At 43.1% G+C, this 139,953-nt stretch overlaps 1 protein-coding gene across 1 annotated transcript; it reads left to right on the forward strand.

Moving 5' to 3' along the window:
- The first annotated feature begins 13,861 nt into the window (after nucleotides 1-13,861).
- Nucleotides 13,862-113,112, forward strand: KBTBD11 (kelch repeat and BTB domain containing 11). The gene is made up of 2 exons (XM_086926414.1): nucleotides 13,862-13,996; nucleotides 105,992-113,112. The coding sequence occupies exon 2, from the start codon at nucleotides 106,991-106,993 to the stop codon at nucleotides 109,046-109,048; it is 2,058 nt and encodes a 685-aa protein (XP_086782540.1). The 5' UTR covers nucleotides 13,862-13,996; nucleotides 105,992-106,990; the 3' UTR covers nucleotides 109,049-113,112.
- The last annotated feature ends 26,841 nt before the right edge of the window (nucleotides 113,113-139,953 follow it).

Here is a 139,953-nt window from a genome sequence, read left to right on the forward strand (position 1 = left end):
AACGGGGACTTAGACTACTCTCCACACGAACTCCTAGAATAGCTTCTACCTGGGGCAAGATACGCGGTGAAGTGCGCAGCTCTCCGGTTGACAGCGCCTCACCTCAGCTGCGATGACGATGAGGCTGGAAGACTAGAATGCTAACTCCACGCGACTCTGGCGGCCATCTTGGTGTGCCGGAGTCGCATGCATGCTGACCAAGAACCTCTTCCTTGTCGTGCATTTTCTTTCGAAGAATGTTCCATAGTAATCGTGTTCAAATGAGGGGTAAGGGTTCTGACAGTACCCCCCAACAAGGCAGATCCCTTCCCTCTTGGCTTGGTATGGAAACGTTGATGAAACAAGTTAATCAACCTGGGAGCATGCACATCTTCTTCTTTTTCCCATGATCTCTCTTCTGGCCCATATCCTTTCCAGTCTACCAAATAATACAGTTGGTTCCTAGATTCTTTTGAGTCTAGAATTTCCTTCACCTCAAACTCTTCACCGTCTTCCAACTGTATTGGTTTGGGGGTTAAAGTCCTCCTCAGACTAACTGGAGCCTTTTTAAGTAAAGAAATGTGAAAGACTGGATGAATTTTTAGGGTGGGCAGTAGAGAGAGCCGATAGGTTACTTGGCCAATCTTTTCTTCCACAGGATATGGGCCAATGAATCTTGGTTGGGATTTTCGGTTTCCTCGTAGTCTCAGATTTTTTGCATTTAACCATACACGATCTCCAATTTCAATGGAAGGCCCTGCTCGTCTTTTCTTGTCTTCGTATGCCTTATATTTAGTCTTAGCTAAAGTCAGGTTCTCTTTTGCACTCTGATGTACTTGCTCTAGATGGGAGACAATTTCTGCTACTGCTGGAACTGATATATCTGTCTGCCTGATGGTTGAATTCAGGTGTCTTCCGTAGTTCATACAGAACGGGGAGTACCCGGTAGACACATTCTTGGCATTATTATGGGCAAACTCTGCTGCCCATAAATATTCTGGCCAGTTTCCTTCCTGCTTTAAGAGATATAACCTTAAATATTGCTCTACCTCCTGATTCACCCTTTCCGTTTGACCATCTGTCTCGGGATGGTAACTAGTGGAGTACCTCACCTCCGTTCCCAAACTTTCCATGAAAGACTTCCAAAAATGGGAAAGAAACTGGGACCCCCTGTCTGAGATAATAACCTTTGGTATCCCATGTATCTTAACAATTTGAGTACTAAAGTGGGTGGCTAACTGCTTGGCACTAGGAACCCCCTTTAAGGCAGTGAAATGGGTCATTTTGGTAAATGAGTCCACTACAACTAGTATTGTACTATAACCTTGGCTTAATGGCAAATTCGTGATAAGATCTAAGGTGACGGTATGCCAGGGATAGGGTGGAGTGGGTAAAGGTTGAAGGAGACCTTTTGGGGCTTGCCGTTCAGATTTTCCCAGAGCACAAGTCTTGCATGTCTTAACATACTCTTCGATATCTTTTGACATCTCAGGCCACCAATAATGTCTCTTGATTAGTTCTTTTGTTTTCGCTTCTCCCTTGTGTCCGGCTAACTTAGTATCGTGACATTCACGTAGAACTTGTTGCTGCATTTCCTTTGTGGGAATGTATAAGGCGTCTTGATAATACGGCAATTGACGGATGATTCTCCAGTCATTCCCCTCCTTCACCCAATTCTGCATGGTCGCCTCGTCCATTACTTTTAGAATATCCTGTTCTAGACTGACAGGCAACGACATGACTCCAATGATCCTCTCCGTTGGAATGATTGCTTGACTTTCCAGAGGGGTTTTGTGATCTTCGGTATCTATTCTCGACAAGGCGTCGGCCTTGCCATTTTGAGCGCCGGGTCTATAGGTGATCACAAAGTCGTAATCCGCAAAATACAACAACCACCTCAGTTGCCTAGGAGTAAGGGTCCTGGCGGTCTTCAGGAATTTCAGATTACGGTTGTCAGTGAAGACTGTCACTTGATGCCGAGCCCCCATGAGGTAATGGCGCCATTCTTTAAAGGCATCTTTGATGGCTAAAAGTTCCTTCTCTGTGATGGTATAATTTATCTCCGCTGGGGACAGTTTCCTCGAGCGATATGCCACTGGGTGTAATTGTCCTCTCACTTTATTCCTCTGAGACAACACTCCCCCAACCGCTTGGTCGGAAGCATCAGTTTCCACATAGAAGGGCTCCATGGGATCTGGATGTTGTAGGATGGGTGCTGAGTTAAAATCCTGCTTCAAGGCCTTAAAGGCTTCTTCGGCTTCGTTCGACCATTCAAATTTAGCTCCTTTTTTCAATAACTGGGTGAGTGGCAGAATTTTTCTCGAGAACTCACTGATGAACCGTCGATAGAAGTTTGCGAAGCCTATGAAGCTCTGAACTTCCTTGACGCTCGCGGGCGACTTCCATTCGACCACAGCCTCAATTTTCTTTTTATCCATAAGGATTCCACTATGGGAGATAACACATCCTAAGAATTCCACTTGGGTCACGCTGAATGCACACTTCTCCAGCTTCACAAAGAGACTATTGTCTTTAAGTTTCTGTAGTACTCCTTTGACGTGTCTTTGATGTTCTTCTGTGTTCATAGAGTAAATAAGGATATTGTCAATGTAGACAATAGCGCATTGATCGAGGAAGTCTTTCAGGACATCGTTTATGAAATATTGAAAGGCTGCCGGGACGTTGCAAAGGCCATAGGGCATAACCTGGTACTCAAAGAGTCCAAACTTGGTCCGGAACACCGTCTTCCACTTGTCACCCTCCTTCATTCTAACTAGATGGTAAGCTCCTTGTAGGTCGAGTTTGGTGAAGATACTGGCTCCCTTAATCTGCTCTAACAAAACCGAGATGAGGGGCAGAGGATATCTGTTCTTTTTGGTGATTTTGTTGATGGCACGGTAGTCTATACACATTCTCAGATCCCCTTCTTTCTTCGGCACGAAGAACAACGGCAAGGATACTGGAGAGTGTGAAGGTCGAATGAACCCGTTAGCAAGGTACTTGTCCAGATATTCCCTCAGGTGCTGGTGCTCTTTTTCAGTCAGAGCGTACACTCTGCTGCATGGCAGATTAGCCCTGGGTTCCAGTTTGATTTCACAGTTGTACACTCGATGAGGAGGGAGCTGTTCAGCCTCTATTTCATTGAAAACTTCTTCGAAGTCCTTATACTCTTCTGGCACCTCTTGGGCATTGATAATACAGACGGATTGTTCAGTTTGACAAAAAGAATAGGCAGGATTCGCTTCTTGCATTCTTTCATGTTTCCCAAAACAATTTTCCAAACAGTAATCTGAAATCATTTGGATGGATCTGGTGCTCCAATTAATCGTTGGGTTGTGCTCGGTGAGCCACGGAAGTCCTAAAATCAATTCGAACTGAGGGGCGTCTATAAGGTTGAATTGAATATTCTCTTCATGCCCATCGCTCGAAATAAGTTGAACGACTTCGGTGTGGCTTACTATGGGGCCCGAGGATAGGTTTGTGCCATCCACTGCTCGAACAGGTTCCATCCTGGATTTCTTGATGGCTAATAGGCCCACTTTATCGGCAAACTTTGGGTCACAGAAGTTTCCAGTCGCTCCCGGATCTATCATCACTGAGACTTCCGTCAGGATGACGTCTCGAAATTTCACCCTCATAGACAGTATCAAATGAGGCGTCGCTGACTGTAACGTGTTGGCCACCCTATGCTCCTCTGGAGTTTTCTTGGTTAACGCATCCACCTGTTCAACTCCTCCAACAGGTGGTGCCTCTAGTTTTCCTTCGGCTTGAGTGTCGTTTTAGGTTTCTTGGGGCAGAATTTCACAAAATGGCCACCAGTACCACAGTACATACATAGATTGTTTGTCCTTCTTTTCTCTTTCTCTTCTCTGGTTAACGGACCACGAATAGTGCCTATTTGCATTGGTTCCGTCCCAGTATCTCCATCCTGACTCCGATGATTCTCTGATCGAACTCTGTCGAATCTAGGGACGGCCGGTCTGAAGTCTCTCCTTTTCTCGCCTTTCCTCTCTCCTTGCCGAAAATCCAATTCTAGCGCGAGATCCACTAGCGCCAAAATCTCAGTTGGCCTATAAGGTATCGCCGCCAGCCCATCCTTTAGCTCATCCTTCAGGCCTCTGTAGAATACTGCCGCTCTCTTACTCTCCGGCCAGTCTGTCTCCACTACAAGTTTGTTGAACTGCGCCAGATAAGACACCAAATCCCTATTACCTTGTTTTAGGTCCAACAGTTCATTATCAGTCGCTTGGGATATTCTTCTCCTGTCGAAGATTCGTAAAAATTCCTGTTTAAATTCTTCATAGTTTCGCAGAATGGGGTCATTCTTGGTGATTAATGGCAAGGACCAAGCAGCAGCGTCCCCGCTCAGATACGAGAGTATAAAGGCGACCCTGGACTGTGCGTCTGGAAAAATCGAAGGGCGGCACAGGAAATGCAAAGAGCACTGCGTAATGAATATCTGTGCCTTTTGTGGGTCCCCGCCAAATCTCTCTGGGGCAGCTAGCAGGATGACCGGGGATAGGGAATTAATTACTTGGGTAGTCATTCTATTGGAACTCTCTGACATAGAGCCCGTTAATTCCTGCTCAGGACTAAAAGGCTGTCTAAATTTTTGTGCCAACTCTGCTGTTTCTTTCTTAGAACTTATTAACTCCAACCTAAGATTTCGATTTTCCTCTCTCAAGTCACTCAGCTCCTTTTGTATGGTGTCTAGAATTGCACCTAAGTTTTGCACATTTATCCCCTCTGCCATCTCTGTTCGGGTGCTATTTGCAACTTGGGCACTTCACTCTGTCAGGGTCGCAGAAAACTCTGTAGGATTGGGCTGCACAGGAACAGAGATGCCGATTCCCAAATCCACTCTGAACAATAACCCAGAGCCCACAGAAGACATGAGTCTCTAGGCCATCATCCCGAGGGAAGGGGGATTGGATAAAATAACAAATAGAGAGAGAAGAGAAGAGACTGTTCTGGCAGGTTCTTGTCTTCAGATCCGGTCTGCAGATCTTGTCATGACTAATGCAAACATGGAAGAGAGAAACATGACATTAATTCCTAACTCTATCTCTCTAACCTAATCTACTATCTCCCTATGGGTTCTGACCTACCAAGAAACTCTCCAGAGCTAGCCTCTCTTCTGTATCATCAACGTGTCTTTATGATCTTGTAAGCTGATTTGCACCTTTTCTCTGTGTATCGATAGGTTTTGCGTTTTAACGTCCTGTTTCCTTGTACTTTTTTCAGTATGACAAACTCTGTAGCTTATCTCTCAGTTTTCTCCTCATGAACTCTCTTGACTCGACTGAACAGTTCAATAGTTCACATAGGCAATTGTAACTCTTTTCACTTTTGACTTTTCTCCTCACAAAACTATTCTTGTTTCACAATACAGTTTCCAGGGTAATATCTGACAACAAGGTTCTTCAGAATTACGTAATTCACTGTTTTCTTTCTCACACGTCTCAGTATAACACTTATCTACATAGTGTTCCGTTCACTCTCTTCACAGAGAAACGGGGCGCAGAAACACGCCGACTCCTCCTCAGCTGTCAGCGGCAGAAAAACGCACTCGACAGTGCGTCACAGATAACAGCAGATTTTTGTATTGCGAGGTTCTCAGAGTGATCTTCTCTTGACTGGGGAGTGGGGCTTGACAACTCTGAAGGGGAAACTCTGCGAACTGGGTCTTAGACTACTCTCCACACGAACTCCTAGAATAGCTTCTACCTGGGGCAAGATACGCGGTGAAGTGCGCAGCTCTCCGGTTGACAGCCCCTCACCTCAGCTGCGATGACGATTAGGCTGGAAGACTAGAATGCTAACTCCACGCGACTCTGGCGGCCATCTTGGTGTGCCGGAGTCGCATGCATGCTGACCAAGAACCTCTTCCTTGTCGTGCATTTTCTTTCGAAGAATGTTCCATAGTAATCGTGTTCAAACGAGGGGTAAGGGTTCTGACAGTTGTGCTGCGGGGACCAAACAATAATCTAGACGGTAAAGGCCATGATGCGCTCCGGAGTGGAAGATGTGTTGTATCTGGTCCGGGTGGTATGTTCTCCAGCCATCTACCAGTCCCATAGCATCAAGAAAATCAGGCAGCCAGTGGGAAGAGGGTCTCACCTCCCGTGGGGAATATCGGTCCAGTGTGCCTGAGACCACTGCATTAAAGTCGACCCCAAGGACCAGGAGACCATCCGGAATGGTAAGTAGGACCGAGCCCAGGTCTGCAAAGGTGGAGCCCTGCAAGCCTGGAGGTACATATATGGACATAAATGTGATAGGAGGGCCCTCCTATGTGCCCAAAACCCCAACATATCTGCCCCTCTCATCTTTCCAAACGGAGCTCACGGCCAGGGGGAGTGTGTTCTTCACCATGATACCCACACCCCGGGAGCCGGAGGTGAATCCTGCGTGGGTGACCATTTTGTACCCACTTGTGTGTATCGCTTTACAAAGATTTCCTACCAGGTGCATCTCTTGAAGCATAACAGTATCTGGGCCCTGCCGTTTAAAATATTTGAGAACTACCCTATGTTTGATCTTGTCTCCGAGCCCATTTACATTCCAACTCAATATTTAAACATTTTTGTCCCCACTCATTGTTTAATTTGCAAGTTACAGTATCCTCTGTAGTAAAGATGAAATAAAATACTGATGCAAAAACCATAATGACAAATGAACACAAACCCCAACCCAACTACCCCCCACCCTGCTGCCCTGAACTCTGGGCGTGGAACTGCCCATGTAAAACTTGCAGAGTGCCTGTCGCCCTATAGTAGAACTAAAAGCAGAAAATGTAAGAACGTGGCATCCCATTGTCCTGTTCCCTCCCCCGAAAATAATAACCATAAAGTTCCCCAGGTGAGTCACGCACCGCAGTTCTGGGTGTCGGCCGTCAGAGGGCAAGGCCCCCCGAGGCCCAGCTGTCACATGGCCCATTACTTGTCTCGGCCTGTCCATGAATTGTACCGTGCAGGGAAGTCATTATGTCCATTTCAGCCCCGTCAGCCAGGGGCCTGAGAGGCAGCTTCACCCTCCGCATTGTGATCTTGTGGGGCACTTCCCCTACGGTGTTCGGGCCAGTCAGCCGCTTCCTACGGTTGTTTGAAGAACCTGGTTTTTCCTTCTGCCTCCACTCGAAGGCGCGCCGGGAATAGCATGGAGTATTTCAGTCCCTTCTCTCTGAGTTTCTGTTTCACCATGGTGAATGACCTCTGTCTCTGCACCCGTTGTGTGAAGTCTGGGAAGAAGGAGAGGTCTGCGTTCTCATAGAGGAGGGCAGTTCCCATTCTAGCATTCTGGAGGATTATGTCTCTGTCCTGGAAATTCAGTACTCTCGCCAGTATTGGGCACGGGGGCTCCCGGCTTGGGACGACCTCCGTGGACCCTGTGCGCCCTTTCAATGACAAAGAACTTACTGAGGTCTTTGGGCTGTAAATCTTGTAGGATAAGGTCTTCCACAAATAGGTCCAGAGCCTGCCCCTCGACATTTTCTGTTACTCCTAAGATGCGCAGGTTATTTTGATGCTGGCCCCCTTCATAGTCATACTGTTTGAGCTTGGTAGTTTTGCGGAATGATTGTGGGTCGCGGACTTCACCTTGAAGCTGGCCAACGTTTCCCACTAGACTAGACGTGGTAAGTTCCATCTGTTTGACCTTCTCATTAAGTTTGGTGAGGTCGGCTCAGATCAGGTTAACCTCAATAGCGATGGTATCCATCTTATGTTCCAATGAGGTTTTAACACTTGTTATTGCATTCATAACATGTCTCATTGATTAATCTTGGCCTTCCCCTCCCTGCTCATTGGTGGTACTGCCCCCGGATTGTCGGCCTTGGAGCACGTCTTTGGGGAGGGTGTATCATTCTCATCTGTTGGACAGCACCATTTTGGGCCCCCTCGCACCTTCGGATTTGCCTTTCTCCATTGTTGTCTGAAGGCCTCGTGAGGGGATCACAACTTTGTACGTTTCTGCCGCAGTGCCTGCGGTAAGCCTACACGGCGCGGTGGCAAGAGCTCGTCTCCTTATATCTCTCACCAGGTGGACTGCCGGCAAGGCAGAACAGAAAAACAACAATACCCCACACGTCCCTGGAGTAGCTAGTCCTCTTTGGCGGCAGACAGTAATGGTGGGTGAAGCTGGTCGCACCCGCTGCAGTGTATAGACAACCCACCACCACACGAGTGCCAGAGTGGCGTACATATGCAGGAGAGGCGAAGCACTGCTGACAGGAGGCTCCAAGCCCCACCTGAAGAGATTGTAGATGCCCAGCATTGTTCGCGGCTCCCACCACCTACTGCCTCGTCACTGTGCCCCAGGGAAGATGGGAGGAGGGCCTGTCCCCCGCCCCCGGCCAAGCACCCGTGGAGTCTGTGGGCCCTTTCTGTATATTGCGGGTAACGGGGAGTGGGGGGAGCGTCTGGTCACCACTCTGAGAGCCTACCTCTACCTCACCTCACCTACGATATTCTTAGCCCATTGAAGCTGAGCTGCCGCCGGTCTGGCCTCTCGCACACCGGCACTTGTTCCTGCAGAATGCGTTGCGCCCTCAATGCCCTGGGTGTTGTCTATAGTGTCTGGGTTGGGTCGGTGCCACTTCGGGGGACCCTGCTGGCGTCTGCGTTGTGCCCGATATGCCGTGAGTGCGCGCAGAGTTCAGATCGCACGGGTGACACAGGCGGAACTTACCGGTCTACCCAGTGGCCGCCCAAAAAATTGAGCCCCCGGCTTCAGCGTTCAAATAGGCCCGTCACCTGTGAGGTCTGGAACTTCAGGAATAGGCAGTTTTCGGCAGTGGGAGTCGGTAGAGGACGTCCCATTTGCTTTCCAGTGTGCTCCCCTACTGCAAGGAACCGGATTTGGTTGTCGGATTGACGTGGGGAAGACAGGTTTCACAGAGCTAGAGGATTAGGTGGCCATTTTGCTCCGGGTCTTAGCCGCCCCCGGGCCTTTGTTATTCTTAATGATGCCCAGTGGAGTAGCAAGGGTTCCGTGGGCTGTAATATTAACATGCAACCCTATTTGGAGTAGTGATACACACTAGGCGCGCAACGCCTATCGGGCTTCAGTCACTCCCCACTACCCCCCAATTGTGTGTGTCAGCCCGGGCTGAGACAGCTTCCCGGGCTACACACAGACAGTTTTTGAGCTGTTGTGGTCTGGCGTCTGTCTTATTGCAGGTGCACCCAAGTACAGACCATTTATGTGTTAACGAGGCTTTGTAGTTCTTTAACCACTTCTTAGAGCCCCAGCATCTTCACTCTGCGAATTGTTGGAAGAATTAGACCCCCCCAATGTTTATTAGCCCCCCCCCCACGACATTTGACTCTAGTTGCGCCTCTGATGCACACCCTGGGTCCCTGTGCAACTGGGGATACAATCAAGAATTGACTTTTTCCTGATTGATCAGGGTCTTGTAGAAAGAATACAGAAAGTAGAACATATCCCAGCTCACCTATCGGATCACTCGGCTGTTCAGATCATTCTACAACTCAAAGACCTTACTTCAGGATCAAGGTGGATGATGGATCGCACCATCCTCTCAGATCCTCAGATCATTGAACAGCTTAAGCAGGAGACGGACTTCTACTTTGAAAATAACAAAATGGGCGTCTCAGTACAAACTGCATGGGACGCGTACAAGGCAGTAATCAGGGGAAAAACCCTTAGCCTGGCAGCGTATAAATCTAAAATGACTAAACAGAAGATTTACAAACTAGAAAGTAAAATGAAAGCTCTCGACCAACAGATATCAGCAGGAACTACTTCCTCAAGTAAAGCGTGTCTGGAGGTAGACAGATTAAAACAAAAAGAAGCACTAACAGAGATTCTGGACGATAGAGTTAGAGAAAAATGGGAAGCTAGCAAGCTAGCCCACTATGAGTACGGGGAATGATGTGGAAAGATACTAGCATGGAAACCTAGGACTGATCAATCAAGGAACAAAATAGCTAGCATAGATCCTCGTAACGCCTCAAGCTCCAGCTCAAATGAGGCAGTAATAAATCAAGATTTTTTTGATTTTTTTACAGATCTTTACGGGGAAGACGGTAATCCCACAAAATAAGAGATAATGATGTTTCTAGATGCTCAAAACCTCCCAACCCTAAACATTTAGGGGAGAGAAGATCTCAATGCAGAAATAACAAACATAGAAGTAGAGGAAGCCATAACAAATCTCAAAAGAGGCAAAGCAGCAGGTCCTGACTCTCTCCCTAACGAATTCTATATAAAGCTAAGAGACTTGTTAGTTCCACCTCTAACAACTCTTTTTAACACAATCTTCTTAGGAAATGGGGATCTCCCAGATTCATGGAATGATGCCACAATATCTATTCTACTAAAACCAGGCAAAAACCCCAGAAAATGTGAATCATATCGCCCTATCTCTATCTTAAATTGCGATTATAAAATATAAACGCAAATTATGGCTAAAAGATTAGGGAAAATAGCAGGTTTACTGATTAATAGCAACCAAACAGGCTTTGTGGCAGGAAGGCAATTATGAGATCTAACTCACGAATTGATTGGGGCAATTGACCTAGCTATTAGCGAAACTCTACCACTTTCCATAATCACTATTGACGCAGCCAAAGCGTTTGATAGGGTCAACTGGGCCTACCTAAATGAAGTGCTAGAAAAATTCGATCTGGGAGAAAATTTTCAGGGCATGGTTAAAAAGATCTATAGCTCCCCCAGGGCTAAAATTTTAATCAATGGCAACCTCACGGAGAATATGCAGATAAAAAGAGGAACAAGGCAGGGATGCCCACTTTCTCCCCTACTTTTTAATGTATGCATTGAGCCGGTGGCAGAAAAACTTAGAAACCACCCTTCAATATCCTCCTTTTACTACCAAGGTTGGCAAAAAAAAGTGGTCCTGTACGCCGACGATCTTATGATCTTCACTAGGGACCTGAATGGGTCCTTTAGCGCAATTGAAGAGACTCTGCAAAACTTTGGGGTAATCTCCGGTTACCAAATCAACCAATCCAAGACTGAAATTATGACCTGGAATGAAGATTCAACCAGTCAATATAATAAGGACAAAATCAGATATCTAGGCATTGATCTTGTCAAAGACCTAGACAAAGTGGCTCAAATCAACATCCACAGGATTGAAGGAGAGGTAAGAAAACTGCTAAAAGTTTGGGGAGTTTACCTCTGTCACTGCTGGGTAAATCTAATATAGTAAAAATGTCTATCATACCAAAATTCACCTTCGCCTTTAGCACCATCCCATTGGAATTTAAAAGAGATATAATAAAGAAAATGCAGGGAGAACTGATAAGTTGTATATGGTCTTCAAAAGGATCCAGAATTGCTTGGAGAAAAATAAGTAGGAGAAAGGAGCAGGGGGAATCGCCAGCCCTGATCCTCTGGAATATTGTAGAGCATTCCAATGTAAAGCTAGTAGGATATTGCTAAATACGTCTATTAAATTCCCACCATACCTTCAAGCATTGACTAAGGGAATCAACCATTTTTGGTACAAATTCGGGCATTCAAAGTTTTTCAAGAAGGGAAAGCTAAAGATTCTGAAATCTGCCGCAAAGTTATGGTACCACATAAGGTGTACCTTGGATATACCATTCTTCAGCAACTTGGCCCCAATATGGGAATCCTCAGGCACACCATATTGCCTTAAAGACAGCCTACCACTTCCCCTAAAATCAGCTGGAATAGAAGAATGGGGCCAACTAATGTCCCAAAACAAAATAACTGATTGGGAACTATTATCGCTCGCAACAAACGCCTCCTTAACAAAATTCACATTTTACCAACTTTCAAGCTGGGCAAAGGCACTAAAAGAAACCAGAAAGGGAAACCTAAAGTTAGAAACCGAGATGAGGAAAAAGGAACCCTTCCATAAATAAATTTCCTATTGGTATTGTGCCCTCATCTCAGCAGGGGAGAAGTTCCAGATTCCATAGAGAATTTGGGGAAGCGAGCTGCCGACGCTGGATGTAGATCATTCTTGACAAGTATCTATGAGCAAATGCTGGTCTATCGTAACACCTGCAGCCTTAAAAAGGAATCATCTATTCACTACCCATAGAGCCTACTGGACTGAAGAGGCTTTCCAAATTCAATGGTGCAACGGTGAAGAACTGCCCAAAATGTGGATTAGAAAAACCCAATGATCTACACATGTTCGGCAGTGCCCCTAACTCGATGGTTTTTGGAACGAAGTGGGTAAGACACTTGATGAGGTGCTAGGAAGACATCTGCCTGTTACTATTGACCTAATTATTTTTGGAGTATTGGGTTCCAATTGTGTAGAAAGATTGCCAAATTGCAAGAAAGTCTATTATTTCTACTGATTTTGTTGGCTAGAAGAGAGATCTGTGTGAAATGGGTGAGTCTAGTCCCTCCGCTACACAGAGAATGGTTGGCTTTAGTATTGAGAATATATAAAATGGATAAAAAGAGATCTACGAGTGAAAAATATAAATTTTGGGAGATCTGGGAAAACTATCAAGCTGGTTAATACATGGATAACTGTTTTAAATACCAATAGCCAAGGGTGGCTCACTATTCCAACGCCCAATGATTATGCAATAGCAATATTCAATCCAGGCTAAGACCTGTTAGTGTAGCCATGGTGGCTAGCTCAACCCCCCCCCCCCCCCTCGTGAACCCCCAGCTATAGTAATGGAAATAAGGGGATCTTACCCTCTCTCAAATAGTAAAAGGGAGACTGTCACGACCCAGAACTAATGCAGTGAAGGAAAAGGACCAAGAGAGGAGGGCCCGACAAATTCTTTACTAATAATATTGCACACAAAAAAAACAGCACCTGTTTCCCTATTCATACTTACGCCCCTACCTGTTATACATTTCGTTTATCGAGTTGTGCCAAGAAATCGACTGAGTCTGCAAGTCAGGACTGTTTTTTATTTTTTAGGACAATTTTCGAAGTAAATTACCTGTGGAGTTACTGTACATTTCTCATGCCCACTGAGATTACATTCTATGATGTACATAGAGTCAGTGACCAATACTATGTCTAAAATATGCAGATCTGGTCTCTGCCACTCCTTGACTATTCAATCCATTAAGTGAGCGAGACCCCTTTGGTCAGTTGTTGTTACTGCGCCTACTGCAGCTGCAACAGGTATTGTTGCAGGAAACGGGAAATGACAAAGGCAAAAGACGGTATGGAAGAGACATTGGAGGCATGCGTTGGCATAGCTTACTACATACTGATCAGTCTCAGAGCATATACCGTCCGAAATGCAACAAAGAAGTGCAAATTGTTGCTGCGCATAGTGTGAAATGTGAGGAAGGAAAGGTTAGAGTGAGGTAAGTGGGATAGAATCAGTGCCGTTGTTGAGTCATTTCCAGCCAAAATGTTCCATTACCTTTACCCTATGCCACAGGCAGGGAAACAGCTCGGTTACGTGCAGAGCGTCCAATGGCGATCAAGGGTGTAGGGCGGTTGCCGGTCCCTTTTTTTGCAACGATGAAAAAAGGTGCAGCTCTGCATTCAATCCCAAACAAAAGAACAGACACTGGTGTAAACAAGTGCACAATACTGGACATAAACACATAACTGGAATCGACTGTACCAGGTTCAGCTGAAGCAAAGATGCGCCTTTTGTATGCATGAACGTAATCTTGTGTAAATTATGAAAGGGGCATTTCTTTTTCATAAATTAAGCTGGCGTTTAGCGAGGTAGTTGCTGGGGTGGCTACTGTATACAGCTCGCTGCCTTTGACAGTTCAGTCATGTACGGGAGGGCGGCTGAATCTACTGCGAGTCCACCGCTGCACAGATCAGTATGTGTTGGCTCGGGGCACCCTGCCTTCTCCTGTCTGGGCAGCCCAAGCAGGAGGAGGGGAGGGAGGAGCCCAGCGCTGCCCGCCCCTTCTCAGCCACAGCTAGTAGGAGCCCGGGAGCCGAGCAGCAGCAGCCCCGGTGGCCTGTCAAGTTCAAGGCGCGCACAGCCAGTGGAATCTCCATCCCCTGGAGGAAACCTGGCCCGGCTGTGGACGTGGAGCTTGGCTACGCAAGGTACTGTACGTGTCCACAGCTTAGAGGCCGCCTGGCCACAGCAGGGTGGCGTATGGGAAGGGTGATGCGTGCCACGGGTGGGAACGCGCTGCGCACACACGTGTGCTTCTGAAATGAAAGCCTTATTATTTACCAGACAATGCAACACTGTTGACCACCCTAGCTGGTCAACAGTTTGCGCCTTCTGATTAGAATATCGAGGAGCACGTAGCGGATGGGCAGAGAAACACAATTCTTGAAACCAGATTACGTTTCTCTGCTTGCTTCCAAGAGATGCATCACGTTCACACGGTGATTCCCGTGGGTTGCGCCTATTTCGCATTCCTGTAATATAACTAACTCTGAGTGTTCGTTCTGTTCATAGGATGTGTTTGCGTGTATTAGCAGCATACTTAAACTCGTTACTTGCCTGGTACGTGTTAAGGGTGGCTGGCACTGTACCACCCTTATCCCTCCATTACTGCACGTTAGCCGATCTGGCAGGCTGCCCTGCATACTATCACTCAAAGTGCGTCTCTGCCATGTTGTGGCTGTCAGCTCACATCCATGGGCAGATCTCCTCCCCTCCCCCTACCTCCCTGACAGCTTAAATCCCCAGGCCTGCTGCACGCGCATGTCACATCCTGCTCACCGCATCTCGTTTTATTTTACAGTTTGAGGCACTGCTGGAACGCAAACACGCCCTAGCATTAATTGTAATGTTCTTTAATTGGTAAAGATATTGAAAACCCCAGACCAAACGTTTCGCACTCTTCTGAGCGCTTATCCAGACCAGCAGCCATGCCTTCGATAAAGCTAGTAACCAAGGAAACAATGGAGCCGCTCACGAGCCCTCATACATGAAGTTACGTAATGTGCTTTACTGTGCGCGGCGCTGGGTTTAACATTAACGTCACAGGAAAAGCACATTATTTCCCACCATTGTTTTAAGAAATAGCTCAAGTAGGAGTTTAGAAAAGGAATATCGCCCTTCTGGAAAAAGCTTTAGACTAAGTTTAACGGAACGATACACAGAATGTTTATTTGCTGGGCAGCATTAAATCTCTCGAGCTACCCAGTGACCACTTGACAGGTATGCCTTCTTTCTCCAGTCTTGTTTTCCATTAAGTCAAAGGAGAGATGCAGTCTAATTTATAGCGCTTCGTAGCAGTTTTAGCAATATGTTTCAATATGTGGTGTAATTCACATTGAAAAGATTATAGCATACACTTTTTCTATGTCACGATCCATAGGCGAAGCAATGGGGTGATAGACTGCACCATGTAGCAATTCTGCACGAAACATAACACTCATGGAAATGGTAGTGAACTACAACAAAATGTGAGTATTTTGCTAAGAGGCATGCTTAAGTCCCGACCGAGCAACTTGCTTCTTATTCCTTTACTTACAAAAGTGCTCAACAATGAATGAAGTATTCCTCCGCAAGAAATACTGGCCCAAAAGGATTTCATTGAGATTCTCCAGCTAATTTCCCGTATTATACCATACCGGGTGTAAATAATCATGATAATAAAACAGAAAGTGAGTGTCCGAATTTACTCATCAGAGGGTCTAAGACTAATTTTCCTTGCCTGACATTGACCCCTACTTTACCATCTGTACTATTGTGTATAAGCATGGGCGGAATTTGCAAATTACGTGAATTCGTAATTGCCATTTGCAAAAATTCGCCAAATTCCGCGAGCTTGCAAATTTTTTTTTTTGCGAATTCGCAAGATTTTTTTACCAGTTCGGAACCGAGAACTTGCGCATGCGGTCGCAACGGTCGCAAACATGTTGTTTCCACTTAACCAGCCTGCTCATGATGCCTTTTTCCTGTTTCGGGTCGCAATGACGTGTTCGCGTTCGCAATTTCCTGTTTTGGGTCGCAACGACGTGTTCCCGATCGTGGCATCGTTCGGCCAGCTACCAAAATCTCGCAGCGCACGCGAACAGGGAGGAAAACTCATCAGCGAACGCAGAATCATGGAAAGTCAATGCCGCGCGCGCAAGATTGTATTTTTGAAGCACGAACAAGAAAAAAAAATCCGCCAACTCGCGAATTGTGGATTTTTGGGCAATTTTGCGTGATTCACGGATCGCGAAATTGCCAAAAATGTGCAAATTCCGCGATCAGAACGAATATTCCGCCCATACTTAGTTTATACTGTTTTGTAAAATAGTTATGTATAAATGCATATTCCTTTCCTTTCTTTTTTTCACATTTAAGTGCAGAACAGGCCCTTTTTACTTGTATATAAGTATGAACATTTCATGTAAATGGTAAATGTACAGGAATTTATATAGCGCAAATCACCGAGCGGTTTCTAAGCGCTTGTTTAGGGAACCCGTCCTGGTATTCCCCTGTGAGATAACCGCGGCAGGGTATCCGCAAGTGAAAGCCAGGCATCCCGCCGCGAGGGGCCGTTGTGGAGATTAAACAAGCTATTGCCTAGAGTCGCAGAGTGTGAACCCGTGAACTGAGTAGGCACCGGAGCGAGAATTGTCGAGTCCATGGACATTTTAGGACTCAAGACCCCGCCAAGCCGGGAATTGAACCCTGGTCCCGGGCTGACCTCTGCTTCCAGGTCTGCCTCCTCTAACCAGTGAGCCTCACTTCTCCACATTTCATGGAATTCAGTTCTTTTCAAATGCTGATATTTCCTGACAGCTTAGCTAACGTCATGTCATTTGAGCTCTGCTTATGAATGTACTTACCTTCTACTGGTATAAGAAATACTTAGTATACATTCCCATTTAGAATGTGACAATATGGGGATTTAAGAATGCCAACTATCTGTCCTTTGGATGCTCACTTACAGTTTTCACTTATGCTTGTAGAGTGATCTGCACACGTAAATCACAAAGTTCACAACCAGGTATATCCCACACATTTATGTGGGGTTCATATCCATTTTGCCCATTCCTATGTTATGCAATTCTATTAGAGTCATCAGTTCATTTGTGTCTACAGAAAGTTGTGATTCAAAATCCTGGTAGGGAAATGCAGCCGCATTTTAACTAAGAGTTCTGGTTCTGAGAGAATCTCTCTCCATTGTGGCCTCTGATAGGTATTGCAGTGGTTGTAAGTCATTACTTGTCAGTATTTTACCTTGGGCATCATTACATCGAAGATATTACATCGCATGGGCCTTTACGGTTCGTAACTATAATTCGTGCTCTAAGGTAATCATAACTTGCATCCCCATCCATACACAGCATTCCCATTCATAATTTCATTTCAAATCTTGCAGTGATATTATCAATGACGTCATAGAAAATGTCACAAGCTATTTAATATGTTGGGTAATTGGCAGTACATGACGAGGGCGCAAGTTATAGTTACTTTAGGGCATGAGCAATTGTATTTTGAGATAACTGGAATTTCAGTGTTTTTTTAGTTTTAAAGATTGCATTGTCCCTGAAATTTTCACCTAACAATAACATTATTTGCCCTTTGTTTTTTCAGGGTATTTCTAGGTTTCTTTTAAACGTAAATTAATATTTTATTACCATATGTGAAGCATACCAGTCTCTTTGTCCACCCCCACTCCTCACAGGGAGCCAACCCCATGCTGAAGGCAGTCTTCATCTGTGTGTGTGTTTATGTCTGTGTGTGGGTAGGGTTCCGTGGATGTATCTCTGTGTTTCTAGGAAGTTACTATGTATGGGTACTAGTGCTGGGGGCTGTCAGAGTGTGTATATACGTTTTGGTGTTTGTATGTGTGTTGGGTAGTATGTGTGTTAGTGTGTTCTATGGGTGGATGTGTGTGTGAGGTTGATTTTGTTGGGTTGTGTGTATGTGTGTGAATGTGTCTGTGCATGGGGCTATGTGAATCTGTATTTGTGTGTTTTTCTCACTGTGTGTGTATGGGGTAGTGTGAGTATGCTCATCGTTGTGGGGTTGTGTGTGTGTGTGTTTGTGTGAGTGAGGTGTTTGAGTGTGTGACAGAGTATGTGTGTATAAGAATGTGCATGTCTGTATGTGTAAAAGTGGTTGGGTTTTGTACATATGTTTGTTTGCGATGTGTACATGTGTGGGTGGGGTTGTATGGGTGTGTGTGTGAGTATGTGGGGTACTGTACATGTGTCCGGGTTATGTATAGTTAGACCTGGATTGATTTTCATATAAATACTTATTCAAACATGTTAGATATCATAATCCCATACACATATATTATGACTTGAAATAATTATAAGAATACTCACAGATGAAGTAAAATACAGAATTGTAAAGAATTGTAAAGTACTTACAAATCTACCTGCGATATAAGAACCAGATATACTTATTTGCGATATAAAGTCCCATAAAGTCAAATCTGAAATGTAATGTTGGTATGTATACCTTCGCAGTGGTATTTGATTGGTCAGATATTATGGGCTCAAACGTCTGTCAGGATTGTGTTAAAGGGCCTTATAGCAAGATATGTTTACAGTGTGCTTTTAGACGTTTGAAAAAAGTAGGCTTACTGAAAGACTCATACTTGTTACAAAGGAAAGGCTGCATGCCAAAATATTTCACCTTGGGTTCATGAAGTATGCAAGTCATGCTGTGCGGTTAGACTGCCATCTTGAATTGGTTTGCATGTTTACAGACGGTGCCAACGATTTTCATGTCTGATTATGATAAAACATTGTTCTCCCTAAATTCTGCAGTGGGTGTTATGTGTATTATGAGTTCAATAAAAGCAGTGGTGGGACACAGAGCATTGCTGGAGGACCTTTCATGGTCTACTATGCAAAATTAAAATTGAGGCTCAGTGTTTTTAGGTAATAGGCGATGTAATGTAAAATAGGCTAATTACCCTTCACTCTTTTCCCCTCATCAAGTGGCAGGAGAAGGAGTAAATAGGTGGCCAACAGCTGTTAATCTCCCATCATTACTTGGTACTATAGAACAAATATTAGGCCTTTTGCTGAACAACAACAGGCATAGTGCCGTTTGTACTACACCTTATACCACCGGCATCTTTCTCCTACCAATTGCTACAGGTGGAGGGCCGAGGAACCTAGCAGCTGCCACATATACTATTAAGTCGAGGCATAGTAGAGAAATCATTACACCTATTGCTGTTTGCAATTTCCTCAATCGTGTTGTCTATTATAAATAGCTCTAAGTAAAGTATTTTTTCTTCACTATTAGTAATAATTCTCTATCTCATATTACTCTAGGAGAATTACGATTGGGGGTGCTGATTGCTGTCATGGCGGACTGCTAATGCAGGAGCAAAATAAGCATAGTGGGGGCTTGCTTTATCTCCAGGGCAATGTTTAACCTACTCACGTAATGAAGTAACGGAAAATTAAATCTTCAGAGCCTTTGTCTTCCTTAGATGAGGAAAATATTTTAAAACTTAAACTCAGTGGTTGACTAGGCCTTCCACCCAGAGCTGTTAAAACAATAAATGCAAAACTGAAAAAGCAGAACGCCGAATATTTTTTTTGTTATAAAAACCTTGCCAGTACTTTGACAGTTGTGGCTTTTAAGCAATTAAATGTGACCCTCAAGCTGATAATTTTAGGTGTCTGTGATCGTCTCAAGATGGTGGTAACTCATGAGTTACATTCCATAGCACCTAATCAGAGAGAGAGATATGACCTGGTCACTGGGCATGGCCGAACACCGCCTTTTACACCTAGTGCATAATCCACAAGTTAGAAGGCCCTGCTCAATGGATTTTGGGGGCCTAAGGCTCCCTGTGACTAGTGTCCACCGTACACATCAGAAGATTACGTGTGGTTTGTTTGTGGATATAATGGCAGTGACCAGTGCATTGCAAAACGGTATGTTTTGTTTACTGTGTTTAATTCTAATGACCATAGTCTGCTCAATGGGTTTGGATCATGAGGACTGACCACAGCGTATAGCATAATGAAAGTCCCTACACCCCCCCTACTGTGTTTAACAGAAGTCTGTGAGCAGTGTGTTTTGAAACATGATGACTTGGCATCAATACTAGGACACCGAACAGAGGCACCAACTATATACACATAGTGAGCTATGTTTTGGCCAAGGAGAAGAGGTGCACATTTATGCTCTCTGTCCAGCCTTTTTAAGATGATGTGATCATTTTAAAATTACATGAACACATAAGAGCCAGAGACTCAAGTTTCTGATACATAGAATCTGCTACCTCAGATGAAGAGGGCCCCTGCCTCTTGACATTGCAGGAACTTTCAGCTGCCTTCAACACAGTCAACCATCCCACCCTCTGAACGCCTCCTGGAGTCTCAAATGGGATTCACCAGTAATGTCTTTAACTGCTTCTCCTACTACCTTTCTAACTGGCTCTATTTTTCATCTGGGCGCTTCCAGGTCACAAAAGATCCCTGCTAATGTGAAGTCCCCCAGGTTTCCATACTGTCACCTGTAATCTTCAGCCTATACATTGTATCACTTGGTGCTCTACTCACATTTACATGATTAAGATTCACCAGTATAGTGATAATACACAACTCTACGTGTAAGTCTTTGTTGCTGCCGATATCCAGTGCTTCAAACACTGCTTGCACATGATCAATCCCTGGGTGTTCAGTTCCTACCTGCAGTTCAATTCAACAAAGACTGAATCCCAGCAATATTAAGATACAGTAAAAACCTAGTACAAATATATGAACCTTGATGGCTTCGAACCACAAGTTTCCCCAAATGCCAAATGACTTTTGTTGTCCTTGGACATCACCCTCACCTTCATGGAATGCGTTTGCCAAAGTATTAAAGAAGGCCTGGTACTAGCTCTCGCTTCTAAAGGAAGTCAAACTGTTTAATCCAGAAAGCAACTTCAGTACTGGTGTTCAATCCCTTACACTCTTGCATCTGGTTGCCACACTAGCACCCCTTAGGGGCATCCTACATGCTGCAGCACATCTCATCCAGGGACTGAACAAATATGATCACATAACCCTCATCCTGATGGAACTCCATAGGCTCCTGTTGCCGGCGGTTAGAAATGGGATCTCTGGTTGGCTAAGGCTCGCGCCAAAGCCAGGCAGAGACCACCACTCTAGTCAGGGCAAGGGAGTTACACGCCAAGAATAACCCCTGCTCACCCCTTTGGCAACGTGACACGAGCAGTAAGGCTTATCCCGGAGGCAATGTGTAAAGCATTTGCGCACGCACCCACCAGCAACAACATCCCAGGCCCCCCACAAAAGGAACTCCACACAAGGTTATACCAAAAATAGCCTTTGTATTCTTAAAAAACATTAGAATAATAATCACATTATGTACACTGTGCCAACTGGTAAAAATAGGAGAGGTACCCCTTAACTGAAGTCAAGGGAAATGGGGTTCACCAACCAATATAAAAGAGCAATTCCCTTGAACAAGGTCATTTACATAAACATCATGAATAAGAAAAAAGCAATAACTATAACAACTAAATTAGGAGTAAAAAACTGGCAGAATTTATTGTATACAGTAACATTAAAAAAGCAGAGAACATAGTTGGCTGCTTGGCACAGATTAAAAGAGGTTGTAAAAAACAGTAAAATAACAATCCACATTCAATATTGACCAGCAATATTGCTGAAAACAGACAGAAACAACAGTAAGACATACAATTTGTGCAATACAGGGTGTGTGTTCTGTTATTCTTTTAAAATACCGGTGTTATGCACATTGGGATATTATTATGTCAACAACGGTATTTGAGCCGCGAATCACACTGTACTAGGGCGTCGACGCGTTTCGGTGGTTTGTTGAACTTCTATCCACCTTTATCAAGACAAAGAGTAAATTTCTGTCGTAGTGTACATGGGTTCCTAAAAGATGGATACACAGTGGAATCAGTAACATGGCAATGAACTTGTTATTAACATAAGCCTGTTTACATTTTTACAAAGACTCTATTGTTCACATTCGTTGACTAATATTCACAATCCATCTCTAGGTGCAGGTTTTCATAACATCATAAGAGACTACACAGTTATAACACATTATGCATTTCAGATCTGACACAAGTTTTAATAAAGGATCTGTCTTTTGTATTGGTTCATGAGCATCCTATATTGGTTTCTAGGGATAACCTACTAGCATAATGTAAGGCCAGGTATTTACATATGTATCTCAGGCCAGCTGTTGTGAAATCCCAGGGGGCAGGACCCTAACCACCTAAGTAAAACTTACACTAGGGGCGTAAAACACACAGGGTAGTATAATCTCCCTAACACAAACCTAAATAGGTAAAACAATCTCTTATGCATAAACCATATCTAGAGGTATCAAATAGGGTGTGTAAAACATACTATACACAATACATTTCCTAGCACCCAAAAGCATTAGCACATAAATCACTTTAGCACTTACATCACAGTAGGGCCTGGCGCCCTATACATTGAAACATCCCCCCTGGCCCAATGGCCACCTCAGATAGGGGGCTCAAAAGCCCTATGTCCACAGAGTTAGGGCTGCCTAGGCAGCGAAGGTCAAGGGTGCACCACTGCACAAAACCTAAACGTTCAAGCTGCCCACTACTTGCTGGGCAGCTGAGAACAATAACATGGGGCCTAAGTGCTGCAGCTGGCACTAAGTGCTGCGCAGCTGTGGAAGGCCATGGTAGGGCGGAGGAGTGCGTCTCACTCCTAGGTTCAAAAGCACATGTCCCCTGAAATAAAAAAGAAGCTAAACGGTGTAGCTGCCCACTACTTGCTGGGCAGCTGGAAATGATAAACTGCGGTACGGGCTCTCACTGGCCCTTAGGACAAAACGGCCACACGTTGTAGCGCTCTAGGCTCTGAAATCAGCTATCCCCATTGAGCACACTGGCTCCTTAAATGATGGGACCTCTCGAGGGGAAGAACTGGCCCCTGAATCATAATAAAGTCTGGGCCCCACGGGGCCTGGGAACACAGGGGTGGCCACTTGTGGGAGCCATCTGGGCTCTAGAATGAATGAGGCCGACGTGGGAGCGCGCTGGCTCTGGGGATCACTCGGAGCCATCGGGCTCTTGAAATAAAAGCAAAATGCCAGCACTGTGGGAGCCACTCGGGGCTCTTGAAGAAAACATGCCCCACTGTTGGAGAGGCCCACTGAGCAGACGGGGCCGCTATGACTCGGTGCCCTACTGGCACCACATCCGTCGCCTCCCCCGGATCCCTACTCATCGACTCTGTCGGGGGAGGCTATTTATCCTCGTAGCAGTGGCTGGGGTAGGCTCCGGCAGTGTGCCTCGCGCCCCCTCCGCAGGCAAAAGGCGGCGGGGCTCTCTCTCCTCACGAGATCCCTGCCTTCACAAGTCGCCTGCCTTCACCCTGTCCCCACATCTTGGGACTGGGACTTGGGCGGTGGAGCCCTCAAGGCTCCGGCTCCTCTTCTTCCAGGGCTCCCTCCAGCGCATGGAAGCCCCGGGACACTTGCGCTGCTTCCTCTTCCGCCAGCCCAGCCGCAGGCCCCGCCCATGTCGCAGACAGTCTGCCTGACTTCCGGGTGGCCGCAGCTGGGCGGCAGCAGTGGCAATCTCGGGCGGCAATGAGGGGTAGGCTCCCGCGGCACTCGAGCGCTAAAATAAAGGCAGTATGCGGGGTGGGCACTTGCTTGGGCTCTCCCAAGCTGGGTGGGCACCTGTACATTTTAAATCCACTACAAAGACGTAGGGTGGGCACCTGCGGAACATAACCACCCAATAAGCGGGGTGGGCACCCGCTAGGCATGAAAGGAGGGGGAATCCCTACGAGGGGTATTCCTTCAGGAAGGGCTGCAGCGCCGCGCTGCCAGCCCCATGCTCTCTCTTTCCCAGAGTTAGATAAAAGCGCCCAGTCCCAAAATAAGGCGCAGGAAGGCTGTAGCAAGCCTTGGCTTAAAGCAAAAATAAAGCAATAGGTCCAAGGGAAAGTCCATTAGCCATCCAGGGGCTGGGCAGGGCCCAGAGAGGCAAGCCTTCCCCTGGGCCCCAGCAGCAGCACGCCCCTGGTAGATTCAAGTAGGAACAAGAACATTTTTATGGGGTCACAGCCGCCCTTTTATACACAGAAATCCTTTGTCTCCAAAGGTGCAGGCAAGGGGTGAACCTGATGCAACTGGTTCTGGAGCACTTTGTTTTGCTCAGCCCCTCTCCCTATTCACAGGACAGGCCAGGGACATCAGACACACAACAGGGGGTGGAGCCGCATTGTGGAGGGAAGGCCCACCCCTATTCAGGTACCAGGTGCAACTCCTCCCTCCCTGCCATTAACATGCAGATCCCCCCATTCACCACTGGGCAGACCCATCCTGACTCCTGGAGCCAAGCACACCAGCCCGCTCCAGCCAATCACAAGCCAGACAGTTAATTTCCATTCACTGCACAGACATGCCAACTTCTAGAAGTGGCACTTCTCCACTAGACACAATAAATCTGCGCACATCATTGCGCTGCATTTAATCTCACAAGTTCGTACATACCAAACTCGCCCCTGCACTCCCCACACACCAGGAACTACCATGGACACACATATTCCCCATGCATTCCTATGAGAGGGCAGGCCAATCTCACCACATGCACTCAGAGAGCGCACTCACTTTACACTGGGCCACAGTGCTAAAGTGCGCAGAGATCAGAAATCATCCAACATTATGTCAGAGTTCAAGGCAAAAAGTTCAGGGGTGAACCTGCCAATAGGGCCAAAACCAACACCGGCCCACACAATCTTTAAAACTAGCTGCTTTAGTTACAAATCCTTCACAGCCAGCATCCCTGCTGACAAGCTTATCTCTGGTGAATCTCAGCACAACCTCTTCTAAAAAGTCATCAAGCTGTCGACTGTGAAGTGTCAAAAAGAAAAAAAGAAGACAGCAGATCTGTTCTGTCTTTGCACACAGGAGCTAGAACAACATCCCCATATCCACCAGGACCGCACAATGCTGCTCAATTTTAGGAAAGAGTTGAAGACCCATCTCCATCTCCTCTTACTCACTGACTTAACGCTTGTCTTTGTTCATGAAGAGTACTCGCTGCCTTTAGAAGATGTGTGCGCTATCGCATTACAAATGACATTTTGTGGTCTGGGGTTTGTCTTGAAATTTGCAACAAAAAAAATAACAAAATAAGTACAGAGGAAAAGGAGACTGGCACAGGGCATAGCCAAGATCACATCTTACACGTGGTGCCTGAGGGGTGATAAATGCATATTGCCTACCAGGATATTACTCACAGACCTGAGTGAGTTTAAGATTTCGGGGAGGGTCATATTAGGGAAAGATGAATTGAGCAGGTAGAAGAGGCAAGTGCTAGCCTGTAATATGATTAACAGTGTTGTGAATAATGTAGGAGGCAAGCAGCATGGGGTAGAGATGTTGGTTTGTAAATGAATTAAATGAGGTGGTGAAGGATGGAACTGGGAAGAGGTAGCTGGTAGCGAGAATAAAGATGAGTTGGAAGTCAGAGGTTTGACAAATTATTCATAAGTATGTACCTTGGAGGTGGGCGTTGCGGTAATCATTCTAAAATAAACACATTCAGATTAGAGTTTCTGGAACAGGTTAAGATAGAAATGCTTCCGCCTGGCCAATGCATAAAGTAAGACGTTGCATGAGAGGCGAAGGTAGGTGTTGAAAGTAAAAGAAATGGAAGAATCTAAAGTGTCACCCCAGTTCACTATGAACTGAGGAGGCAACTAAGAGGTTTATTTAAATGCCCATTATTACATAGTTTTGGAAGTGGTGTAAAAGGGAATAGTTGACTATTTAAAATGATGAACTGAGGTAAAATATGATGAAAACGTAATATCTTCACAGTTAAATGCACAGCACTGCAGTTTGTAATACATTTCTGGCAAATAGGGCTGTATAGATTGCCAGGGGGACTGTCATAGCTCAGCCTAATTTGGCATAATTTTACAAAGCTATCACTTTCAGCTTTTAAGCCTTAAATTCTGACCTTGACTAGTGATTGCTTGGAAAGCTTTATAAAATAAGTATATTGGTGAGAGCCCAAGGACTGCTGGAGGACTCAATCACCCCAAGAGCAAACATCTTTGAGACTTCCTCCTTGATGCAGGCTCATATTCTATCAGTCACCTGGTAAGCCTTATGCTTCACCGGTAAGCTGTCTCCCGTGTCCACATCATGGACGCACCAATCTGTGACACCAGGAACCAGGGAGAACAAGTCAGAGAATTGCCCCAGCAGCTGGCGGCAATCACTCTGCTGCTCAGGGGCCAGGGAGGGTGAGAGGTTAACTCCATCCACTGACCCATCTCGCTCGGAGGCCACCAAGAGGTCCGGAAGAGGTTCGGTCTCCTCCTCCATTCCGTCATCGGTTGCCAACAGCATGCCCACTTCAGACCTCTCCAAGTGGGGCTTAAGGCAGTTAACATGTAGGACCCTCAAAGGGTTCCTGGGAGTTTGCAAGTTCACCAGGTAGGTGACAGGACTCTTGCGCTCCACAACCTCAAATGGACCCGTCCACTTATCCTGAAGTGCACAGGGCTCCACTGGGGCCAAGACCCACACCTTTTGTCCAGGCTGAAGCTCTACCAGAGTGGCATTCTGGTCGTACCACCGCTTCATCTCCTCCAGGCTGGCTTCCAGGTTTGCCTCAGCAAGTTGCCTGAATCGCCTGGTCTGGTTTCGGAAGGCCAGCATGTAGCTATATACATTCTGGGGAGGTTTCCTGGGAGATTGCTCCCAGCCTTCCCTAACCAGACTCAGAGGTCCTCGGACCGGGTGACCGTACAGAAGCTCGAAGGGACTGAACCGGAGCGACTTCTGTGGCACCTCTCAGTATGCAAACAGTAGCCATGGTAAGAGGACGTCCCACTTACACCTCATTGGTCCTTCTAGGCCATAATCATGCCTTTCAGGGTTCGGTTGAATCTCTCAACCAACCCTGTTTTCTTGGGGGTGGTAAGGGGTGGTGAACCTGTACGTTACATCACACTCTTGCCAAAGGGATTTCATATATTTCGATATGAAATTGGTGCACCTGTCAGACACCACCTCTAGAGGGAATCCTACTTGTGAGAAAGTTCCCATCAGTGCTCGTCCCACCACGGGGGCCGTCACTGTCCTCAGAGGGATGGCTTCAGGGTACCGGGTGGCATGGTCCACCAAGACCAGGATGAACCTGTTGCCCATGGCTGTCTTGGGGTCCAGAGGCCCCACAGTATCAATTCCCATTCGCCGAAATGGGGTACTGACGACGGGGAATGGTTGGAGGGGAGCCTTGTTCTTCCCTCCACACTTACCACTTGCCTGGCAAGTCTGGCAAGTCCTGCAGTGAGCATCTGAGCTCCGTTGCATCTGGGACCAGTAAAAGTGGGTGACAAGCCTGTCATAGGTCTTGTCCATCCCCAGATGTCCTGCTAAAGGCACATCGTGAGCCAAACCCAGTAAGAAGGCTCTGAACTTCTGGGGTACCACCAGCACACGGGCTGACCCAGGTTCAGCAGCCTTAGGCTCTGAATACAGGAGATCGTTCTCCCAGTAGACCAAGTGTTTTCCGGGCCGAACGCCATTGGCCTGGTCTGCAGCATGCTGCCGCATACCTGCGAGACAAGGGCACGTTTTCTGCTCCTCACAAAATTCCTCCCTGGAGGGACCCCCTTCTTGCTGCCAATGGGTCGCTCAGGCAAGTCTCCCAGTTCGGCGATCTTTTTCCCGGTAGGCTCCAGGGCATCCCACTCGAGGTCTGCCTCCTCCTGGGCAGTGGGAACTTCGGGGACCCGCTGTCCACGACCCCTTTGCCTCCTCTCTAAGGCCGGTTCCTGGGCCTCTCCCTCAGGCTCCAGGACCTCTTCAACACCCCTACTGGCTGCCATGGGCCACGTGGTCACGCACGCCCAGTCGGGTAGACCCACCATCCGCAGATGAGCCGTTTTCTCCACATTTTCCCAAGGGGAGTTCTCCAAATCGTTCCCTAGCAGACAATCTACAGGCATGGAGGTCCTCACAACAACTTGAAGAGTACCTGAGACCCCCCCGACTCAAAGGGAACCTGAGCCATCGGACACTGGCTCTCAGAATTGTCAGCATTGACAACCTTACAGTAGGCGTGCGGTACTACCTGCTCTTGAGATACCAGGTGCTGCCTCACTGCAGTCACACTGGCTCCTGTATCTTGAAGAGCCTCCGCCTTCTTACCGTTGATGGTTACTACCTGCCCATATTTCTTAGTGTTACTGGGTAGGTAGTTCTCGGGGACCATCTCACTGTCTCCTAGCAAGACTAGGTCATCTGAACGGGATCCCCACCCATTGGGACGGCTACTTCCTCCCCAAAGTTAACAGTAGCTAGTTGCCGGGGGGAGCACCAGTGGGTGCGGGTTTTGCAAACAAGTGACACTTAGGGTCAGAGGCAACGTGACCCGGGTCGCCACACCTAAAACAGGTGATGGGCCCTCTTTGAACAGGTTTACCTGTCGGGACCCCGGTTGATTTCGGGGGTGGAGGAGGCTGAGAACCTTTTCCTTGGTTCCCTTGGGGATTACTTTGGGGACCTTTGTAGAATCCTTTCTGTTTTCCCTTGTCCCCCCCCACTCTTCTGCTGGGGACCCTGCCCACCTTTGGCTGAGTCTCCCACTGGACCCTTGTGGACCCTGGTGCTGATCCATTGGTCCGCTTCCTCAGCAAGCTTCCTCGGGTTGGACAGCTTGCTATCGATCAGGTGCTGGCGTAACTCAGGAAAACAATTATCCGACAAGTACTCCCATGCGATCAAATCAAGCAGCCCTTGAAAATCATTTACCTTACTGCCCTTCACCCAACCATCCAGCGCTCTGCAGAAAAAGGTCACATACTCCACATACCTACCCCCTTGAATCTTCACACACTTTCTAAACCGCCGTCGGTACATTTCAGGCGTTAACCCAAATCGATTCATCAGGGCATCTTTCATGTGGGGATAGGAGATGGATTCTTCAGAAGGGAGATCTAGCAGAGTATCCAGCCCCTCGGTCAGGAACCGTCCCCACAACCCCGCTCCCCAGTCTTTCTCAGGGACCCGGTGGGAAGACATGGCTACCTCGTAGGCTCGGAACCACTGCCCTATGCCATCTCCCTTAAAATACTCCTTCACCACATCTTTCGGTACGTAGACCCTTGACTCTACCTGGGCTGGCGTTGTGCTGCCACCAGGAGCTGCGTCTAAGCTCTTTGCTTTCAGCTCCAATTCTTTAAGGCGTATCTCGTGCTCCAGCTGGAGCCTTTTCTCCTCCATGGCCATCTGACCTTTCAATCTGGCCATCTCCACTTCATGTGCTCTGGTTGCGGCCCTGTCTGCCAGCTCTTCTGCCAACGGGCCTCCCTGCACTTCGATGAGGCTATCGGGTGGATCCACTACCACCTGATTTTCGGGCTCTCTGGACTCTTTCCAGGCTCTCAGTGCCGTGATGCGCTGGGTTTGGGTTTTGCAGTTTGCTTGAGAAACTCAGAACTTTTCACATAGGGCTCTCAAGTGCTCGGCTTTGCACTTTTCCAGCCCTTCCCAGTCAACATCGTCGATTCCAGAGATAACAGAGAGTGCTCTTGAGGGAAGTGAACCAGGCATGGTTTTGGAGATTGGAGATCTCTCGGCAAGAATGTAATCTGGTCGCGTTATTGGTCTGCTCTCACTACGTGGTGATCAGTAATTCACTGTATATGAATCATAAATGCAAATCCGAAAATCCTCACCGCTGGTACCAATGTTGGAACTGGAGGTCTCTGGTTGGCACAGGTATGCACTTGTGACAAGCAAGGACCCTCAGCTCCATGTCAGGGCAAGGGAACTACTCCTTCGAATAACCCCTGCTCACCCTCTAGGTAGTGTGGCACGAGCAGACAAGGCTAATCCTCAGGGCGATAGTAAGTTAAGCATTCATGATCACACACGGTAAACCCACTGACCCACCCACCACAAATGGACACCAGTCGTATGGTTGTATCAAAAATACGTATACTTTATAGAAAAGATAGATTCAAGCAGGAATATCACAAGACCAAACTAACGTTTAGTAAGTTGAGGTCACCAGATTACAATAGGCAAACTTAGTCTTTCAATGTTTGTTGTTTAGCAAGGTACGATGACAGGGAAATAAGAACGTTGTGGACCCTGGATCCGATATGAACTCGGGACGGAGTTCAAGTGTACCTTGCTGGTGGAAGTCCGAGGCGTTTCAGGCGCGGCTACTTGTGAGGGCGGACCCCGAACGAGGCGGACGGTTCTCCAGAGGATCTCTCCGGCTCAGTCCCCCTCGAGGAGCGAGGTGAAGGAGCTAGACTGTGGAGGGTGGCGGCGATCCGGAATCGATGCAGCTCGCGAGGCGCCATTCAGGCCTGCGGGACGTACTACTTCTTAGCACCCCGGGTCGTACTCATGGATCTGTGAGGGCGTCGAGTTCTCGGGCAGACGGGTGCAGCACCAGGCTACCGGTACCACGGTACGCGGAGGCCTTTCTTGAGGTGCGGCACAAGCCTTGGTATGCAGGAGCGTAAAGCGATACAGTCGGGTACGTTACGACGTACGGACCGTTCGAGGCGATGAGATGCTCTCCGTGCAGATTCCGGCTGGAGAAGATGAGAGGCACACAGCGCGCTCCGTAAGCGGCAAGGTGACAGGAGAGCAGGCGGCCCAGCACTGAAGCGGAGAGCGACTCAGGGATGAGCGGGGCTCTCTATGGCGGGGCGATCAAGCTCCGAGCTGTCACGACCTGGGAGGGGGCGAAGGCACCCGAGTCACAACTCTGGCGAGGGAATGAGATCTGAGGCCCAACAGCAGACGGGCACAAGCAGATAGAACCCAATGGTCCTGGGGTTCCGTTCAGGGGCAAGCTCTCGATCAAGCCCTTGGAGATCGTTTCAGGCACAAGTCTACAAAGTCCTTTCTGGTCCTTTCCTCTACGTTCTCAGCAAGGTACCACTGCAGGCCAGTCCAACAGGATACAGACTGGTTTCCGTCCTTCAGCTTCTCTTGGTCCTTCTAGTCAGACAGAGGTTCGTCGTGGTCAAAACTGGATCTGATCTGTAAGGAGCGGAGCTCCTATATTTATACTGCATTTCTTTTGTCTTTGCAGGCCAGGGGGCCTGAGCCTGGTTCAACCCGGTTCTGAAGTATTTTGTTGACAGGACGCTGCCGTCTTCTTTCAGGGTGCAGGGCAGAGACATCAGACGCTCCGCAGGAGGTGGAGCCAGCATTGTGGTGGTGGAGCACAAGCCTATTCAGAGTCAAGGACTACTCCGCCCACCCATCCTGGTGTAAGCACCCCATTTACCACCTGGAGCACCCGACTATCCCCGGAATCTCCCAGCCCTGTCACTCACACAAACCCAGACAGCAGATACACATCCTGGCAGAGGCGGGCTGAACAGTTAGGCGAGCAAAGGCTAACTTTCTAAAAGTAGCATTTGCAAACCCAGGATATTAAAATAAACCTTACTAAAGGAAGTATTTTATTATTCTGAGTTCAGGCATACTAAACTCGACCTGCTACCGTGTTCCCTGAGCCTGCCGGGACTATACCGTGTAATAGCTCCGACAGCTCATCTGGCCTAAGAGAACAGGTAGCCCTTCAATAGTAAAGAACGAGAAAGGGCGGTAATTCACTACTAGGACATGCCACACTCTAGGCTTGTCCTACCTTATGCTTACAATGCACGCTGCCCGTAGGCCTACCATAGTGGTGACTGATATGAAGGTGAGGGAAGGTTCGGGGACTGGTAAGTGTGGGCACTTGCACAGTCAGCGTGACAGTACGAGACTGTACACGGGGTCAGCAATGGCAGACCCGAGACATATCTTACGAAGCCGCTTCTGTGGGTGGCTCAACCAGCGTTGCAGGCCCACTAGCAGCATTTGTATCTACAAGCCCCGGCACAACTCGTGCCCTTTACTGGGGACTAACAGTAAACCAAATAATCCAATCGTGGGAATCAATTACACATACACTTTACATTGGGAGCACTTGCACTGCGGCACGGATTGACCGTGGCGCAGTGCCCTGAGCATCGAACACCAGCAAAACATCTGAGGCACATCAGCAAAAAGTGGAAGGGAAACTCACGCCAAGGTGCCAGGTCTAACACCCGGACAATGTCGGGGTGGGCTGCTAGTTAAATATAAAAAGGAAAACTTACCTTATAGCCGGTCCGTGCCACCTCTGCTCCCCTTGCTTGGCGCCTTCACGTCAGCACTGGAGTGGACTGGTAACCCCTCTCAGCCAATCCTGGCACTGCCAGCAGCGCCAGGATTGGCTTAGGGCACAGCTACTCTTTGCCTGCCGCACGCCCATTAGAAGACCGAGGGGCTCCTAATGGGCATGCGCAAACACAAGTGCACATGACTAGGCACGGGCTAGAAATTCGCCCTCCGTCCCCACTCATGCGCACTTGTGGTGCTGCCTGCTGCCCCTGGTGAAAATCATGACGCCACCCCTCCCATCCCTTTCAGACTCTGAAGGGGTGGGCGGTCTGACGTCATGCTGACTGACATGATTGTCAGTTCTCCCTCAGCGTCTTTGAATTTAAGTAAACTGATTCAGTTTACTTAAGTTCAAAGACACAGAGGGAGCTGCGGGCGGGGGGGCTACGCCCCCACACCCCAATGGACGCACCGCGCCTGATTATTTCTGCTCGGGCACTATTTTGCCCCTCACTTACTTGATGATGGCACAGCAAAAGCCTTGTCGCCTACAGGTAGAGAAATGATCACCGTTGAAATCAGCATGTTCATACACAACATCTATAGTGGTTCAGAAAACCAATGTTTCCAAGAAAGGTTTTCAAATACGTTTTTGGAAAGCCTCTAGAACCCTACACATCGTTATTGCTTATGCAACAGGGTAAGTCCCTCAAATATATATGTGTCAAAACCAGTGTAGCGTATTGGACATTGTGTACGATTGAGATCATTTTTTCTTCTCGGACAGCTTTGAAAACCTTTTTGCTTGGCTAATTTTCTTTCTTTTTGGTATCTGTGCAGGAGAGACAGGAGTACTTTTCAGTGCCAAGAAGCTATTGAGTGCACAATTGCGCTTTGAAAATGTTTAATAATTAAAAAACCGAAGGAAATTTGGATTGCTTGTCTCTGATTTGAGAGAGCGAGTTTTAGTATGTGTGGTAGAAAAAATGAGGCGAGAGAAAGGAATGTGATTGATGGGTAGAAAATTGTCTTTGTCACCTACAATGTAAAGGAAAAATTCCAGCACCCATGATGGTGGAGTGCCGGCTATTCATTCTCTCAAGAAATTCATGTAAAATCTTGAAAATGTAAGGTAAATGTAAAAGGGAAATCTCTGGATATTTTAATTCGACGTGTGATAAAGGAATTTCTTTTTCTAGCCCAAGTGATCAAATATTTTCAAAGGGACTCAGAACTGTCCAAATGTTCAAAGAGAGTGCACAGAAGTCCATTAATGTAGGCGTTTTGTTAACGCATCAAAAGTGGAGATATTCCCTCGATACCTGCCCCAAAATTAATCTCCACAGTGAACACCACCAACTAACCCTAATGAGATGCAGAGTAGACGTTCCCATGCAAAAACACACTATAAAACCACAACACCACTTTCACAACGACAACCAGATCCGTGATACGAGTCAAAACCACGGGATAAGCCACGGTAGCAGCCACGGTAGCAGCAGGTATTTAACACCTGCCTCCTGCAGGTGTAAAGCCGGACGAATACCTGCAGTAGGCAACGGAGACCCGCATATAGCCACACCGAAGAACAAACGATGCTTGGTTTTTGCCATTCACATCAGTCCAGGGCCTCTTGTACTCTTCCATTGTCCTCCTCTGCCATGCAACGGCATTCACATGGTCCGAGGTGGTGTGCCATCTTTGCCTCTTTATTGCCACTGACATGTTGGAGGTGACGTACAGTTGGTGGTGGTGTTCTGGCGCATCCGTGGTGATAATCGGGGTTTCCTGGTGACTGTACCCTGTCTTCCTCTTCTCATTGGCCTTCCACTGGCCCTGTACGCCTGGGTGTTCCTCTGTGGGGATTGTGGGGTCCATCCGTGGTACTCTGCAGTTGATGTTGTTTTTTAGTGGCATTTTCCGTATGCTGTTCTTGTGCTTTTTCCCGCACTAAGCGTGTGCATTGCTGGCCTCTCGGCGGTTGTCACTGTTTTCTTATCACGATTGGCGTCGAGGTTTATTTTTTTACCTCCGTCGCGGTGGTTGTATCGCGGACATTGGCCGTGTTTCCGGCGGACTATCGCATGGTACCGCCGTGTTGTGAATTCCACATGGATACTTTGATGTGACAAAACACTTGCTTCAGTTATTTCTACATGAGGAGCACTTTGATCATTTGGATTACAATTTGTGAACATATATTCTACTAATTGAATGTGAAAAAGTGAATAAAACTTTGGATCATTATACCTTTTGATTACCTTTTTGCTCATTCAGCACACAGGAGTGCTCAGGTTAACCACCTTGTGCACACAAGGTTTTGCATGTGAATTCCACGTTGACACTGGGTTATTTTCCCGTGATAAGCTGCGATGTGTAAAGTTGCGTTAATGTTTTTTGAGATGTTTAGCACACGTTCTTGTGAATATACCCCATAGTCTGTTGTTTTATTTTTGAAATACTATGATTCGATATACAAAGAAAGTCGGAAATTACAGGTGGACATTCTGCTGTTATAATTTTGTGACTTTCTGATTCACAAACATTTCCAAGAGTAAGTTGGGAAAGCTGTATGAAATTCAGGTTTCCATGCTTACTCTTTTGAAGTTCATGTGACTTTCAAAGGAGCATTACAGTCTCCCCCTATGGAGGTCTCCATATTTGAGAACTGCACAAAGGGGAATATAAGCCATTGGGCAAATGCAAATTTTTTCCATCTGCGAGATAAATATTTTCTCTGTTGAGAAACCCCTTCCCATATATTCCCAACAGAACCAGAGATGATGCATTTCTCTTCATACACTGCGAAGTAATTATCCCTGACTGAATTAAAAGTCCCTACATTTACAGATTGGAAACAGGAGTGAGAAGAGTCTCTGAATGCTAACCAACATACCTACATTTCTAAGGTCAGTCATGCCTTTGGAAAGTCTATATGTTACCCCCTTGTGTGGAATTTATGGGTGCAGAATAGTGTGCACTTATGGCAGACATCTCTTCATAGTTAATGGGTTTAAACCACCAGGATTATATTTGGGAATTCCTAGAAGGTGTCAAATAGGTTAATCCAGCCATAAACTTCCATTTACAACTGAATTTAAATTTGTGGAAAGGCCCTTTATTTTCTTAAGAGATATTTGTTAGTATACATTTTTATGCTTGCCATCTAGTTGATTCCTGATATTTGTGTAGTAGATATTTGTTCATTTGCATTTTATGTTTAGACAGTCGATATTTTGGCTTACAATATTTTCACCACATGATTTCTTGTAGTAGTCAAATATTTTTTGATCGGGCATACAACTCTTAAAAGTGTATAGTCTGAGAAGTGGAGTCAAGTAAAGATCTGCTTTCTTACCAATTCTTTAATAATCGCTTGTCTAACATGGTATGAACTACCATGCCATGATGCGGATGTTATCTGTCAGGAGGTTTGTTTTTGTTGTCTTTTTCATTTTAATTCAGACATTAACATCTGAAATTAGTCTGAACTGGTAAGCAGTGCAAGGGAGTTTTTCTCACAGAGGAGTTAATTCAGCCATACATTAATTAATTAGTTAATTCATTATCAGGCCAGAAAATGTACGAAGGACAACTTTGAGTTCATATATGGCTGTTTCTGGAACAGTGATGGGCAGCGTTATGCCATTAATATGGAATACAATGACATCCTTGAACAGTGGAGTAAAATCATCCTTTTGGCAGGGTGTTCATTTGAAATCATGCTGTCTATTGTTTTTCTGGGAGCTTTCAGCCAGCCCTCTTGATCCACTGCTCTGTTGTGTCATTCACTTTTTCCTTCCACCCACTGCAACATAGGGCCATTGGTTAGGCCATGCCACCCATTGAAAAACTGACTGTTAGCATAGGCATTGTCCTCTTTGACATGGAACTCATCCCATCACATAGTAGTTCCCTTCAGTGCCTGGGACTACAATAAAAATATTGCAGAGGCCCCTATTTCTTCCACTGCTGCCAGGCCACTCACATCTCATCAGATATGTGCATCACAGGCATGTTTCAGAACTGTATAGAATGCAATAATAAAGCGGCCATCCATGCACATGCTTATTTTGACATGCATCTGTACACATGTGCCAATCTTTTAAACTTTTTTAATATAATAAATACATAATAACTGCCTAAGCGTGCACATGCGGGTGCATGTTTGGGCCACAATTTTTCAATATTATTTTACTTGAATGAAAATCATTCATGAATAAAATAAAATTCGATGGACTGTGGCTGTGTGAGGTCTTCATAAGTAGATAGGCATTTTAGGAAGGTGGTAGAAATATAAATAGAATATATTTCATAATGGACCTGCTGCAGTTCATGGCTAGTCAGCCTTTTGTTTTAAGGCAGGTTTGGTGTATAAATGTGTCATCTGCAATGAGATTATCAACAATAGGGAATGAAGTTTGGATGAGCCACTTCTGTCAATAGAGTTTAAAAAAAAACATTATGCACTATGTCGTATTTGATAGCTGCACATCCTTGGGCAAATATGCATGATGAATATGAAGATGAAGGGTGGTGAAAACATTCACATTGTTCGTGGGGATGTGGATAAGATTATTTAGTGTAGGTAATTAATTTATGTGGCATTGTGTGTATGTAATTTGACAAAAGGGTGGGGATGTCGGGATTAAATTGTGCCAGGAGACGCACGGAGGCTTTTGTAGGAGAGAGCTTCTGTCCTATAACACTTTCCTGAACCTATGTGGCTATTTGCTGCAATGCTGGTCAAAAATGCCCTCAGGAACTAACCAAGTATGGCAGTGCTGGAGAAACTTGGCATGTGTCAGGCAATGGCAGCTTGCCTGGTCCCGGACAGTGGCCACTTCAGTTCGGTTATGACCTGAGTAGGGGGGGGGGGGGGGGGTCTTTTCTGTTGCCCTTCCATAGATACTTTTTCTAGAGTTAGACCGATATCTGAGGGGAGCCCGATTTTTAGACTCAAGGCCTTCTAAACGTCTGAATAAAAAGCATCATGTCGTACTATGTAATATATCTTGCCAAATGCATTTGCAAAAGATTGAAAATCTTAGAGAGAGGAGGTAGGGTAGAAACCGGCTGCAACTGCAAACATGTATTAGCAAGGCCAGTAGGTGTAGCGTTGGCTGCCATAATTTTTGCATTGCCAGTGTATAATTGGTTTTCTATATTTTTTGCAAAACATTAATATCTGAAAAAAGCTGCTGGACCCTCGCGAAGAATATTTGTTGGTCTCAGAAATCCTACATTGCCACAGTAGTCCCTGGCACTAAAGGGAACTACTTTGTGCGTGGATGTGTTGCTGGGAAAGTGATGAATGTCGTCCCTGAATATGAAGTTAGCCGATGGCTGAGGTGATCAGACCCACTGACCCATGCATTATGCTCTAATGGGTGGAAGAACAATGTGGGTTTAGCCAAGCCTAAAGTATGACAACATCCTACATTTTAACATTCCTGACTTGCCCTTTTATGTATATAAGTGAATCGCCCATGAGTAAATAGACATTAACAGAATGTCTACTTGGGAACACCGACAGTTAGTTATCACATGTAAATCCAACGTCACGCAATACTTGATTATGGTTCCTAAAGGGCATAGTTGTAAAACATATGCAACTGTTCTCTGTCAGCAAAATCAACCTTTGTTATGTTGCTCACAGTCTTTCAGCGTTTCACCGCAGAGAGTAAATACAATGTTGGATTTATGTTCTGTATATAATCGCTTTTCATGTTCACAAACCTGTAATTGTCAAAGCTTAATTCCCGCTGATGTGAGTGTAGGCGCTGTCAGAGTATTCAATTTATATAAAACCTGTGGCGGATAAATGTGAAGGAAATATTGTAACAATGCTGTCATAGTAGTGCACATGATTGATAAAAATAAATGCGTTATATGTTACATACACTTTTCAGGATAGGATAACCAGTTTGGAAAGGTGAAGATTCCGTGACTGTATGCTTGAACCCCGTCACTAATAATTTATTTACGCATAATACCCACCCATCACTAACATAAACGTGGGGATGAGTAATGCAGTAAAAGTACCCACTGCCTAATTTAAAAATATGTAAGTGTCAGGGCCCTCGTCAGGAGACCACTGCCTCTTGCGTCAACCATTGCCCCTGCCAATGCTGCCAGTGTCAGTACCAGCACAACCTTTAACCATCACACTCCTACAAGTGTAACAATTCAGACTATTCCAGGACCCCAGAGCTGTAAGAATGGGTTATGCAGGAGCTATTAGTCGTTTTTAATATATATTGAGTTAATAAACAACTGTTGTGCTCATCTCTAAATTAGTAAAACATCGCCACCTACTGGCTGACTGTTATGAGTGGCAGTGTAGATAATTAAGTGCCGGTGGTGAGCACCGAAAACGACCGGCTCAAATTATGCACTAGAGGTATGCCCCCTTTATATTCCACAATGGTTGAAAAATGCAGTTAAGACAGTGATGAAATTACAAAAACAATCTATCCTGGCTACTTACAAATTGTGTGTCTGTGTGTTTTGGCAGACCATTGTGGGGTCAGGATAGGTGTAGTCATGAGGAGCTATTCATGGTCAGTATTTCTATGGATTACTTTTTTATAAAACTTAATCCCAAAGACATTGACAGCAAGGGAAAAAGTGGTAGTTCAGCAATAGTGTTTTACTAGATCGGTCATAAATAGACTGTATTTTAAAATAGCTCTTGGGTAATGGACGTGGAGCAGAAATCTGAGTTGCATGGCATAATACAGTTAAAATTAAACTCAGGTGTTTGATACACATGCTGGAGGGATCTGTATGCAATCTCTGGTTATAGACTTAAATCATTAAATTGCAAATAGGGTTTTTGCGTCTGTTGCAACCATTGTAATATATATGTTGCTGATTTCTATTTTATGTCAGGTAGCTCCCTAGGTTATTAAGTAGATAATGTAAATTATTGAGGCGCATTCAGAGGTATCTGACATTTCTAAAATGCACACATTTTTACCAATGCAGAGAGGTGGAATCTAAAATCACTTTAACATTTGGGAATCTGTGAAGTGATATTGATGGGTCTAAAGCCAAGGTTCCAGAAGTACTGCTCCATTTGACCTCCAAATACTCCCAGCAGGACACACAACTAAGACAAAGGATGTTATGACTCTCATACGAAGTAAGGCATTTACTGTTGTGCTGGTGGTTGCAGACTACGGCTTTGCAGGGCTAAGTGAGTAACCCTTTTGAATGTGTCCAGTGCCCGCACACAGCAGCAGGATACATTTGGGAGTATGCAGTGGGACTGGCCCAGATCCTGGTTCAGGAATAGCTTTGGGAACCACAATTCAGCTGGACCCCACTCTGTTTTAGCAATGAGCCAAGCTGGTTATTTACAGTGATAGAATCTGAAAGCACAGTTTACAGGAGAAGGAACTTCTCTACCGCCAGTTAAAACCTATCTTGCAATGCCCTCTCCCTACAATAATATTGCTGCTTTGACTTTTTTGTTGCACTGCAGAGTATTTTATGTGATATTTTGTTTCCCACTGTAGAATGGAATGTCATATGAAGAGCAACTTTGTTGTACTGTTTTTGATGATACTGCTTCTGTTGCGTTTTCTCCTGTACTCTGCAGTGGGTTCCATGGAATGCTGCTGTAACGTCCTTTCTGTAGAAATACGTTGGTAAACATCGCAATTTTTAATGGTCAGAGACTTAGGGGCTCATTTATGAGCCCCTGCGTCACTTTTGCGCCATGGGTGCGTCACTTTTTGTGACGCACCAGTGGCGTTAAAAATGCACAATGTTGCGCCATATTTACGAAGTGACGCATCTAGGTAGATGTTTCACTTTGTAAACCCCTGCGCTACATTATACCTGCAATCAGAGAAAACACAGAAGAGCCCTGCCAAAAGATTATTTTACATAAGGCCCTGTATTGGGTCCTAGATATTTAACAAGACAACAGAACCACCCATAGGCAGGTCAAGGAGCAACACCAGTAATGTATAAATGATTATTTTTATTCTTTCTCTTTCATTTTTCTTTTTTTCTCATATTTCAAGATTTAATGCATAAATATTACAAAATCGAAAATCATTTCATTGTACAAAAATAGGATAAAACACATAGTTCAGAATATCAATATATCACGTCCCACAAACACCGTTCAATCACACATTCAAAAAGCCATACTCTTCAATCTTACCCATACAGCATATCTTTCATTCCTCGCTCTACATACAGTTACAATATTACATTAACGCCTTTAGGTGGATTGATGACCAAAAGACAAACAAATCATTAGGTAAAACAAAGTGGGGGCACGGAACCAAGTAGGACTGAAGATAGAGAAAACAATCCTGCTACCCACAAGAAAAACGCCAACGTGCGTTTCGTTGTTCCGCCCGATAAAGGGCCACACCTTCGTCAGGGCGATGATGTAACACGGAGTAGGGGACAAAATATCTGTATGAAATACCACATCCAGGTGAGGCAATTCCCTCTGTACACTTTCAACTTCAGATGGCAGGCAGAAAGACAGATATGTTGTTCACGAAAATATCGGCTGTGAAAATCTGTCAATCAATGAATGCATCAACTTGTGCTCCGCTCTTCAGTTTTTAGGACCGTTAGGGAGACATTTAACGGTAGAATGTCTTCAGTGACAAAATTCTCTATTTAAAAAAGCGATCCAACGCGGAACCAGGTTTCTTTAAGGAACCGTCATCGCACGAACAGGTGTAGCTTGGCACCCTTCGATAAATGCAGCAGGGGGGCTGAGGTCGCTGGGTATCGCGACCTGACTAAGTCCTACCGGACCGCTACCATTCTTCGTGCGGGCAGGGGGTAGTTCAATGACCGTGCCAAGATCGAGACTGGAGCATTTATCGAAGGGTGCCAAATTACGGATCACTGACAAAATATCGACCTCCAAAATATCGACCTACAGTAATATCGAGTCTAAAATATCGAGGGCAAGAATATCGACATCCTATCTACAACATGGTAAGTACAAAAATTTCGAAAAAATAATATAGATGTTAAAAATATCGTTATTTTTCCTTTAAAATATAAATGTAAAATAAAGTAAATAACACTAATACATATAATATACATAGTTAAAAGTATCTAATAATGTTTAAAATTAATAAATAATACATATATAATAATACATTTATTAAATATATACTGTAAATATATAATATATATGTTCTGAACAATATGTTGTAATAATTATTTTACTAACTTATAAATTATTAAAATATATTCTAATTTACAAATACATTTACAAACATAAAACAATAACATCAATAAAATGTAAAAAACATAAAAAATTAAATATACTTTTAATATTTTTACAATTAATTATATAAAATATTGGATAGCGTAGGGGTAAAATTTACTATTCCCACTCCAGAGATTGCAACAGTAGGGAAAGCTATGGATAGCGTAGGGGTAAAAATTACTATTCCCACTCCAGAGAGTGCATCAGTAGGGAAAGCGTTGGATGCCGTAGGAGTAAAAACTTACTATTCCCACTCCAGAGAGTGCTACTATAGGGAAAACGTTGGATAGCGTAGGGGAAAAAATGACTATTCCCACTCCAGAGATTGCAACAGTAGGGAAAGCGTTGGATAGCGTAGGAGTAAAAATTACTATTTCCACTCCAGAGAGTGCATCAGTAGGGGAAGCGTTGGATAGCGTAGGAGTAAAAATTACTATTCCCACTCCAGAGAGTGCATCAGTAGGGAAAGCTTTGGATAGCGTAGGGATAAAAATTACTATTCCCACTCCAGAGAGTGCAACAATAGGGAAAGCGTTGGATAGCGTAGGAGTAAAAACTTACTATTCCCACTCCAGAGAGTGCTACTATAGGGAAAATGTTGGATAGCGTAGGAGTAAAAATGACTATTCCCACTCCAGAGATTGCAACAGTAGGGAAAGCGTTGGATAGCGTAGGAGTAAAAATTACTATTCCCACTCCAGAGAGTGCATCAGTAGGGGAAGCGTTGGATAGCGTAGGAGAAATTATTACTATTCCCACTCCAGAGAGTACAACAGTAGGGACAGCATTGTATAGTATAGGGGTAAAAATTACTATTCCCACTCCAGAGAGTGCAACAGTAGGGAAAGCATTGGATAGCGTAGGAGTATAAATTACTATTCCCACTCCACAGAGTGCAACAGTAGGGAAAGCGTTGGATAGCGTAGGAGTAAAAATTACTATTCCCACTCCAGAGAGTGCAACAGTAGGGAAAGCGTTGGATAGCGTAGAGGTAACAATTACTATTCCCACTCCAGAGAGTGCAACAGTAGGGAAAATGTTGGATAGCGTAGGGGTTAAAATAACATACTTATAAATAAAAGCTTTTTATTAAAAAAATTATATAAGCTATTAAAAAAATTTAAACCATATGCAATACCTAAACATAATTATAAAAAAAACAGGATTAGCTAAATGTATTTAACCAAAAATAAATATTAAAAAATACCATTTTATAATATTTAATTACCAATTAGAAATTAATTAACAATTATATTATTTACAAAACAATCATTTTAAAAACATTATTACTTAATTACATTTAAAATACTTCCCACCATATTCCCCTATAAACCCACTACCCACAACAGAACACTTTTATCTATTTATGAATTAATTAAAATTATTTACCAATCAAATAAAATTAATTACCAATTAATTAAAATTATTTACCAATTAATTTAAATTTATTTATAATTCCTACTAATTAATAATTAATTATACATAATAAAATAACTTCCCACCCTATTCCCCTGTAAACCCACAACCCGCTACAGAACATATATATCAATTAATCAATACATTTTAATGAAATAACAATTAATTATATTTATTTACCAATTATTTAAAATTATTTAATAACAGCTACTCATTTTTTTTAATTTAATATTTTTAAATTACTACCCACCCTTTTCCCCTATAAACCCACAACCCGCTATAGAACATATTTATCAATTAATCAATTAATAAAAATTATTTACCAATTAATTACATTTAATTACCAATTATTTATAATTAATTACTATTAACTACTAATTAATAATTAATTTAACCTATTTATATTACTTCCCACCCATTTTCCCTATAAACCCATAACCCAATACAGAACATATTTATCAATTAATCAATTAATTACAATTATTTTCCAATTAATTAAAAATAATTACCAAATAATTCCAATTTATTAATAAATCCTACTAATTAATAATCAATTCAAAATAATTAAATTACTTCCCACCCTATTCCCCTATAAACCCACAACCCGCTCCGGTACTAAAACATATAATTTGCTTATAAATAAATGTATTAATATATAAATTTAATACACATATAATATTATTTATTTTAATAACTTAAGTAAAATATATAACACATACATAATAAAAAACAAAATAAATAATACAACTATCGATATTAGTGTAATCGAAATTATTAACATCGATATATATGCTATCGATATTACTAACTTCGATATTACTTACATCGATATTAAGTATTTTGATATTACTTACCTTAGGGTCGATATTCTGTCCAACGATATTCTTGTCATCGATATTCTGCACCTTCGAAATTTCTGACACGATATTTTGGTAAATCGATAGTTCATACTCGATATTTTGACTGTACCCCAAATTACACCTGTTCATGCGATGACGTTCCTTATTAAGACAAGCCATTCAACCTCATTAACTGTATGAAGATATGCGATTTTTTTTTAATACAACTTTTTTTTGTATCTGTTGCGACATATTTTCTGCCCAAAACAATGCACCATATGCCCTCATTAAGGAGGTCATAGTAATTTCACTCCACATGGAAATAGTTATTTCTGCTTTTATCAGCATTACAAATAGCGTACTTAAAGAGCAGTATTATTTTTCCCGCATGCACATTTCGGCAGGCGAAAGCTGCTAAAATGAGTATACGGGGATGAGTTAGAGATTTGGAGTCGAAACATCAATTCATGCTGTTCTTTCTCATCGGCAGGCTCAAAGCTTGGACTCCGTCAGGAATTTTGCCCTGTGGAAATTAAAAAATGTAAATCTCTATGGAAATGGCACCTCTGCAGATATAAAAAGTTGTGGTTTTCGTGGCAGACTAACAGTGAGGGCCAATACCCCGGGGCACCACTATCTGATTTACAACTAAGCAAAACTAGACAAGAGAAAGTGGATGCCCGGTAGTTGACTGGAAGTAGAAGCCTTGCCCATAAAAACCTGGTGTCCCCATATTGTTGTTTAATATTGCTGCTGTAAATCTGACCATGGAATGCAGTCGTATGAAAGATGTAATATTATGTGGGTTAAGTCAGTGATGCGACCTGTTACAGCTTATGGCTGCGGCTCCTTCGATTTCTACCAGATGCTTTCAGACTTGGCCCTTTCTAGAAGGTCCTTCTTCTTTCTATTATTTACTGAAATCATTTCTGTTGGCCTTTGGACTCAGTGCACTTTACCACTGCTAACCAGTGCTAAAGGGCATGTGCTCTGTCCTTAAAACACTGAAGAATTGTTTATACCCAATTGGCATGTTTGATTTTGATTTACTTATAAGTCCCTAGTAAAGTGGTACTACATGCACCCAGGGTCTTCAAGTATAACTTGAAGTGTTTTTTTTTTAAATATTTTTTTATTAACATTTTTATCAGTAAGCAGAAAGAACACAGTGGATAAACAGGGAATCTTGGTACACCATCCAGTTTTTTTGCTATCAACATACACCAATCTTATGAATTCAAAAAGAAGAAAAAGAAGCAAGAGAGAGGAAGGTAGCTTCACAACAATATGGCAAAGAAAATAAAAAAAGAAAAGAAAAAAGGGGATTCATATCCAATTGGCTACAGGTGCCCACAATTTCAAACCCAAGATTTTTTTCTCTTGCCCTTAGATCTATAAACCGCAGTCTCAAGATGATATATGGATAGCAATCTAGATTGCCAATTGATAAACGTTGGTGGTTCAGCATCAAGCCATTGGGTTGTTACACAAAGTCAGAAAATGGACATACAAATAAAGATAAATCCTGCTTCGGCCTCCTTCCCAGGTCTGGCCAAGATTTCTTGAGAGCCTAAAATCACGTCCACAGATAATTGCAATTAAATATCTAAACTATGATTCAAAAAATATTCGACGTCCCTGATGAAATGACATAGTTTAGGACAAAGAAAAAACATATGAGATGCATCCGCTGCATATAACCCACAGCGATTGCACTTATCCCCCCCGTGCAGAATTCTACTTTGCCAATTTTCCAGGGGTGTAGTATAAATTTAAAATAGACATAAAATGTTGACTTTTTAAGGGACCATTAAATAAAACATTAGTAGATAACTCAATTATTCTCTCCAAATTGATTAAAACTATACCAAATTTATTTTGCCACTTTATCTCCCAGACCGAGAGATCATTCTCAGTTTTCTCTATAAACAGCTGATATAAAGGCCCCATTTTTGATCTTAGTTCAATTGCTTCCATAATTTCAATCCTATCGACTGTAATCAAATTTTGAGTTATTTTTTGTTCAAAAAAACTACGAACCTGGAGATATTTAAAGAAATCTGTACGGTCTAAATTATATTTCTTCTGCAAAAAATCAAAAGAGACTAACTGATTCCCCGGAAAAAGATCTCCCACCTTACAAATTCCAGCTTGATGCCACCTGGCCATGACCATCTGATATCTGAATACTTCTGGGAATAGCAGGCAATTCTTGAATGGAGTATAACAATTTAAATTTGAACTTTTACCAATTCTCCTCTTAATCTTCCTCCAAATTTCAAAGGCAGTGGAGGCAATCTTAAACTTTGTTCTCTTTTAACAACTAGGTTCAATTAAACGGACTAGACATTGTCGCGACTCTGCGCCCAAGAGCATTTCGTATATAGACGGGGTAGAAAAATCTTCGGTGGGATCGTCCTGTAAAAGTAAAACACCCATGTTTTACAAAAGAGCTATCCAATAATCTTAATCTAGGTAACATACATCATTTGAGAGCTCTCCTTGATCGTCAATAGCTCCACAAAAACCTAAAGCACATTCTGGCGATTCGAGAAAAGAAAGAGGTTGAAATAAATAAGGGAATAGTCCGAAATACATATAGAAATTTTGGAAAAATAAGCATTTTTAAGACATTACTCCACCCACAAAGTGACAGTTGTAAATTATTAATGCTTTCTAATGTCTTATTTGCCGAGGTAATAATTGGATCCAAATTTAAACCCACTACATCCTCAACTTTGGCTGAAATTTTAATGCCTAAATAGGTTGCTTCGGGTTCAAAACTCATGTCACTTGGACGACCAGCTTCCGAATGTATCAATTGTGTCTTAGTGGCATTTAATTTGTACCCTGAATAACTCCCAAATGTCTCAGCTCCTTCGATAATCTTAGGTAAGGCAGTACTAATATCAGGCGTAACAATAGCGATATCGTCTGCATATGCGAATACCTTATATGCACCATTTTGTATCTCAACCGGTTTTATTTCAGGGCAGTTTTCCAAGAAATTTATAAAAGGTTCAATATAAAGAGCAAATAGCAAGGGGTAACAAGGACAGCCTTGTCTCTCGTCCCCCTTGCTATTGCGATATTCCCTGAAAGCCTACCCGAAATATGTATAGCAGCACTTGGGTGAGCGTATAATGTCTGAATAGCCGTAATGAAGTCTTGTGGAACTCCCTTCCATGCTAAGACTGCCCACAGGAATCTCCACGAGACCCTGTCGAACTCTTTTTCTGCAACTAACAGGGCGATTGCGAAGGGGAGTTGGTAGCCTGTGACCAGTCCAGCATGGAAAGAATCCTTTTAACGTGATCCGTCGTATCTCTATGTTTAATGAACCCATGCTGTCTTTTTGACAACAAGCTCGACATAAAGCCATTAAGCATATTGGCAAGCAGCTACGAATAGATCTTACTGTCTGTATTCAGTAACGTGATTAATCTATAAGATCCCATTTCTGTGTCTTTTTTCCCTTTCTTTTTAAAAACCACAATGGTTGCTTCTGACCAAGAATCAGGGGAATTACCTAAAAAGGCTTGCTGACACACTTCTAAGAGTTCACTTTTAAGTATATTCTTAAAAGTTCGGTAAAATTCAAGTGGGATATTATCAGGACCCATAGCTTTACCGAGGGCCAAATCTAGAAAAGCTGACTCAACTTCTTCCCAAACTATAGGAGCAGATAATAGCACTTTTTGTATATCAAGCAGTACATTAGAGTCTAGGGCCTAGATGTATCAAGCCTTTAACGATTCGTTAAACAAATTTCGGCCTTAACGAATCGCAAACGGGCATTTTGCATCTTTTGTCATGTATATAAAATTAGCAAAATAAGGAATCGCAAAAAATTGCGATTCCTTATTTTGCTTAAGCTTTTAAGGAGGAATCGCAATTTTGCGATTCCTTAAATGCCATGTATGAAGCTATATAAAAAATTGTGAATTCAGGTTAAGAAATCGCAAATTAACACCAACTTGAGGTTGGTGTTAATTTGCGAAATCCTTTCAAAATTCACAATTTGGCAATTTTAAAGGTGGCATGTGACACATATACATGCCCATAGGGCATGTATGTGCGCCATATGCACACACATGTAAGTTTCAGGGGTGCAGCAGGGTGTCCATGAGACACCCCTGCACCCTTGAAATAATTCTCAAATTGTGATTTTGCAAATTGCGAATCGCAATTTAAGAACTGTTTTGCAATCATTCCTATGGGCCTACTGGCCCATAAGGATTGAATGGGAAATTATTCCTTATTTGCAAATTCGCAAATTGCGAGTTCGCAAATAAGGAATAGTAAGAAATCGCTAAAAAACAGCGATTTCCTACATACATAACATTTTGCGATTTCTTAATAGCGATTCGTTAAAAATCTCTATTAAGAAATCGTAAAAGGTAATGTTGATACATCTAGGCTTAGATCTTTCAAAAATTCTCCCTTATCATGTACCGGTGGCTCTGCCATAGTCGCACTATACAGAGATTGGTAGATTCTACGAAAGGCTTCTCAAACACCCTCCTTAGTTTCTTGCAGCACTCCATTTAAATCAGAAATTTTAGCAATATCATTGAAAGCTGCTTTCCATCTTAATCTTGTAGCCAAGATTCTGCCTGTTTTTTTGCTAAATTCATGAGTCTTCCTTATGCTGCACATATTTCAACGCTATTTGATCAGCAATATTAGCATGAGCTACCGCCCTCTTGATAGTAAGATCTCTCTGGGCATTAATTGTATCCAGACCCTGCCAAATCACCTCCGCTAATTTCCGCTCAGCTATTGTGACCAATTCAAAATCCTTTTTGTGTTTTGCCCATATCTTTTTCCGTTTGGTATTCGAGAAACTAAGGGTTTCCCCCTTAACTACAGATTTGAAAGTATCCCAAACAACTTCATTCAAAGCTGTTCCTTTATTACATTTAAAAAAACTCCTGAATTATCTTAGTCATAAATTGAAGTGCTTATGACATCACATATTACATCACTGATTACATCTGAAATCTATGGCAGTGCAAGTTATACTTGGGTCAGTCCACCTTCGCACCGCACCCTCACTGACCCACCTCAGAAATGGACTCAAGACCTTGCTTTTTGACTGATAACTGCAGCACAGCAACTGGAAACCCTCTAGGGTGATAAGCTGTGCTCTAAAAGTACGCCTTGATTGATTGATCAGTTATATATAACCCTTTGTGGTCCTGCAGGAGTGCTGTACAAGGGGGTATGGGCATGTGGGGCTTTGTCTGAACACCTACCTGGGTAACCTAAGTACAACCTGCACCGCCATGATGCAATGCTTAAGACATCACAAATTACATCTGAAATCTATGGCAGTGCATGTTATTCTTATGTCAGTTTCATATAGCTCCTGTACATAAGTGTAACAGGTGAGACAGAATAAAACACATTTTAGTATCAAACACATGTTAAAACATCTGCTAGACTTTTCTGCATTTTAGACAAGACATTTGAATATTGAAATAGGAAAAAAAGCTTCTGCCTGTTGTCTCACAGTATTCCACAAGGTCTCATGTCTATATTTTGAAAGATTTCTTCATATCAAAAAGCAATATCTAGCCAACATGTAGCTTGTATGTGAATGATAGACAGTAAATTTGATTGTACTCCCCTTAAAACCCACTATTTTCTTTTCAAGACCCACCTGCTTCCCTACCATGTCCCTTCTGTTACTTCCCTTCCCACTTTAATCCAGATTTATTTTGCAAACCCTTTACTCCCTTTTCCACTTTACTCTTTTTTAATGCAAAATCTTTGCTCCTGTTTCCGTTTTAGTTCTTTTTTCAAACCCCTTACTCCCCCTCCAGCTTTATTCTCATGTTCACAAACATCTTACTCCCACTTCTTCCTTATACTTTTTTTAAACCCCTTACCCTGCATTACTCCCTTTTTTTCCAAACCCATTATTGCCCCTCTGTGTTTACTCCCACGTCATTTCCTTTTTCAAATCTCTTACTCCCTCCCCACTTTTCTCAATTTTTTTTAACAAACCCACTACCCCATCTTCATCCTCACCCTAGTACACAACTCTCCACATCCTCTGTTCCCACCCCATTTCCATTCTTACTTGTTTATTGTGCTGTCCTTTAAAGTCATAATTTACTTTTTCTGTAGAATACTTTTTTGTGGAAAATTGTCATTTAAACCTTTCTTTAAAGTGAAGTTTCATCATCCTGTTTTGGTCAGGCTGACTTTCTCAAGTTTAGAAATTCGCTAAATTATTTATTACCACTGCTAAAAGGCTACATTAAATTGTAACCCCTTTCTTGGACTGCAGTGACTTCAGATATATAAATAATGAATTTGCTTTACAATATCTGGTATTCATATAATAGTAAATCCGAGCTGCATTTGATTAGCTGATTAAAACGTTTGTCTCGACTTGAGCATCTGGGGCAAATGTCAGGGTTTTGGGCTACTCCCATCTGGACATTGGGAATTCTGTCTTGTAGGCCTTCTGAAAATCCTTTGAAAGCTGTGTGGCATTCCATGGCTTTCTAGTCCTGCCACTTCATTGTTAAACTGGAAGGTATAGACTGTAAGGCGATGTATCTCGGCATACTTGCCTATCTTTCCCAAAATCTATAATTTCTGCAGGACAGCATTCTCGCAGCTAGGGTATGTTCAGATTAGACATATCTATTATTGTAAACAGAGATCAATGTATTTATTAGTATCTATCTGTGTATATATATATGGAACCACTTTGGCTGAAAGCAACTGACTGCCAAACAGTATGTGAGAGTACAATAATATGATATACATGAATTACAAGAGGCAGATAACATTAATCTTGCACTGTACTGAGGTAATGTTCCATGACGAGATGGATTAGTTTCTTCTTAAATTATAGGACGACCAGACCAGCTCCGATGTCCATGAAAGTGTTGTGATATGTTCTTTATATCCTAGGCCTATAGTCAGGGTGAAACTATTTGATTTTGCAGCATTTGTGAACGAGAGGGTGAAACTTCCTAAGATCATGTCAGAGTTGTTGGTTAAGAACACTGCGAGGCAGTGTCGAATGCCATCAGATTATTGATTGATCTTGATGTTGGCACTGAGGAGTTCCATGCTGGTGCTGATGATGATGAGGGAAAGGATGGAACACGGTGTTACTCAAAGAGACAGGGAGTCCCACAACCTTGCTTTACCTATCCCTAAAAGTTGGTAGTGGCTGGTGAGGTAGGAGGTAAACCATAGGTGTATAGTGACAAAGAAGCTCATGCATGTTTACAGGGTGAAGTGTTCTTAATATTCAGTTGTATCAAAGGATATCGATAGAACAAGCAGAATGAGAAGGCAGGGCAATTTTTTCAGTTGATGAGGACATTATCAAATGCTTAAAAAGTAGCTGTAGTATGGTCTGAAGTTGGCTTGATAGTCCTTTAGCTGATTGTTCCTGTTGATCGGCTTCTGCAGTTCATTCTTAACCCTTCACAGTATGAGTAACCACTTAGTTGGAGTATCTTTTGATATATTACTGGTTGCTCCTTAATTATAATATATTTTCAAAAATATTCATTTTCAGGTACTTAAAAGTTTAAACATGCTAGATATTTGAATGAGTTTTGTGATATTTCAGTTTAATTTCATGTATTTTCAGGGGTTTGTATTGTTGCACTCTTTCTAAAATTCTCAGATGCTGAGACTGAGGTTGACAATTTGTAAACCTGCCATTTGCAACAAAATGCATTGCTCGCTATGCAGTAATAAACCAGTTAGGACAAATGGAGACGTTGAGGAGTGATGGAGAATATTTCAAATGGACAAAGTATATAGGACATATAAAAATGTAAAACAAGGCACCAGCAGACTCATTATATTTTCAGGTCACACATACAAAATATAAGTGACCTGCAAAACCTACAACTGCAACAGATATTTCATATCATTGAGAACAGATAACGATGATAACTGACTAGAGAACTTTAACAAGTCTTTGTAACAAGGCGAAGATTTGGAAGGAATATTCAGCAAATGTAATGGACTGCACTTAAGAAGTAAAGTAGAAATAAGAGTTGACTTGTCAACTACATTCTATACGAATAAAACATATTTGAAAGTGTGTGCCCTATCAAGTATTCCACTGACCCTGTACACACTTGTACATTTTGATGCCTTAATAACCAGTGACTATAGAAGATGCTGAATTGGACCTGGTGCCAATAAACGTATGATGTTGGAATTCCCTTTGGCTGAACAAGTGTATTACAGTATGTCATAGTACAGAATAAATACATCTTATTTACATAACAGACAGGTGGAGGATTGTTTGTACATGGCTTAAGCTTCTTTCATTGAAAGCACATTTGAAACAGTATGTAAATCTAATTATATGGAAGGTACCTATATTACAGTATATTCCAATATATATAAAAAAAACTACCCAATTTTGTTAATCAGGTACATTCTTTATTTTGAAATAAATATTCATTCTTTATGTGCAAAAATAGGCAAAAAAAATGAACAATCGTTTTCAAGGACTTCTTGTAAAAATGATTATCATTTCTATGTGACTGATGCAGAAATCTTCAATAAATCTTAGTTTCCTTTCCCTTTTTCATTTCTACGATCTCTAAATTTCATGTGCTTTTCACTAATAAAAAATCCAATAGGACAAAACATGGGGCAAACATCAAAATTCTTCACAGCGTGGAGCATTGTTTTAGTGCTCCTCGATATGTCGGCCGCGTTCAACACGGTGAGCCATTCAATCTTAGTGGAGAGATTGGAGAAGTTAGGAGTGAAGGGACGGGGGCTGCAATGGCTGCAGTCCTATCTAGCGGGGAGTGGTAACCTTGGCACAGTTTTCCTCCAGCAAATCCCCGGTAGTCCATGGGGTGCCGCAGGGCTGTGCGATTAGCCCTATTCTTTTCAATGTCTATCTGCAGCCCCTGTTCCCCATTATTAAATCTTTTGGAGTTGACCTAGTCAATTTTGCTGACGATATACAACTGGCGTTCTCCTTTGAAGGAGAACATGCAGTATCTCTGGACATGTTCCAGCAGTGTATGCGTCGGACGGCTGGCTGGCTCCAAAGACATTCCCTACAGTTTAATGGTGGGAAGACTGAGGTGGTGTACTGCTCCTCTGTCAGGATGTCTAAACATTTACCATTGGAGTTTAGGCTTACTCCCGAGGAGGAACCGCTGGCTCCGGTCAGCAAGGTACGCAATTTGGGGGTTCTGATTAATGATAATCTTCAGATGGAGTTACAGGCAAATAAGACCACCAGTGTGTGCCTCTCCCTAATGCGCATGCTACGTCAGATACTCTCACTGTTATCAAAAGAGTTGCGCTCCCTTGTAGTGAGAAGCACAGTGATAAACAGGCTGGACTATTGCAACTCCCTGTACTTGGGAGCACCACAGTACATCTTTCAGGGGTTGCAGAGAGTCCAATCTGCAGCAGCAAAACAGCGTCGTTCATCTACTACCGTGGCCTTGAGAGATTTACACTGGCTGCCTATCAAGGAAAGGGTCTATTTTAAATTACTCTGGTGTTCAGAGCGGTACACGATCTGGGTCCAGTCCCACTGCAGGAAAAATTCACCTGGTACCTGCTCAAGAGGCTTCGCTCCTCTAGCGCCAGTTTACTGGCAATTTCTAGATTCAAATGTTCTAGGATGGGAGGGAGGGCACTTAATGTGGCTGGTGCCCGTCTATGGACCCGTAGGGTGGCAGTCTGCGCTATATAAGAATCTCATTCATTCATTCAAAAGAGAACCAATGGAGGAGTTGCAACTTGGTTGGTTAACAACAGCACTCCACGGAACAAGGGAGTATTGACGACTTATAAATGATGTTCCCAAGAAGGAAGTAACAAATGTAAGTGACACAATATGACTATGCTCCTGGAACATAAAAGGAATTCAATCTAAATTACTAAATGCACAACTGACCCAAAGGTCAGACGTTTCTCAAATTATCTGCCTACAAGAGACCTTGGCAAATGATCCTTTTATATTAGAAGGCTTTAAGGGATACTATACGTCACTAAAATAAGCAAATTCGGCAGATCTTGCGGGGGCCTGGCATCTTTTATGTCAACAGAAATAAAATGGAAAGTGAAAAGGAAATACATATTATCACCGACTGTTTGATTGTAAAACTATGATATAAAGATAAACAGGAAAATAAAACACTCCTACTAATAAATGTTTATATACATCCTGATGGCAGTTCAAGAAAAGCAATGGTTAGCATTTTGTCAACTATAATACTTCAGCAACTGAAAAAGGACACGCAACCTGAGGTCATCATCACGGGTGACTTTAATATGAACATGTTATAGTCTTACTTGAGAGATGAATAAATACAAGAACAAAACTATTTATGGGCAATTCCAAGTCCCTGCCTTACATCGGATACTAGGGAAGAGAGGAAAGGGAAATTTGGGAAGAATGTTCTAAAAGATCTAGAATCCTTTGGTTTAAGAGTGTTAAACTGACGTTTTCCGCAAGATATACCACCTGCCTGAACTTATCAAGCCGTGGGTAACAAATCGTGAATAGATTACACAATAGCATCATTAAACTTATTTCAAAAGATTTCTACCTACCAGATCGGGGAAGTGAACAAAAGTGACCATAATCAACAGATAATAGAGTTACAATTACACTGTGTAAGGCACGGAGAACATGTAACGCTTCTGGGAGATATAAACACGGTAAATTATAAGAAACTTTATTGGACTGAAAGCACAAAAGAATCGATCTCAGCAACATCGAAAGTAATGGTTGAAACATGTTTTGATGATGAAGGTCTGAACGCTTTTGAAAAATTGTCCCTCTTCACAAATAAATTAGTCTTAAGTCAGAAACAAAAGTTGATAATAAAGATCAGAAGGGCATAAAATCAATGGCGCTGGTCAAATTGTCTTCGGAAAGTCACCTATTAAAAAAAGATCGTAATAAAATCTTGAGACTGGTTAAGAAACACCCAGGGAATTAAATCTATGGAGATAAATTAAAGAAAATAAATGCAAAAGTGAGAAAACGAATCTGGACTGAGAAAATGCAAAAAAAACAAGAACTTTGGGCTAAGGCATTATATACCAGTTAAAAGAATAATAATAATGCAAGGGAGTTTTGGTCTTTATTCAACAATTTAAATAGACCTAGTAGAGCAACTACATCCTCTGTTATGCCTGAGTCAGATTGGATCAACTTCCTTCATTCACACCTAAACTCCAATATAAACACATGCATGGACTGGAGTCCCGGCACAAATAATTTGAGAATGTCAGAGGATAAAAAGAATACCGACATTTCTATTACGGAAAGTCAAGTATCCCAACTTATAAAGAAACAGAGATCTGACGGCGCTCCTGGTCCGAATGGGATTCCAGCGGCCTTTTAAAAAGAGAATGCTTTACTATGGACCAAATACTTGACATTAGTATTTAGTCAAGTGGTGCAAACATCAACTATCCCTTCCTCTTGAAGGGGTTCCATAATCTCACCTATTTATAAGAGCGGTGAGTGGTCGAATCCTGCTAAATATAGATTAATAACACTGCAAGATATCGAAGCTAAGGTCTTTGTATCTATTCCTCTAAAAGAACTAACAGAATGGGCAGTGGAAAAGCATTTAATTCCTCCGAACCAATCAGGTTTCATACAAGGACAAGGCACAACAACAAATGTGTTATTACTTGGAATTTTAACAGAAAAATATAAAATGAAAAGACAGCCGCTATATCTATGTTTCGTTGGTTTTAAATCAGCCTTTGACAATGTAGATAGACAAATTTTATGGAGGAAGTTGGAAAATGATGTTATTAACGCTGGCTTTTTAAAAGCAATTAATTTATTATATACAAAGACTTGGACAAGGGTTCGATTAGGTGATGGCTCACTGTTATCAAGAAGAATGGATACAACTCAAGGTCTAAAGCAAGGATGTGGATTAGCGCCGTACTTATTTAATCTATTTTAGCGGACCTTACGGAAGAACTGGACAACGAGTTGGCTCACTCACCAAAATTGGCTAATAAACAAATTTCAAATTAATCGTATGCTGACGATGTTATTTTACTCAGCCAAACAAAGATAAGGCTGCAGCAACTTATAAATAAAATATCAATGTACTCTACTAAGAATAAGATGGTAATAAATAAAACAAAAACATAAATAATGGTAGTCGGCAATAGGGCATCGAGCCACAGCAAACAAAAATGGTATTTACAAAGTCGGCACCTTGAACAAGTAAAATACTACAAATATTTGGGTTTATGGTTTGATGAAAAGGGTTCCTTTTCTCAACACAAACAGAGCTGAAAAAAAGAAGTAACTGCTTGATTATGGCCTTTCACTCACTACATAGCTCTTTGGGCAGTCCAACTTATCTGCCACTATTAAAGGTTATAAAAGCAAAATTAATGCCTAGTCTCACTTATGGAAGTGAAGTTCTTTGCGTTATGGATTTTGTACTTTTGAATAATGCTATAACAAAACCATTTAAAATGCTGTTTCGACTGCCGGTTAATGCATCAGCGACCCAGATCTGACTGGAATTTGGCTTTTGTAATCAGCAAGTTTCGAGGATGGGCCAGTATGTAAAGGTATGGAAACAAATCAAAACTTATATTCCTAATCCAATGAGCTGGTTACTCTGGCAAGAAATGCAATAGAACAAAATTCTCGTTTTTTTACATACCTTCAAACAGCACTAAAAGAACTGTCTACACACGAGATTTTGGAGATGTCAATAACCCCATTATTTTAAAAAAACGAATTGATTGATTAACAAAACATCTATCACTTCTAAAGGATGAAGAGTTATTTATTAAAAGATCACATGCCTGGATGATGGTGAATCAATATACTACCCTCAAAGTGCAACCGTATCTAGAAATACTAAAAGGAGAAATTCCCACACCTTCATCTAGATCCAACCGCGTTGACAAACTGAAACCACACTTCAGTATCTTCTATTATGCAGCCAGAATAGATTGTCTCTTGCCCTATAGGAACAGTTACCCAATAGTCATTACACTTTACATGAGCTCCAGTTGCATTATAGACGGACACATGCAATTTGTTAGTCATGGGGAGATTATGTGATTTGCCCAGAATCACAGGATGTTGAGCGTCCCTTGCTGAGACTCAAACTCAGTTTCCCAGCTTCAAGGTCGACTGCTCTAGCCGATGGGCTACATCCTCTCTTTGTTCTCTATATTTCTTGGCAAGTTTATCAAAAATAGTGGATTTGCCATACAGTCTTAGTCCCAAAATGAATGGTTCACACATAAGTTGTCTTCTCTATGCAGACGATCTGGTGATCATGGACTTAACCGAAAATATTCTACAGAGAAAGCTAGATACCTTCACTGATTATTGTGATAAGAAAAAAACTAATAGTCAACCTGGAAAAAAAAGTTCTTCCATAATGGAACAAGAAACTAAAGTTTAATTGGTTTCTAAATAATGTCAAAATTGAGACTTTTAACAGTTATAAGTACTTGGAGATGTGGTTCGTACGGAACCTGTCATGAAAAGAACATACTGATTCCCTGCAGGCAAAAGCACTTTTTCTCAGTAGGGGGACTGAAGAAATTTGATAAAATGTATGGAGGTCCCATTCTAAGAAAAACCAAAGGTGACGATGGACGGAGCGTTGACAATACAAACATTCACCCCCAGTCAACTGATCTGGGTTTAATCCATCACCGTTCTTTAGCTCACTCCGCCACCCCAGTTCAGACATGGCCATATGCAAATCAGTCAGACCCTGTGCCTCATGGGAACAGTCCAGCCTGAACTGCCAAGCCATGTCTTCCCTGGACCGGAATCAAGCTTCCCAGGACCGGTTTCTGGCATTACAGCCGTCTTCAGCCGGGCTTGCTTGACTCCAGTGGCAAAGTGAGCAAGGGACTCACGTCTGAGCATACCCTGCCAACTTAGGGCGAACAAAGAAAAACCAAAGGTGACAATGGATGGAGCGTTGACAATACAAACACTCACCCCCAGTCAACTGATCTGGGTTTAATCCATCACTGTTCTTTAGCTCACTCCGCCACCCCAGTTCAGACATGGCCATGTGCAAATCAGTCTGACCCTGTGCCTCATGGGAACAGTCCAGCCCGAACTGCCAAGCCATGTCTTCCCTTTACAGAATGTGAAATCTGTATCCCCTGATGACCTCGTGGCTGGATCTGGATACATTCCCATATTTGGATAGCTTACCAAATGCACATCTAAAACTGAGCCTTCTGAAGTTTAGATGTGGCATTAATCAGGTTTTAATTTCTCAAGGGCAGGGCCGTGTATTGGACCAGAAGACAATGTGGTCTTAATATGAAAGGTGTTTTAAAGAACATCTTACTAGTTTGCCTGTGCTTTCTACAACAATGAAAAATACTGCTGAAACCAAATGTATTAAAATATAGGATTAGAGATAGGTGGCAAGCGGTCAATTTACTATGAAACATGCCATTTTGTAACGTAGCATGTGTTTTGGGACCATTTTATTGTCTGTGAATGAATTCTCAGCAAAGGTTTGAGCATTTTATTGATGTACATATCGGATGCAATTTTTATACCAACCTTTGTGGTTTTAACCTGGTTTCAGCTAGAACTGTTTATACTTTTTATGTGCAGCTCATTTTATGCCAAGGTTTGTACTGTTTTAAAGACTGATATCTAAATAAACATATGTTTTGATTGACTTGAACCATGATATATGGGATTGGCTGCTTCTGACTTATACTAAAGGTATAAAAACCTGAAATTGTTTAGTTCCTGCTACATCTGTCACAACACTCTTTCTTCTCCTTTCTTTTCCTTCACTTCCTGCTTCTCCTCACATAGGAGCTCTTTTAAATTTGCTGTAGGATTTTTATCTTTTATATATTACTCTGCCACTCCTGCGAGACTCCAAGGCCCACATGCATCAAAGTAGGGAATTGCAAATCCTTATAGCGATTATTAAGGAATCGATATTAGGGAGTCGCAATAACCTATGCATGTAGGTTTTGCAAAATAAATTGCTATTACTACATATTCCTTAATAGCCAATTTCAAATTGCAATTCACTATTAAGGAATGCCTTCCCATTCATTCCTATGGGCCTTGGAATGAATGGGAAGGCATTCACAATTTGCGAGTACCAAATAGGTACTCACAAATTGCGAATGCACTTTTAAGAGTGATAGGGGGCCAAAAGGCCACCCTGATGCACCCACAAAACAGGTAAGAGTGCACATGTTTAACACATACATGCCTGAGGGCATGTGCGTGTGCCACATAACACTTACAAAAATGTATGTTTTAGCATTTTTCAATGGAATCGCAAATTACCATTGCCTTGAAAATCTCTGTAATTTGCGATTCCTTAATGCAAAGTCGCAATCTCACATTGCTTCTTGCATTGCATTTGATGGGTCACAAATTGTGATTCCTTAAATGCATTTGCAAAATTGGTAATCGCAAATTTTGCGATTACCTATTTTTGCAATTGGGGTTTGGGCTTGAGGCATCCCAAATGGATAATTACTGGTCGCAAAGGACTGATTTGCAGAATCGGCCCATTTGCGACCGGTAATTAGCTTAATGTGCCCACAAATGTTTACTTTTATATGAAGTATCTAAGCCCAACCCGCCTCCTTCTTTCACAGGACCTTGATCAATGCTCTAGTGATATGAAAAGTTGACTAGTGCATTAGCTTTTTTATCAGTATCTTGCTTCTTTGTTCCATGGACAAAGTTATTAAATTTCCCACAATAATATTACTGATCTACAATCCTAATCACACCCTACCCCCAACTGACTCCAGTTATAATAGCTCTCCGCAAAGTTTTGCGCCCACTGTAGTTACTCATCTTTGTGTTCAAATTTACGCATGGCATAGCTTCCGATTATGCTTCTCCTCTAAGAGGGTGGTAGTATTATCACCTGCTACTTTGCTGTTTCAACCTTAATTGTATATCTGTACCTAAAACTTGTTTATCTGCCTGTCACTTTCAGATCCTTCCCTCTACTGTAACCACTGCTTTGGAATACCCTACCAATCCAGATAAGAGCTTTCCGCTGTCTCGCTAAATTCAGATGGCCACTGAAAGCCCACACCTTAGGTCATGAATATTAAATCTCTTAACACTGTTGGTGACTTCTGACTTAATTTCATAACCTAACCCTTGGTTGCTGACCTTCATTTTTGATAATGTACATATGTAATCACATGGTGTGATGAAAGTTAAATATCTTTGTAAAATAATCTTTCTCTTTAATTATATTTGTCCCACTTTTCAACCCATGTCTTGATCAACCTTCCTCAAACATTTTACCTGTCCGTGTGGTACTATTTCACTATATTAACAAAAGTAATTCATCCATCGTATTTACCTGATTACTAAATAGCAAGGTAATTAAAGTGTAAGTGGATTTGGAGTTAAGAATAGTAAACAAATAATGACATTGGCGATGCTTAGCTGGCAATGTGTAGTTAGAATATTTTTATAGGTCAATATTAAGGACTTTGATGTTAAGTTATTGCTTCCATGTACATCACTTTTGTTGGAAGAGCTTCCGAATCCAGATGAATACAAATACAAGTTCAATTCCCACTTAGCTTGGATAGAAGAATTGCATGGCATCTATCATTTAATGCATCGAAAATTGATGTGACATAGTTGTCATTCTACTACTTGCAAACCATTTACTTAATTAGAATGAAAGAAGAGTGAAAGATTGAAATAAAATGGCTTCTGATTTGTTTACTCCCAAGAGATTTGAAGAAATCAATCAAGGGGAATTTAGACTTATTTACATCACTCAAACCTGATGTGCATGACGAGGCAGGTAGAGAGCTCCCCGAATTCTGTGGTACGATTTTGTTTATAATGTAAGACATAAAAAAATAACCCATTTTGAACAGTGAACAAAGAAATCATATATATTAGTCCTTCTTAATTTGCACTAAGTGGTAACCAGAACATCTCTTGGCCGTGGAGTGAATTATCCTTTGTAAAACATTACATCACTCATATTATTTATTGCGAGTACTCTCCAATGTTCACTGATGCATTTGCATCAATTCTTGTGGCTCTGGGCAAGTCAGTCAATGAGATCAGAACACAAAAGAAATGCATAGATTCTATTGCACAGGCCAAGCGCTTATCATGGAATGATGTGGATATCAGGTCGACTTTTGCCCGTGCCTTAGTGGTGCTTTATACACAACAATCACATTTCTGCATACACTAGTTTTCGTGATGTGTACATTTTTTAGTGCATTGCATCTTAAGATCACAAATGTGTACAGGTTGTATTGAAGAATGTGTAAAATGTATTGGTACTTCTACAAATGTTTTAGTCCATGTGCGCAACTTATTTGCCAATGTCAAACATGTAGTAGTGCTAGCAATATTTTGGAGTTGGGTCAACATATTTTCAAGTGCATGGTGCGTATGTCAAGGATCGAAAGTGGCAAATATATCTTTTTATGGTACGGAAGGGAGCAAAATGTGCTGCTATGTCGTGGATAAAAAAGCTCTGCATATATGCACCTTAAGTGCATCTCTTAACTATATATTCTAGACACCTCGAGGTGGAGTCTTGAATCATTGGTAAAGTCCAGTTTGATTTCTGGCAGTACCTATGCCAGAGCAGAATAAATCATTTGCGTGAATTCGAATAGAAAGGCCTAACTCAGGTTGAGATAAATGAAGAGAGATACACATTTATAATTCACAATTCACAACGCACAATACATCAACATCAAATAAACTTCTTTTGACGTGCTTTAGTTGCCTAAATAACTAATATAAATGTAAAGTGGGAAGTTTTGCTTTTGCTATCTTTGATACAAAATATTCACAATAAATAGTTTCACTCTATCATTGTTTGGTTAAAGTGCAATGAAGAATGAGAATGCTATCTTACTCTGGAACTAAGTTCAAATACGAGTGATTAAACATATGCTGAACACATGCTCATTTTTTCTGCACACTCAACACTTTGACTGCTCTGTATTACAACGATGAATACATGAGCATAATGAGAGGGCTCGTAGAAGCCAACAACAAAATATGCACACTGTATGCTTGCATCGGATTTTCAAGATGGAATGCAGATATTAAGGTGCAATGGAGTACAGGCTTATATTTGCTGAGGGTATCAGGAATCAGGTTAGGCAACAGGCATGCACGGGCTGGAAGCGCGGGAGAACGGGCATGTAGAAGGTTACACAGGCAGAATACTAAATCCTTATTTCCTGGGATGCTTGCCACTCACTTCCTGGGTTAAAGCCAGACCGCGACCTCAGCCCAGTGCCTGGCAACAAGCGGCATCATTGCATTATCTTTTCTGATACACACTATAATGCACATCCGTTTTTTGCGACTCTTAATTTCTTTTCTTTTTTTCCTTTCAGTTTCCTCAGCTCCTTTGTTAGTGTGTTCCTTAGTCTGTCCTGTTGTCTATCTGCCTTCTAAGCACTGTTTCTTGTAAAGTCTCACCCATGTGTGTTCAACATCTTCCTGGGTCCTTTGCAGGGCTGGAGAGGCTTTTTATTCCACCACGCATTTCCCCCGATGGGCTGCACCCCTGGAGCCCAGTTTCAAAATCCTATCGCTGCAATTGATGTCTCTGCCGTTTTCCCTAGTTTCCCTACCATAAGCCCTAATACACTAACCCTGGCTGCATGATCTCCTCTGGCTCCCAGCCCTTTCCCTACTCTAACTGCAAAACAGAACCACTGCACGACCTCCCCTGCCCCCCCCCCCCAGCCCCTATAATAGTTGCCCCCCTCCCCGGACCTAAACCCTTTCTGTTCTCCTCATGGTTCGTGCAGGCAGCTCGCCTGAGGGGGGCGGTACACCTCGTTGTGAGGAAGTGGAAGAGTCCCTCCGTTTACTCTAATGACGTGGATCGCCTACCATTCACGCTGTTTACACTCATATGCATATATTTTTTACCTACACATATGCCTCTACTATGCATACCTTTACAACTAAATGTGTTGTAAATGCATGCATGGTAAAAGAATATGCATAGTAAAAATTGCATAGTAAAGTCTACATGCTGTAATGACGCATGCATTGTAATGCTTATGTTGTAATGGCATGCATGGAAACAGCTGCGTTGTAATGGGTGTTTCCCATTATGTAGGTAAGAATATAAAAACAAATATAGGCGTGCTATTCTTATTCACCTTGAAGATAAATATATATACATTGTTAAGACAATATGTGGAGTTAGGGATGGTAAAACTATACTTACCTATATTAACTTCCCTTTAGAATATTTTGGTAATCAGTATTCTGATCCTGATATTTTGGTAGCATGCTATTTTAAAACTCGGTAGTCACGTAGCATACTGCTCGATTCAACAACCCCCTCAAGCTAAATAAAGAAAGAACTGAGTGAGTCATCAACCAGTCCTGATGGCCAATGTGCATTGTATATCACTTCATTATTATCTGCAATCTGTCTATAAAGCTCCTTTTCCGTGGACACCCACACCATAACTGAAGGCTCTCTTAAAATGTTGGGGCCTCTATGGTAGGTGAAACCAAGTGAAGGCAGGGAAAAAAAGGGGCCAATTATTGTCTTTTGGGATCAGATGTTTCATCCTCGGGCACTGTAATATTATCTAAATAATGGTTGAAATAGGAAGCTAAAGCTGGATCATGATTATTTTGAACATTTCTTGGAGGCCATGGTCTTCAATCCCCAAATGTATATCAGACAGCTTCCCACGTGGATGCTACAAGATGTGCCTGACATAGGCTAGCCTATCACCGAACCCAGTCCATCAACATGCCCTTGTCCTCAATGTTTTAAAGGAGTAGAGAGGAGCAGATTGCTTAGAGATGTCACTAAAAGACAGAAAATGACCAAATGAATGTAAAACGCCAGTTACAGCCAGTGCAAAGTGCTAACCATGACAAGTACATTTCATTTTCTAAACATTATTGTAAAGAAAAACTTGTGTTCTTGGACAGAAGATTCAGTCTTTCTGTTCACTGGACTCGGATGAAGAGTCAACAACTTTGAGGATACAAGGTTCCATTCTAGTGCATTCATGGTGACTGACTCGATACCTTTTAGACAAGACAAGGTTAACGGTGGGGACCAAGCACTGGTGGTGGACATCCCTCAGTTTCCTTTCTGTTTATAGTTATCTTCATTCACAATTAAAGTCAGTCAAACTGAACCCATAATGGACTAGTTATAGGCAGTCTTAGCAGGCTAGGAGAGGGTCAGGAGTTCATGGAAAGCAACACAACAGCACTAGATAAGGAAAACAGTCAACAACATTTGTTTTTAAAATTAGACTATAAAGCTGGTAGATGGGCCTAAGTCATATGTGACACAGCACCTACAGCCAGTCCTTGGAGTTTCAAGAATTGCAGGTTAGGATTTCAAAAACCAGTTCTTATAATGTGAAAAAAGTGCAGTGGGTTGTTGGCTGGTGATTTTAAGACAGTCCATATAGCCCTTTTATGTAAATGTGCAACTAGTAGTCACTGCTAAATGTCGATTAGTAACATACTAACCCTTATTCTATGTAGTCATACTTAACAAGCCCATAGTGCTGTGCTGTTGTTCCCTCTTCCACTCACCCCCCTATGAGCAGTGTACAAGAGTGTGTGCAAGATGCAATTTGGGGAATTAGATGTACAAATGTCTAAGCCACTGTGAAGAAATTTTGTTTATTATATGGTTGGGGTGACCTCACCGTTGAATACACTCATGTTAATGAATTGGGCCAAGTTAAACATAAGCTCAACCCTTGGTAGCTATAGCTTTGAGCTGTCAGGGTTAAACAAAGAAACAATTGTAAAGCATTTAGAAGGACCGAATCAACAGAATGAGAGAGTCACGCAGCACAAATGAAATTGAATACCAATTTATAAAAATTGATTGTATTTTTATGACTTTTTAGACACCAAAATGAACAAACGATATAGATTTTTTAGTTAAATTTAAAATCAGATTTACACTGAAAAGTTTGAATGAGCATTGGTAACAGTAAAGGTTGAAAACTTTCTAAAACTTTTAAAGAGTTGGGTTTAGCTACTGGGACCTGCTTTGGGTAACCATATCTAACAGGGGAAGTCCATGGGGGCCAATAAGGACCAGTAAAACAGTTACCTTGACACCAAAGCAGTCTCATGTTCAGTTCCAGGCGCTAGTCCTGAACTGCCATATACTTCAATGGAGTGGTGCTGATGCAAACGATACAGGATGCTGGAGATGCTGTATGACGCTGAGGATGCTGTGCTGTCAACAGGGTCTTACTGAGGCTACTCCTCAGTCTGTGGTCCAGATGGGGTGACTTTGGCCACAAGGGTCGATGTCCCTTGAAGTCCGATTTCGTCCAGCAAAATTCCAGTGGCCTCTGGACTACTAGCCTCTGGTCACGGCGAAACCAGCAGATCTATTGAATGAAGGCTAGTGCCCATCTTGGGTGACCAAATTGCACTCCGATGACTCTCCCAGGCCCAGCAGACTTGGTGCAACTTTTGAGCATTCTGTCTTGGTCAACCGGGGCGGCACATCAACGTTCAGTGGCAGTCAGGCAATTGTGGCTATTAACTGACCCAAATCGACTTATGCAGCATTTGTGACCTTGGTGATGTGACAGGAAGTCAGCCTACTGCCTACTGGAATTCACCTCTTCAGTTTGGAGTTCGAGACTGACTTTTCCATGAGTCAGGCACCACAACAGGTCCTGTGTTTGATAACTCAAGGATCAGCAGGTGCAGTCCAGTCTTCGTTGCAGCATCCCTTTATCTGGTCTGGGGCACAGCCGGGCATTCCTCTTCGGTCGTCTCTCTGGTTCAAATGTGATCAGAGGTCTGGGTGCTACGGGTGCCGTATTTATTCCAATAAAGTGCCCTCTGGGAAAGTAGCAGTTACTGACAATGTGAGCATTTAATTGTGTATGTGGATGCTGTACCTTACATTCAAGGCCATACCTTCAGCTTAAGCAACCACACTGAGAATGTCAGGGCTATGCCTACCTACAGGTTACTACACAACATTTTCTGGTTGTATCAGACATTTCCGTATTATACATTTGAATGTCTAATGATGCCTGCTCACAGGGAGGTTGGCTGAGCAACTGAACCTAAACCTGAACATCCTGAAACTATGCTGACTAGTAAAACTGCATATAAGCATACTAAGGGTCCCATTAGTATGTCGGGCGGATCGCCACCCCTCACAGGGCGGTGGCGATCCGCCCAACATATTCCCTCGCCTGCATGTAAATTTTCCCAAGCCACATTACCATGGCGGGGGGAACCCAGCAGACGGAAAGACCGTCCGCCGTTTTTCTGCCAGGTCGAAGAGTCGACTGGGCGGAAAAGCTGTTAATATGGTGGCGGTGTCTGGTAGACACCGTCATCCATATTAGCATCCATGCGGGGACATGCCTTTCCGTGGTGGCAACGCCGCCACGGAAAGGCATGCAGTTCTCAGCATTGGGGGCCCGATCCGTGCCCCAGGGATTCTGGGGGTTGGGGGTGCCCATGGGGGGGTACCTATGGTACCCCCCTGCATTTGACAGTACAACATGGCAAGCACCACGTGGTGTATGTCACGTTGTACTGTCAAACGCACAACTTGAATTTCTGGCATTGCGGCAGCAGTGCTTTCAGCACCGCCCGCCTCAATGTCAGAAATGAGGAATGCACCCGCCCGACAAAGTCAACCCGCCATACTAATGAGCCCCTAAGTGTTTATTTCTACATTTCCATAGGCTGCTAAGATTGATTATTAGCCCTTAGAAGTGTGTCCAGACACATGAAAGTTTGACTGGGCACTCATAGCTCAAACTTGTCAGTAGAAGTTGTAATATAACTTACAAGAGGATTGTGCTCCAGAATGTGGTACTATTGCTAGACTTTTGAGGCTGTTCCTCAGTATTTGAGGTGGTGGTAAGTGGTCAAAGCAATTTGTAAATGGGCATTAATGAAATGTGCCTGGTGTAGTTGGGCTGTGTCTGACTAAGTGGTGACTGCACTACAGACATGTTGTGGTTACACCCCAGATAAAAAGGGCATCATCCTAGTAAAAATATAGATAGCAGCCAAACAAAATAGCTGTCTGCTGATGCAACTTCTTTTTTAAATGTTTTCCTCTTGCATTTATGGTATCATTAACTTCAGTGATGTCTGTCCTCAGATGGTTTCAGGGCTTACAGACAGAAATGTAAGGAATATGTGATTTTTTTAGCTAAACTTGAGGTTTGCAGGGGATTCCGGGTAGGAAAACGTTAGGGGATCCACTCAAATCACACTTCCCTGGACTCTCCCAGGTGTCTAGTTTTCAGAAATGTCTGGGATTGGTAGGTTTCCCTAGATGCCGGCCGAGCCCAAGATCAAAAACGCAGGTGACACCCTTGCAAAACAAGGTCTTTTTTACACTAGGCCTACCCACACAAATGAGGTACCATTTTTATGGGAAGACTTGGTGGAGTAATGGATTGGTGTAAATGTGTTGCTTCCTTTAGATTCCAGAACTTTCCATCACAGAATTGTGAGGAACATTTGTTTTTTTCTCACAAATGTATGGTTTGCAAGGGAATCTGGGTAACTGAACCTGATGAGAGCTAAACAAGTTCCTCCATCTTCAATTTTCCTGGATGTCTAGTTATCAAAAATGTATAGGTTTGATTGGTTTCCTTAGGTGCTGGCAGAGCTAGGGTGCAAAATCCACAGCTAGGCACATTGCAAAAAAAGGGTCAGTTTTCACTGGAAAAATGTGATGGGTCCGAGTTGCGTTTAGGACTAGGCCTACCCACACATGTGAGGTACCATTTTTATTGGGAGACTTTGGGGAAGGCTGGGTGGTTGGAAGTTTGTGGATCCACGCATATTACAGCACCTTCCATCACAGAAATATGAGGAAAATGTGTTTTGTATGCAACTTTTGAAGTTTGCAAGGGATTCTGGGTAGCAGAACCTGGTGAGAGCCACACAAGTCACCACATCCTGGATTCCCCTGGGTATCTAGTTTTAAAAATTGTATATGTTTGCTAGGTTTCCCTAGATGCCGGCAGAGGTAGGGTCCAAAATCCATGGCTAGGCACATTGCCAAAAAAAGGGTTTGTTTTCACTGGAAAAATGTGATGCAACCATGTTGCGTTTTTGGCCATTTCCTATCGCGGGTACTAGGCCTACCTATACAAGTGAGGTACCATTTTTGTCGGGGGACTTTGGGGAATGCTGGGCGGGAGGAAATTAGTGGATCCACGCAGTTTCCAGAACTTTCCATCACAGATATATGAGAAAAATGTGTTTTTTATGACAAAGTTTGAGGTTAACAAAGGATTAGGGGTAACAGAACCTGGTGATAGGCACACATGTCATCCCATCCTGGATTCCCCTGGGGGACTACTTTTAAAAAATGTATAGGTTTACTAGGTTTCCTTAGGTGCCGGCAGAACTAGGGCCCAAAATTGACAGCTAGGCACATTGCAGAAAAAAGGGTAAGTTACCACTGGAAAAATGTGATGTGTCCACGTTGTGTTTTTGGGTGTTGACTGACATGGGCACTAGACGTACCCACACAAGTGAGGTGCTGTTTTTTTATCAGGAGACTTTGGTGAATGCTGGGTTGGTGGGTCATTGCCTAGTGGCCTTTTTGCCTCCCTGGGGGGCTGTCGGAGGCTATTGTCCCAATAAGCCCCAAAACGGGCAGAAAGCCTGTGGCTATTTGTGTGTGTGTGTGTGTGGGGGGGGGGGGGTTAGGGGTATTGATATGCCCATTCTGGACAGCCCTCACCCTTTGTTTAAAAAAGCCAACATAATCCCTGGTGTCTAGTGGGCTCTCTGCCCCCAGGGGGCAAATCAGGGTCTATTGTACCATCTGCGTCATGGTGGCGACAGAAAGACAATGGCATTTTGGGGGTAGGTGGGGGCATAGGCACGCTCATTCAGGGCAGCCCCACCCCTGAACTATAAAAAATATTATTCATGGTGCCTAGTGGGCTTTCTGCCCCCCATGGGCTGATAAGGGGCTATTACCCCCATGAGCCTCCCGGGGGGGCAAAAAGACTGTGGCAATTGTTTTTGGTTTGGGGGGATTGGCATACCCATTCTGGGCAGCCGCCACCCCTACGTATAGAAAAAAAACCCTAATCCCTGGTGCCCAGTGGGCTTTCTGCCTCCTGTCAGCATTTTTTTGGATGGGGTTGCGTCATTGGCATGCCAATTCTGAGCAGTCCCACCCCTGTTCTTAAAAAAAGAATCCTTGGTGTCTAGGGTGATTTATATCCCCAGCGGGGTCAGAAAGACTCATTGTGCCCATTTGGAATAGGGGGAGCAAAGGACCTTGCCCAAGGGGCCGCTCCTCTCTCCCTGCTGGCCAGTGGGTTGATCTCTGCCTGGGGATCGCCCTCCTTGGGTGATCCCTAAGCAGGAATTCACATGGAAGGGGCACCATTGGAAAGGGGAGATTCCCCCCTTTCCAATGATACCTCTCCCATGTATTTCGGTGCACCCGAGGGCTGAGAAAGTCCCACGAGCACCGAAACAGTGAAACTGAAACTAAGCTTCAGTTTCAATTTCAATGTAATGACATCAGCATGATATGCGCACGGTCATCATTACATTGAAGAAAAAAAATGCTTCAGGAGGTTGGGGAAGTTTCCCCTCCTCCCAAAGCCAAAACAGCAGCAGAAGGTTTCAGTAAGCTTGTGCCCATGACAGGATGGTTCCGTCATGAGCTCAGGAGCACTGGTGCTCATGACCAAACCATTCCATCATGAGCACAGAAAGTGATAAAAGTACCTTTTAAAAAATATTTGTCAACAGTCCACTTTTACCTATTAATTGGATTTGTAGTAAATAGTTTGAAAGTCCAGGAAATAACTTTTTGTCTAGTTCTTAGCGGAGATAACATTTTTAAAGTTTTATATTAACTTCTAATACTTCCTATGTAACAGCTAACCCTGCTACAATAAAAATATCGTTTGGGGCCTAGTCTTGTTTTACATGTCTTTCTAAATACTTTGCACCTTGCCGTTTTGCTCATTAAGGAATAGTTTGGGCTGGCTTATCAATATTTAAAAGGGTTTAGGCCTGTCAATATGGGTTCTTTTTATAGGTCATGATTGCATTCTAAACCTGCACAATCAGGTTACTGGTGGCATTCTTGCAGTCGTGTTCTGTATTGTCAGTGCAGTGGTGGTGCAATATGTGCTGCAGTCCACTAGTGCAATTTGACTTACTGGCCCTGGGTATACTTTGCACCATATAAAATGGACTTATAGGGAAGTTAAATATGCCAGTTATGAGTATCGCCAATTTTAACATGTTTTATGAGTCAGAGCATATGCACTAAGTCCAGGTTAGCATAGCCCTGGTGTTCAGAGTCAAAATACCAGCAGAAACAGTCCAGAAAATGGGGTGATCATGCAAAAAACATATTTTCTTACAACAACCTACTTCAACATTGCATCAACCCTCCCCACCGTAAGGCCTTTACCCTGGACCTGATTTGTATAAGAAAATGTATCCAAAAACCAAAGGTATCCTAGCCCTATCGATAGTAAATAGGAAAGGCAGGGGCACAATTCTCTATCAGAAGGTGAACTCAGTTAACTGCTACTCCCACTATTGGGAACAGTTCCTCTTTTTATAGTACCCCTCACACACTCTAATAGTGTCATGCTTCATCATCGGGTTCACTCTGACTTCTAAAGGCCAGGGTGGGCTCAACCGTGTTTCAGGGAGCACTTAAGAGAAAAGGCCTGGGGGGTTAAAGATTAAAAAACCACCAGGATTTCCCGGTATCCCTTTAATATGGAGTAGTGGTAGTTATTAAAAACAGAAAAAGGGTTTCCCAAGGTTATAATGGTCCTATGACCCTAGAACACTTGCCAACATGTTTTCAGCCAACAGACGGCCCTAAGGGTCCATGGCTTTCTTCAGGGCAAAACAGCAGTGTAAATTACCTCCTTGCAAACAATAAACACCGAAAAATAATCAGAAATACAAAAATTATTTATATTAAGAACAAACAAATATGGATATACTTATCCTGAGAGTTGCATTATATCGGTCAGATGTCCAATGTATAAGTGAATACCACACTCATCCGTACCCCTATTAGATTGATAAAACTACAGAATTGTGACCATAACATACTCTCCCCATGCTAATTGAGAGGCCTCAAGCACATTGACATCAAATACTGGCAAGGGCAAAAAGTGTGGCTTTAACCCCTTCGCTGCTGGCCCGTTTCCGCCGCTGTGCGGTAAACAAACGAACAGGGCGGGGCCGTGACGAACCCCAGCCGTCATCAGCACACGAGCACCGCGAAGCGTGACGGCTGGGGTTCGTCACCAGCATGCAAGGGGTTAATGTGCTAATGCATGTAAACAAACAGACATGCACAAATGGGCATAGATAATTTTTTTGTCTCTACAGGCATCCTGATCCTTTCTGCACCTAATAATGTCTGTGCACTATTTTGTTTTCAACTACCTTGTTGTCCTACATTGTACCATTGCAAGCTTAGTGAATAAAAAACAGGGTACAGAAACAAGAAGCACAAAAAGAAGAACGGTGGCTAGGGAAACGGCACAAAAAGTATTTGCTCTTTTGTGCATGTCAGTGTTTACATGCGCCTTCGCCGCTGCTTGCTTATTAGCATGCATATTTCAAAGGGTAGAGAACATTATATGATTCAAGGTCATCTTAATGAAGTTTCCGGTTTATACATGCCAGAGAGTGAGAGGTCTTGCCAGTAAGACATAAAAACTACAAGTGACTGAGGCTGAAATGAAGGTTTCAAAAAAGTGTTAATCACAGGTCTACACCACCTGCCTAATAATGAGCGAATGGATACGTTTGCTTAACTGTTCTTTTATTCGGCAGCACGAACTGTGGATTTGGGTCACCAAATGCTCTCATAAAATAGTAATTCATTTGCAGAATAGACCTAAGCAATTAGTCACATGCTATTTTATAATAGAGTTGTATTTTAGCATTGAACCTGATTAATAGCTATTACTCATAACATTTTAATTCTGATGCTCAAACTATTTCCTAGAATAACATAAATATTAAAAGAAATTCTGGCAGAAACATTGCAAAGGACTATTACCACCACAATTTGCACACCAAAAAATACTTCCCCATTAGAAATTATGTTTTTTAAATGTGTGTGGAGTTGAGAAACCAAGAAATCATGATGTAACATGGCCTTAGTACATGCCTTACTTTGCTAACGAGTATTAATAAAGAGATAATGTTAATTTAATATGGCGCATTGTATATTTTTTTAAGCCAAACTAATTGACTGCAGGTCTGTCCGTAGCTTTTGTCTTAAAAAAAAATAAATTAATCTGTATAATTTTCTGTGTTTTAGTTTTTTATTAATCTCAATATTAAAAAAGCATCATAGTACAGTTCGGGCTGGACTGTTTGCATATGGCTGGGTCCAAATTGGCGTGGCATAGTCAGCAAAGGAACAGTGGGTTGGAGTGCTACCCAAGCTATTGCCAGTGGTTAGAATTATTGCAAGGAGCATCCCATCACCTTTTGTGTGTGTTTTTTAAGGGGAGGCCATTGACGAGGAAGGAACAAATTATGTCAGGAAAACCATGTACAGTGGGGAGACTCCTCCATGAGGATGAACACCAGGAGTATGACGAGGGAGAGTGCCCCGAATACAATGCAAGAGATATAGGGCCAGATGTACCCCAAGTTTTTTTTCGTTCACAAACTAACCAATTCACACATTCTGGCAGTTTTCCAATGTACAAAGGCCTGATATGCAAATTGGAAACCTTTAACCAAATCGCAAATTGGGTTTGCGATTCATTATGAAGAAGGGGCATATTTAGGGCGTCCTTTCCTAATACCGAATCACAGTGGTATGTATGAATGTTTTGTGGCCAACATGCAGTTACAAAATATTCACATTTTACCACCTACTTCAAGTAGGTGCTAACCCACTCGCAAATGGGAAGGGTTACCCAAGAGACTCCTTCCCCTTTGTGATTGATTGTAAAAACATTTTTTAGGGACAGGTAGTTGCCCCACAGACCACTGCCTACTCTTAAAAAATTTTAAGAAAACTTTTCATTTTTCTTTTTGAAACACATTCCATTTTCCTTTAAAATACAAATAAGTGGCTGCATTTATCGAAAAAAAAATGCTTTTTTGAAAAACTTAACAGACATGGTGGCATGCTGTCCCCAGGAGGCCACTATCCCTGTTATTTTGCAATTCCAATTGGGTTGCAAACCGAGTCCTAACTCATTAATATTAGTGAGTTAGGTCTATTTGTGACCCACTGTAAATCCAAAAATGTGTTAAGCACACATTGGTGAAATGGTGTTTGTGATTACCAAATTACAAATCGCAAAAATTTCCTATTTGGTCATCGCAAACCATACACTAGGTACACCTGGCTCTCTGTTGTTAACCTCTCATACAACTTGATTTCTCCAGCTGAAGGTTACTGTAAAACAAGGGTTTGGGTTTTGTCCCCACCCCCTCTTTGATAAATTCAACCTATGACCTGAACTGGCAGACTTCTTTCAAACAATAAAACTGAAGGCGTTCTTCAAATACAAAGAACTGAGAAATACGGATGACAGCAGACTTAGGGAAACGTCTACCTTCACACTGATCTCCAACATAATACCTAACGAAATTGCAACATTTGAACAAGCTGTGATCAAAGAGGTAGAAAAGTTTGACATCTCCACGAAATAACAGGTCAAGAACTTCACCATAGATGAAAAAGCAGCATTGAAGACCTTAAGTAAAGACAACAACATTGCTATAAAACCAACAGACGAGAGGGGAGTGGTGGTGATTCTGAACCTCAAATTGATTTGATCATGAAAATCCGTAATAATTCAATTTTTTCAAGTGACGATAAAATCTCTACCAAATTTATATAACTAATTTTTTCTTTGGCATTCATTCTCAAGGTACATAAAAATGAATCTTGTTCAGGGCTTTGAGACAGCATTAGCTGTTGCACCAGATAATATTTTTTACTGCAGTCTTCATACATTGGTCTGCTAAACTGTCATTCACATTTTGCTTCCGTCCACCAAAGCACATAGCATGGGGAGGTAGGTGAGCCCTCTGTCTCCATTGGCTCCCTTCATTTTGCCTGTGCACACCCACCTAGAAAAGTTCATTTTTTTCAGTGTGAAAGCTGGTTTAAAGTGCTATTTTTAATATTATTTATATTATCTTTAAATTCTACCTGTTCTTTTTGCCCGTAATTTGAATACCAAGTTAGATTTATTTTTGATCTCCTTTTCAGGCCTGGCATTCTTTTGATTTTACGAAAACTATATGAATAATATATTTTCTCTTAGTGGTTTTCAGCCAGTCCTCTTCATCCATTGGCAAATTGTTCTGTCATTCACTTATTTCTTCCACCCACTACTGATGACAGCATTTGGCAGTGGGTCAGCACACTTCAATCATTGGCTATCTTCCCTGTTAGTGACTGCATTCTACTCTCCCACAATGAGCATATCTACATGCAAAGCAGCTCTCTTCTGTGCCAGGGTCTACTCGGGCAATGTGTGCTTTCTGAGAATGAAAATATGTTTTTGATTTTAACTATTTTTTTTTATATATTGCCAAGGGCTAAGCTGCTCTCCCAACAATAAGGTTTTACAAAACCATGACATAATAAAACAATCATTTCAAAGCCAAATGTCTGTCAACTAATGCCAAACCTATAGTCTTTGCCAATTCTTGTTAAAGTTGCTGTAATAACATGTATAAACGACTGTAAAAATGTAGCTGCCATCGATTTGAGTACCTGGATACATGGTATGTCTTCTTGTCTCCTTCACAAATAATAATGCATGGCACAACTGAAAGATGTGTTACTTAAAAAGCATCAGTAGTAAAATAACAACTTTAGTGAAGATTTTATAAGATTTATAATTTTATTGTAAGCCACGTTTAGGTGGTGGCATGTTTTCTTTGTTTGTTTTTCTTCATTTTTGAAGTGTATGCTTGTGGTAAGAAGAACATTATAAGAACGAACTGGGGAGAGGATGTAACCTTATGGCTAGAGCGGTCGTCGACGAAGCTGGGAAACCGGTTTCAAGTCTCGGCGACGACGCTCAACATCCTGTGATTCTGGGCAAAACACTTAATCTCCCCATGCCTAAAAAAAAAAAAAAAACGAAATTAATGTGTCCTCATGTAACGAAATTGCTGTTCGTGTAAAGTGCTCTGATACCTGATGTCTCGGGTCTAGTTTGCGCTATATAAATTTCTAATAAATAAAAAAATTGCACTAGATTGCCAAAGCTGGACCAATTGGCTTTCCCAATGTTTCTTTAGCTTTCTATAAAGCAGGTTTTGTTTGCAATGTATGAAAATAGTTTTGAGCAATACATTAGAGAGAGCAGCAAGCACATTTTTGTGTTATATATATCAAACAATAAACAGTATATGCACAAAGTCTGAAAGCAGTTTGATAGAGATATTGCATCAAAACATTGAAAACTAATGCGAGAGCTAAGAAGACAGATGGTGGCAAAGATTGCAAATGATGATGGCTATTAAGCATAACAATAGTAGGTATCAACATATCAATTTAAAGTTTATAATTTAGAAGGTGGGCCTCTCAATAGCAATTCAATAATATATGTACACTTCTTTGATTTATCCCTATAATGTCTGGGTATTAATAATAGGAATATAGTTCCTAGGAGGCACATTCTCTAGCTATTGTGACTCGAAGGACTAATTTGTCCTTTTCAGGAATTAGTGTTTGACCTCATGGTGGCATTCTCGTATCTCAGCATTTTTTCTAGGTCTTATGAGGTTGATAAATTGAGTGCCATTTTTTTAGGTCACACTAAATATCTGATATTTTCTGCCAAAGCACACTAATATGTGTAACAACCTTCAATGCATCATGTAATGATATAAAAAAAATCATAAATAGAAAATGGCCAGTCTTAACATCTAATAAACTGAATTTAAAAAAAACAATGTTTTCTTTCAAAAGAAATAGGAGCCTGAGAGACGCCCTTATACACAAAGACCTACAAAAATTGAAAAGACCTAAGAAGAGCACACTGTGGAACCAACTACAAGTCACGGGCCATTACCTGTGTGGGTCCTGTGTGGTGTGCGTATTTACAGAACATACGAAAGAGTTAGACTTAGCCATGCATCATGCGTGGGAGCAAAGATCACACACTAACTCTAACTCAGACAGAGTTATTTATGTGATAAAATGCCTGTGCTAACTTATGTACATAGGAATGACAGGGAGAAAAGTAAAGGTGCGTATAAACGAACATAGGAGCACAATCAGGAGAGCCGTGACAGTCACAAAATTAACTGCACACTGTGTAGAGAAGAATTATGCAGACAGTGACTTGTGGTGGTCAGTCATCAAGAAGATCCGAGGAGAGGGTGACATAACTAAGACCCTTCTAGAACGTGAGCAACAATGGGTGTACAGATTGAAAATCCATATCTCCGGCCTGAATGATTCCATACCTTGGAACCAACTTATCAAGAACAGATGAGACAATCTTGTCCCCACTGTGTAAGTGACAAAACTCCATCAGTGAGGCCTGTTTGTAGAATTTAAGTGTGATTTCTGCACAACTAGATCTAAGGGATAGTGGGATATTTTCATGAATCTTATTATATTTATACCGATGTAAACTTAGATACCACCTGGGCACTAAGATCTCAGCAAAATCGTTATCAGCAAAACCCATTAACTACACAAGGGTACAAGAGCTAATGGCACCAGTAACCTTGAACCACGTAGGGGCAGAGGAATTGGTTCCGTTCAGAAAATGACCGCATATTTTAACTTAATATTGCGCAAATGCATAGTTCCATTGAGGAACACTAACTCCTAATTTATCCTGTACACACACAGTTTACCTTAAGTATAACTTTTAAATTACACGTTGTTAGGTAGAAAATTATGGGAACAACAATTCTCAGAATTCAATAGTGAGCACACACAGAACGGGACCCCGTCAGTGGGCGGGGTTACGCATCCCCGGAAGTAGGCGGGGCAGCATCTCCGAACATTTATCCATGTTGTATTTTAAAATCTTGACGCAAATCAGCCTCTACTCCAAGCGGTGGGAGCCTCTTCCGAACAGGTTGACACACCGGGCAGGACCCTTGATGGCATAAGTAGTGTACACCATTTTGATGTACAGTAAGGTAGGTGTATGTGTGATATTAGGGGCGCTGAGCAGAAACCATTACTTAACCTCCCATATATTCGTTTTCTTTCCCCGCTACCCTTCCCCCTTTTTTTCCTGCTACACTGAATTGGTATTTCCAAACGGGAACCTATTCCCCACTCCAAGATGGGTATTGATGGACATCCTAAATCTCCCTGTTTTTACAGGATTTGACTACAGGGCTACCCCAGCATTTAATGAGGTCCCACATGGAGTTCATCCTCTCCCAGACTGGGGTAAGAAATATGTATATCCATGAGATACAGAGAGAATGTCTATGTGAATAAGATCACCACATGAATGAGAGGTTTGGCGCTTTTTACGTTTTCGTTCTTGTTTTGAGTGTGTCTGACTGGTATGACTGACCTTTGGCAACCATGCACTAATGAGTGTATGTAGAATGCGGAACATGACTACCACCCAACAAATTGTACGCCACAGAAACCATTGTGTGTGCTAGGGAGAAGAGGCTAGAAGTACACACATTTTCTCAGGGGCTGTCACCTATACTGTATTTGGAACACGGTGGTATGAGCACAAATGCAGAATACATATATGCAGTTGTGTACCTAAATACAGCGATGGTTATATACTGTTTGTTTTTCTTTTTTCTTCCCACAAAAGATGGAGTGATTCATTATGACAATTGTCTCGTTTTAATAAGGAGTTAGCTACCTGCCCTTATCGGGAAATAGTATAGGGTAATTCTCTTGCTATCTAAATTTTCCAGGGAGTCCACGCCCTGAAGAACGTCTGAGCACCCTTTATGGGGCACCAATGGACAGAAACATGTTGGCTACAGGGTCCATAATACCCCCACTGACCCTATAAACTTTGTTTTTACTATCTCTGCCAGATCCAAGAATAAAGGGAAAGTAAGATCTGGCATTGATTTTTAAATCTTTATCCCCCTGGCCAAAAAACCTATCTCAGTAAGTGCTCCCTGGAAGATGGTCGAGCCCACCCAGACTTCCAGGTGTCAGGGTGTCCCTATGATGAGCATGACACCACTAGGGTGTGTGCAGAAAAATGTAACAAAAGGACGTGCTTCCTTTCCCACGCAAGAGTGGTGTTAAAAACATCCTATAGGGCATAACACCTCTTTACAATTTACAGACTGTTCCAGATAGCCTAATCTCCTAACGGCAGACTAGGTAACCAAGGGAGTACTTGTTGTGAAATAGTGTTTTATAGATACACATGTTTTGTGCCGGAAAATAAGATATTTGGCCGAAGGGCAGTGAGTATCATTATCAATACCACTGTTCCACTCTTTTTCAGCATTAACGCCTGTAGAGTGTGCCCTGATATAAACATTTTGCTAGGTTGTTGCTTGTGTGACTTTTATGTGTGTGTACCATGAAGAACATTTTCGATCAACATCGTGAGCCAAGTCATTGGTGATGCCATCCATGGAAAGTTGTTTGTTGTTTGTTGTTTTATCCTGACTGAAAGCAGTTGCCGAAAAAAAAATTAATAGGGAGAAAGCTGAGAGCAGGGACTGAGCCTGAGGAGTGGAAGGAGAGGCTACCAGTTTCAGTGGCGGCTGGTGATATTTGAAAGTGGTGAGGTGTAAAGGTTTGGTATTACTTTAATGTAGTGAGCGACACAAGCGGGCGTAATGGACAAATGGGCCAGGCTGGGTCCTTCTCCGGAGGAAACATTTTAAAATTAGATTGGCAAACAGTGCATTTTAAAGCTAATTACTGTAGTGATAAAGCAATGCTTATAAAGTAGTGAGGATGTATCGTCTTGAATATTAAAGACATAAACAACTGCCCTATATATTACTGCATTAATATGTTCAACAGTTACTGTAATGTGCAAATTGTAAAACACAATAAGCATAGCCTTTCAAAGTGTGTGCTTGCCCAGTGTCTTGCTCAGCATGTGGCATCAACAAAATGCTCTAAATAGGCTTCGGGAAGGGCCTACAGCTTCTCATTGCAATCAGTCATATACAAATATGTAAAGAGCGTCTTTAAGTGGGATGAACAATGTGGGGACTCTCTAAAAGGGAACATGTCTGTGATTCCCATAGTATGCTACCCGACCAATTAATAAATTATTAACCTTCAAAATATTTAAATTCTGAAATGTCAATAGTATTGAGGCCTGTGGAAGGAGATTTGCCCTTCCATTATGTTCGCTTTATGTTAGATATGTATCTCATTTTCTCTGCACATCTCATCCATTGGGACATCTTCAACCGGCTCTCCTTCCTCTTCAACACCCTCTTTTCACTCTTCCCTGAATGTACTTCCTCACATCTCCCTAAACTTCACTACTTCCAAACATTCACTGCAGTCACTCACATTTAAGCAATGTATTTGCTTTTATTTTTGCCCTGTAATTATTTTGCCATCTGTGCACCACCTCCGCACACATTTTCACAAAATTGTAATTACAACTGGAGTATATGACCATTGTTCTGTGTGCACTGCAGAGAGGCCAACCCACAGACAGGCTCTTTGCTTTTGCTTCAGCGTAAGCACCAGAGTCAGAGCTCTGAATCAAAGCCCCTCATAAACACCTTCACAGCTGAAAGTATGCATGGAAAAAAATACAGAAACACAATATGATTAAATAGCTAACTCTTGAGGAAGACAAGATTAAGTAAAACTTGAAATAAGAGAAGAACTAAATCGCTGACATGCATTACCTTAACGTTTTTAACACTCCTTGTTCATAAATCAATCCATGTTTTTGGCATAAATGTTGTTAAGGGCATGAAGATAGGGACAGTTTTAAAGTCATACAGCAGACAGCTGTCTACTGTAAACACATATCTCGCGCTTCACGCTTGACTCTGATATTTGGATCACCTTCACAAAGGAACAAGAATCCAGGCCTGAATGTCTTTTGGATCAATTTCGCTGGGGGGAAGATCCAGCAGCTCCACTTTTAAGGGAACCAGTGAGGTGCAGCCAGTGCATGGGGTGTCACAGTGGGGAAGGTTAGCATGGTGTGGGGTCTCAGCACAATATACATAACAGAAGATTAGCATTTTCTGTATGGCTTCTGTCTCCTACTAGAGAGTGAGGCTGGGCAGGCAGCCTGGGACAGACAGTCCAGACTTCAATACATCGATTTATTTAGAGATATTATTGTATCTCTAAATAAATAAATCTGCTTAATAAGTGTATAGGAATGAGAAAGAATTTCAGGGGGGCTCAGCCTCAGAGCCCTAATGGAGAATCCGCCCTTGACCAGTTTCCAATAAATAAGAGCCCACTTAGAAGTGGCCTGAGTTAATGTTTTATTTAAGTAAACCCACATGGCACATTTTGCATGGTAACTGTGGGAAAGGTCCCCTATGTCTGGAATACTGGCATAGTGCTAGATCTCCACACATTATCACAAGATGGCACTGTATTTTAAGAGGTGGACCCTTTATCAGGGGATAATGCTGAAACAACAGGAAGCTGGTTGATGTGCATATTACCTCTATATTTCCAGATGTTGCTTGAACTCCTACATTTGGAACAATAGTCTGTTGTCAGTATGAAGTTTTTTTTTTTTTAATCCATGAAAGGCTTTGGTTTTTTCTCTCTGGGTGAAATTACAGCAGACAAGGTAGTTAGCAGAAAGCCTACAGCTGCCTACGCACACTCCAAAATTAATTTCACTAATAGATGGTGACCATTGGGTTTGTTGCTAAAGTCAGGCCTCTGTCCCATGGATTGCTATAAAGTTGTGCTCATGTTATGAAATTAGGCTGGATTATTCATATTCAGGCAGTATCTAGCTGCTATCTGATGCTTCTGATTTCTGATTTTCTATTCTTTGACTGGGGTTAAATTCTGTAATGTGGAAGATAGGCTTTTACTGCTTGTGGTCTCCGGCTATATTGATAGGGTGCCGACAGTTGTGTTCATGAAAACATCATTATCACCACAGGATATGTTTATTCTATTTGAGCATATATTTGTTCTAATTGGGGTAGAAATGACATGCAAATGCAATGGTGATATTGAATCCAGTCTTATCTACTTGATTTAGCATAACATCAATTCCACATTAGCTGGTATCCGTCTGGAGTTACAGTGTAGTATTACAGTTTGACATTGACCATTACTGTTTCAGTGGATAATGTATATTTTAAGATTTTCAAAGCTTTGACTCATGTAGGAATACTACAATGGTAAGTTGTTTAGGAGTTCTCACAAGGGCTTCGATTAATGTATCCTGTTTGAGAATAACTTGTGCAAAATATATCGCCATGTCTAAGAAACAGCAAAGTTCTGGTGCTGGTGCAGTTGGAAAGACCTCTACATGGTCAAGATAGCTGTAGTATCATCTCCTGTATATATGCATTCCAAAAATCCAGGGTGAGCTTCATCAATTCCTATTTACACCACATTCTCAGATGTGCTTCAGTGATTCTTTTAACTGGGGTTTGTGCAGCTGTTTGGACATTTCTTAGATCAGAAACTCACCACTGACTTTGAGCACTCCCCTTTGTCCTACTAAATATTCATGAATTGTGTTCTAGATGACGTCTGCTGAGAATGTTTTGGAGCACAACAAATGTTGCACATGTCGTAGACTAATGAAAGTCTTTGTGGAGTTCAAGTTAGTGTTATTGCACATTCAGATCTGTTTTGAAAACTAGTTAGCTACTTTAAGGCTGGCAAAGATGTCATTTGTTGTAAGTGGGACATTCCACCCTCTCTTATTGGAATTGTTGCAGTGTGCATTTCCATGTCTCCAACCATCTGAAGCTCAAATTCAACGTATCTCAGAATGTTGAAGAGAAGTTTCAAGTTGCATAGAGCAACAAATTATAAATTGAGTTAATATTCAGTTTTAGAGAATTTTCTTTCAATCGACCTTGACGGGTAAAAGCATTCAGCACTCTTACAGAATGGATTATATTTGCCAGACATTCACACTTCGCAGACAAATACTCAATTTGAGTTATTTCGTTCTATTTAGCAGTGTTCACCTACTTGTTTAGGTGTTGAATATGTTGGCAGTGGAATTCTTGTCCCTGTATGCTTTTGAAAGTGCCTTATTTTTTTTTTAAATCTTTTTATTGGTTATTTACCCCCTTTTTTTGGTACAAGGCATGGCATATCCATTACATATTCACAAAAATTCAAATAAACAACGTATTACATAGTTATCTCTTCTCTTTAACAATTCTACTGTAGTTTTACTTAACCAGTCATCATATTTCAAACAAAAAACAGAAAAACAAGCAGAAAAAAAAGACAAACGGATAAGAAAGACTGCAATGACCTAGGACAAAACAAACAAAAAAAAGCATATAAATCATACTCGATATTTATACATAAACCACTAAGTCACTGTAATAATATTTATTGTATAGTTAGTAAAAACCATTACAAAGTATAAATACGACAATATACTAAAACATAGAAAATTTACACTGCTGATTGATTATTAAAAAGTTATAAAATTAGAACGTCTTTCAAGTTAGAGAAGTAAAAGTGTTCCGGGTTCAAGACTTTGCCAGTGTTCTTTGCTTTTTCTCAAAATTGTCAATGAATTTGACTGCCCTGCAAATGAGTTGCGGATCTACTGAGCATAGGATTAGTATGATCGCGGACTGGCAGGTGCGTATTCCATATTCCTTGAACTTGGTTTTTAACCAACTCCGACGTTCCTGGATCATAGCCGGGCAAATACAGATCAGATGGATAAAGTCTTGTCTTCCTGCGCCACATAGACAACATCCATCACATTCTTGGGGCTTCCATTTTGGTGACTCAGCATTTGTTGGTAAGCTACCCAGCCTTAAATTGATGTGTTTCCGTTTGATGAATGGCGAGAAAGCACGGTCTAGGTAGGCTGCCGGTACTAGTTTTTTATAAGATTGAATTGTCATCCAGGCATGAGACCGATGACTGAAAGTTATTTTATCATCAAGCAACGAGTGCTTGTTGGCAGCCTTCTTTACCAACTGTTTGAAGGAAAGTACTGGAAGCTTGGATTTCCAAAGTGCAGCCAAGTTAGTTGATACTAGTGATGATTTAAGATACTTGGCATAGTGCGAGTTGGGACTTTTACTGATTGTTTCCCACATGGCACGGTACAGTGCAATTTCTTGGTTCATCCAGACGTTGTACCAAAATGTTATGGTCTCGTACTTTTTTAGCAGCAATTGGGATTGCAAACCGAATTCAAGTCTGACTTGTGCGGGTGATGCATTGCTAGGTAACGCAAATACACGCTTGTAGATTTTCATTTGAACTTTGTCCAAGAGTCGCGCACTCTTGCCATGATGTAATACGCTCCCGTAAGCTATTGTTGGAAGTAGCTTAGCTTTCATTATTGTTAGCAGGGGGGAGACCAGAGGGCCTCTGAGTTCGGTCGCCAAGCTACTGAAAGCGTGCAATAGGACCATGCCCTTCTTTTCCATGCTATTGAGATGCGTTGTGAAGTTAAGACGCTTATCCAGTAGTATCCCAAGATACTTGTAACTTTCAACTGCTTCCAGTTTGACATTGATTATAGTGAAAGTTGATTGCGCTTTGTGGCGTCGAGTTATGACTATAGTCTTTGTTTTTGTACTGTTTATTACTAGCAAATTCTGGTTGGTACAGCAGGTCCATTCCTGTTGTAGACATTGCAGGCCTATTCTTGTCTGGCTTAGTAGGACCACATCATCGGCATAGGATAGGTGTGTTATACAGAGATTACCTAGCCGCGGTTAATGAGCATTAATATGATCAAGGCTTACTGTTAGATCCGCCATGAATAGATTAAAAAGGTGAGGGGCCAGCACGCAGCCGTGCTTCAATCCGTCAAAGGTATTGATCTTCCGGGTTAACCTCCGTCCGTTGTCGATCTTTACCTGCATCCAGGTGTTACTATACAGGTCAATGATCGGCGTTAGGATTGAGTCTGGCAGGCCCTGCTGCTTCAATTTGGCCCAAAGTAATTTCCAGTTGACACGGTCGAAGGCAGCCTTAAAGTCAACGAAACAGGTGTAAAGTTCCTGGTGGTTTTGTAGACTTTTTTCACCAATCAAGCATAACGCCATTACATTTGCCATAGTGCCTGTTCCGTGACGAAACCCTGTCTGGTTTAACAGGATTTTGCTGTTCATATCCGACCATTGTGCTAGATCGGCTAGCAACAGGGATGCATAGTATTTTGCTTCCGCATCGATCAGGGCTATTAAGCGGTAATTAGTTGGATTTTTGCGGTCTCCGCCTTTATAGATGGGATTGATGATGGCACCCCTCCAGCTTTCCGGGACCCGACCTGAGCTGCTAATTGACTGAAACAAGATATTGAATTTGCATGCCCAGAACTTAGTGTCCTCTTTGTAGATTGCCTCCGGAATGCCATTCGGCCCCGGCGCACTCTCTTGCTTGCCTTTCTTGATTATTTTTAGTATTCGGCAATCGTCCTCTGTCCGTATTGATTGATCCATGTCTTCCTGGCCGGTAGTCCAGCCATTAGTGCTGGTAACAGTTGCTTTTTCCTGGTTCATAGCTCTTGGCATTTCAGATTCGATTGTTGACGTTTGATCTGGTTTGCCTTTAGCTTTATTGAGAATGTATCGACTATGTATTGGGCCCAATCGCTTTCAGCGATGCATGTCATACTTGCAGGTGGTGCTGCTCTGTTGATGGAGTTGACTTGCATCCAGAATGCCCTGGAGTCTGATTTTTTTATGTTGTGCAACAATTTGGCCCAAAAGTCGTTCGCTTTGTTCCTTTTTTGCATCCAAACCAGCTTCTTATATTGTCTCCTTGTCGATCGGACTTCTTGACAGATGCTTGGATTTGTCCTTAGACCATGTGCCCGTCTTATGAGCTTCTGAAGATGTTTCTTCATAGTGAGTGCTGTTTTTGTGAGTTTTGTATCGGTTTTAGGATAGGTCTTCCTTTTAGCGTTACTATTGGACCTTGGTAGCCTTTCCAGGAAGTCAGACCAGGTTTCTGAACATAGGTCCTTTTCTGCAGTGAAAGTTCAAGGCGGGTGTTGGTTACTACATTGGCAACACGGTCGAAGAGGTCCTTTTTGGCCGATTTTTTCGGGTGGGCGTATAGATTAATCAAGATGATTGTTCTGGTCTTGCTTTTTATTGCGCTCTCCAGTTTAATAATTTGCATATCTGGTGCTGATATGGCCATTTGCGAGGCGCTGATCTTCAGTGCTGTGGATATATATGTTGAAAGACTCCCCCTTGCGCGCCCATAGCACTGGGGACGCGTCGCACTTACATGGAAGCATAGTCTTCCAGGTACATCAATTGGCTCCGTTGTCCACGTTTTCTGCAGTGCTATGATGTCATATTGGTCCCAGGTTGCTGTCTTTCTACTATGGTTTAAGATGTTTTTCGCTCCTGCCATGTTCCAGGAGAGCAACTTTATTAGTGTTCCTTTGATCTCTCCTGCTTCGCAGTGGGTTCAATTCCCGTTAATGCCCAGTGTCTGTCTCCAATGATTATTAGTGGGAGTTTCAGCCCCCCTGGCACCTCGCAGTACTGAGTGAGTTATTCGGCTCTTGCAGTCATCTCTTTTCCCACATCTTCTTAGTAGGGGTGACGGATAGCCCTTTTTTGTTTCTTCTTTCAGCATGATTCCCCACTCTTCAAATTTACGTATTTCAGTGAGTATGTTTTTTACTATTTCTATGTTCCTCCAGGTGGCAAGTGTACCTTCCTTGGCCACATGGTCCCCTAATGTAATGAATTCGATTGAAAATAAATCCGCGGATGTTAGGTGGCTTAGGCTTGGGATGGAAGATGTCAGGTGGAGAATATTCCCTCGGTTTAGTAGGTCTTGTGTGCCTTGGGGCTCGTAGTTAGGGATAAAAAGTATCTTTCCTGCTATAGCTATTTGCTTCTCCGAAGGTCGGTCACTGCTAGTCTGGTCTTTTTCCTTTAATGAGGGTTTTGTTGACATGCGATCATCATGATCCTTTGCGTTGAGGTGGAGGTATTGCGCTAGTTGATTGTACCCATCATTCTGGGTTTGCGTGAGTGGCATATTCACTACGGCCTTTACTTCCCGGCCTGTTCGTTAGGGGCTGACCCGTTCTGGATGGTGCCAACTAACTGTGTCGGCAGCCCCGGGGTATGGTCCTGTCCATTCCACATTTGTGGTTTCTGTAGTTTGCTGTATGCCATTGTTGCCTGTGAATATCGTGAGTTGTATTTGTTTGTGCATATTTCTGTCCGCCTTTGTTCTTACTTGTCTATTAATCTTCCGGTCACTTTTCCCTGGTGTTGGTTTTTCGCTCAGTATTGTGATACTTTTTCCTACAGTTGAATTATTGCTTGGTATGGTGATGTGAATGGAGGGAGCTTTTTGGTTTTTGTCCATGCTTTTAGTTACAACCCAATGTGGTCCTTGACTGCTTGGTTCATTTTTGTTATGTTGATTGGTCTCATTTATGGGATGCTTTTTATCTTCATGGGTAGTGCGCCCTTTTTGACGAGTGATGGACTCAGCTTTTGTGTTGCTCAACCGGCCGACTATCTGAGGTTTTATTTAATTGTGTATTGTTGCTGAGCCCTTGATCCCGGCTCGAATCAGTGTCACTTGCGGCGGGCTTTGAGCTCGAAAGATCGGTGTAACTGGAATTCCCAGCTCCTTGAGTTTTTGAAGAAATTATCCCCTCTATATACGTAACTTTGTTTGTTGTTGTCGGTTGGGTCATGTCCTTCTGGCTTGCACTTAATGGTATTTGTCCTTCTTCTTGGTTTTTCCAGTTTATTTGCTCTTTATATATCCCGACTGATGAGTGGTGTGTCCCCTCTTTAATGTTAGGTTCCTGTTTTGGTCTGATTTTTACCTGATTAAAGATAGGAAAAGTAATCAGCGTCTGCATATTTGCAGGCGGGAAGTTTGACATCTGATTTCTGTTTTTTCTTGCCCGTTTTTTTTCCGCTTGGTTAGGCCTTTAAGGTAATTTTGGTAATTTTCCCCATCCCGGTTTGAATTGTCTATTCCTAATAGTTTGCAGCCATTGTTTTGTGTGATAAGGTGTATTCCACCTGTTGTTTTAGGTTCCTCTATTGTATCTCTATTGTATCGTCAGATATCATTGTCAGTTTATTTGGTTTGTTCTTTTCTACTGCTGTTTGCCGTGCTGATTCGTCCGCTTGATCTGCGTTAGATTTAATCGGATGCTCCTTTTGTGGGCTCTTGCAATTTTCAAAGGAAATAAGGTCGCATCCGATCGGTCTGCTGTTGTTGCTCTGGTTAGCGTGCTTGCATTCTAATAATATGTCTTTAAGTATTGAAGGCAGATCCTTTAATTTTTCCAGTATTGGGTGGCAGGTACATGACTGAGATGCTGCCCACGGTTGGATCTGATCCTTAATGATGTTGGAAATACTGGCCATGGTGTTCAACTTTTTGTTTATATTGGATATGTATTCCGCCATTGTACTCATAAGATGTATCTGGATGTCGAGTTTGTCTGACTGCATGTTGAGGGTTTTAATAGAGGTTTCCAGTATGCACCCCAGTGCACTGTGCAATGTGATGATTGATTCCAAGTTTTCATTGATGTCATGCCCTATTTCATGCCGGTGCAGGTCCCCTGTGTTGCAGTTGGAGGAAAATCCCCGTGGGGCTTGCTTTTTGGACGTTGTGTCATTCTGCCGCTCTTTAGTCTTTTGCCGTGTTCCCGAGCGCGATTCGGGGCTTTTTGTTATTGTTACATCGGCAATAGCTAAACTACTTGAAATTTCTATTGTTGAGGGTTCCATTTGAGCACCTACGTCAATCACGTTTGGGGAATCTATTGGAGCATTGGTGTCCTTCTCCTGGTTCACTCCACTGGATATCTCAACTATGTTGTTACTTAACAGAGTTTTTTGTGCACCTACCGATTGGTGTTACTCCCTGGTCCTCCTTTGTAGTGACATTTGCTTTGTTGGGGGTTTTTAATCCCTCAAGGTTGGTTTCGTTTGCTTCCTGGACCTCCGTTTCGGTGATGGTTGATTTTGTAAGGATTTTTGATCTCTCCATGTTGTTTTCGGTTGCATGGATGTCGAAGCAGGCTTTTTGTGTTATTGTTCTTCCTTTTAGAGTAGGCACTTGAGGTGCCTAACAAGGTTTGAATTCCTTTGTCTTCTCTATGGATTTGTTCATTACTGGGATCATGCGTGAGTCCAGTCTTGGGGTTGAATGGCTGTATGGGGGCACCTTGTATGCTAGCTCGTACCCACTAGTGTTTTGACAGTCCTCGTTTTTGGATTGAACCACATAGCTTCCCGTTATTGTTTGATCTTGATTTATAGCATTGGTTGATACTGATTGAGTTGCGGCAGTTCTTTCACTTTTACTCTCTTTTTTATTAGGGGAGGATCTTATTGTGTGTCCTTCAGCGTGTCCTTTAGCATGGTAGTCCATGGGCTTGATAGATCCTATATGGGTTATTGAAAGTTTCTCATGACCTAGCCTTTGAAATAAGTTGTGCCTTTTGTTTTCCTTGTGCACATGGGCTTGAAATTGAAACACGTTTTTCTTCAGGGTGGCATCCATACACTTAGGTGTTTCCTCTCTTCCATTGGCCCTGTCTTCATTAGTGTTTAAGGCGCTTTGCGGAGCTCTTGTGTTCGCTGGTCACAAGTCTACTTTTTTTGGTGGCATTAGTTTTTGTAATCCATTTGGTGTTGTCGGCATTGCAAAAATAGCTGTCATTGGATCTTTCAGGAAAGTAAATTTGCCGGTAGGATTCATGTTGCTGAAAATTGGGTATACAGGGGATATTAATGATGCGGCTGCACCTCCCTCAGTTAGTGTAGTGGGGGATTTGGTCTTGGCCTTACCTTTTTTCCTTGTATTTTGGGGGGGGGGGGTTTGTTTGTGTTCGCCCAGACCTCATTCCCTTTTTTTTCTCACATTTCCCACCTCCGCTTTACTTCCACTCCACCTCCCAAGCCTGTCTGCCCCCTCTAAGTTGGAACAGCTGTCAACAGGGAGATAGCGTTGCGGAACGACTGCTCTCTCTGACGTTGAAAAAGTTTTGGAAGACAATTTTTGCCTGGTATGTTATGCCGGTCAGTTCTCTACTGTGCACTGTGCACTTTACACTGTTAACACGCCGTTAGTCTGCCCCAGCTCTTGTTTGGCTTTGATAGAAGAGTGCTGGTAGGCAATTTTTGGTGTATAAAGAACAAAAGCGCTTGAAGGGTAAAGGGTAAAGGGTAAAGGATAATGGGTGCGCTTAGTACATTTGAGCCATTATTGCCGGTATTGCCAGTAACGCAGCTGATGCCTCTCTAAGCATGGGCGAATTTTGCGAATCTCGCGTTCGCGAATTTTGCGGATTTGCGAACTCGCAATTCGCAAAATCCGCGAATTCTCGCGAATTTGCGGATTTTTTTTTGTGTGTGTTCGCGCGGGTTTCTGCCAGTTCGCGAGGGTTTTGTACAATTTCGCAAACGCGAACTTACCTGTCGGGTCGCAAGTTTCGCGAACTTGTTGTTTCTACGTGTCCAGCCTGTTTGGGACACTCTTCTTCATCACTGCCACTCTCTGTCATCACTGCCACTCTCTGACTACTCATGCCACCCTCTGGCCCACCCATGCCACCCTCTGTTTCATCACAGCACCCTCTGGTTGTCCAGTCAGTGTACATTATTGTGGCAAAGCAAGCACACCTTCCCTGTCTCAAGTGACCTGAATTAATTTGGGGCTGATTAATGTGTCACAGAATATTTTTTTAGCTGGCACCTGCTTCCTTAGTGCTTCCTGATTAGTGATCTTTTGCACTTGCTAAGTGCTTTCATTGTTGCAAAATTAGTTACAACACCTGCCCTGCCCCAACTGACAATAATGAATTAGGGGCTGATTAATGGATTTGAACTTCCAGCCTGGCTCCTGCTTGTCTCCCTTAGCTGTAATTCAGGACTTTTGTGGCATATGTGTAACTATTCTGAGGTTCAGAGCAGGGTCACATAATAGTTGCAACTGGCAACTGAACTCTGGAGGGGCCCCTCAGGAAGCACTACAGGAAATGGCTACTAATGATGAGCCTGAACTTTTGAACCTGGTAAGTAGTTTCAGTTTTGCTAAGATCGTATTTCTGCAATTTTGCGCTTATTCGCGGGGCGCGAAGTTGTACTGGGAAGCCGCGAACTCACGCGAACAGTGCGAGCAAGCCATAAAATCCGCTGCTCGCGGATTTGCGGATTTTGCGGGAGATTCGCGAATCTCGCGGATTGCGAATTTACCGAAAATCCGCAAAATCCGCGAGCGAAACGGATTTTCCGCCCATGCTTACGCCTCTCACCATGTTGCTGCTGCTGCTGGTGTCCTGTAGGTTCGGTCTGATCCGGTCAGCTGTGACTGAGCCCCCCCGAGAGCTGAGGATCCAGGTGATGCCCTTCGTACACCGGGAGGAAACCGCTGGGGTGGGTTAGGTCAGTTCCGTTCAATTGGCCCCCGGGATCCGGCGCTACAGGATAATCCAACGATCCAGCAGATGGTGCTGGGAACACTGTGGGCACTGAGAGCGCTGTGAACACTGTGGGCAGTATGAACACTGAGGACGCTGAAAACCTCCGCGATCAACAATCCTGCCGATGTAGCTGGGAGGACTGTGGGCACTGTGAGCACCATAAGCACTATGAGCTGAAAGCTGCGAGCACTGAGGACGCTGAACTCCGCTGAACTCCTCCACGGCGTCCATGTCCACGGCTGCGGACCTCGGCACTCCCTGGCTAGCCTTGGTTCGCCTCAGGCCTCAACTCAGCCTCTCCCCCTACCCCATGAGCGTCTGGGGTGGGGGGTCCTGAAGCCTCCGTATACGGCTTCGGTTTCGTGGAAGGACGCGGTGTATGTCGGCTGGCGGCTGGCGTCTCGATCGCTCCGCAACTCGCTGCACTACTGCGGCACTCTGCTTCACTCTGCTGGGCTCCAATCCCACTAAGTCATCAGTTGCGTTCATGGATTGAGCCCAGCTTCTCCTTCCCTCCATTTCGTTACTGGGCCCCATATTTTCAACCCTAACATTTTCCCCCTTCCCCCTCTCCTAGCGTATATACCTTTTTCTAGGTATATGCTGATAAGAGTCTTCCTAACTACTCGTGGTAGGTTGGAGGTGTTTTGTCTAGCCATGCAGATGCAATTGCTAACCGCAATATTGCCATGGCCACGATAAGTAGCCATATTCCAGTTGTAGCTCTGCATCCACTACTCCGAAGATGATTATTTGCAGTGTTAATTCTACTTCTATTCCTAGAGATCTTTTTAAGAATACCTCAATTTCTTCCTGTATTGTTTGTAAATGGGTACAGGATGCAAACATATGGACAATATCAGCTTGTTCTGAACTACACCTGGGACAAGGGATGCCTGTACTGCACACACCCCCACTGCGCTATCCTTGCCGGAGTATAATACAATGAGTATAGAGTTTTAAAATGTTGTGCTTGGAGTGAAGCTGAGCAAAGAATTTCCTGCCCCCACATTAGAGACAGACGAAAGGTCTCTTTAGCTATACCCAACTTATGTGTCCATTTCTGTTCCTGCTTCTCCAAATCATCTACTTTATTCTTCACTAGCTCTGCATAAAGTCTTTTAATTGTACCCCCTAATCCTCCCTGAATCACCTCCAGGATTGAATTTGTATTAAACCCCCTCGGGCCTCGTTTCTTTGCCACCATGAAACTCCTAACTTACAGAAACTTAAAAAAATGTCTTTGATCTAAATCATATTTTACTCAAATTTCAGAAAATTGTAACATTCCCTGTGTCCCGATTATATCTCCCAGCTTGTTTATTCCATGTCTACTCCATTCTTCAAACACCGTATCAGAAAAAATATTGCGAGGGAGTGTGTTGTTATCCATCAGCCTAGTGTACCTATTGTATTTCCCTAACCCAAACTTTTTAGTAAAAGCCTTCCAGATATTATAGACTGCCATCACGGTCTTAAATGTAGTCCTTTTATAATAATAAGAATCAGTTATTTTCAAGAAAACATTCTCTGCCTCAGTGCTCAAAACCAGTGCATAAATGGCAACAGTACCCAGTGGGTCTTGCCCTTCAGTTTCTGCACCTCCAATTAGACCAGCCATATATTGCAACGCAGCCGCCCAATAATATAATTTCAGGTCTGGTAAAGCCCATCCTCCTCTCTCCCTAGGTAATACCATAAATCTCATTGCCTTTCGTGTCTTGACTTGTGCCCATATAAATCTATTTATCGTATATTCCAAAATCTTAAACCATTTTGCTTCAAATAACAACGGGATTGCCCTAAAAATATACAAAGATTTCGGCTAAATAATAATTTTAATTATGTTTACCTGCCCCACTATCGACAAATGTAAATTATGCAATATGTCTAAATCCCTTTTAGTTTTACTAATTATAGGGGCTATTTTCTGTTCCACCAATTTATCTAAATCTGCCGTAATTGTAACCCCTAGATATGTACCTGCTAACACTACCCTTTGTGTTTTAGAAGTGTTTAGAGCATACCCTGATACCTGGCCAAACTGTGAAGCCTCCACCTCCTCTTCCCTTATAGCTTCTATTGGATCTGATGTAACTATCGCCACGTGCCTTACAATGAGATGAGTGTTGCTTCTCCATATACTACAAGAAATGACAATGATAATACTAATAATAACTTATTATTCTGCAGTTCAGTATCCAAGCACTGTTAACAGCCACTAATCCAATAACCCAATTTAAGTGTACACAATTTACAATAATGAGTTGCTGAGTGGGAATTGCCAGAGTTCAAACTTACTGTGCATGCCTCTCCTACAAGCATTTAGCTTGCATACCAATCTGTATATGCTTTGGTGCATGCTAACCTGGCCCAAGATTGCTGGGCCTGACTGGAAGGTATGACATTGGTGGTTGCAAAAGTGTCTATGAGTGCAGATAGATCTAAGCCCAGGATCCTCTCTTTGAAGTTGGGTTGTGTTTTCTTGCAAATGCTTTCACCCAGTCAAGCTTCTACCTTCGGTTCTAGTCTCTTTTTTTAGCTTAAAGTCCCCCAAGTGGGGCAATCCTGAAACTTGTTTCCGACGAGGTCCTCTCTAAAATCTGAAACCTTTGTCCCATGGTCCTACTGAAGTTCCAGAGATCTTGGGAGTTCAAAAGTTATTTAACTCCCAACTTTTCTGATGTTCTGAGCACTTCCCTGTGAACTCTACTAAGGCTCATAGATCATCAGAGACAGCACATAGAGCCAAAGACTCTCTCCAACAGAGGTCAATCACAGGGTCAAGAAAGGGTTAATTTGTGTGGTCAGTTAATTGAGCCTTGGGGTCCACTTTAGTCCTAAAAACAAGTGGGAGCAGCTCCAGGCCCTCAGGTTTCCCAACAGGTCACATACAGCAGGTCCAGTACACGTCTGTTCTTCCGCAGTACGAGAAAGTGTTTTGATGAGCTATGCGTGAGGTGCTACTTTTGAAGAGTTCACTTGCCAGTGGTTGGTGGTGACTCCTAAAAGCTTCCCAAAAAAATGAGAACATGTATGTTTTACTGCAGACTATTCTACAGTGCACTATTCTGGGCTAAATACCAAATGACATAACCCCTCTTGTCTTGGAGGTGGCTGGTGTCTCACCAAGGGTTGCATCTAGGAAATTAGACAGTCCCCTCCTCCTCAGCAACTGGTTCTTGGTCCAGCCCACATCTCACTGGGCCTATGTCAAAATGAGTACACTGTATAAAGGTATAAATGTATTTCTATTCCACAGGTCTCCCTTTAACCTTAACAATGGATGGACAGTCCTCACCCTTGCCCTTTTCAAGTCAAGGAAGTTCCAGAACCCTCTCCAAGTGCTCTTCCTGAGCTGAGAGCAGTCTCATACCCTACACTTAGGTCTTCCTGGCAAAAGAACTAAGCCATTTTGTCTGCCCTTGGAGTAGTTTTCACACCCGGTTAAGGGGAAAGCACTGAGTGGGGCAGCTGCTAACAGTCTAATGCTAATTAGCCTACTTCAGTGACAAGTAGGCAAAGACAAACTTTTAAAATGTTCCATTTCCTATATATATTTTAACAATCCAACTTCAACGTTAAACTTGATTTTTAATAAATATTAAAAACTGCAGTTAAGTCATTGTTGTAGCTTGTCCCAAAGTTAGCAAAAATATCATTTTTTTTACTTTAGTATTTTTCATAGGCTCAGCTATAGGCCTTTATTTCGAAAATATCTTTTGGGGGCTAGACAAAGTAGAAACATGCCAACGGGAAATTCTTACAATTTCCACTTTAATACTAGGAACCCTACCTAATGGGCTACAGGTCCAGCTTTGAGGGTGACTTAAGTAGAGTACTTTGCTGCCGAAAAGGGTGATGTTGATAGATTTGCTTGCAGGTTTATAGACTGCAGCAGTTAGGCGACACATGCTTTTACTTGCCGGCCTAGTTGATGGGATTTTAGGTGCTGCAGTTTAGAGATGATATTTAATTTTCATTGCTGTTGGTGTATTTTCCTACACAATTTACTAGGACCTTCCCAGAAAGGTAAATATGTCAATTTGGAATTAGCCGTTTTTGCCATGTTTTAGGGGTCAGAGAGCATACTCTGACCCCTAAAACAACAGTGCCCCAATGCGTAGAGTTAAAAATCATCCAGTTAGCATTATGAATGAAATGAAATGAAAGTGGATTTATAGAGCGCATGGCTGCCCGAGAGCGTCCCATCGCTTAGATGAGGATCTTTACACAAAAAGAGAGCTTTTCTCACAGCTTCCTAAAGAACGCTACAAACTATTTGTCTTGCTCTGTGTTTAAAAACTAACACAAATGACATGACCGAAAAACTGAAATAAATTGACTGTTTAGTCAAATCCGGGATGCGTATTCACTTTGATAATCAGGTCAAATTTTGTACTGAGTGTAAATGGAGCTGTCCAGTGGAACACAATGTTATGAAGCTTTTAAAGTGTATTATTAAATATGGGGTCTTTAAGCACTTAATGTAAACTGAAATGCAAAAACGTTCTGAATGGAAAACGTGAATTAATCTCCAATCTGGCAATTCAATTCTTCCAATACACCCCACAGAAAGAGCCAAAATGTGTTCAAATCCGTGTAGGCCTAAACCAGTACAGCATTCTAGTGGGGACTGGGCACAGGGAACTATGTCTATAATATGTGTATTTTTACGTACCAATATGTGATATGTGAATGTTTTGTGTCAATTGTACTGCTAAACACCAGAAACAGTAACAATTTACAAAAAAATATAACATTTAGGACACATTTCAAAGGAGGGAAACAGAATGCCAAAACAATTTTTGTGTATCGATTTCTGACTGCTGAACTTTGTCTCTTAGTTATTTGGAGGTACAGAGACTGCCTAAAACTGCATTTTAGTGTTCTAGAGTTTTTGTTTTCATGGCAGCTGGTGAGGTTTGTGAGTGGTGAGCTGAGCCTGGTGGCGGGAGCAAAGCATTTTTTCTGGAGGTTAGTCGCCATTTCCTGTTGCAAATCTTATTTAAAAAATGGGATAAACAAATGCATTTATCAGCCCAATTTTTTTTTAAATAAAAAGAACATAGGCCTGGCTTGACCTTCTTTAGTGAAGTGTAGAAACATCAAGAAGGTTTGGGGTTGGTATCTCCCTCACAACATGTTTGTAAAATTAGCTCACTTATGTCCATGTGAATAAATGTCAGGCTGATATATTGAGAATAATAGGATGGGGAAGGGCTAATAATCACTATTTTCATGATGTTGCTATTGCATTTTACACTGCAGCTAACATCATGAACTCAGGTCACACTTCATTTGAACAATGTAGAAAAAGGAAAATATGCTCTTTTACAGTCCATTTTTGTGGCCACTAGAAGCAGAAGCAGAACCAGAAAAGCTGTGCAAACGACCCCCGCCTCTTAGACAGCTGCTATGTTCTCACACTCCTAACCAAGTCCCAAAACATGGATTCCCCAGAGGACAATGCACATAGTGCATTCAAGGTGCAAAAAAGTCACTTGTACAGCCAGATTGAATGACAACAGGGGAAAATATTATTAAAACACGAATTAGGAACTATAATCAAAGAGAAAGTAGGGGTTCTCTTTCCTGAACATAACTTATGATGTGAAAGCAAGGTATTATAATTTACTTCAGCTATAAAAGGCACTTGTGGCCTATACATCGAGGAAACGCTGTTAAGACAGAAGCACATTCCTTCCCCTTACTAACAGAATATCTCCCAAAAATCGCTTCAGACTCAAGTGCTTAGTCAGAAATGTATTGTTAGGGAGCAAATACATTGATGTTTGAGCTCACTCTCTAGAATGAAACAAATAGTTTCATGAAAGCTATATGGTTTATGCAGTTCTACCATTTATATAGCGCTTGTTTCTGACCATATTAAGCGCTATCTATATGTGTTGTGAGGAGCCTTTGCCGACAGAGCAGGAGTGAGGAGGGGAGGCTACAAGGTGGTGAGTAGAGAGATGTTACAAGTGAGGGCCATCAGCAGGAAAAACTTAAACACATTTTCTGTGCCCCAGTAAAAACTAACAGACTTGCAGACAAAGCGAGTGCACATGGATACACTAGTCTTTAGCGCAGAAACTGCAGTAAAATGAGACCTAGTATATGAAAACCCATTGCACCACAATTCTTGCTGTGCTTTACTACCCAACTGGAGTCCATGAGTCCTATTTTATTTGCTCCCTCGGAGCAAAGTTTCATTATACTTGCATTGTCAGATCACGGTATTTTTCCATGTTACTCGCACGGTGACTCAAAGCCGTGCCTCTCTAATGCTTGTGCCAGGTGCTCTCGTGTGCACAAGGCCTGTGGTCAAACCACAGCAGTTTTGTTTCTGCTGCCCGCTGATGATTTCTTCACTACTTTAATATTATTACTCTGTGTAATTTTAATTGTGGGTCTTTGGTAGCATCTAACCCAGAAAGCAGCGACCCCACTCTGTCTTTACTCCTCTTGCAATGTGGTTCCCTTTGTGTTCTTACTTATTTTCAGCGCAAAATGGGCGGAGCGTGGAGAGCGAGCACGCCGACAATTGTTTAATGTGGACTGAGTAAAAGGAACAGATTAATACAAAGGAGTACAGAGGTGTGCATCTCTCTCACAGATTTTACTCCCCTTGCGCCATCATTGCTGTCTTTTGCAACCATCACTCCAGTTGGAAGTCGGTGCATTAAACACACTTCTGTGGAAAAACTAATTCCATTTCTAACCCCAATTGTTAAAATCACAACCCACACCACGAACGACGGTGCAGGAAGGCCCTGGCCTGTAGCCGAGTGTGTGCCAGGCCAGCCCTCATGCGGACGGTGAGGTCTCCCGCAGAGGCACTAGCAGGTACACTGGGCACCCACACACAATCATATTTCTCAGGTCTGTCTGCACTGAAACTCCGTCCTTTCTTACACACAACATTCAAGACTCGGGATAACAATGAACTAGCCTGGCCTACAAAACAATACATCCATTTAAACGACATATATACAAAGCCTGACATGTGCAGATAAAGTAGCGGATGGGCATCAGCCTTTCTGGCATTTAGGATCAAGTAAGTTAGCAGGAAGGAACCAAGCCGACTTCTTGTAACAGCTACGTGGCTCCCTGTGTGTGTATAGAATTCTCAACATGTAACCAAAGTAACCATGCAAGGGTTATACACGGATGCATGTCAGGGAGGGAGGCAAACAGTGAAAAATTATTTAATTTAAATGTATTGACGGGCCCCTGAACAGCGATGCGCCGCGCGTCACGCTACACCTTTCTACAGAGTCCCATACTTTCATAGTACTGGGACAATGTGCCCCCTACCCTTCAGGTCTGCAGACAACCTTCCCTCCCGTGTACAGGTCTTTCCAAGATGCATCGTGTCATCAGTCCATGTGACAAGACCCTAACTGGACAAACTACAAGTTAACAAATGAGCCTTGGCCCGGCAGCTATCAATTAATTTTTATCCTTACCTGGCTGGTGAACTGCTGCGTTCCCATACACGCTCTGCACATGACGTACACGAGTCCAGACAGCAATCTGCAACCATTAAGTCAAGCTGCTGGCACTACAGTAGATCATGTGTCTCACTGGCTCACCAGACAAACACACAGTGTTAAAAAAAAAGGCGTCCACTCGGCTCCAGGATTAACCGACACGCTCTGGAAGCCTCAGACACTACAAGTCGAGTCTGCGCAGATGCAAACATATTCCCCACATGTCACAGGGTGGGGCCGCACAGGGGTGTGGTGACATTGCTCTCCATTTCCTGATTGAAGTGAAGGGTTAGTGATGCCGGGCTTGTTTTCAAAATGCCCGGGGCTAACTTTGCCTCCACGCCATCAGGGGGTGGAGACTGGGCATTGATGCGAAGTCTTTTGCCGAGCTGATGACATCACAGCCTTCAGGGCTGTGAGATTGTCAGCCCGGCAAAAACTTGACCTGCCCAGGGGAGCAAGTAGTTAATGCAGGGAGAGTCACATGTCTGCATGGCTATCGATCACAGCAACAACGCCGGTGTAGGTGAGTGGGAAAGACAGTGCCTTGTGTTATAAAAATGTACAAAACGGTATTTTTCAAATTAAAACAATAGTTGAGCCTAGCTATATTATTGCTTTGTTTTGACAGTGAATGTTAAGGGGCCGAAGCCCCGGTGCCCTTGTACAGAAACCGCCACTGAGTGTTTTAGTGTACTTCACATACACACCCTTGTCCTTCAGAGCCCATGTTTGGAGTGGCCAAAGGCTATAACCATCTTGAAAATGCCAACTTGGGTAGGGTTAGCCCTGGGAACCTTTACCCCATTAGTTAGGGAAATTTCCACGGGTAATTTGACAAAAGAAACTAGCACCTCAAGGCACTCACTGCAGAACACTCCTGTGCCTGTGGGAGATCCGAAGAGGACTGAACCTGCTGTCTGAGGCCTGAGAGGAGCCCTAAAGGACTGGACCCAAGCTCTCTCTCTCTTTACCTAGAACAAAGAATTGGACTCCAAGGGTCATAAGGCTGATCTCCTGTCAAAGATACAGAGATGCACCAAGCTACAATAGGCTTTTTCTTTCAACTGCCCAGCTGACCAATGGCAACTAGGCATGGACTGGGCCCTCTTGCTGGACTTTTGCCCTGACACCCTTTGAGTCTCTAAGTGCCTTCCCTGAGTTTTGGGGGAGGGGGGTCTTTAGAAATGTAGTCCTGTGTTGGATTGGGACATAGAGTTTGATTTCCTTTGAATTCACGGAACACAGTGCAGAAATGAAAGTTACTGCGCTGCGTTCCATGAATGGGAGAGTGTTGAAAATGACCATATCTATTAGGATATGGGGCTCTTCAGCTTATTCTCCGTGCAGTGGATCACTTTAGGCTGCCTAGCACCAATGCAGGCACCCTTATACCATGGTGTAAGAGTGCCTGCTTTACAGGAAGTGTTGATTTTGTGCAGGAAGAGATACCTTCATGGACAAAAACAGTCTTTAGAGGCACATGTGAAAAGATTAAATAACATGGGTCAGTGAAGATATTTCTTCTTGTTATTCCTCACTTGGGAAGCCGTAGCAGTATGACACCTTCCAGCATTTACTGTCTTTAGTAAATCTGGAAATGTGTCAAAAACCCATGGGTGGGTGCATGGCAACGCCAATTCTCCACCTATGGAACGCCTATGAAATGCTTTCTCAATGCAAGGTAATGCAAGGGCAGGGCTAAGTGCTGCATTGCATTCCTTTGTATTTACTAAACCATGCAAGGTCACTCAAAGTGGCTTTACATGGCTTAGTTAATACCAAAACTTTTTTTGTGTTAGGGTTGCACCTCAAAAGTCCAAACGTTTTCTACATTCTAACTTTTCAAGATTTCTGAAGCAGCTCTTCTGGGTTACTTGTGAAGCTCCTACGACCTCAAGGACAGGGACCAAGACTCACTCCAACAGAGGCATCCAACAGAGTCCAATTCAGGTCCAGTTGTTTCTTGTCAACTGTTCACTCGAGGAATAAGCCCTCTTGCAGCGTGCTATGTCACTATAGCCACACAGGCCATCAGCCAACTTAACCTTTGAATCCACTTCTCTAGTGGGTGCAGGTCCAGCCCCTCAGGTTTCCACACACGTCAAAGACAGCAGGTCCTGGCCTCTTTTGCTCCAGCATGTCCAGAAAGTGTTCTGAGGATCTCAGGATGAGGTGCCAGCTTTGAGGTTTCACTAGCCTGTGGGCGGTGTGACTCCTGAACACTTCCTAACCAATGAGGAAAAGTTTCCAGGGGCAGAAAAGGTTCAGCGGGCAACCCTACCAAATTTGAAGCACATCATGTTTGCCTTTCTACAAACTGTCCAAAATTGCACCATTCTAAGGGAAATCTAAAATGGCACAGCTCTTCTACCCTTGAAGGAAGCTTGTGTATCAGTTAGGGGTGTGTTTATGAAAATGAGCAGTCCCCTTCTCCTAAGCTACACCAAACTGGTTCTGGGGCCAGCTCCTCCTTCCACTCGGACAGACACAGGCTGAATAACATGTTTAGGATCAAGGTATTGCATTCCCAGTTCTCTTCGTACACTAGACTGAATGGGGAGACCTCAACTCTGTCTCCTTCATGTTATAAAGTTTCTGAACCCTCTCCAGCTGCCCTTCCTCAGCTTCCACGATTACAGTAACATCCTCCCATAGAAAATAATTGTGGTAGAACTAAAATAAGAACAATTACTTTAACAAAACAAGTACTCAACTTTGTTAAAAGCCAGTAAACTCCAATGCTAGACTCATGGAATTGAGTCAGAGGTGATCTCAAGTCGAAATGTAATTGTGTGAGACAAACTGCCTGTATCAATGCTGGATAGAAGCCTAGACCTGTTTCGACTGCAGACATCCTTGGTGTCCTTGGAGTGGTTTCCCGTAACTTTTTGCCTTCAGATCTACTGTTTCTGCTGACTTCGTTTTTGCTGGTCTTAGGATTCTGCGCACTTTACCGCTGCTAACCAGTGCTAAAGTGCTTGAGCTCTCTCCCTTAAACTTGATAACAGTGGCTTATCCCCAACTGGCATATTTAATTTACTCATACATTGCCAGTAAAGTGCACTACACGTGCCCATAGCCTGTAAATTAAATGCTACTAGTGGGCCTGCAGAACTGATTGTGCCACCCACTCAATTAGCCCTTTAAACATTTCTGAGGCCAGCTATCAAAATGGTTTCTGGAAAAGTCAGGCTTGGAGATTTAGGGCCACATGTAGGATGAAACATTGCATTCGCAAACAGGTTTGTGACCAGTTTGTGAATGCAATTTTTCTCTGGACCATGTACTAACACTATTTTGTGGGTCACAAATAATTTGTTACTCGCAAAATAGTGTTTTGCGACTCGCTATTAGGAAGGGGCGTTCCCTTCCTAATAGTGACTCACAAGCCATGTACGAATGTTTTGCAACTGCAATTGTGGTTGCAACACACTTGCAATTTACCGCCCTCTTGAAGTGGATGGTAATGCAGTAGCAAATGGGAGGACGTCCCCAGGGGACCCCCTTCCCCTTTGCATATGTTGAGGAAAATATTTTTTAGGTGCAGGCAGCGGCCCCAGGGCCCACTACCTGCCCTTAAAAAATTTTTAAAAATCGTTTTCTTTTTTAAAAAAATAGATCCAGTTTTCCTTTAAGAAAAGCGAGCTGCATTTAATAAAAAAAAAGGTGCTTTCTTTTTTGTTGAAAAGCAGTCCCAGACATGGAGGTCTGCTGATCCCAGCAGGTCACCATCCCTGGGAGGGCCAGCCATTCCCAAAGGGATTGCAAATTGCGAGTGCCTCATTAATAGTCATGAGCCTCACATTTTGCAACCCCATTGGGAATCGCAATCAGTGTCTCTGACAACTTTGTACATTGTAAATTGCGACTCACAATCAAGCACAAAGTGCGAGTCGCAATTTACACTGGTCGTACATCTGGATCATAGTCTAGACTGATAGCTTGTGTTGCTATTTTTAATGAATGTGTTGTCATAGTGAAAGCCAGAACTACATGGAGACAAACCATGATAGATGGTTGTTGGTATAGAGTGAGAAAGTTAGGACATGTCTCCTTTGGCTTTAAAATAAAAAAAATTCAATGCATTTGAATGTGAATTTTGACATTGCCCCTCTTTTTGACATAACATGTTCCTCTTCAAAATTGTGTAACATTGGGGTGTATGCAGAAGATGGGGGTGCTTATGGTAGTAGTTATTTTGAGTCTAGTACCATAGGAACACAGGGATTGAAAGAAACAGGTTTATGGTGCTTGAAGGGACTCGTGATAGGTAAAAATATGGCAAACAGTGAACGTTAACCTGAATCTGGCACTAGTGCATTTATGGACGCATGAATTGTTCTTTTATTTTTTATTGTTAATTAACCGCATCGCTGCTGCGGTGATTTTTCCCCTACACGGCTTTTTTTCAAAAGCCGCGTTAGATGACGAGCTCAGCACGTCATCCGCACACGCCCCCCCGTGGCTGATGACGAGCTGAGCTCGTCATCAGCACCGAAGGGGTTAACACTTGTGTATCATGCATGTACTATGAACTGGTACTGAGGGATGTTGATGCTTGTAGGATGATAATGAGTGAAGAGGGAAATTATAAAGGCTACCCGTAGCTGCTACTTGGAAGAGCTAGCGAAGCATGGACATTGGTAATGAAAGTGGTTAAAAATTCTAATTCTGGAAATGGGGGCTATGGATAAGAGAGGTGGGGGTGCATGAAGGTTGACATTAGATACATTGTGTTGTAGATAGAAAATTCATAGAGGTTGATGCGGGTGGGTAAGCATTGTGAATTGTAGTGTGAAACTGATACTGGAGGAAAGCAGCGATTTTGATATTCAAATCGGTATTAGGCGTTATTGAAGTACAGAGTCGATTAAAGGAGGACTGATAAGGAGGTGATGTATACATTCTGGCTGGCTGTGGGGCAGTAGCAATATGGATGTAGAATGTGGGTGGATGATGATAATGGGAACTGGTATTAGGGATATGTTGGCAGTCAACTGAGGCATGAAATTGGGACCTGGGACAATTGAAAGCTGGGTCTAAATGGAGACAAACCATGATAGATGGTTTAGGTGTAGAGTGACCAGGTTAGGGTATTTCTCCTTAATTTCCCTATCGTTCTTACACTGTTTCGCCTTTTCATTAAGTTACTCACACTCTCTCCCATTCTATCTCTTCTCCGAGTCCGTCCCTTCAACGTCCTTTTCCTTCACTCTATTCTCTGACTCTAGCTAGCCTGCTCTCTTTTCCATTCCTTCCATTTTTATTCCCAATTAACTTCCACTCCCTATGTTTGTCTCACCTCCGTTTCCTCTTAGTACCCCTCACGTTTTTATATCCACATACGCTTTCCCTCACTTTGGCTATTATTTGCCGCTCATGTTTTCCTCTGAGATTTTAGTTCCCTTATGTCAAATGCCTGTAATGAATTCATTGTTGTTTTCAATTGCTTTCTTGTATGGTATTTGTGAAAGCAAAATAGGGCCGGATAGCCTACATACATCTGCTTTGTGACAACATTAGGTCTTTGCTTTCTTTCTCTCCTCTTTTCTTACCTGTCATCTTCATCCTTATGCCAGCTCACCTACCCTCTTTCTTTCTGATCTTAACCTTTCCTGCCTCTTCACCCTTCATCACCCCTCTTTTACCTCTTCCACTGCTCTCCTCACTGTTGTCTCTCTGTATTCCCTTTCTCCATTTCTACTAATGCCTACTTCTTGTGTACCTCAATTCCCTTGTCCACTCCCTCTTACAACAAGATTTCTAGATAGACCACGATGCTGGTTATTACTTCAGTCATTTTTATTTTCAACTAGCTTCAGGTGTGTCTTTATAACTGGAAATGAAAACCTAAAAGTAACATAATAGGAAGAGCACAAAAAAATATGAAATATACATTGTACTGATTTGGTTAGAGTAGAGCTGTAATTCGGTGGGAGAAGGTTCTGAAAATGTGTTTGATTTGTTGACTGACCCTGATGATGGCTGAGAGATAGGATTAAGGTATTAATCAATGAAATATGGTGCTTCTGTAGAGACATGCCATAAAGCTGAATTTATTGTGTCATGTCACTTGTCTGTTGTAGGTAAGTTTGTTGTTTTCATGATATTTGCTTAATTGGGTTCATTCCACATTGTGTGAGTGTTTGGTTGTCAGAGTGGCACGGGAGGCACCCTTATGTTTATCCTGTGTAAATGCTCAGTTCTATTGCTTACAGATGTTGATAGTGGGGACACTGGTAATTATTTTGATGTGTTATATTTGAGTTGTGTTGGTGATTCAATAGATATTAGCCTTTTGAGTTGTTTAGGCTTTTTCAGGTGCTGAAAAATCTATTCAAATACCAAGAAGTTCACATCATTGGCCTTCTTCATATTGGATCACCTGAAAAACTTTGTAGCGAGGTTTCTAATGACATTGGAGAAGGTGGTGACACTGATTCAGTGGCCACCTTGGATTTTAAGAACCTTGCTTCTGGCTAGTGTTGTCTTGAATGTGTTTTGTCTTACTTCTGGGTTATACATGAAAATGAGGAGATCTGTTGTGGTGAATTTCGTATTTGTACTAGTGTAGACATCAGCTCAAAGGGTTTGTAATTCAGATTTCATGATGCTGTTTTTTCAACTTTTTGTGCTTTTTGATATTATAGTTGTGGGGTGCAAAGTTGAGAAACACTCTAGAGCTGAATCAAGACCCTGAGGTCTTGGGTCCTCACTGTCTGTTTCAGCTCAAAAGATATGGCTGGTGTGGGTGCAAGACATCCCAGCTCATAGAACGAGAGGACGGCTTGAAAATGTCAGTCTCAAAGTGACATTTGGCGATTTTATAGTTGTACAATATAGAACTATATAGTTCATCTACTATTGTTGACACGACTGGCACAGCTTTGCAGGCACTACATGACTGCCCAACAGGCCATCTGAGATTGAGTTATACTTTTAGGCCTCATTAGGGGTATGAAAAACACTATAAAAATACAAATTGAAATGCATTGGGGGAATGATGGAGGGCCTGCTGCAAACCGGTCTGCTAAAAATGTAAACAGCATTTGGCCATAAACTGCATTAAAAATGTTACAGTATCCATTCTAATTTGTAGGTCAAAAGCGCGGTCTGTGTAGAATGGCAGCTGCTTTAAAAAGGCACACATTTGACACTATCCTATCCATCTCTTTGCACGCCATAGTTTACCGCAAGGATTATAGGGCCATATGTATGAAGCTATTTTCGATTCGCAAAGGCCGAAATTCGCCGAATTTCGGCCTTTGCGAATCGGAAACGGCCATTTTTGCACATTTGCAATGTATGAAAAAGTAGCAAAATAAGGAATTGCAAAATTTTGCGATTCCTTATTTTGCCATAGCATTTAAGGAATCGCAATTTTGCGATTCCTTAATTGCTATGTAAGAAGCTTTTTGCTCTTGCGAATTTGGTTTAAGGAATCGCAATTTACCACCAACTGAAAGTTGGTGGTAAATTGCGATTCCTTTTCAATAAGCACAAATTGGCATTTTTCATTGTGGCATGTGACGCACATGCATGCCCTTAGGGCATGTATGTGCGCCATATGCGCACACATGTCATTTTCAGGGGTGCAGCAGGGTGTTCTTGAGACACCCCCTGCACCCTTGAAAATTCGCACAATTTACGATTAGCAAATTGCGATTAGCAAATTTCCCCTTCATTCCTATGGGCCTCCTGGCCCATAGAAATGAATTGGAAGTATTCCTTATTTGCGAATTCGCAATTTGCGAATTCGCAAATAAGGAATAGTAAGGAATCGCTAAAATTCCTAGATTACCTACATACATACCTTTTTGCGAATTCTAAATAGCGATTCCTTAAGATTCGCTATTTAAAATTCGCAAAACGGAAGTATGATACATATGGCCCATAATCTCTAATTTGATTTGAGAAAATGAAAGGGAATGAGTCTATGGATTTCGTAAACTCACCAGAAAATCGAAGTTAAATATATGTGATCTTATAAAATTGTTGATGACAATGCTATATAATTAAGTTGTTTATGAATTTTAATGATTTCATAGTGATCAAAGCTGTATGTCCATATGTTATTATTTTATTAATAGGTTACTGTATTGAGGTGAACATGTAATCATATGAAATATCTTTAATTTAAACGAAGCGTATATTAATACTCATGTATGTGTATGTGTGTGCAATATTAATGCTAAATACACATATGTTTATGATGTATACTCTGTTGGCCAGTAAAACGATGGTCAACCAAACTTGAATTTAGGCAGTTGCATTACACAGACTGGCTAACGTATTATGTCTTTAGAACTATGAATGTGTCCTATTCGAAAATCAGACCGCTCATACGTTTTATATCTTATTTTTCAGGAGGAATTTGGGGCACGTCATAATCCCCCCGATGCAATAATCGGAATGCCAACTTCTGAATAGAAAAGAGTGGTGTCGTTTCCCCTCTGAAGAAGAAACGACGAGTCATTTATTTAAGCTTGAAGTCTAATATTATACTGAGGCTTGCATGCTGCTTTGTAAACTGCCTGAAGTCAGAGATTGCGAAACTGGCCCTCCCACCTCTGCACGGCGGATGAAAGGGAAATTACACCATGACTTCTGCGCCCTGAGCAGCAATGGAAAATAAACTGTCAACCCCGCCACTGTTCCCCGAATGCTAAAAGAGAGATATTCCTGCTGCGAGGATATTTTGTATTAACTAACAAGAGCTCAGTTTTCGTGTTTTCTGCAGAGAGACATTTCTTGTTTTATTTCCGCAGGGGAGGTTTCATATGAGTCACGTTCAGGTTTTACGGAATCGTTTCTAAAAAGTCTACACTTCGCTACTACTTGGAAAATGATCCAATAATCACGCTACTGGGTAGACTTGAACTCGAAGTATAAACAAAATAAACAACCTCTCTGCAGTGCCGGCGATATTAGACACTCGTCGTTGACAGTGGAGACCACAATATTTTTTGTACGTGTGCCCAAACCTGTGCCCTGCGCAGTCGAGAGAAGGCTCGTTGAAATAGAATCCCTGCGCGATCTCTGCGATTAATGGTGGGACTTTGACGGCTATGTGCGAGAACCGGAGCGATCACTGGGACACGTGTGACTAATAAAACAATCAGCATTCTGTAAAGAGAGCTGCGCCTGCAGATATGGGGCATGTTGACATGAAGTAGTTCAAAAGTTCAACGTTTAGAGCTGTTCTCTCTGCCACACCCTTCTTTCCGAGGAGCGGATCAGTGACATGTCAGAAAATTGCATCGTGAAAAAAAGTGACAGAAAAAGAGAGCAAAGCCGCTAAAGCTGTCAGAGGTTAGTTTTGTAGTCAGAGTTATGTGCTGAGCCGACGGCAGCAACGCGGAAGCCATGGAAAACTCGATGAATGTAGCCAACTATGAAGGTGTTGCTCACAGCAAGGAGGGACCTTCGGCGTCTCTCCCAGTGGCGACATGTGACCTCGACTTTGTGCAGCCAGCGCTGGCCAGAGATGCAGGGAGCAGCCACAGCAGTTCCACCACCCTGCACTCCAGCTGCATGGACAGTCCCGAGTTCGAGGGGAACTTAGACTTCAGCAGCAATGGGGAACTTGGAGAGGAAGGAGAATTTCAGGTCCAGTCCCCTTGCAGCCTGGGCTCCTCTCTCTGCTTCTCCACTGAGCCTCGGGAGGACAGTGCTGGAACGGGAAGGTATGGCGGCCGAGTTGTTGAAAACCAATGGGAGATTAATAATACCAGCACCAACTCTGAACTGGGGAATGGCAGCTCCCCTCCTCTCGTTGCTAACTGTGCTGAGTCTGGAGCAGGGCAAAAGAGTGACAAACATGCTCGTCTGACGAGGGAAGATGCTAAGATGAACACACATCCGGGAGGAAATGAAGACTCGAAGTCAGCAGACCACCTAGGCAATGGAAAAGTGTCAGTATCGGACTACTCAGCTGAGGGTACTCCAGATCTGGTGATCGAGGTGGCCGGGAAGAGAATCCAGGCTCATAAGCCTGTACTGGCTGAGAAGAGTGACTACTTTAGGGCACGCTCCTCCCGGGACATTCTCCGTATCAAGGGTCTGAGCTACACCACTCTGAAGCTGCTAATAGACTACATCTACACTTCACACCTAGAAGTGACCCTGGAGACAGTAGTAGAGGTGATTGCAGGTGCCCAGTTTCTTCAGATGCCTTGTGCTGTGCAGTGTGCTACGGACAGCATGCGGGCACAGATCACTATTGCCAACTGCTACCAAATACTAAGCATAGCCAAGCGTCAGAGGCTGAGTGAGCTCCGTGAAGCAACTTACCGCTTTATGAGTGACAACTTCCTGCAGGTGCTGCGTGATCCAGCAGTATATGGACGCCTGAGTGGGGCTGAGAGAGACCTTATCCTGCGGCGTAGGACAGAGGGACGAGAGCAGCGACTTCTGGTGGCAGAGATGAGTGATGCCTTTGAAAGGATGAACAGCTTTGGCAGTAGTAGACCCCAGAGCCGGGAAAGCAGCCGTCCGCAGAGCCCCGCCAGCACTGTCAGCACTTCCTCTACTGATGAGGAGAGTCGCTTCATCTATGTCTATAATGAGCAAACCAAGTCTTGGAGACCCCTCACCCAGATACCTGATGAAGCCAATGCCAAGGGTTGTAGTGCCTGTGTCCTCTATAACTACTTCTTCATTGCAGGTGGCATTCATGGCCAAGGGGAGCGAGCCAAACAGTCAGACAAGGTATTCTGCTATAACCCAGCCACTGGTGAATGGAGTCAGGTGCGCTCCCTTAGCCAGCCCCGCGCACAGCTCAAGCTTTTGGCCCTGGATGGCAATCTCTATGCAGTGGGAGGTGAGTGCTTATTCACAGTGGAGCGATATGACCCACGCACTGACCGATGGACGTCAGTGGCCCCACTGCCTAAGGGAGCCTTTGCTGTGGCACATGAGGCCGTCACCTGTGCTGGAGAGATTTATGTCTCGGGGGGAACTCTCTTCTATCGACTGCTGAGGTATGATCCACGTCGCAATGCCTGGGAGGAGTGTCCCTACAACAGCAGTCGACGGCGCTCTGCAGACATGGTGGCAGTTAAGGGCTTCATATACCGTTTTGACCTTGGCCGAAATGAGGGGGTCAATGTTTTCAAATATAATGCAGTGGCCAGAAGGTGGAGTGACTGCGCCTCACTGCGGCAAAGTGGGAAAGATAACCCAGAATGCAGTGGGATCTCCTTACTGCCTTTCCGCTGCACAGCATTGGGAAATGTCATCTACTGTGTGAACCGTTCTAGTGCAATGCGATTTTGCTTAGGTCCAGAATCCAGGGATGGGGGCTACACAGGCTCATTTGACTCAGAGTTAATTAAGCCACCCCCGGATGCAAAGGGGGTACTATTTCCATTTGCTCTCAGTTTGCCAGAGAAGATGGACAACAGGAGAGAGGAGCACTCTTGAATTCATTGCCCATTGGTCTTACAAAATGAAACATATTTATCTTGGTAGATGACTTGTGCGCAGCGTAAGGGATGAATTTTCAGTTGTACATTTGTACCAACATTTCCCTGCTGGCTTCCGAAAGCACTGGCAATGTTTTGACATCACAGGTTAGATCCAGTTGTGTAACTCAGATAAAAGGTGTCATACATGCTCCAATCCTTTATATTGTATATTCATTCAACCTCTCTGCATTTGTACACTGCCAACAATTATGTGCAAACCTGAGCCCTGGGAGCTGCTGGAGCATCTACAGCTGCCACATTGCCCCTGATTGCATTATCGTCGCTGTCATTTGACTGTAGGGGCACCTCATTTGTATATGTGCTACCCTGTGACGTTTAGTAAACCCTTCCAGTACACTTCTTTGTGAGGGTGATAGTGAACTTTGTCATTTTCTGATGAACATTAGATGGATTCAATAATGTATTTCAGATTTTTTTCTTGTCCACTGTTTCTACCCATATAGGTTGCTAAACTTCTCAATCTACCCGTCCAAAAATCCTATCTCACACTCGAACTTTGTCACCTTTCCTGCCTTCTTGAACCTGGAGAGAAGGCCGGGGCGGAACTCTCATGTTTGGAAACTGCATCATCGTGGGTGCCACACTTTGGTCTGGCAATGTCTTATACTGAAGTATTATTGTGGGCAAAATGATGTGCCTTTGTTTACATTTATTAATGACGTAGAGAACTTTGGGTTCTCTCTGCAGCATCTGCATCCTTTTACCAGCCTGTTGCATCTCCAGGCATAAGTCTTGCTGGTACTCAAGTTGTTGTTACAGGCAGCACACACGTTTAGTTCTTGTAAAAAGGTGTAAAATATCCTTGCAACAATTCAAAAACGTGATATAGCCGCAAATCCTTTGCAAGAGAGCGTGTTTGCTTTGGTGGTATCTCTAATGCTAATCTTTGTCGTAACTGCAGCACGTAAAGCCATCTTGATGCAAATTTATCGGGCACGTTGATGCCTAACTTCATGTTTAAGTGCTAGTGTACTGATAAATTATTGAATGCATGCTGAAATTGTTGACATGAAAAAAATGTGAATTATTTCGCCTTTGCTGCAATGAGGATGGCTGACTGGTTCGGGACCAAGGGATGTGTAAAGAGCATGTACATTCCCCTGAGAAATGCTTAATAGCTTGCAGCAGAAAACTATTTACGCATATGACTCTTTTTGCTAGCACAATTAGGCTTTTCAGTGTGAAATACAGGGTTTCACTTTCTAGGCAATGCTCAATCGATTTCATAATTTCATAGCTAACTCTCAGCTATTTTCAATGCAATATGGGATGAGTTTTGAATGTGTGTAGCAGAATTTTAATACAAATGGAAGGAAAACTGTGATTCACAGATATCTTTCCACACATTTTGTTATGTCTAGTTGTATGAGTGTAACACTTAGCAGACCCATAACAAGATATGCGCAATTGGAAAGTGAAAGATATGCCATTGGTATTTATTTAGTACTTATATTCTTATAACAAGCTTTTATTGGGAACCACCAATTTTTTTATTTTTTTTTACATGGAACACAAATCTCCATCTGTGCGGCTTTGCAGTTTAATATTTCCCAGAAATGAAACACAATTAGGAAATTTGCTTTCAGAATCATGCTGCAAGTAAAAGTTTCTTACATGCACCAAACTATAAAAAAACATGACTGCACGAGAATTAAGGTTGCCAAAGACCCCGACGACTCAATTTTTATAATTACCCTTTATAGCTAAAGATTGAAATACTTTGATTCTGCTTTCCAGTTTTCATTTAGTATTGACCGCACCAGTAGGACTGGCAAAAGTGTCCACAAATTTTCCTTATGATTAATTAAAGACGCTCTGAACTCACTAGCAAAGACCAGGGTACTAGTTCCAGGAGAATACATTGAATCTATGTGCGGTGGCACCACAATTTTATCAGCAACACAGTTACTGATGAAAAATGAGTTAAGTAGTTAATGTACCAATGTACACCATTTTTTATTACTGATCTGGTTTTAAATATTCAGAAGTTAAATACTGATTTTCAACACAGTGTCCATCGCAGACCTCTGTGTTTCCTGTAAAATATGTCATTTTTTGCGAAAAATAATGCAGATATGAAGATTAACGGTGTTAGGACTTTATTTAAAGGAACGTTCATGCAATTTTTTTTTTATATCATTGACTTTTCTCCCAGTCTCCATTTTATGTGCTCCCCTGTTAGCAAACCATGATCACTGGGGCTGCATCTGTGCTTTAAGTTCATTCGAATGACTCAAATTTACTTGACTTAACTAAGTTTAGGCTCTCTGGTCCAGCCTGGGCCTTGGCAACTGTCAGAGCTTAGAGTAACGAAGTGATGGAAGAGGTGCCCGAGGTACTCGCTGGCAATTGCTCAGAGCTGTATTCCAGACTTGTTTTTCACCCACTGCGACTCTCTAGACATAGATCACCCATATGCAAACCAGTCTAGGTCCTACTCCTATAAGAGCAGTCTAAACCAAACTGCCATGCCAGGATGCCCCAGACAGAAATGCAAGCAATCACACACCAGCTTATTGGGTCTCATCAGTGATGTAGGCTGTTTGCAACAAAAAATTAAGTATGGGAAATTTTTCCACTCTATTTTTTGACTATTGGAAGTGTACATCATTGGGAAAGGTACAAAATTGCACCTTAGAGTTGGAGGATTGGGATTTTTATGTTTTAGTTTTAATTGTGACAACACAAGTACAGCAGAAGTTTAATAGAACGAAGATTGTAGGTTTGGTAAAGTATGTTGCAAATTTACATTCCTTGTTTAAGGTAGGCTTAATGTGTTTATGGATTAATTCTTAATTCAATTAGGGATGATAAGAAATCAGAGATAGACACACTGATTTATGCTAGATAGATATATGTACTATAACTGTCAGTTGCAGTGCCCCAAGCCGACATCAAAATAGTAATGTACATTGGTGTGTTCTTCTCCGAATGTGCAGAATTTGTTGCTGTGGTAGTTGAACTACAGCTAGCATGGTCAGAAATGCCAGAATATACTTTTATTAGCCCTTCAACTCTATTGATTCAGTTCTCTATTTCCAATATAAATTACTGTGAGAAACAAAAATTCAGCATCTCCAGTACACCTTAATGCTTGCTCACAAAGATGTGTCGCAGAATAAAATATATTTAGTGTTGGTTGTTGGTACTAAGACAGGGTTTTTATTAACTGCAGTTACTCTAGCTGCCCCAATGAAACTCACCATGAAGTAGGATAATAAAATGAATCAGTTGCCATCTAATTATTACCATTTGGCCTAGCTGGGGTGTGTCCAGTCCTTCGATATATTTCTGAAGAATACTGACTTGAAATGTACTTTTAAGTTCACTAAATATCAATCGAACTTGTACAATTTTAGAGCTTTGTTGTATGTTTTGAGCAGAGCCTAGTGCAATTTAAAAACCTAGGTCCCTATTCTGAAACGTTTTTGGGTGCATAGGATGAATTTCTGTGCTGTATCAAATTATTTGCTAGCACATGTTTTGACACCATTAGTTATACATTTTGCACCCTGGTATTAGAGCTCAGTGACATATGACCAACTATTTGCACTTACCTCATCTGCAGTTTCCGGAGGAGTCAATAACCACAAGCAATTGAACTTGCCCCCACAAATGACTGAAGTTCTTCTAATCTTTTGGTGTTTAAAAGTGCTTACCCTGTTCATAGGCATATTTTTGTACAGTGTAACAGTGAACTTTGTCTTTAAATGTTCCCATTCCTCTGAAATATTGTCTATGTTAGTTTAAGTTATCCAGAGCATTCCTTTGAAGTTATGAAACTTCTGATGCTCACAGTTTCCACTTATATGTACATGTAAATAAATGTATACCGTTCTGTAAACATTGACAATCTGGTCCACTCTTCTACTGTAGCGTACTAATTATGCCTTGAAACAAGTGACTCACAGTTGTTTTCTAACTTTCTGAAATTGCAATAGAGATGTGTTAGTGCCACTCATATTCAAGATAAAGCTATCACTTAACCAAGAAGGTAAGAAGTAATAGCCAGATTCATCAAACTAAAATCGGCTCGCAAAGGGGCAGATTCTGAGAATCTGGCCCTTTGCGAGCGCTGTTTTTGCATTTGGGATTCATCATCCCAAATGCAAAAATCACAATTCTAGAAATCGCTAAATTGCGATTAATTGCATTTAAGGAATCTCAAATTGAGATTCCTTAAATGCAATTCATGAACCATTTTAAAATTGCGAATTCCCAATCTGGGGCCGCTATTTACCGCGAAGTCTAACTACGTGGTAAATAGCAAAAACTTTGAAAAATGCACTAAAGTGCATTTTTCAAAGTTTCATGTTGCGCACACACATGCCCTAAGGGCATGTGTGTGCGCAACATATTTGCGCACATCAATGTCAGGGGTGCAACAGGGTGTCCTTTGGACACGCCTGCACCCTTGAAATCGCAATCTCAATATGCGAATCGTAATTGCGATTAGCAAATTGAGATTGTCTTCCGATTCATTCCTATGGGCCTCTAGGTCCATAGGAATGAATGGGGAGATATTCCTTAATTGCAACTCGAAATTTGCGAGTCGCTATTTAGGAATTATTAGAAATCGCTATTTTTTAAGTGATTTCTTGATGAATAGCATTTTGCTATTCCTTAATAGCGAATCAGTATTTTTCGCTATTAAGGAATCGCAAAATGTGTTCCTCATGAATCTGGGGGTAAGTCATTTATTTTGTGTTCAAGAATCTTTAGGACAAAATGTTGGTCAATACTGTTTGAATAAGTAATTCGCTACTTTTTAACTCCACATTTTCAGTGCCCATTACAATCAGTCATATGTAATACATTTGTCAGATAAAAGTTAGTTTAGGGCGGCCCACTATGTATGTGCTTCTTATAGCTGAAAGGTGTCAAACAAATCTCTTTTTATCCAAGCAAAACATTTGGTGATGTGGAAATTGATATTGATAATATCTTTCTTCTTTTGTCCATCTTTGTTAGCTAGTATATGTATGCACGTTGTATTGATTAAAATCTTCTTAATCAGGCGATATGTCAAGCACAGTTAAACACAGGTGCCAATATGAGTGAACCGTCCTGTCTGGTTTACAAGATTAATTAATTCACCAGGTAAATTCAGATGGACTAGCCCTTATTTTAAACACAACAAAAATATGAGATCTTGATTAGTCTAAAAACATACTTTGCGCATAGAGAGTCAATTGGCTATGTCGCTCGTTAAAGATCACAATTTCGTGCACATTAGAATTCAAGTTTGCTTTAAAACCAGAACTTGCTGGTCACAATACTCTGGGAAAGTATATATGTTTTATTATTTTCTTAATATTCTATTATGGTCTTACAGGCTAGATCAAGGGTCTCCAACCATTTCCATGATGACCTCTCCTTCTGATAGATGAAAATCGTCTTGTGCCACTAACGTCTTTGGCAATTGTTGCAGTAGTGAACACATCAGAGATAATCACTATGGTGACCAAATCTTGCAGAATTACTAGTGGTGGCCACCCAGATGTATGCCACAATACTGAGTGATACCAAAATACCATATTCAGAATATTGACTAATACAATATCATAAAGATACATACATCTAGGTAAGTATAGATGTATTATTCTAAACTCTCTCTCTCTCTCTCTCTCTCTCTATATATATATATATATATATATATATATATATATATATATATATATATATATATAGAGAGAGAGAGAGAGAGAGAGTTTAGAATAATACATCTATACTTACCTAGATGTATGTATCTTTATGATATATATATATATATATATATATTTATATATATATATGTATATATATATATATATATATATATATATATATATATATATATATATATATATATATATATATATATATATATATGTGTATATATATATATATGTATATATATATATATATATATATATATATATGTGTATATATATATATATATGTATATATATATATATCTTCAAGATAAATAGAAGTGAAGTTAAGAAGGTAACTAAAACTATAGATACCTATATTTAGTTACTTTTATGATATTGTAGTTGTCCACATTCAGGATAGATTCATTTGTCTGGATGATATTTAAATTGCGATATTAAATTTGAACACCAACAACTCCAATGCAAAATACAAGGTCAAACAGCAATGGTAGGAAAATCTTTATCACAATTAAAATACCTCTAAATGATTAATGAAACAGCAGCATGTATTCACTGGCACAAAAGAAATACTGAAAGCTATAAATCTCCTATTCTGTGTATGAACAAGCATGCAAAGAGAAATTTAAAGATGTTTTGGATTTTCAGGCATTTTATTTTCAATCATCTGCATATCAATCTATCAAAGTACTTGGATTTCTATCAAAAATGCACTTTCCATTTTGGGTGAACACACTCAAAGAAATTCTCCTTTTATCAAAAGGTTAACTTTGTATCAAAAAACATATTTCATGCATGATTTCGATGTCACCTTTGTTTTTATGTAGTACAAATGCATGAGAGGGATAGATTCTGCCTCATCAGCCCAGGTTTTACCATCACATGCCAGGGTTTCCCAGCATAATGTCAAAGATGCTTACATGATGCCAAGCATGCCCCTCACTATGTCAGGGCCACACCTGTGCCATTGCTGGGCATCATAATTGGAAGACCACCTACATAATGTGAGTCATGGACATTATTAATCGAAGGATGGTCAGGAATATGTGATAAATGACCTCAATTAAGCCAACGATACAGTATGGCAAGGATAGTGGCCATTATGGCATGATTAGTCAAAGAATCCCCATGTATGTCATTATTTACTATTAATATGTCAGTGCCAATGTTATAGCAGAAATAGATGTAATTGTGCCATAATCAAGCCATTTATCTTAGGGGTATCCAATACATTTGGCACCTGGAGTCAAAGAATGGCATAGAGGAAAAGATGATGACTTTTAAGAAGGGACACAATACCAGAGACATACAAAACACTAACATAAATGAACACATATGCAAACCCATGCACTCTCAAAAAAATATAAGCAAATACACATACATACATGCACATACCAATCCCACTGTCTGACTCAAACACGACCATTACCTGCCTTCAGTCTCAGCCATTGCTCTCTTTGGCTGCAGAGTTGATAACGTAAGATTCTCACGTCCACTCTGTCTCTGGCAGTCCCACACTTGACCAAATCCACTCTGGCTATTACTGGCACATCTTTTCTGGCCCAGTTTTCACTACAACTGTATGACTGCTAGCGTGGGGCATTCAAAGTGACCATTATCCATGTCACTTTACTAAATTGTGAGTGGAGGCAGGTGTTCATGTTGCAGATACTGTAGACTGACCCCGTGTGTGTATGTTTGTAAATCTGTGGCTCTGCCAATGGTTTAGCTGAAGGTCACTTCAGGGAAACAAAGATGCATAGCACTGCCTTCTTCAATATTGCCAGAGACTCTGAATTATGAACTGTGTTGGACAGCATTTCAGAGAGCTACTTCAGAGATACTGGTGAGTTGCCAGTAGCACCTGAGCTACCCATTGGATACCCCTGAAATACTATTTAGGCTTTGATAATGTAAATTTTGATAAACTTACTGGAATAAAAGCTCTAATTTAAGCAGGAATATGGACCACTTGGGTTCTGGCTCCTTTAATTAAAACACATATTAACTTTAAATTATTGCTTTAAAGAAAAATGCTAAAAATGCCTTTGACCAGAAGAAGAGAGTGTGTGTGTGTGTGTGTGTGTACACACATATAATATTTTTTATAATTTCCAAAAGTAGGAATACTTAAAATAAATACATTATATGATAGTGACGATTCACCCTATTTATTTCTTGTAGGAGCAGATCCTACCCTGGTGTCATCATGCTCTCGCCACTGGGAAACTATTACAAAAACACCTAAATTGAGTTGTTAAATACATGTTACCTACAGTATCATATGTTTGTTCAAAATTGGCTTGAAAAATGACTTGGGAAGTTTAAATTGTAAAGTTTTTTACTACTTCTTTAAAGTCCTTTTCGAACAAGCATTGTGAATATAGTTTATTACCTATTGATAGTGATGACCAATGAGTAAATCATTTTTTACCACTTAGACAAGAAGTTCATTTATTAAGTAAGGGAAGAATCTCTAGTGCTTTTAATGGTGAATTTTGATAAATAGACTTTCAATGACTATGTTTCTTTAGTACAACTCAAATATACTTTATAGGCAGTTTCCCAATCACAAATACTTGTTTTTTGATAGTTAATATTCAAATCATTTTGTTCAGATCACATGACCATGGTGGTGTTTTAAACTTACCCCTGCTTTTTCAAATTGATCGGTCAGTACACCATATTTGCTCTGGTTTTGGGATATAAATGCAGGCATTGATTTTACACTTAAGTTGGTGTTTTGGGAAAGAATATAGGAGAATGTGATACAATTTCTCAAATGCATATCTGAACCTATCCAGTGTCTAATATTGTTCCTTCAGTTATAAATGTTCTTCACGCTGTGCCAAGAATTTGTATAATTCTTCCTAACGTGGTGTTTTTTGTGACTTTTGTCTTCTTGCTTGAATTACAAGGCTCCAAAGACCATTTTATCCCAGACTGAAGGTGGGATGTCATGTTTCATCTAGCTTGTTGGAATGAAAATCGAACGTTTCATTCAAGAGACGTGCATTTGTAGATACATTTGTGGATATATTTCTGAGAACATTAGCAAGCCCATAAATGGATATTCGAAGTGTTATTTGATTGATATTATAGAACTATGGTCCAGGAAGATGCCACTTGTGATATGTCAGTACATTCACCAGCAACATACTGTAACAGCCAGTAATCAGGCGCTCAGCTAGATGATGGCATATTCTGTGCCATCTGTACACCATTTATTGTTATAATCCTTGGCTATCCAACTCAGTCTTTCTATGTGTATTAATCCAAGCACCAAATCAGTCTATCATTCTGTATTGATAGATACAATCGGAAACTGCTCCATTGGCTAAAGACAATGTTTTGTGATAAAATGTGCAAATGTGGATAAAGATGCTGTGGGCCTGATTTACAATGTGGTGGATGGATACTCAGTCAAAAACGAGATGGATATCCTGTGCACCTTACTGCAGGTATGCTAGTATATAATGCACTTGTAATAGGGTGGATGAGATATACAACACATAGAGATGGAGTAGTCCCCGCCAAACTGTAATTTAGGATGTGATTACGATCTTGGCAGACAGGTTACCTTGTCACAAACATGACGGATATCTCATCTGCCAAATTACAATTCCATTATATCCTATGGAACTTGTAATACGGCGGATGGGATATTCTTCACATTTGTGACAGAGTATCCCATGTGCCAAGATCTTAACCAGGTCCTTAGACTCTAAACTTTGAAAAAAACTTTCAAATCCACACATTCAAATTATGTGCATAAACTGGTTGTTGAAATACCACTTCATCATATGAATCTTGTATTAGCTTTCATAGCAAGTTGCACAACACAATGGTACTCTATTTTTGAACCTGCAAATAGGAGAGAGAATGACCAGAACAACCCCCTTAAAAAATGTAACCATTTACCACATGTATCTGTTGTGGGTGCATTAATTAATTGAGCTCTCTTACTATCCTCAATTCATTTTTTTAAACACACATCTTGTACCCCTTTAATGACATGCATAATATCCCCGTGCAAAAGAGACAGCTTTTGGGCAGTTGTATTTGAATGAACAATGGGAACTTTCAGAAAATGATTAGCATTGACCAGTTCATTGTGTTTCTATTAATTGCTTAGTTCATTTTGAAACAGAATATACCAAAAACATCCACAGAAATAGTATTCTATTAACGGATGTAAATGTAGAACATTTGTGAGTCATCACACCTACAAAATACAGCTCATGAAATGTAATTTGTACTATGTTTTTTAAAGGTCTACTGAGTTTTCAAAAGTAATTGTACCATTAATAATGAGGTAATAGAACAAGTAAAAAGTGGTATTGTACTACTGTTTCGTATATGTCAAATTCTCCTTCAGAAAACTGACAATTCACTTTGAATGGAAAGTATTACACAATGGCCACATTTTGTTGAAATAGTCAATGCTATAAAATGAGACATTATATTAACATTGAAACAGATATGCCATGTATACAATTATTTATTCTGAAGAGTTTGCAACTTAGATAAAAATGAAAGTCCAGAAAATCATCTAACATAGTAGAGCTGCAGATATGTTCACATTCCACAGTGGTCATCCTGTGGTCACAGTCATAATGTTGACGGATGTATATTGAATGAAAACAGTGTTTAGTCAGTGATTGAATGATTGAATGAAAGCCTGTGTGTAAAATATGGCATTTGCCAGTGAAACACCCATGTCACAATCCTATGCCTGCAATCACTCCGCAGGTGCCAGACCTTGCTTGTGTACTGTTGCTATCTTTGTAGGCAGCAAGCATAATTGAAATGAACTAAAACCGTAGTAGTATTTATTAACAGAAAACACTGCAAAGCTTCTGTTTTTGTATTCCAGCTTCTTTTGTCACGTAATAAAAACACATTTGAAAGGAAAATAGCCAGCTGAAGATTGTTGTGTTTTATTCAATTGAATAATATTAACACTGTCGAAATGCTGTTTTAATTGTTACATTATTTTGTGATCATGTAAACTCAAAATTAAAAAAAATCTTGTCATTTGCACGTAATTACATGATTAAATATGTATTCATATCATAGAAATGACTAAGTTAATTGCAGAACTTCATTTCATACAACAGAATACATAGGAAAGTAATTGCTGCTCAACAGAGAATCAATCAATCAATAACAGTGTTACTCAACCTTCAGAACTTTTTTTAACAATTCTCGGGTTGTAACTTTGCAGTTCCTATTGATGTCTATTTGGTATATATCTTCAGTGCTGTTTCCCTTTTTTCATTTGCTTTTGATGATGCTTCCCTAAAGCCCCAGCCCTATGCTTTTGGCACATACTTCCCTGTACAGCATGCAATGGTTCTTGGTATGTAAAAGGGATATAAGAAAGCTGATAGAGTCTACTGGTGAAATGGTCTCCGTTTATTCCTTCTCTCTCTTGATGATAAGTGTCAAAGCTGAAATAGCCAGGGCATGTGGGTAGCCTCATTGACAGATACATGTACAATTATCCATCTCACACTTGAAGCTTTTAGAGGTGTTGCATTTCATGAAGCCATCCATGGTGTTTACATCTCAAGACTTGGCCAACATATTAACCATTAGGCAGCAGCCACTAGATCACAAGGGAATATTAATGTGCAAAATGGAGAGGGGTTGAAGGGGAGTGGCTTGGAACATCACAAAGAATCAGAGGGTGCCACAGTAGGCCTCAAGACAACGCTGTAAATAGTAGTAGTCATCCAAAGAATACCTCAGGAATAGAAGGGTGCTAACACTTTTGGAATATGTCTGAAGTTTGACTATCAAGGCGTAATAAAAAAATAAACTTAAGGTAGGAATTTATTTCTTAGTTTAACCTCAGGAAAATAACTTTAATGTAATTTAATATATTTTAAATAATGCCATTTTTCAGTCAAAATATAGTTAATAGTGCTATAGCAGTTTTCTTTAGCTCTACATTTAAAATAAATATATAAAATAATTTACATTACTAATTAACATAAAATATTTTTTAAACATTTTCCAAGTTGAATACACTTTTTTAATGTTTCCTATACTTCACCATGCGGAAATCTCTGCCATCAGGGAGGAAATCTACTTATGGTAATGTATAGGGTATGTTCTTCTATACTTCCAATGCGGAGATCTCTGCCCTGACTGTGGAGATCTTCCTATGATAAAAAATGGAACAAAAAAGTCAAAACATACACAATCTGACTGCGAAGGCTGCCTGTAAGGAACTTCTGTCATCTGAGTTGGTATATTCCGGCTCTGCTATAACTCTTTGATATTGATTTCTGATTGGTACTTTACCTGTCTCAAAGAATACGTCTTAAAACTTCCTTCAACATGGAGAAAATGTCATCTGGCCCACAACTTTATCATCTTGATCAGAGCAGTGAAAGATTCTTCCCTTGCTGACAATAATCCAAACTGATTTGCTATCCTGACAGGCGGAAATAGTTTGTAGTACATCATGCTTTGCAATGCTCTCAGTCCCAGGTCTGTTCAGTACATCAGCTTTTCCATTTCAAGTTATAGGATGAAAAGGCTAAATTAAGAAAAACCAACATATGATGTGTTGATTTATGAATTGATAGATATCAGATACTAAATAATTAAATAATTTCAAATATTTCCTTCACATTATCTAAGAATTGTCTCCACTGGCTTCAGACTTCTTTAATTTTCAACAGCTTTAATCATCTTCAAAAATATGTTACTAGTTGCAAGTTTCCATTTTTAAAAGACTGCTCGTCAGCAAAGTTTGAAGTATAAACACCTACATATTTCTATCATCTGAAATATGTACTTCGCATTTTAACTCCAAACAGAAGGTGTATATTTGTTTGTAAAATAATAACCTATTTGAAAAAAACATATTTCTGACCTTCTTTCAGAGTTTTAGGAGGTAACCAATCCAGCAGTGCTTGGACCTTCTATTTTAATATTGACGATAACGATAACAGCGCACACTTATTAAAACCACTCCTCATGGGATTCACAGTTAACTAGATTTTCTATACGCTGGTACAGATCTAAAAGCAACTCTAAAATTCAATCTTCAAAAGGGCACTATTGGTGGCTGGTTATAGCTTGGTATTGGGCAAGATTGGTGACTATAACACATGGAATGCGTTTAAACGATCTTGTAGTAACTATGACACCATTCTAAACTTTGGTGAAATATACATTCACTTCAATAACCAATTTCAGAGCATGGCCTGCTGTGTTTCTAAATTAAATGCTTTTATGTGCTTTGTGGGTTCATCTTTCTTGCTTGAGTCAGAAACCAAGTTCTGCTTAACCAGTGATGTAATCTGCGCTCATCAACATTCTTCTGGAAAAATATGTACTTTTTTGTTACAATCGTGCCCTGGAAGTTTCCATAGGAACAAAGGACACACATAGGTACAGAATTACATTTGCATACTTAAAAAAAATGTATGCTTTGAGGGCAGTGATTTAGATGTTTATTTGTACCCTTTGACTATAACCATTATATATATATATATATATATATATATATATATATATATATATATATATTAAGCATGGGCGAATTTTGCGAATCTCGCGTTCGTGAATTTTGCGGATTTGCGAACTCGCAATCCGCAAAATCCGCGAATTCCCGCGAATTTGCGGATTTTTTTTTTTGTGTTCGCCCGTGTTTCTGCCAGTTCGCGAGGGTTTTTACAATTTCGCAATTTGCGAACTTACCTGTCGGGTCGCAAGTTTTGCGAACTTGTTGTTTCTACGTGTCCAGCCTGTTTGGGACACTCTTCTTCATCACTGCCACTCTCTGTCACCACTGCCACTCTCTGACTACTCATGCCACCCTCTGGCCCACCCATGCCACCCTCTGTTTCATCACCACACCCTCTGGTTGTCCAGTGTACATTATTTTCGGCAAAGCAAAGCACACCTTCCCTGCCTCAAGTGACCTGAATTAATTTGGGGCTGATTAATGTGTCACAGAATATTTTTTTAGCTGGCACCTGCTTCCTTAGTGCGCCCTGATTAGTGATCTTTTGCACTTGCTAAGTGCTTTCATTGTTGCAAAATTAGTTACAACACCTGCCCTGCCCCAACTGACAATAATGAATTAGGGGCTGATTAATGGATTTTAACTTCCAGCCTGGCTCCTGCTTGTCTCCCTTAGCTGTAATTCAGGACCTTTGTGGCATATGTGTAACTATTCTGAGGTTCAGAGCAGGGTCACATAATAGTTGCAACTGGCAACTGAACTCTGGAGGGGCCCCTCAGGAAGCACTACAGGAAATGGCTACTAATGATGAGCCTGAACTTTTGAACCTGGTAAGTAGTTTCAGTTTTGCTAAGATCGTATTTCTGCAATTTAGCACTTATTCGCGTGGCGCGAAGTTGTACAGGGATGCCGCGAACTCACGCGAACAGTGCGAGCAGTGCGAGCAAAATCCGCTGCTCGCGGATTTGCGGATTTTGCGGGAGATTCGCGAATCTCGCGGATTGCGAATTTCCCGAAAATCCGCAAAATCTGCGAGCGAAACGGATTTTCCGCCCATGCTTAATATATATATAAATATATTTGATTGAGTATGTATCAATACTTAACATAAGAATGCAACATAACAAAAATAAAGAAACTGCTAAATTTGTGTAATTATTCACACAACAACAGCTTGTGATTTACTTCCCATTCTTCAAGATTGTTAACTGACTGGCCTGCCTTTCGATATTATAATGTGCATCATATTATAGTTCTGCATGTCACAATTTCATTGTTAGAGTCATCAACATTCTTTGAAATTTAATATATTCTTGATTGCTTTAAGTAACTAAGGCTTACGTAGTGAGGGCTGAGCCTTGTTATTCACACTGTTATGTTGGCATGGGCTTATTAGAAGTTTAAACACCATTTTTCCTTTTTGCTGCTTTTGCACACAAGACTGCACATAACTGTTGTTGTAAGTTAGGCTGCGTGAAATGCTTCACATGAGAATGACTTGTTTTCAGCGTCCCTAGACTTACATCGTGACTCTAGTCTGCACACTGAGTGCTAAAGCCTCCAAGGTTATCACAACAAGGTAGCTGTTGTCGGGGCTGATCGGCTCACGTTCTATCCATAACATATATGGCTAGCATAACATATTTGGCTGCAAGCCAAAGTGATTCTGGCACCTTTAATATCACCCTGTAAGCATGATTTCAGTCACTTGAAAAAAGCCAAATTTTCCAGAGAGACAGAGAGCTTTTGCAGATCCTGTTGTGATTCACAGCTGCTGATCTTGGAGGTATGGGGTCCCCCAAACAAGCCTAAGAGACCCTCTATATTTTATAAAACATAGTTCCTAGCTAGGGAGGGTGATTCCTTAGGCTCTATAGGACCTTTTCTCACCATCATTGTAATATGATTTCTCTCTTTGTGTTTTATAGAATTGTAACAGTGCTGATCATATTATTTCTAATCATATGTCTGCTTATGTTAGCAAAGATATTGCATCTTAGAGCACGTCATTAAAATAAATATTTTAACACTTCCTGTGTCTCTTTTTTACTCCTGTTGTGGACTGGTATGAGAGTATAATGAAAGAGTGTTCTTGCTTCCCACCATTCCTGAGTATAACATAAGTCGCATGTTCTGGGTTGTCTAATCATTGGTTCCATTGCTATAGGACGAAGAGCTAATGTGACACTGATGCTAGCTGGTTAGGGTTTCTAGGCACTAAGGTGAATTTTTTGGTACACCACAATTCACTGAGGTCCTGGGTCTCTGTGCACAGTTCTGTGTAGGAGCAGAATCCCTGCGACACTTACTTAGATATTTTTCTATATAGTCATTGTTGGACCCGGCCCTTTGGGCAGGTTCACCCCCAGACTTTTTGCTTTTTCCTAGCCTGTTTCTGGAACCTGGTGGTGGTGATTTTAGGCCTCTGCGCACTTTTTCACTGTGGTACAGTGTAAAGTGCTTGAGCTCTCTGTGAATGAGTGGTGAGTGACCTGCCTTCCCATAGGAATGAATGGGGAATATGTATGCCCATGGTAGTTCCTGATGTGTGGGGAGTGCAGGGGCGAGTTTGATATGTACGAACTCGTGAGACTGAATGCTGCAAAATGGTATATGCGGCATGAGTGTGTCTAGTCTAGAAGTGCCTCTTTTAGAAGTTGGCATATTTGTGTAAGTTGTATCTAGCGTGTGATTGGCTGGTGAGCCTGGGTCAGAGTGCCTGGGCCTGCTTGTGGATTAACTGTCTGGTTTGAGGGTGACAGGGGCTGGAGAGCCCAGGAGGTTGTCTGAAATCAGCCCATGGATGAAAGGCAGCATCTGCTGCCAGGGAAGTGGGAGGAGATGGCACCTGATAGTGAAGGGCTGTGCCTGCCTAACTACAAAGCTGGCTCCACCTCCCGCTGGGCGACTGTCACCTCAGTCCCTGATACTGAAGGGACTTCCCTATAACCAGTTCTAGCTGGTTCTCACACTGCCTGCTTCAAAGGACTTCAAAGGACTTCAAAGACTTTTGGCTGTATAAGAAGGGGCTGTGTCCCCTTCCAAAATGTTCTTGTTTCTAACTTGAATCTGCCAGGGGCATGCTGCTGCTGGGGCTCAGGGGAATCCCTGAGCCCTGCCCAGCTCCTGGACCTCTGATGGACTTTCCTGGACTTCTGGGGGGGGACCCCTCTGCCTTGCCTGGGCTGAGGGGGGGACCTTGCTGGACTTTCTGCCCCCCTAAGCACCTTGAAGTGCTTTGTCTTTGCCATAGCGCTTGGGAGCGCTGGATTTGTCCTTCTTAGCGCTTGGAAGCGCGTTTTGCTTTATGGAAGCGATTTATACTGCTTGTAGCGCTGGGAGCGCTCTATTTTCACTTATAGCGCTGGAGCGCTTTATTTAGTTTGCAGGAGCCCACCCTGCTTGTGGTGGCCCTAGCGAGTGCCCACCTCGCTTATTTGCTGTTTTTTATATTTTAACTCGAGGGAGCCCACTCCTCGGTTAATTGAGCCCCCGCCTAAGAGTGCCTGAAACGGGCCACCGCGCTGCCCGCGACGACCCAGAAGTGCTTGGCCGGCCGGCCAATCACAGCGCGGCCGGCCGGAAGTCCCGCCCCGCAGCCTGTGAGGCGGAGAGAAGAGGAAGCATGGCGGCCGAGAGACGACGCAGGACGAGGAAGGAAGGCTGGTGGCGCTTGCGGGGCTCCCGTGTGCTGAGGGAGCCCCGAGAATGAAGGAGAGCCGCCGCCCAGCAGAGAGGCCGCCGCCCGGAGGAGCCCCGCCCAGGAGACAGCCCGGTGAGTTGGAAGGGCTGGGGGGGCTCGATGCGGCGGCTGTTGGTGCCGTAGAGTGGCACAGGGGGCGAGAGCACTAGGGCGGCCCCAGCTGGCAGTGGGCCGCCCCAACGTTTCGGCGGAGCCTGAAGCTCCAAAGGCCCCATCTGTGTACACGAGCCCTGAGAAGGTTCCGGGGGCATTTTCGTGTTCATGAGTCCGAGGGACTCCAACGAAGGGGGCATATCGGGGCAGATTGTCGTTGCCCGTCCCCAGAGGGCCCAGTTGTGTTTAGAGCCACGGAGGCTCTAGGGGGCCCATAGTTATTTAGAGCCATGAGAGGCTCTTGGGGGCCATTTTAGTTAAGAGGGGGCCTTGGGGCACATTGCCGGTGCCCGCCCCCTCCTACCTGCGAGGGATTGGTTAAGAGCCTCGAGGAGCCTATAATTGTTTAAGAGCCTGTGTGGCTCCAAGTGCGTCCAGAGCCTGTGTGGCTCCAGCGTGGCGCAGTTTGCGCCTGAGGGCCAGTGAGAGCCCTGCCACAGTTCTGCATCCCAGCTGCCCAGCAATTAGTGGGCAGCTGCACCGTTTAGGTTATGTGATTGTCCTCAGGTGCCCAGCAAGTAGTGGGCACCTGCTATGTTTAGGTCTTGCGCCAGTGGCGCAACCCTGACTGGCGCTGCATGGCAGCGCACCCCGACTTTGGACTCAGGGCATCTTTGCCCCACAAGGCCAGTTGGCCTAGGGACTGCCACAGGTAGTGGCTTATGTGAGTCTTTGCGCAATTATATGGTTATTGCACCTCTGAATGTGTTCTCTTGCATCATGTATTATTCCTGCACCTCTGAATGTTTTTAGACATCATGTGATTCTTGCGCTAATGTATGGCTCTGGCACCTCTGAATGTTTTTATGCATTATGTGTCTTTCTTTTCCTGCGCTGCACCTCTGAATGTTTTAGGCATCATGTGTCTTCTTGCGCTGCACCCCTGAATGTATTTTATTGCATCATGTGTTTTATTCTTAACACCTCTGAATGTTGTAGGCATCATGTGTTTCTCTTTATTACTCCTCTGAATGTGGTTCATGCATCATGGGTAATGTGTTCTGGTATACCCCTAAATGTATTTTATTCTTAGGTGGTTGTCCTTTTTAGTACAGGTGGTCCTAGTAAGGTCCTGGTTCCTGTTACCAGTGGATACTGGTTGTGATCTTTTTGATTACTATTTTATGTTTATTATTCCTTATTCTAAAGGTGCTATATCTGATTATGACAGTGGCCCATGTGGCCCTGTCTTGTGAATAATCCCTTGTAAATATTGCCCGTGCCAGTTGGCACAATGTACATGTGTGATACTATCTGATGTGTTTTTACAATACAAAAGTTATTTTTATAATAACCTTGTGTGGAGTCTCTTTTGTGGTGTGCCTAGTATGTTGTTGCTGTTGTGCGCTGATGCAAATGCTTTACACATTGCCTCCTAGTTTAGCCTTACTGCTTGTGCCAAGCTACCAAGGGGGTGAGCAGGGGTTATCTTGGCGTGTGACTTCCTTGCCCTGACTAGAATGGTGGTTTCTGCCTGGCTTTGGCGTCAGCCTTAGCCTACCAGAAATAGCCATCTCTAACAGTCATCATATTAGGCCTTCTTTTAATCCCTCTTTCAAGGATGTTATTTCATCAGCAGAGGTTTTGAAAAATGGTGCCTATTCACGTCAGACGATAGTTGTGTATGTTATATTCTGACATGCCACCCACTAAGATACTTTTTAATCTGGCTCTTAGTTACTGTAATGCTATTTATTCACCAGACATAATGTTATGGGGTATCTCACAGTTTTAATATGAAACATAAAAAAGTAAATTAATAAAATTATTTCTCTGAGAGTCTTTCCATCTTTAAACAGATTATTAAATCTAAGCCTAAACGAGTCCAAAATCTTGATCCTTTTCCCATGGTTTGATCATCAATCCTGTATTAAAGAAAATCATCATTAAACAATGGGGTTATCAACTTTGCAGATTTTCATGGATTCAATGAGCAAACAGCTGATGCCCAGAGGAGCTGCCTGGTTCGGTTGTTGAGGAGACCGGCCCGGGTTCTCCTGCGGCCGTCTCCTACCTAGCTGGACATCAGAGCATGTCATCCCTCGTCCCACCACCGCTGCTGCTGTTCTCTCCCCCTGCCTCGGGTCAAGGTGACGCTGATGCCGCTGATGCCGCAACTCTACCCCCATCTGCTGCCTGCCAGAGCTCGCTGCTGCCTCACTATGCTCGGAACCGTCAGGATGTGCCTGTGAGAACCGCAAGACCTCCTTCAGGTGTGAAGGTGCCTGAACCACGACTGGAGGATTGCCGTTGCTGATGCCCCAGTAGTCCTGAATCCTGCATGCCCGGTGTCCACTCCTCTCGCCTCCGTGACCGGTGAATCATTTTCCTGATTTGTGGGTGCGGTTGACATGACCTACGCACTCGACTTTTGTAGCTGCCCTAGTGGTCCCGAGCCTGCACACCTCTAGCACCATTCACACACTCCTGTTTTTGAGACTGTGCCCCCCCCTTTCTTGTAACTTTGACTTTTCTTGCTGGTGTATCATGCTCCCGGCTTCGCTTACATGGACTGATTCAGCCTTTGAACTTTGCTCTTCCCTCCATTTTGTGTTCGGACACCGTTGTTTCCCATGACCCTGACCCACGATCTTGTTTTCGACCTCTGCCCCTTTCCTTCGTGATTGCATGCAGGACTGTTGTCTCTTCTCCCTTTCTCCCCCTGACAATCTTCTATTGTTCTTTTCCTCCCACCTTTAAGTGTCTGAATCATTTTCTCTTTTACCTGACTGCCTTTACTCACTCCCCCCTTAGATCCCCTTCCCTTATCCCCCACCTATTCTGTTTTCAATTCCTGACCCCTTTCACTCTTTACCTCTTATGAGATGTCATTTACGGTATATTTTCTGTAAAAAAAAACATGTTTATTTATCTTTTGTGTTACTCGTGGTTGCTCCTCTTTCATTTACATCTTTGATGCCTTTTCTGATTGCTATCCTTCTCTCCTCCTTGTCCTTACCCTCTGTCCAAACTCCTTCCTTTCTGCGCTCCCCCTCTTTCTTCTCCTGCTCTCGGGCTGTTCTATGCCTTCACTTAAACCTATTCCTTTACAGCTACTCCTCTTGATGCCTCATCATTAGTCTTCTTATTCCCACCCACGAGTATTCCCTGATCCTTAGCACATGTTTTGTGTTTCTTTTTATATGCACTATTGTGTAATTATTTTGTAACTTGGTTATACTGATACTCTGTAAAGACCTGTGATACCTCCGGGTCTAACCAGCGCTATATAAAACTCTTTTCAAAAAAAGAAAAAATATATATAAAAGATAGATGACATGAGTGGCTATTGAAAAGTGAGTTGTAGATGTTCAGGAAACAAATAATCACCTTCCATTTTATTGTTGGATCCTGAAGTAGGAACTGGGACATGTGGTGTTAAAAAATTAAAGCAGAAGAGATGGTAAGTTAGGTAGACAAAATGGAGGCTGTACAGCTTTCCAGAGTGTACTAAAGGAGGTAGAATTTTATTCCATATTTAATTGGTCTCTCAAGAGTTTTTCTGTCAGTTTGCTAATTTCCTTGAAAAATGAACTTCAAGCCACAAGCATGGTAAACCTAAAGGCATTAGGATGTTGAGTATTCTGAATTTCAGCAAGTTATTTGAAATGCAAAAATGAAGAAATACCTACATTGATGAGTTAAGTAAATTTGCCATGGGCATAACATATGGCATTTTACATCCATACAGCTTTGGAATCACTCACAATGGAATTAATAACTCGTTTGTGGTACCAAAAATCACATTAGTGAAAATACAGTTGATGGACAGATTATTTTTTAAACTAACCCTTGTTATTGAGAAGTGTATTATAGTCATTAATGTTATTGTTGTGAATTTATTTCATTCATTTTGTCAATATATTCACGTGTTTGTGTTTTGCATGTTTATTCAATTTGTAATTCTTTCTCTAGAGTTGCATTTTTTATCATTTATTTTTATTCTACTTATGCTTTCTTTCCTCCTTTGTTTTTCATTTTTGTCTGTTTCTTAAAGGACATTTACTTAGTCTTTCATTATATTAAATTATACTGAAGCTGATTGACTAGTCTTCTTGTATTTACTAAGTACCTTGTTATTTTTACACTTCCTTTATTTGTTGTTAATATATTCTACACCCTCTCTTTGCTCATTTTTGCTCTTTGGTAGTATTCTGGTATTTATATATATTTTATTATGTTAAACAAAGTAACTTGGAGCATAAGGTGTTTGAGTAATCTCTTTCTAAAAGCAGAAGGTTTTTATCCATTTATAGAAACTAAGGGGGTCATCAGGATAGCGGACGGAAATGTGTTCCGTCCGCCATGGTCGCGGCAAAAATACTCCCGACCGCTCCGCAGATAATCCACGGTAGCGATTAGGATATTACTGACAGCAAACACCGACCGCGGTGGACAGATCACATTAAACACCGACCGCGGTGGACGGATCACATGAAAGACCGCCGCAAGCGGACGGTACCACAGAAAGACCCTCCGCCGTGGACGCATTCACCACGGAAACAGGCACAACTGCCGCAAGACCTGCGGAGGTTCCGGCCGCACGATTAGGATAACCCCGCCACCCCAACGGAACTTACCACCTCCCAGGACCGCCGTGGAAAAAATCATCGATAAAAGGAGCATGACTGCGGAAGGACCAAACGAACATCACCCCTGCCGTCAAACCGATTAAAAAATGTCGGACGGAAGTAAATAGAAAACACACAAAACAGGACACACACCCACCTCAAAACACCCACCCCCTACCACTACACGCCCCAATGACACCCCCCCAGCGCAAACAGGAGCACCCAAGTCACCACACCTACAGAACACTTGACTGGCAACAACCATTGGGACACAACAACCACACAGAGTATAAAATGAATCCCTCCCATTACCACAATCCTTTGCATCACAGCACAGCTGGAAGAAAGAGGCAGAATAGCACAAACAGCAGACACACACAAACACACATACAACCTGCACACCAACACACCCACCACACAAACCCCCACAACACCATCCCTATATACCACACACCTGCACACCCCACCCCACCAACACATTGCACATCACACACCATGGCACCCAAGAAAAACCCCAAGTTCCAAGAGAGTGAGTGGAAGGTCATGGTGGATGAAATCATCCGTGTCGAACCACATCTGTTCGGTACCCTAGTCCAGCAGACCACCTTGGCAACCAAAACCAACATGTGGGACAGGATCGTGAACAGAGTGAATGCTTCAGGGACCGTGCCACGCACCAAACACTAGATTCAGAGGCAGTGGCACAACCTCAATGCATGGCTGAAAGTCATCAGGGCCAAGAACCACCTGCGGGAACACCACACTGGTGGTGGCATTCCCCCGGAGCCTATACCATTTGCCGAATGGGAGGAGAAGGTGCTAGGCATACTACACCCTGAGAGCCTGGAAGGAATACAAGAGGGACTTGAGGCTTGTAAGTACAAACCAATGACCACTATCACACTGTCATGGTCTGAGTTGCACCACTGCCAAGACACATCTCCCAGGCTCCAATCCATGCATTTGGACCACACAGTCACCTAAATGTGAAGGCCTGGGCTCAAATGCACCCACCATGACCAAGCACAAATGTTGCCTCCTACGTTCCCAGGCGTGCATGTGGTCAAAGCAGCCAACACCACAACTCCCAACAGGCCCCCATGTCTACAGGGAGGGTGGCGGTGGGTGGGGGTTGGGTGAGAGACCAGCACTACAACTCCCAACAGGCCCCCATGTCTACAGGGAGGGTGGGGGTGGGGGGTGGTGAGAGACCAGCACTACAACTCCTAACAGGCCCCCATGTCTACAGGGAAGGTGGGGGTGGGGGGTCCAACACTACAAGTCCCAACAGGCCCCCATGTCTACAGGGAGGGCGGGGTGTGGGGGGGGGGTCCAGCAGTACAACTCCCAACAGGCCCCCATGTCTACAGAAGGGTGGGGGTGGGTGGGGTGGTGGGTGAGAGACCAGCACTACAACTCCCAACAGGCCCCCATGTCTACAGGGAGGGTGGGGGTAGGTGAGGGGGTGGGTCCAGCACTACAAATCCCAACAGGCCCCCATGTCTACAGGGAGGGTGGGGGTGGGTGGGTGAGAGACAGCACTACAACTCCCAACAGGCCCCCATGTCTACAGGGAGGATGGGGGTGGGGGGGGTCCAGCACTACAACTCCCAACAGGCCCCCATGTCAACAGGGAGGGTAGGGGTGGGTGGGGGGGGGTAGGTCCAGCACTACAACTCCCAACAGGACCCCATGTCTATAGGGAGGGTGGGGTGGGTGGGGGGCGAGAGACCAGCACTACAAATCCCAACAGGCCCCCATGTCTACAGGGAGGGTGGGGGTGGGTCCAGCTGTACAACACCCAACAGGCCCCCATGTCTACAGGGAGGGTGGGGGTGGGTGGGGTGGTGGGTGAGAGACCAGCACTTCAACTCCCAACAAGCACCCATATCTACAGGGAGGGTAGGGGGTACCACCACTACAGCTCCCAACAGGCCCCCATGTCTACAGGGAGGGTGGGGGTGGGTGAGAGACCAGCACTACAACTCCCAAAAGGGCCCCATGTCTACAGGGATGGTGGGGTGTGGGGTGGGTGGATTCAGCACTACAACTCCCAACAGGCCCCCATGTCTACAGGGAGGGTGGGGGTGGTGGGGGGGGAGTGGGTCCAGCATTACAACTCCCAACAGGCCCCCATGTCTACAGGGAGGGTAGGGGTAGGTGGGGGTGGGTGAGAGATCAGGAGTACAACTCCCAACAGGCCCCCATGTCTACAGGGAGGGTGGGTGTGGGTGGGTCCAGCACTACAACTCCCAACAGGCCCCCATGTCCCATCCCAGAGCAAGATGGAGTCAGCCCACCATTTGATGACCAGTGCATCTCCTCCTACAAACCTACAGGTAGATAGCCATCTTCACAGGTGCACCATCCAATAGCAGGACTGGACCACACTTATCCAAATATTGTCTCCCCACCTCCACACCACCATAATGCCCAGTACTGTCTACCACACCAACATGATGACACCAACAACCATGTCCTGATTCCATAGTAATTTGTAATGTAACTACAACAAACCTGTCATCTCCACAGCATTGATTGTTAAATTCTTGTCCCTCAGGTGATCGCAACTTGACAGGCGAAACCAGCAACCGCTAGCACCAGTCGCCCCCCTCACAGCCAGGACTCTCCGGTGAAGATTCTATGGACACCTCGGGTGCAGAGGACGATGCTGGCCCAAGCACACTCCCAGGGCCATCAGACTCCCAGGACATCCCTGCCTACACCACCTTGGCCAGTGTCACAACACCAACACCTGCCATTGTGAGCTGTGCAGCTACCACCACCACCACCACCACCACTCCTGCCTGTGCCACCCTGCCTTACCCATCGTCCGATGATGGGCCATCAACACCTCAGGCTAGCAGGGAGAGTGGACGGGGGAGGACACAGGTGAGGCCACAGGTCACAAACAGGATTGTAGGTACAAGGCGAGGTCGGGAACAACACCAGCCCATCCTGGGACCGAGACCCTGGATGCCATTGCCAGAGTGGAAGCCTCCTACGAGTGGTCGCAGGCACAGGCGGATTGGGCACACCAAGACTCGCTACAGCCCTGCCAGCTGTTGCGGTCCGTGGACACCCGAATGGGACAAATTGTTGACCTCATGGGGCAGCAAACAGCTCTTTGGAGGGAGTGGTTATCCCGCGCCACACCACCTCCCCCTCCCCCAAGTAGCCAGCGACACAGGGCACCAACACCACCTCCCCCTTCCCCAAGTGGCCAGCGGGACAGGGCACCAACACCACCATCACCTGAGGCCACTGACAGGGATGTCGTCACTGAACAACCTGCCCCCACATCTGGTCCCGCTCCGGCTCCAAGACGGAGAGGCCGTCCGAGGCTGGATCCAGCTGAGAGCAGTGGCAATGCACCATCTACCCGCTTGAAGAGGGGCCGCCACTGACTTCACCCTTCCTTGAACCTGGCATTCACTCTGCGAACTATCTTGCCCCACAATGCCAAGCATTGGCACACGTCTGTTGGACTAGGTGTACATCACACAATGTGGTATCCCCACGGTGTTTTCATCTGACATGACCTTCAACTCTCACTTCCCCACAACACCTATTTGTAAATATGCATAAACAGTAAGCCTCACCCTGTAAATAAACACCACGTAAACACTCAATGCTGTGTGACCTCCATGTTTTAAACACAGGTTTGTCTTAGTAGTTGTCATTACCAGGTGCAGGGATCAATGTTCTTGAGAATCATGCCTCTGTGGGAGTGACCTAGGTATAATGAGAGAACAACAAGCACAGGTCAGGAAACTGAATCGCACCCATCACATCACACCGTACAGCAACATCCCACAAACCACACTCATCACTAATTAAGCGGAACACAGGACACACATCAGGGAGCATTGCATGTACACCATCTCCCACACCCATATGCGAACAGAACATACCAGAACAGGCAGCATTCACACACCTCATCCACACATCATCAGCAACATACATCACGCTTTGAACACCAGCACAAGAGGGAGTTACTCACATTCAAAGAAAGTAGCGAGCAATGAGCTGACGCCTATTGTCCACACCTTCTTCCTCCCCACTCTCCTCATAACTGGACATGGGTGGTATGGGAGGCGGAGCAACCTGTTGGTCAGCAGGGTCCATGATCAGTGCAATATTATTGCGCAAGGCCAGGTTGTGGAGCAGGCAGCAGGCAATCACGATTTTGCATACTTTTCCGGGTGAGTATTGTAGGGCCCCTCCGGTTCTATCCAGGCAGCGAAACCTAGACTTCAGCAGTCCAAATGTACGTTCCACCACCGACGTGTCCTCCCATGGGCCTCATTATAGCGCATTTCACCTGGGGTAGTAGGATTCCGTAGAGGGCTCAGCAGCCACGGTCGGTTTGGGTACGCAGAGTCGCCTAGGTGGGGGGATGACAGACACATACATCATTACCAGGATTGGTGGGAACAGCATGGCACACATACAACACAGTAGTCATCACAGCACACTCACCTACAGCCACGCACGTTTTTGACACAGATTAGCCATCAGTTGGGGGACAATGCTGCTCCGCAGGATGTGGGAGTCATGTGCGGACCCAGGAAATCTTGCACACACATGGGAGATGATGTTGTCAGCCAGGCACACCACTTGCACATTGATAGAATGGTAGTGCTTCCGATTGCGATAGACGGCTTCACATGCCTGGGGTGGAATCAGACCAATATGTGTGCCATCAATGGATCCCACTACATGTGGGATCTGGCCCAGGGCATAGAAGTCACCTTTCACTGCAGCCAGCTCTGCCGGACGTGGAAAATGAATGTAATCATCCTTGTAACGCATCAGGGCATCCAGCACATCTCGCAGTACCATGCTGAACATGGATTGGGACATCCCCCTGGCATGACCAACTGTGTACTGGAAAGTGCCTGTTGCGAAGAAGTGAAGTGCCGCCATCACCTTTGCTGTGGGTGTAATTGCTCCTGGATATGCCCTGCGTGGCTGCAGATGAGATGACAATTGGGCTACAAGGTCTTGCAATCTCCGTCTGCCCAGCCGGAATTTGCGGATTACCTCCTCTTCAACCATGTCCTCCAGCACAGTGTATGGTCGATGCACATTTGGAGCCCTCCTGTGTGGGAGTAGATGGGAGCAGATGTCAATTGACCAACAACGCACAGCTGTGCCACACTATCACATCTTGACCAACACAATACAAATAATACATGTTGCAGACACTGATTGTATGTGTGACGTGACCGAAATATAAGGCACTACAGATGACTACACACACAATCTACACCCACAAACAATATCATGTGTGCAAACATGTCCAATGTTACATGCACACATGTTGAAAGAACAGCCAACATCACATGACTGAGTGCCCAAGTGTGGACAAGCGTCCCCACAGACACACATAGACGTGCACACACAACACGAACATGAACCACACCCTCCTTGTCATCATGCACCCATGACCCCACCTACAATGCTCTGCATCCTCACATGACCGGCATGGGCATACAACAGGCGACACACATACGCATACACAGTATGTATGTATACCCCCATCAATGCTACTTGCACACACAAACCATACACTCACGACAGCTTCAGAATGTGGGTACACAGCCTTGATGTACTGTGTAGATGTGTACCAATAGAAACGTGTGACCTCAAAACCAAGACGTCAATACATAGCCATGCACATCTGACGCAACTTGGGCTCACATCACTGGCATTTGTTAACCACTAGCAAGGTCAATAGTATGACCACACATGTAAGTAATGGACATAAATGAGACAAGTGTACATGGGCCATTGACATGACAAAATGAGTCTTGACGCATTCCGGACATGTCCTGACACACATTTACAACTATGAACATTACATGTGTGCGAAGACATGCAGTGTGTGTACACACGCCATCCGGGTACGCCTTCCCCCAACACATAAGACGATCCACAAACCGCATGTGCGCACTACCGCGACAGTGCATCTTTTGAAAATCATCACTCACTGGCATCGCAATGGCGGAGCACGCATTCCACATGGGCGGGGCAGGCTAACACATACATTTGAATGTACAAGTTGAAATGCCAGTTGGTATCCCCCCTTTCAGTCACATAGTAGCACCCACTGCAGACTGCTGGGTGCGGGGGGCCACCCACCACCAGGTGGAGGCAGTGGGTGACCACCGGGTGTGGGAGGTGGGTGACCGCCAGGTGCAGGCGGTGGGTGACCACCCTGTGTATCGATGTTAGCCTTGCATTTATGGCCCTGGCCGGTCACCCACCGCCGGGTGCAGGCAGTGGGTGACTGCCGGGTGTGGGCGGTGGGTGACTACCAGGTGCGGGCAGTGGGTGACCGCCGGGTGCGGGCAGCGGGTGACCACTGGGTCCAGGCGGTGGGTGACCGGCCAGGCCCGGCGGTGGTTGACTGGCCAGGCCCGGCGGTGGATGACCGGCCAGGCCCGGCGGTGGGTGACCAGCCAGGCCCGGCAGTCTGCGGTGGGTGCTGCAATGTGACTGAAAGGGGGGTACCAACTGCCATTCCCACTTGCACAATCAAATGTATGTGTTAGCCTGCCCCGCCCCCACGGAATGCGTGCTCTGCCATTGCGACGCCAGTGAGTGTTGAATTTCAAATGATGCCATCGCGGTAGCGCGCACATGCGGTTGCCGGTGTGTGACCGCGACGGTCCTTGCACATGTAGCCAATGGAAACAGGTGACGAGGGGCGCGTAAGCGAATTCAAAAATAGCAGAAGCCGTGCACCGCCACAGCAGGGCCAGTATTTGGCTCATTTTGAATGAGGCAGCCCGGGAAAACCAATTGCTGCAGACGTGTGCCACTAATATCAGCTCAGGGCCCTATAAATGTGTTAATTTCTGCAGCACACATCCACTGCTTCCAGCCACTGCTGCCTGCACCCATGACCTCTACCTGCTGCTGCTGAGCAATCCACCAACTGCTGCCTGCACCCATCACTCTACCTGCTGATGCTGAGCAATCCACCAACTGCTGCCTGCACCCATCACCTCTACCTGCTGCTTCTGAGCAATCCACCAACTTCTGCCTGCACCCATCACCTCTACCTGCTGCTGCTGAGCAATCCACCAACTGCTGCTGTTGTGCCACAGTCCTGGACATTGCCATTCCGAGAGTGCGAGAGATCCGGTCTCGTCCCTTCACGGCAGCGGAGCTGGATGTCCTTGTGACGGTGTGCTTCGCCACTATGAATGGATCTACGTTGCCCCCGGACAGGTGGTAAGTGCAGTGGGGGACATGTTGGTGGGCATGAGGTGGTCACAGACTCCTGGCTTCTGCAATCTTGGTGGTGTGCTGTGGGACCATCACATGTGCTGTACTGTGCATGGCTGCTGAAGGATACTTGTTGCTCCTATCTGTGTGAATGGCCAAATGTCCACTGACTTTCCCCTCTTGTCTCCCATCATGGTAGGTCAAGCTGCACCTTCGCAAGGCCATGTGGAGGACCATAGCACGTGATGTACGGGCAGTGGGGGTGTGCAATAGATGACACACACACTGCCACAAGCGCTGGGACGACAAGAAGGTGGTGGAGATGACACTGGGGCAGATTCCAAGATCATCCCGGCTTGCACGACGCACCATGACCCCTCTAATGCTCCGTATTATTGCTGTGACAGATCCTGACCTGTCCGCCCGGTTGAGAGGGGAGCAGCAGCAAACTAGCAGTAAGCACACTGAATGTGTTTGTGACTTGTGAGTGCATGCATGTATTGCTGCTCAGACACAGTAGTGACATCCGTGGTGTGTATGTTGTGCTGCAATTGCATGTTGGTGCCATTAGCGGAGTGAGCGTTAACATCCATGTCAGCCAGGTGGACATACCAGTTGCATTGTAGAGCAGGCTCCCAGGACATGCCATTGAGGTCTGTGTTCCCATGGTACCACATTTGTGGTGGTCTGCATGCACTTGCCCTGTTTGTTTGATGTACATGTTTCACTGGCACCCCGGTTCTTTGACATGAGGATGTCTGGTAGGGGTGGTTCGTGTGCAGGATGGGTGCTACATGTTGGCCAGCAGTCAAGGAAGTTTTGATTTTGTAATTTGCAGTACGCGAGTGTGGCACTTAGGTATACCTCTTTTCTCTCTCTTTCAGCTTTGGCTGAGGGCACAGACCCACAAACGACAGAGCTCAGTGGTGGCAATGCATCCGGATCCGAGATCACACACATGCAGACTGAGACTGAAGAGAGCAGCCCCAGAGAGGGGGACAGAACTGTTCCTGAGGACTCACATGTGGAGACACCATCGTCCTCATCTTCAGACAGTGTTGGTGAGTCAGCACTGTTGGTAGACGCAGGGAGTGGGCAATCTACACCTTCAGTCGGTACACAGCACACAGGGCCTACACTGCCACCAACTGCAACAAGTACTGCTCATGCTCGCCAGAGTAGGGGGAGCAGAGTGGCCTTCGGTGCAGGCACCGCTGCCCCTGCCCCTGTGACACAAAGTGCCCTTTGTGCTGAGGCGTTTGATCTGGTGCAACAGCTGTGTGTAGGGCAGACCAACATGATCAATGCATTCCTAGACCACGATAGAAAGTTGGGGCAGGTGGTAGCATTCATGGAGGGGATGCATGGCGATGTTGCTGGTCTCCACAGAACAGTGCAGTCATTATCCAACACAGTGTCTGCAGCCATTCAACAGTCATATGGCCAAGGTTCTACTTCAGTTCCCCCATCCACACAACTTGATGTCTCAGCGGAGAGTGACATTTCTGACCAGGCCTCATTTTCGGGGTATTGCACTAGAAGCAGCCACAGGCAGCAAGGCAAGGCACGGAGGGCACAGACACCATCCCCTAGGACAGGGAAATCTTTCACAGAACATGACATCAGATACCCTGGAGTTGGCACACAGGATCCTCAAGGGGTGTTGGGGGACGGGGATTCACATGTAACACAGGCATCGCCCTCAAAAGGTACTCCCAAGGCAAGGGCACCTCCCAAGGCCAGGGACACTCCCAATGACAAGGACACTACAAAGGAAAGGGCACCTCCCAAGGCCAGGGACACTCCCAAGGACAAGGACACTACAAAGGAAAGAGCACCTCCCAAGGACAGGGACACTCCCAAGGACAAGGACACTACAAAGGAAAGGGCACCTCCCAAGGACAGGGACACTCCCAAGGACAAGGACACTACAAAGTAAAGGGCACCTCCCAAGGCCAGGGACACTCCCAAGGACAAGGACACTGCAAAGGAAAGGGAACCTCCCAAGGACAGGGACACTCCCAAGGACAAGGA

The sequence above is a fragment of the Lissotriton vulgaris genome, chromosome 6 (assembly GCF_964263255.1).
Source record: "Lissotriton vulgaris chromosome 6, aLisVul1.2, whole genome shotgun sequence".
NCBI lineage: Eukaryota > Metazoa > Chordata > Amphibia > Caudata > Salamandridae > Lissotriton > Lissotriton vulgaris.

Coding starts and splice junctions, on each gene's coding strand:
- KBTBD11 (XM_086926414.1), top strand. CDS start 106,991: ATGGAAAACTCGATGAATGTAGCCAACTATGAAGGTGTTGCTCACAGC.